This window comes from Macrosteles quadrilineatus, unplaced genomic scaffold (assembly GCF_028750875.1).
Source record: "Macrosteles quadrilineatus isolate MER2022 unplaced genomic scaffold, UCM_ALF_1.0 Scaffold_19__1_contigs__length_3004403, whole genome shotgun sequence".
In the NCBI taxonomy this organism is placed as follows: domain Eukaryota; kingdom Metazoa; phylum Arthropoda; class Insecta; order Hemiptera; family Cicadellidae; genus Macrosteles; species Macrosteles quadrilineatus.
Window position 1 is genome coordinate 2596130 of NW_026542612.1, and position 101829 is coordinate 2697958.

The following is a 101829-nucleotide window of genomic DNA, read 5'->3' on the forward strand; positions in this document are numbered from 1 at the left end:
AACTCCTCGATTTGTTTCTTCAGGTTCTCCAGCTCCAGCTGAGAGACTCCTCACCCCTCCATTTTCTTCATTAGGCCTTCTCATTGGCTGATTGGGTGTTTGACTTATAGGTTAACGATGTTTCTTGGAAGTCAGCCCTACCGGTCATCGCCTAGCTCACGTCAGCTGGGAAAGGAATTTGTAAATCGATACTCATGCTACTGTTCAACTCTCTTCACACCAACTGGTCGACTATAGTCCTCGCCACCCTAAGTTGAGGCAGCCAAAGGCCGCACTAGATATACGCCGTGCGGCCTTGGGCTGCCTCAACTTAGGGTGGCGAGGACTATAAGTGTAATGTAAACAGAGTATCTGCTTAGATGAGCACCGTGGGTACGGGGTTAATCCCCTTTCTTACAATGTAAATCTATGTTGTAAACTTCTTGACATACGAGAAATACTTTAAGGACAATTTATATAAGGCGTACGCTCATTCTTCCCGTATTGGGGGCCTAAGACATTGAAAAAGGCTGTGCTGGTAAAAGCGACCAGAATACACAGTAAGACCGAAGACCCTAGTTGTTGCCGCACATAAAAATTATACTGGATATATAGCAGGTATGGATACAAAAATCATGGATGCTCAAACAGTGTCTTGCACAGCAGATCATTTTTGAGAATGCCAGAGGTCTTGGCACAGATGTGCTGAATGTCTGGCCCAAAGCCCAAACGCACATGGCGAGTCAATAAGAATCTGGGAAATAGTCAATATCCAGAGAATTTTGTTAATGCCAACAATTTTTAACTTATTCTTGGTGGAATCAACCATTATCTTTGGTCAAGTCTTAGCTAAGACATCATTAAGAGACTGAGACGGTGGTGTCATCCTGTAATTCAACTACTAGGAGGTCACGAGTTGTGGATGTACTGTGGATGTGATACTTCGTGGTTTGAATTAACGCCCTTACTACGACTATCCGCAGTACATCCTGATAATTAGACCAATTTTTTTATACCAAGGAAAAATGTGGTTCGGATTCTACTATAAACTGTAGGTCCCTATATAGTTTCCATTAGCCCAAAGTATGGGCTATAATTGACAGCTGTGTCTAAGGAATATGTCAGCCTTAGTCACTAACAAGGATACAAAATCGTGCCACTCATCTCCATGCATACTGGTACTTGGCTTAAAATACCTACTTTGTATGGTTGCCATTTCAAATTAAAGTATTAAAAGCCTAAGGCAAAATTACTCATAATCATAGAGGGAAGCAACTTTCCACAAACAGATTTATATCATCAGCGAACTAAGGGATCTTGATAACTCTCTTGATGCCTTTAAAGAATATGTACAACTAAAAATATCTGTAAATTTCTTTTGATGTTTTCATGATAAATATGCAATGCAATACAACAAAGTAACTTTTGAACATTAAAAATAGCTGTTAACAACAAATTTTTCGATAAAACTCTTTACAAAAATCTGAAGGGCAGGTCCAGAATTGATGGCCTCTCAAGTCCGTAAATTGCATCTGTGATGTTGTTTAGTAAGTTCAACCATCAACGCTAAATGATTATCATAGTTAACTTAACTTATCCAATCAATAGTGTTATTAATACTTATGAAGTCAAACGGAACGGGGTGAAGCCCGTGGATAACATCTAGCTGTCTAGTTGATATAAAACACGTTTTTGAAAATAATTCGATTGATGCTTTAAAAGCAAATGTTAGGCATTTATTTTATGAGTTATTTAACTTTTCATACAACAGATCTATGGAACATAACAATAAATTATTCTCTTTAGCGCTCCTTTAGCGAAGCACGGGTATGGCGGCTAGCTATAGTACGCTCTATTTCGCCAGTATTACACAAGTTCAGAATACATTTAATTGTTTGATGTAATAATTAAGTCAATAGCCCAAAAGTAAACACATCCGATTTATTGTGCATCCTATGTTCAATTGTGTTTTGGATTTTGTCACATAACCTGAAAACCAGTCAAACGGTTACATGGAAATTGTGGGGGAAATTTCGCTCTACAAGTGCCTGATGCATCCCTGCATTTATCCCACTGAGCTAGATTTATCCAACAGTGTTGTCATATTGAGGGAGTAACACTAAATTCAGGGGCGTAATCTCGCTGGATAAAATTAAAAGTCTGCAGCAACCCCTATTTCAAATTTTAAAGGGAGCTCTGTCTGGAGCTCCGTTTTTATATATTCTACTACTGTATTTAACTTATGGATTTTATTTTGTACCTTTCATATGTGTTATATTTAGCTAATAATCTTAACATATAAAAGTAAAAGCCCTCACTCAAAAGTAATTGCCCTCACTCAATTATTCATTACTAATCCAACTTCCAGACTAGCTAGAACGTTGAAATTTGGTGTACTGATTCTTCAGGCATTAAATAGGAAAACTAAGTAGTTTTTATCCTGATCTGACTTTTGGGTTCCACCCAAGTGGTTCTGGAGTTTCCTTAACCTTATAAGTATCTATATTATTAAAAGACTTTGTTGGATTTTGTGTGCAGCAAACTGACCCGGATAAGTTTGAATGTTTATAGGCATATTGGGTATCTATATATTAAATATAGATACCCAATATATTTAATAGGCAAACACGAATTTTGTGACGTATCCGTTTTGAAGCTGCTATGCATCCGATCACCACGTAGATAAATGCTTTCCATTGACCTACCTTTATTGATTGGCATATCACTGACAAATGATCACTATAATGTATCTCAAAACATATATAAGACCTAGAATAATAAAATTTTGGATTGGGACGACAATCCATGTATATGTAGATGTACAATGTTGGGGGTTTTGCAAAGTTCTAAATTCAAGGGTGGTTTAGGGGATTAAATCTATTTAAGAAGAAATTCGAGTACCGGTATGCAAGATATTATATTTTGGTCTGTAACTTATAAGCTACAATGCTTGGATCTTAAATCTTATGGAAGATCGGTAGTGTAGAATTAAATTATCCACAACTTTTGTATTTCAAGAGTGTTTTTCTATCTCAAACATATTTCGAGTAAAATAGGGTTACATTCAAATAAACTGTGAAAATTTGCTTGTTCCGCCACCTAAAAACTAGTCAGTGTCCGTACGTTTAACCATATGATTACCAATCTTTTATTTTATTAAATAGCATGATTTATTATATAATAATAATGCATAAATCAATAAAAGCTGTTAAAAACCTATCAAGTGTACTATCGCAAATATAGCTACCGACATTATTACATTTTAGGAGCTTGCTCCCGTAAACATTTGAAATCTTATATTCTAAAGCTTCAATTCAGTATAGGTTGTTATCATTAACCGGAACTGCTACACAATTTGTTGTAAAACGGTGATAGTTTTCGTTAAACGTTAATAGAGTCAATCTTCTAATATTTAAAAATAAATTTAACCGATTTTCATGATTGAGGTCTCAAATTGAAGGTGTGCACAGATTTCACTCTAAGCATCAGCATATACATTGTTCTACTGTATTACTCGTCCAAAAAACATATATTTAACTTTTTCGAATTCTTACTTCAATTTAAGATGCATTTCACCAGTTATAATTATATAATCCTACATATTTTGGTCTAAGAACCTTCAGTGAAATGCCGGCTTTCCATTTAAGCTATTAATTAGTTATCCAAATCGGACGGACTACAAGCAATAATTGCAATGTGAACAACCAACATATAGATTATTTTTTTATAAGGGTTTTCTATGATTAAAAATCAATAGGTCCACTATTGTTTATGTTTTTTTCATGTTTTTGACGCAAAATAGTAAGTTAATTAAAGGTTTTAATTTGAGCTATTTATCGTTTGAATCAGTTAAGATCAAGATACTCAATAAAAATTTATAAATTTGATTATTGCTCGAATATGATTTTCATTTCAACGTTGTAGAGTAGCATGGGCCCTCTAGTAATTATTAAATGTACAGAAGGGACAACAAAATTCAAGAATAATATCAAATCAAGAGCATGCCGAGACAGTAACGGGGAACATTATATATACAGTATATCACTAAATAAATTAATGTTTTTGTGTTACTTTTAATCCTACTTTAGACTATCTGAAATACTTTTCAATAAAGTTAGAGAAAACTAACTGTACCATTGGAAAATTTGGCTTGGAGTATGATAATGAATGAAAGGAGATATGAATACTTTGGTATTTTTGGTAAAAACATCATTCAGTTGTTCCATTTCGGTAGTTCCGTTCCGTAGCGAAGTCAGTGACAACTTCAGCAGGCTTATAGTAAAGAATAAAAGACGAAAAAGTATGTCGGGCGATGCCAACGGCAACAGCTAGTTAATTAATAAAATCTGACCCGTTAATACTGTAGATTTAGTTACAAGAGAAAGTAGCCTAGCAGTGACCCAGGGGCATGGAGAGAAACAGGTTCGCAAGATGATGGACTTAAGTTCTAACTAGATATTTTATACATATAATTTCCTTCGGCATTTATACTGCCTACTTTGTAGCCGTAAATATCGGAATTACGCACATTACCCTTGTATGGGAATGTTTATTGCTCCAGACTTTTGGGTTGGCAGCACTGTTCACCCCATAACAACTACTCCCTCCCCCAGAAACCTTGCAGCCAATGAGAGCAGTCGATGCCCCCACCACAAGAGCAAGAGGGCGTTCATTACCTCACCAAATTGAAAAGTAACCAACCTGACCGATTTCAATATCGGGCAGGTAGGTCCCTTCACCAGTTTGAAAGGTTACCTACTTGAAGGGATCCCCTATGAGCCAAGCGTATGAATTGTTTTTTAATTCAGGAATAAAGACGGCTCACTTACACTACAGATAATTTAGCTACACGTCACGCGGTTTGCAGCGCATCGTTGCAGGCGTTTATGGTAAACCAATAGAGTAAGTACTAAGTAAAAGTAAAGATTCAACAAATACGTATATTTGTATTTTCAGTTTATCTGTCCATTTTGTAACAAACTTAATTGTTCACAGTACAATGCTTAATGAACAATTACCAGCTGATGTTTGTCTTATCTGGATCGTACAAGTGTGTATTATACAGACTGTCCCAAAAGTTCCGGACCGGTTTAATATTTTCTAAACGACTACAGATAAATCAATAAGATTTGGTACATCAACACCACACCTAAAAATATACTTTTTTAAGGAAATATCGAATTTCTGTCACATCATGGGGACGTCCTGCAAGGAGTCAGAAGGGAATCTTAAATAGAAGCATAGGTTGACATGTACATCAAATCAAAGGTCTTTACTAGCAGAATATAATGCTGCAAATTTGAGCTCAAACGGACAACCAAGTCAAGAATGACAGTGGTTCAAAGATTCATTTAATTTGCATTTGGGGGACAGCCCTAGGAATCGGAAAAAAATTGTTAACTTAAGCATAGGTCGATATGCACATCAAATTAAAGGTCTTCACTAGTAGATTACGATGCCGTAAATTCAAGCTCAAAAGAACGCCTGAGTAAAAAATGGCAGTCGTTCAAAGATTCAAAATGGGAGGTTTAAGAAATCTTTGAACGGCCGCCATTTTGTAACGGGTTGTCCTTTTGAGGCGCGGTTTCCGGCATTGAACTCTGCTAGCTAAGCTCTTTAAACTGATGTGCATATTGACCTATGCTTCTATTTTAAGATTTCCTTCTGACTCCGTGTGGGACGTCCCCATGATATGACAGAAAATTGATAGTTCCTTAAAAAAGTAGATTTTTAAGTGTGGTGTTGATGTGCAAAATATTATTGATTTATCTGTTGTCGTTTAGAAAATATTAAACCGGTCCGGGACTTTTGGGACAGTCTGTATAACCTGATACTACTCAAAATGTGTTTGATTCTATAACGTTTCATTTAACTTAACATAAAAATCACGCTCCATCCTTTTTAAAAACTATTCAGTCCAAAAATGTAATAAATCTGCTTGCACGTAGGCCTATATATTTATTTCGTGATGATAAATAATTTAGGTGATGCCATACAGCACTTATGTAGGCAGTCGCAGCAATCGATGCCGGGCATAGCGCCTAGAGTGTCACGAACGCAAACCGCGCAACGTGTAGCTGAATGAGCTGTAGCACTGTAGTGAGCCATCTAATATTTTACCACAGGCTCGTGGCTCATAGTCAGTGTGATCTGTAGAGTAAGTAAACCTTCCTACCGTAGTTTAAATATAAGACACGAGGCTCATAGGCACTATGATCTGTATAGTAAGTGAACCCTCTTCATTTATTTTATATGTTCGATGTAGTGCAAGTGAACCTTCTATTATATATACTGTTTCTAATATTATTTACAAAGCTCGTATAGACTATGATCTGTAGAGTAAGTGAGCTGTCCCCAAAGCTGCGCGCGCACTACGGCGGCACGGCACGGACGGGTGGGCGGTACGGCAATTTTTAAAAGTTAATAACATTGATTGTCATATGAGTGCGCCCACTACGGCGGTACGGCCGGCAACGGACGTTCGGCAGCTTCCGCCGTTTGTTAAAAAGTCCGGGAGACAGAAATCTAGGACATTTCCGAGCTGCCGTGACGCCCGTACCGCCCGTACCGCCCGTACCGACCGGGAGCACTGCACACCGACCGGGCGGGCGGCACGGGACATCCGCCATTCTCAACTGATCTCTGTCAAAGTAGCAGTGTTTTCGTGTGTTGCAAACATAGATTTTAGTAAGTTGAATTTTCTCGTTGAGAAATACCCGAAACTGTACAACATGCGATATCCGGAATATTTTAATAACGTCCGGCGTGACAATATATGGGCATAAATATGATCTATTATGAAACAATCAGGTAAGTTTTACACATAATCCTTCTACAAGATCAGGAAACAGGGTGTGGAACTCTCCAAAACTTAATCTTTTCTTGTTTATGTGGTGTATCTCAAATCTTTGCTTGCACCTTCTTGTCTCCTCTTCCTCTGCTAAAATTAAACCTACTATCACCACTTTATCTACATCCATCTTTACTCACAATTTTTAGCTCACAGACTGTAAACTGTCCTAAATGGCGGATGTGCGGATGTCCCGTCCCGCCCGTCCGTGCCGTGCCGCGCCGTAGTGCGCGCGTAGCTCAAGTCAATTATTATGCTAGATGTTTCTTTTGTATGCACCTTTGCCAATAGTCAATGATAAGATTAATAAAGAATTATATATTAATTTATCATTATATTATTTAAAAAAATACCGCTCATTGCATTATTCTATGCTAGAATAAAAGTCGATTTACTTGGTGACTAGATATCGGATGCGTCATCAACGACCAATAGCAGCCGACTAGGTTCCTTCTCGTTTTCGGTTCTTCTGATTATCGTTTTGTTCTGCCGCCCCTCCCTGTTCGTTCTCTCTCGTTCTCGTTCTCGCCCATCTCCATCACATCCACATCGCATCACATCGTCATCGCCATTTTGCGATACCTAGTGACTGACTAGTGAGTGCGGTCGTGCCGCGTTCATTGCGATAGTTCGGATATATATGCTCGATAGTGATTGATAAAAGTATTATTTGAAATCGAAATCGGATTGATCTAAACTGTAAGCGGGTAATCATTAGTTTGAAAAATTCATGATTAATAATTTAGCTGTTTTTATCAATCGATGTAGGCTAAATATTTTAAATTAGGCTATTCTGATTCTCTACTTTAGAAATAACTTACGAGTGCTTTTGGTGGAAGCCAAGCATGTCTCAGTCATAGTTAACTTAATCTTAGTGTTGTTTTTATCCAGGCTAGGGCAGTATATAGGGTAGGTTCTTAGGCAGATTATATTATAACACACGATTAATATTCAAAGAGTAATAAGTTTTCTAACTTAAGTTAGGTCTAACTTACTATATTGATGAGTTAACTTAACTTGCCTAAAATGCTCCAAATTTAGGAATCAAGAATTTTTCTTCATTGTAGGCCTAGGCTTTTGAAAACAAGTCTAAATTTGTATGAACTTGTTTGTATGTAGCCTATAACTAACTTAAGTTAACTCACAACGTACATTGGCCTTTCACTAATTTTTGCCTTCCATAGGCTTAACTTACTTAATGGACCGTATTGTTAACAAATAGGCCTAAGTTAACTTAACTTATGTTTTCTCCAGACTGTTTTTGTACAAATCAAACACTGGTGAAAAACTTCAAACTAGGCCTAAGTTAAATAACTTAGGCTAGGGGCAGCCTACGATTTCTAAAATGCTTGCAAATAACTTAAGTTAAGTCACTACTACTTTTCTACATTGACCTAGTCTCTAAAGGCACTTAACTTAAGTTATAATAGTTGTACACGAGCTTTGAAATTCCTTTGTAACTTAACTTAGTAGAATTCTGCCAGCTAAATCTCAGTCACTTGGTCACACAATACTTGAGCGCCTCGTCTTCATTAAAACTCTGTGCTGTTAAATAACTTATCCAAGTCTTGCCTCAGGTAACTTTACCTTGAAATAGTTGCGGTACATTGTAGATGCATGTAATCTGCCCCATAAACTTGCCTGCTCTGCCGGCCTCGTGTAAGTTACGCGGCGTAAAAGCAAGGTCTGGACTGTAGACCTACTGTAGGGAAAATCTTGCATTTCAATGATTGAAGGTAATTCTATGTTCAAGTTGCTGTTTAAAGTTGGATATTGTTGTGCAAGTACAAAATTGTACAAAAATGCCAACTTGTAAGTTCAGCTAACTTAACTTATTTTTAGGCTAATTTTGTTTGTCAGAACTTTGTGCTAATTTATTATGTTGTTTAGTGATGTGTCTAAACCAAATCTTAAAACCATCGTACAGCCATTCCGTCTCAAACTGAAGTGTGACAGGCCCGATGCTGACCGAATACAATTGAAGCTACACGAAGATTACGCAGTCGGAACACTGGTCGGATCATATGCGGTAGCAGACAGACAGACCGCAGACAGGACATGTCGGACTGTGTATGGGGGTCTTCATGGCTGCGATTATCCTCTCCCTCAGATCTCCAATGTCACAAATTTTCTTAGAGTACACAGTGTTCTTAAAAACAATCTAGTGGAGTCATATCTGGGCTTCTGGTTGGCCATGTGATCGGCCCGCATCATCCCATAGTCCCCCCTAGTCGGCCGCCAGGCCACCTACTAGCCCAGTCAACCTGTGTCGTAAAACACCGGTTGAAGGAAAAAATTAGTAACAAGCTGATTTTTTTCCCATCGACTACTACCATTTAGAGAAGTGTTCAGCCAAAAGTCCCCACCCCTACCCCCCTTGCTTCCCCCCCTACGCCCCCTAAACATATAAAGTGCAAGGGTTTTTGTAAATAACGTTTTTCTCGATTGTTAAATGACATATTGAATTGCAATTAGTTTTACTGTCTTTGTTATAAAATTTCCTACAATCCTGTTCAGTTAACTTTCGTCGTAGCTCTTACAGTTTGTTCGTTACCTATTTATATAAAAATGTAAATATTTATATATTTTTGAACATATAATTTTATTTTTGTCGCATCAACTTTTTTTGCTGACGTTTTATGAAAATATGTTTTTTTACAAAAGTTGTAGCTGCTTTCATTGGCTTTAAAATGATGTATAATAGTACTTACTTTAATGAGAATCCTGCAAGATTCAGCCGGTGTAATGTAGTTTGCGTACTCAATCAGTGATCCAAGTGTGGCTGGCGCGGTGTTGCAATACTATGATTGTTGTAATATGGAGAGGGTTTTTTTTTTTAACTTAAGGTACACTATTGCATTATCTCCATACCCCACCGCAGAAAACCTGCGACTAAGCAAATTTTCATTTACCTGGCTGGATATTTACTAAAACATTCCCTTAAAATCGTCAAAACTATTTCCTGATCAGATTATTTTAATGAATAATTAGGTTTGCTGCTACACAGCCAAGTTATTGAAGAATGTTCTTTATTTATTGAAACCTTAATACTACTAGTAGCTTTTTATGAAATAAATAAATTTGATTAAAATATCTATAAACAAGCAAACTACAACGGTTTTTTTATTCTCCAAAAGAATAAAATGGAAATTTTAAATTTAAATTTGTATGAATTATCTCCGTAACCGTTATAATAAAAAATATTTATTTTTTTAAGCTCTACAAAATGGTTTGGATAGAAACTGTAATATTTTGTGGTTTTAGGTGGGAAATGCGAATAACCAACTTTTACCCCATAAAAACTCCCATAAACCCCTATTCCCATAGTCCGATCATGCTGGTTCGCAAACTCGTTCGAATAAAAGTAAATTGATACGTTTGTACCAAATTTCATCAAGAAATCGGATCTTTTTTGCTTGAGTTATCATCCTAACGGACTCTTATGTATATATAATCTTAAATTTTACATTTTATTTATGAATTTGAACGGCGGAGGGTGTTTTCGGCCTCTGAGGGCCTCAAAACAAAAAAATAAATCGGGCCCGGGTCTAGGTCTTATTATAAGACCTACGGTAATAGCTTATTCCCTATATGAGGAATTTGCTAAAAAAAAAACAACCAAAACAAAACCCATACAGTTAGTTAATAAAATTTATTCCTATCCTTTGTATTTTTTAAAAAGCATGATATGTACGTAATAATTTGATAGGATGTTATTTTTGAACAATATAATTCCATTATCATGATTTGAAGTTAAGAATTACTCATACATCGAATTGCAATTTTTTCCTTACAACTTCTTTCCCCCCTGATCTTATATTTTCAACACTGGGGTAAGACGAGTCATCATACACTCTGTTTTTAATTTCTTGTCTTATCAAAGCCGCAGCTGTAGAAAATATTCTCTTAATCTTATCATCGTTATGCCTTTTATTTTAAGAGTACCAAGTTTCAGAGAAAATCTTGTCCACCCTATCTATTAAACAAACTATGGAGGATTTATTTTTATGTTTGTAGTCTTTCACCAAGTTATTTAGTAATAATGTTTTGAAGTACTTCGTTTCATAAACCTGGTCTCTGCCTGATATATTTTTCATCAATTGCAAAAGGTTAGGAATACTATGCTGGCAATCATCATTTTCCTCAATGAAGTCGCAAACTTTTATGAATGATTCTTTTAATAAATCGTTAACTGGTCTACCACGACCTGCACACGTATTGGGTGATTGAATGGGTTGTTTCAAAAACCTAGTATAATAAGGCAAAACAAATCCTTCTAGCCTGGACCTAACCTAATCACCTATTTTTTCATATTTTAAATACATTTACTTATAGTTTGTTTGGTAGTTGAATTACAAAGTATGAACTAAATCGACTGCTTTCCTATTGTTTTTTGGTGTCTTAAAATTTTAAAAATCAAGAAAAATACAATAATGGGTAGAAACATCGTGCACGAGTGCGGTAACGGACCATCTATGGAGCGCCACATAAAAATAGTGCACACCATGCATTCACGGTTGATATATAACGCCACCATAAAGTACACGTTTCAATATATCATTTTAAAGCTGATAGCAGCTACAATTTTGTTTAAAAAATACTTTCATAAAATGACGGCTCTAAAAGTTTTGCAAAAAAATGAAATTACAACTCCATAAAGTATTAATCTTTACATTATTCTACGAATAACAAACAAACGGTAACAGTTACAACGATATTTAACTGGGCATGATTGTAGGAAGTATTATAACAAAAGGAGACTAAAAAAATTGCAGTTCGATATATGTTACATTTTTACTTTAAATCATGACAATGCAATTATTATGTTCAAAGATAGCATCCTTTAAAAATATTACAAACATAAAAATGATTACATGCTTTTTAAATAATAAACTATTGAAATACATTTTATTAACTGTAAATGGGGTTTGCTTTGATTGTTTTTTAGAGATAATTCAATAGTGTACCCTAAGGGAAAACCCCTCTACATAACAACAATGACAATATTGCAACGCCGCGTCAGCCCCACCTAGATCAAACACTATAACTGAGACTGAGTACACATACTGCATTACGCCGGCTGAATCTCACAGAATTCTCATTTTAAAGTAAGTACTATTATACATAATTTTAAAGCTAATGAAAGCAGCTACAACTTTTGTAAAACATATTTTCATAATAAAACGTCAGCAAAAAAAGTTAAGGCGATAAAAATAAAATTATCTGTTCAAAACTATATAAATATTTACATCTATCTATATATTAATAGGCAAGCATATTTCTTTAAAACCTTTTTTCTCAGCTCGTGTGCATCGTAGGGAAAATCTACGCATACCGTTAGAAAGCTATTTTCCTGTAGGTGTGCAGAATCCCTTTATAAATTTAAATAGGCTCAAAGATAAGCGCAAAAAATGAGTTTAAAAATTTAAAAAAATTTACATGGATCTTATGCGTTGCCATGCTGGTGACGAAATAACAACGAAATATAAACAGAAAATCAAAACAAATGGAAGAAACTCCAATCACATGTTTTATTTACAGTGTGGGGTGAAACATTAACATAAGTGAGTACATTACATATTTTTGGTCGAGTTTCGACCACTGGACATTACTCGTATATATTAATAGGCAAGCATGTTTCTTTAAAACCTTTTTTCTCAGCTCGTGTGCATCGTAGGGAAAATCTACGCATACTGTTAGAAAGCTATTTTCCTGTAGGTGTGCAGAATCCCTTTATAAATTAAAATAGGCTCAAAAATAAGCACAAAAAATGAATTTAAAATTTTTAAAAATTTAACGGATATTATGAGTTGCCATGCTGGTGACGAAATAACAACGAAATATAAACAGAAAATCAAAACAAATGGAAGAAACTCCAATCACATGTTCTATTCAAAGTGTGGAATGAAAATAAAGAAGTCTGTACATTAAATATTTTTGGTCGAGTTTCGACCACTGGACGACCTCTAGTTTTTATATAAATAACGAACAAACGGTAAGAGCTACGACAAAAGTTAACAGAACAGGATTGTAGGAAATTTTATAGCAAAGACAATAAAACTAATTGCAATTCAATACGTTGTTAAACAATCGAGAAAAACGTGATTTACGAAACCCTTGCACTTTATATGTTTAGGCGGGGGGGGGGGGGAGGGGGGGGGAAAGCAAGGGGGGTAGGGGTGGGGACTTTTGGCTGAACACTTCTCTAAATGGTAGTAGTCGATGGAGAAAAAATCAGCTTGTTACTAATTTTTTCCACCTAAAAACACAGGTTGACTGGACTATACCTCCTCCCTGCATGTGCGGGTCAAGGTCATGCAGGGATGCCAACTGCCAACCTAATATCCTCGCTATAAAACTTAACAATGATATAGCAAACACAATTATGAAAAACGCATGCTTTGTTGAAGTTCCGTTAATTATGATTTTTTGAAACCAAGGAGTTCTTTTATAAACACCCTTTAGTACCTATGATAGGCTAAATTTAAATATTTTCTTCGACCGGGCGTCGTGAATATGCGACACTACAAAAGGCTCTCAAAACTATAAAAACAATGTATTGCAAAGTAAATTATCACAGTTCAACATGTTTTTGCCCGTGGTCTGCATGTACTGTTAACCAAGTGACACGACGCGGTCTAAATGTGTAATATTAAAATGTATAACTCGGTCCGTGGTAATGACCACAGCTTCTTACATGTGGGGCTCAGTAGCAAACGTGTTAAAATATAGGGTTAAAAATTAAAATATGTTAGGCCTACATCCCTGATAATTTAGGCTGCTTTAAGTTTACTCCGGCTTAAGTGTAACTAAAGTAAGTTTTGGAAACAATATTTTTAGAATCAAATGTAGGTAAGTTTAGGCCTGTCCTAACTTTGGTTGGAACCGTGCCCATAATTTCTTATCTAACATGACTCATTTTAAATATCCCAAACCATTACATTGAACCATTGTTTGGTTTTGGATGGAAAGGAATCCTCCTCCTCCAATTGTCTATAACTTATATTTACGTAAGCGAATCGTACCTCATGAAATATTTTGGGGTAGGAAAAAGGTAGCATGGCTTTTGAGCATTCATTTTAAATTTAAGGTTCAAGGACCTGGTTAAATATCAAAAGTGTCAAAAATTACCCCTGCTCTGCCCCACAGGCCGTTAAAGGACCCAGTTATTTTCTAATGGAAGTACAGCTACAGTGCTGTTTTAAACATATAAGCTGTTTTAAATATACCAGCTGATGTAAACATTGTGTACAGTATTTGTATATTTTTGATTCTAGTGTTCTGTGTTTAGAATGGTAATGCAGTGTTAAAATGTATCGAGTTAAGGGAAGATCGCGACTACCAAGGAGGGTATTTAGGAATGGTGCACAGCATAGGGAATGGTTAAGGACAAATTAGCAATTGTTAAGGGCAGCAATTGCTGCTATGGCCTCCTAGTTGTAATTATTATTAAAATTGAAATCTTTATAAAATGGAATATAAATGAAACATTAATTGAGACTTTATTTTTATTCTAGATACAGACAACTGATCCAAAGAACTATGGCCCCTAAAAGGACATCAATAGTGTGGAAATTCTTTAATAAAAATTCCAATGATTTGGCCATGTGTATTCTGTGTAAAAAGGAAATCAGACATAACAGCTCTACAACCAACTTGAGGGACCATTTACACAGGAAGCACCCAGAATGTTTATCTTTGAAGCTACAAGATGATGGGACTGAAATTGTTGTAATAAATCCTAATGCATCAGTAAATGCATCAATGGGTTCTATAGATGTGGCAGGTAAAAATTTATTATTTTACTTAGTTTGGATTATATTGTTGTTATCAACAATATTATGTTAACCATGGGTGTCCATCTAACGTTTCTATTTAAGGATGTGTCCAGGGGGGGGGGTGGGATAAACCATCTAGTTTAAAGGGTGGTCCTAGAGGTACTGGCAGAAAATGATTAAAATTTGGATAAAAATATTTTGTCTTTTGAAATCTAAATTTGCTTTGTCAATTTATATTTGTTAACCCTCCGAGTGTCCCTAGTTTTGCCGAGTGTCCATAGTTTAGGCCTTAATGTCCGCCTATTTTTGGCGCATTTGCAAGGTTTAATTAAAACCGATCTGAGAAGCTTAAAACAATGTTAATTCTACTGTTCTATATACCATTTTGTTTGGAAAATCATGGGCTTCAATATCATACATAAAACCTAAGGAATATTTGTTTCAAAAATTTTTTTTTAAGTAAAAATAAAAATTATTTTGGAAAAATTGAAAAAAAAATAAGTTCGCGCTCAATGAAATTGTATAAATTTTAGGCCTATAAATATTTGAAAATAGCCACTTTGTTCTAAATTTTATGAGGATTACAAATATATAACAATATAAGGAAGTAGATTTGCAAATAAATAAGTTATGGGCAAAAAACAGATTTCAGTACATAGCGTTTAGCTAAGAATGCATAGCCTAACCATAGCTAGGAATCTGGCTGATAATTTACATCAATATCACTACCTACTTCTTCAGGATCATCAACCAGCCCTTCAAAATCACTTAAATCTTCTTATAATGCACCACGTATATCACTACTTTTGATTTTTAACACTAAAACAATGATAAACGTAATAAAACACATCAATCATCGGTGCGAGGTTAACCAAGCTGATTACAAATACGCACGTCAGCTGTCTGCTACAATTACGATCGGCTCGAGAAAAAAAAGCGCTTAGAGACAGACCTCGGGAGAAAGCTTAGAATCTGACAAATAAAACGATACCTAACTCGATCCAGTTCAATCCGATTTTGTCAGTCATAGAGCCTTCGCCGTAAACAGTGTTTGTGAGTCGAAAAATCTACACAAAACACTACACAAAGTGTGTTATGTGTCAAAAAATCGACACATAACACTCGGAGGGTTAATGTTACTTTGTTTGAAAAAATTTAATGCTGTTTAGGCTTACTTGTACTATTATGGAAGACCAAACTAATGTATTTTTTTTACTAATATTGGCTCAAGCCAACATTGACAAAAAAATTGTTACTATAGCCTATTCAGTTTAGTAGGCCTAACGGCCTAACGTAACATGGCAAATCTTAATTAGGCCTATTCAGATATCCATATTATTTACCGATTAGAATGATCTGCATTAATTAAAAAAAACACCTGGACTAACTTAAGCTACTACTATTTAAAAATAAATTAAGAGTTTAAAATTCTTTATTGTTTGAACTGATAGACTAACTTTGTTTTCAAATAGGCTAAGCTTAGTTTAATATTTGTTAAAGTTAGACTAGTTTAATAAATGTAAATAAATGTTTTAAATGCAAGTTATGGGGTGTGTTCATTGTTAGATGAAATATGACTTAGGTTTTAGCAAATTTCCCATGTAGGGAATAAGCTATTACCGTAGGTCTCATGGTAAGACCTGGACCCGGGACCGATGTGCTTTTTAGTTTTGAGGTCCCCAGAGGCTAAAAACACCATTCGTTTAAATTTATAGATGTGTCCGTTAGCACGATAAACGAGCAAAAATGATCCGATTTTAATTAAATTTGGTGTAAATGTGTAGGCCACAACCTACACCAGCAAGATCAGAGTATGGGAACGGGGGTTTATGGGTTAAAAAAGGATTTTTCTCATTTTTACACTAAAAACATAATATTTTGTAATTTTCTTTCCAAACCGTGTTGTAGAGCTCTAAGAACAAATCATTTAGTATATTAAAGCGTTGACATGTGCTTAAATTTTAAGAAGAAAATTCCAAAAAAACTGTAAATTAAATTCCTATGTTAGGTCTATTCTTATGGAGAATTAGTAAACTGTTGTACAGTAGACTCCCTCTTATCCGGACACCTCGGGACGGAGGCCAGTCCGGATAATGGGTTTTCCAGTTAAACCGATGTCCCCAAAAACTCATTTAAACAGACCGTATAAAATGCATACAGTATTTGACTTAAATTTAGGAGGGCAGTGTTTTTAGACACGTGGTCACTGATCTTTCCCACGAGAACGGTCGTTTCAGTACCGCCCACTTCCTGCCCATCTAGGACCGATGTGCTGATAAAGATTGTCCGGATAAAGAGATGTCACTTCTACCGAGTCTAGTCCGGTTAAAACGATGTACGGTTAAAAGGTGTCCGGATAAGAGGGAGTCTACTGTAGTTTGCTTGTTTATAAACATATCTGAGTCAAATTTAGAACATTTATTTATTTCATGTTAGGCCTATACTATATAATTTAACTATAAAAACAATTAATTACCTTCCATGTAGCAGCAAACCTAGGTAGGCCTATTCGTTTAACTAATGTTATTTGAATACGTATTAAAAATATGACATTTTAAAATTTCATTTTTTTTTTAAAGGAGATATTTTAGTAAGGCAAATGGAAATTGACTTATTCTGCAGGTTTACTGTGGCGGGGGTATTAAATCTCCAATCCACATCAGTTTTGTATATCAGGTTGATTGCTCTTCCTAGTTCTGTACAGTTTCTTACAGTAGGACTAGTTCAGAATTATTTTTAAAGTAGTTCTATAAAACCAGAGTAGGCTTGACTCTTTCTTAATTTGGCTATAGCATAAGCTATAAAAAAATGTAAAATACTGTGAAGGCCAACTCACTTCCCAACTCATTTCTTTCCCTTATATGTTAATATTCTAGCTTGATATTTGTTCAAACTGCTGTTACCACTCAAATGGCATTGGCATACAACTGACATCTTGGTAATTGGATGCAGTATATGTCTTGTGCCAGTAGTCTATATCAAACTTTTAATGATATTATTTTTTCTTCTACCTGTGTTCGTGTTGTATTATAGTTATTACCGGTACCTATTTCAAAAAATCTTGTTATGGTTGTGTAGGCTTTAGTTAATACCGGTAGTGTTTCAATAATGTAGGCATACTCGCTTGTAAGTTAGTTAATCAGTAAGGCTACAGTAAGTTTTAAAAACTCTCCCTATTGGTTCTTTTTTTACGCTAGTTGAAACAAGAAAGAAGTTTTTGGATAAAAAAACGTCTCCGCTTTGGCAGTATTTTACTTCGATTGATTCAATTGTTGCCATCTGCAAGTTATGCTCTAAAGAAATTAGATACCATTGCTCTACTAGTAATCTTAGGGCACATCTTAGTAGAAAGCACCCTGATAAAATTGGAAATATTGAACAAGAAAAGTTAGAAGACGAGTTTGCTCAAACTAGTCAAACTATAGAATTTGATGCTCTGACAAATGGAAATGCAGGTAATGTGATATTCTGGAAGTGTCATGTTGTAAGAAATATTGTTTTAAATTGGAAGTTTATACCGTATGTAGTATTAGGCTTTTGAGGTACAAATTCTCAATTATCTTAACTTATTTGTAACCTGTAATCTATACAAGTTATAAAGAATGTAATCTTCCATTATTTTTAAGAATTATTGCAATTTCTGTAACCATTATTTTGTTATGGAATAAATGATATTTGATTTGATTTGATTTGAAACTAGGAAAGGCACCTAGGGACATTAGTCTATTCAGACTTTGTTAAGCTGCCACCCATTCTAAATTTTTCTCTCAATATTCATACAAAAATATTCAATTTTTAAACTACATAAATTAATATAATGACTGATTATGTCTAAAAACTTGAGGAAAGGTTTTTGTTCTACCCTAAAATTATTTGTTACCTAAGCTTAGTCGTTTAAAAGAAAATATATTTGGCCCACGCAATTATTTTGCTTAAATATTTTAACATGTATTTTTTTCAAACGGTTGTTTGGGTTTAAATTTAAAAATAATAAATTTCAAAAACATTTCAACTTCTCTATAATTGGCGTTTCGATTAAAGTTACCACCATCGCTAAATGCATTCAATTTAATAAGGTTTGTAGCTTTTTTTAAACAACAGATTATCCTTGTTTCATATGCATGGTTTTTGACACCATGTGTGCACAACATGGCTTTTATAGCCAAAGATTATTTTAGTTATGTTATTTGTATTCTTAGAACCCTATCATAGGTTACAGTTAATCCAAAATCATATTTAAAATTGATAACAAGTTGCTTACATTTAGGTAGGCAAATTACAAAACACAAAGCATTGCTGAAAGGTTTTCCAAAGTTCTTACAAGTTAGGAGTTAAGGAAAGGCCAATTGGCTGATTAGGATTATTATGTACAAGGATAGGGATCAGCTAGCTTACCTGGTAGATAGAGTCCAGATTAGCCTTGATTACACATAAAACACATGACACAACACAGAAAAACTTAATATTTCGTCCCAGTTAGGGACTTCATCAGAAGGGAGAAGAAAGAAAACTGGCAGTTACAGTTCAAATTCAAAAGTTCCACAATAGTGTTGCAAACTGTTGTTTAAAATTACTGTTGTTATGTACATCTATATACACATATACTTCTATATATACATATGGTGGTTGATTTTTATAAAAATGAAGCTAGCTGAGGGAATGGTTGGGTGAATTATCTGATGTTAAGGTTAGGAGGGTTTCTGGAATCAGTGATGTATTGGTAGGCTAGTTCCCACCTTCTGAGTAGGGAGCTGTTACATTGGTCTTTGGGGAGGGATTTTATGGCTTTTGTGGTGAAGCTTAGGCCCTTTCCAAGGGCCTAAGCTTCTGCCCAACACCACAATTTAACCATTTTGAACTCATCAAAGATGTGATGACCATGGCAAGAAGCCTTAGACTCAAGAATCATTTTGCCAATCAAAATCTTCCGACACCAGACTCGACCACTATGACATCGCTTAATAAATTCAAACCACCATCTGACTTTGACCCGCCCCCTTTACCACCGGACCACCCAATAGAACAGTTTATCAATCTCATAGTCCAAAACATATCAGATCCTTCCTTTGAGAAATCAGTCCAAGAGGCTGCCCAACCCAACCTAACCTTGGATGAAAAGCAAGCCTTGCGAGATCTGAAGAACAATAAAGACATTGTGATTCTACCAGCCGACAAAGGTTCCACAACCGTAGTCATGAACAAGACAGATTATGTTGCAGAAATCGATCGTCAACTTTCAGACTCTACAACCTATCAACTGTTGAATGAAAACCCTACAGAACACTATAACTCGGAACTTCAAGACCTCATCAAACGGAATGCCTCTCTGAACCAGCTAACCCCAGAAACGGTCAGACTGCTAACGCCAGAAAACCCATCCACCCCAAAATTATATATTCTCCCCAAAATACACAAAGATACCTTCCCACCACCAGGTAGACCAATTGTCTCAGGATGCGGTTCTCCCACAGAAAGAATTTCGGCTTATGTGGACACCTATCTCCAGCCTATAGTACAAAATCTCCCATCATATATCAAAGACACAACAGACTTCCTTCTTAGACTTTCTTCAGTTACAAACAAGCTCACACCTAACTCCATCCTAGCTACAATAGATGTTACATCCCTGTATACCAATATCCCCCACGCCCACGGACTTGCTGCAGTTGAACATTACCTTGACAAAAGAACTAAAGGTGAACTCCCTAAGACTTCCTTTATCATCAGCCTCACCAAATTCATCCTTGAAAAGAATAATTTTCAATTCCTGGACCGCCACTACTTGCAGATAAAAGGGACTGCCATGGGTACCAGGATGGCCCCCTCATACGCCAACTTGTTTATGGGAAAACTTGAAAATGACTTTCTGCAAAAACAGACTCTACAACCAACTTGTTGGTTCAGATACATAGACGACATCTTTGTAATTTGGCCCCATGGAGAAAATAGCCTCAACCATTTTTTAAATAGCCTAAACACTTTCTCAACATTGAAATTCACTTGGGAATTATCTGAAACTGCGGTTCACTTTCTTGACGTCATGGTGGAACTGAAAAATGGCTCAATCTCCACATCTGTCTACACCAAACCCACCAACCACCAACAGTACCTACACTACAACAGCTGCCATCCCAACAACACCAAACGCTCCCTACCCTACAGTCTTGCCTTAAGAGGGAAACGAATAAACTCCGACAAGAAGAATCTGATAACTTACAACAAACAACTCCAAACTGCTTTTGAAAATAGAGGATACCCGACACAAACAGTCTCTTCGAAAATAAAAGCGGCCCAAAATGCTACTGACAATCCACCTAAGAAACCCAAAACCACCTACGATGTCAACCTGGTGACTACTTACCACCCAGGTCTCAACAGGCTCAATAACCTTTTGAGAACCGGCTACAACATGCTTCGAAGCTCCACCCAGACCAAAGATCTCTTCCAAAAACCCCCCACCATAGTCTACAGACAACCTGCCAATCTAAAAACCATCCTTGTCCATCCCAAGTTACCCGACCCGTCTGTTGAACCACCTCCAAGACTGCCCCCAGGTTCCTACCCATGCAATGAAACCAAATGCAAGACCTGTGGCATCAACATTCCTGCAGAAACCTTCACCAGCACATCGTACAACAAAGAGTACAAAATAAAAGACCACATAACATGCAATAGCGAAAACCTGATCTACCAACTACAATGCAAACTCTGTCAAGCTCAATATATAGGCCTAACCACCCAAACTCTTAGGAAAAGGATGAATGGACATAGACAGGATGTTAAAACAAACAAATACAAACCCATTGCAATACATGCAGCAAACCACAACTTAGACTTTGATACATGTTTCACCACAAAAGCCATAAAATCCCTCCCCAAAGACCAATGTAACAGCTCCCTACTCAGAAGGTGGGAACTAGCCTACCAATACATCACTGATTCCAGAAACCCTCCTAACCTTAACATCAGATAATTCACCCAACCATTCCCTCAGCTAGCTTCATTTTTATAAAAATCAACCACCATATGTATATATAGAAGTATATGTGTATATAGATGTACATAACAACAGTAATTTTAAACAACAGTTGGCAACACTATTGTGGAACTTTTGAATTTGAACTGTAACTGCCAGTTTTCTTTCTTCTCCCTTCTGATGAAGTCCCTAACTGGGACGAAATATTAAGTTTTTCTGTGTTGTGTCATGTGTTTTATGTGTAATCAAGGCTAATCTGGACTCTATCTACCAGGTAAGCTAGCTGATCCCTATCCTTGTACATAATAATCCAAAGTTCTTACAAGTAATTTGGTTGTAGCTCTTCATTGGCTTCATAAGATTCGATCCCACAAGTTAGACTTGAAATATTATCAAGTTATATTTTATCAAATTAATTTCAGCTGAAGCAATTCATTGCATTGAAAATAAAATTGTCACTAAATTGCTCTATTAACAAATCTTATAAATAAGCTCCAGTTGATAACTTGGGTGATACTGGATGGAAAAGAAGTTTCAGAGGTGAAGTTGTTTAACCAAGTTGTAATAGCAATTACTAATAATAAGTACTTAAGGTCCATACAATATTAAGTACTTAAGGCAGGAAGTCCACACAATATTATATAGGCTACTTGTGTAAAATTTAACTTAATAAAACATTCCCTTCCACAAGTACAGTAATTCTTGGCAGTTAGTTCAGCTGTGCTATTGTACAGACTGGACGGTACTAGCAAGAGCAATCATTGACAGTTGATTTGCAATCTTTATGAGGAAGTTAAAATGACACCAGAAGATGTCATTTTAACTTCCTCATCCCATCTACTCCTGTCCAATCCACCTTTAAAATGTTCTTAATTTTTCTCCTCTGATGTTGTATATAGATGGACAATGTAGGTAATCAATGGATAATGTTTGAGGTTACTACTACAAAAACTTTAAATCGACAGTTATAAAAACCTTTCTTAATTACTAGGGAAGATATTTCTGCTCTGTTATCAGCATTAATATATATTTTTATAAGTGTTTACATAAGTTTCATTTGCAGGTGAAACTTCAGGTGGGGAGCAGCAAGTGATATACAAAATGCCGGAGGAAAAACAGGTGTTTAACTATAACAAGTTAGTTGTTCCGATGTCAATGAGAAGTGTCTATTGGAAGTGTTTCGGATTCCCAGCTAATGCCGATGGAGAAGTTCTTACAAAATCCAAAATAATATGCCTACTCTGCAAGAGTGTTATATCATACAACAGAAATACAAGCAACCTGAGAATGCATTTACAGAACAAACATCAAGCTGACTTAATGCAATTAGAACACTCGCAGTCTCCCAAGAAGCCGAGGGAGACCAAAGATAGGAGGCAAAAGAAAGTGGTCGGCAATGTTTTCATGACTGATATGAATGGTACTCTGGTAATCGGAGGTGAGAGTAATGAGAACGCCAACTCTAGTATCATGGAGGACTACCATGCTGCAAACTCTCTGGGAAATGAGGGTGGTTCATCACAGCAGATTCATAGATCAGGCAAACAAGTGACTCTAGTGGTGCCTGGAGGAGAGACTCAGAGTTGCACCATTGAGGTATGTAATATGTAGCCTACCATAGTAAATGTATTTTGATGTTTTACACCTAATCCCTGGCATTGTAAACAGCAATACTTTGATTTGGATGTTTGCTTTTTTCTCAAATCTTCCATTTCATTTTATTATGTTAAAATTGTGGTATTTAAACAATAAAGCTCTAGTTAAAGTTAGAGATTAAAAAGTGCAGTTTGTAAAGCTAAATATTAGTCAAATTTAAATATATACAGTTTAAAGAATAAATCTTATGAGTTAAAATCGTGTTTAATCCAATAAGAGGTGTTTATTAATATTAAATATTGAAATGGTTATGTTGTAGAGCCTGCATCCGTTCATGATCCCTGTAGACAGCAAGAGTGTGTGTGATGCCATCGCAGAGTTTGTGGTGACAGACCTACAGTTGCCGGAGATAGTAGAGGGCCGAGGTTTCCAAAGGCTCATTGCCACACTCAAGTCGCCTTGTGAGATCCCCAGCAAAAGCAAGCTGATGGATGAGGTCATTCCCACTAACTACGACAAGTACAAGGAGACGCTTCAGGAGACGTTGCTGAATCTGAAGACAGATGTTGCCCTCACTGTGGAGGAGTGGGACTCTGCCATAGGGGAAAGCTACATCACCTTCTCTGTTTGTTATCAGCAGGTCTGTTGATTGTTTAACAGTGGTTTTAGGGGGTTATCTGAAAATACATTGGGTTTAAAAGTTTGTATACAGCAACAAAATGGCTTCGGTAATAAACATTTTTAAGTTTTTACAAATAATGTTTAACTATAATATATTGTAATAGGCATTGTTACATTAACATTAGAGTTACAATATTAGCAACAAACAACAAAAATACCACCAGCTGCAGAAACACGCCTACTAAGTGAATTTAAATTTGCCCGATTCGAATTTCATTCAAATATTTCTTTAAAGTTGATAGATTTATTCCCCATTAGGAGTTGCGTCACTAGGAGTTGCGAAACCAATTTTCAGTAGCCTATGTGCTTTGTGGAGTGGCACACTTATTTTGGGGAATTTGTAAGGGGGTTTTTCAAAAATCGGTCTAAAATTAGTAAGTAGAGATAAACTATTAAACCGTATAGGGCCTATTCATTTTGTTTGTGATAGTCAGTAGAATTCAAAAATGGTAGTGAAAACCAATTTTGGAAAGGTAAATTTTTAGAAAAAAAGTAACATTTAAAAACAATCCAAATATTTAAACAATTTTATTTTAAAAGCAAAACTAGTCACATGTAACGTAACTTTTTATTGCAGAATTCAAAATATACAAATTGTACAGAATTTATTTCTCTACATAGATGTATCATAATATAGGCTACACAAAAGAATTATTTTTTTAGACTTACTAACTTAGCAATAATACGGAAAAATTGCAAAACGTAAATTTTTACAACTACACTTTGAGAGATCAAAAATTCCCTCTAATAATAAATCAATATTATAAAACCATACATTTTTTGAAGCCAATAATATTATCCTAAATAAGAATAACTAAATATGATAAGTAATAGTATAGTTTGTTTTCACATGTAATGGAAAAGAAAAATTTAAACAAAACAACTGATCAGCTGTTATAGGACACAAAAGAACACCTATTTTGGATCACACATGATTGTGTAAATATTTTTTACGAAATAATGTATAGATATTACACCTAATACAAAACACTAAACTAAAACACACATTACACTGTAAAATTACGGATAAAACTCACACTTCTTTTTGTTATCGGACAAAAACTCACGACTATTCCACCATTTTAGGTTAGACGATGACAAGTGTTCTGTTCTTAAAGCTTTGAAAAATCCAAAGCTTCTGTTTGTGTGACCAGCCTGACAACATTGAATTCTACTTTTCTTCATCTATAAGAGCATAATAAAACAAGGTTTTTGTAATTTTCAGATTATATAATGTAATGTAATGTAATGTAATGTTATATAATATAATTAACATGGAGGAATCTAAATATTTAACTGGAAACTTTGTCTCCAATATTTTGAGAGAACGGCTGGGCGTAGAAACTTGGTAGAGGTGTCCAAAGAAAGGTCTTGGTCTGTAGATGATTTATCCAAAGAAAAACTAAGTAAATTTGCTAAGGGCTCTGACTCAGACGCCTTTTAAGATCACTCCATAGATTTGTTTACATTTTGGCCATGTGGATAATACTAATTAATGAAACAGCTGTTAATTTTTAAATTGTAATTTAAACAACACACTTATTGGGAGTTACTGAATTGTCCAAAAGAAGTATTTGCAATTGTTATAACTTGATAATGTAAATAAACATATATTTAATCCGTAAAACTATGCTTAAGGCAAAAACGGTAAAACTTATAATAAATGTGGGCAGAAACGAACGAGCTACGATCGTGCCTCACCTGTGGATTGCTGAAGACTGGTCGCTCTTATCTCGGACGTATTGTATCCTGACTTGACCTTTGTCCTGCGTAGGTTCGGTCTCTATTGTCTTCTATGTCTTACACATTAACGGATTTTCCCCTTCAGGTTATTACAACTAAAGAATGGCTACTTTGCCCAAAATAAAACTCAAACAAATAAATCTTCCTTTATAACAATTCCTCCCCACAAAATAAAGTTTACTTCTATGTCTATATACAACACTGGGGAGGGTTTCAAAATTTGTCTTTAAAAGTCTAGTTTACGAGGCATTCGTCGAACCCTCTGCGATCGACGTATGCCCTCGGCACTATCTTCGTGCTGCCTTGTATTGTCTGTGTCTTGGTTAATTATGATAGGAGTCTTAGTCGGGGATATCACTGGTGGTGGTTGTTTAGGAGATGAAACGTCAGTTGATCGTTTTGCTTCCGGACTTTTTTGGAACAATTCTCTTGGGAAGCGGAGGGACACGTCATCTTCCTCATCAGGTTTTGTCATATTTGTTTGAAGATGGTCGACATGGACAAATCTTGTTCTATTTTCAACCCTTACCAAGTAAGTTACAGGGCTTATAACCTTTATTATTTCTCCTGAAAGCCAATTAACATTTTCTTTTCTGACAGATCTTACAAAGACACGATCTCCAACCTCAAATGACCGTGCTTTACCTCTGTGAGCGTTTGCGGTTTTCACCATTTTCTCTTGTTTAATATTTATTTTGTTAGCCAAATGTGGCTTCAACAAACTTAGATGGGTACGGGGTTTGAATTTCAAAAGAGTTTCTGATGGTGAGACTCCTGTTGTGGAATGTGGTGTGTTTCTGTATGAAAACAAAAAGGCATCAATACGGTGTTGTAGGGATCGATTAGCCTTATGGGTCGAGTCATGTAACATTTGCTTCAGAAATGCTTCCTTAACAGTTTGTACAGCCCTTTCAGCTAAACCATTTGAAGGTGGGTGGAAAGGAGGTGAAAATATGTGATGAATTCCATTAGATTTCAAAAATTCCTTGAACTCGCTAGAGGTGAATTGGGGACCTCCGTCTGTAACCACTGTGCAAGGTAGACCATATGCCGCAAAACAATGGCGTAATTTTTCAATGGTCTTAGTTGAGGTAGTAGTTGACATTGAAAACACTTCTATCCACTTCGAGAAACTATCAACAATGATGAGAAATTCTTTGTTTTCATAATGAGCAAAATCAAGATGGATTCTTTGCCAGTTATGCTTTGGCCAGGACCAAGGTTGGAGCGGAGCCAGTGTAGCTGATTTTCTAGTCATCTGACAAATTTTGCATTCCTTGACCATTTCTTCTATCTCCTGATCTATCTTCGGCCACCAGACGTAGCTACGGGCTAAAGCTTTCATTTTGGATTCCCCCGGGTGTTCTGAATGAAGTAAGATTAGGATTTCCTTCCTATGTGTAGGTGGAATGATCACCCTGCTCCCCCATAAAAGGCAGTTCTTCTCCGTAGAAAGTTGCATTGTCTTGTCCGTGTAGTTTTTTAAATCTGCATCATCCACGTGGCTGGGCCATCCGTTGGTGGTGAATTCCATGACTTTAGACAAAATTGGATCGAATTTTGTTGCTAATCCTATTTCTTTGTAGGTAATAGGTAATTGAGTGGTCGAAAAGAAATTTATGTCTCCTTCATCTTCTTCCGTGTTCTTGCAGGGAAGGCGAGATAAGGCGTCTGCATTTGAAATGTCGGATCCTTTTTTGTATCTGATAGTGTAGTCATAAGCAGATAATGTAAGGGCCCATCGTTGAATTCGAGCGGCAGCCAATGTGGGGACTGCTTTGGTCGGTCCGAGTAAAAATATTAACGGGCGATGGTCTGTGACCAAGGTAAATCTCCGCCCATACAAGAAGTTGTGAAACTTTTTTATGGCAAACAGAAGGGCCAATGCCTCCTTTTCGATCTGACTATACTTGGTTTCACACTTAGTCAGTGTTCGACTTGCAAACGCTATTGGGCGTTCAGATCCGTCTCGTAACTGATGAGCTATGACGCAGCCAACTCCGTAACTCGAGCTATCACAAGTGACAACAATTTCTAATTTTGGGTCGTAGGGCATTAGTACGTTGTTTTTCAACAAAAGCTTCTTACTAGACTCAAACGCACTCTGACATTGAAAATTCCATTCCCATTCAGTGTCGTTCTGCAGAAGTTTGTAGAGCGGATGTAAGAGAGATGATAAATTTGGCAAAAATTTCCCATAGTAATTTAACAACCCCAAATAGGATTTGAGCTGCGACACATTTTCGGGTACAGGAGCATTGACAATCGCTTCTGTAAGTTCTTTACTTTGGTGGATACCATGTTGATCCAAGCAATGGCCTAGAAACGTTAAACGTTCTTTGAAAAATTCACTTTTGTTTGAATTAATTCTAATTCCATAATCATGAAGGCGCCTCAACACCGCTTCGACTCTCTGAGTCATTTCAGTTACTGATTTTGAATAAATCAAAATATCATCCAAATAGGCCTTGGTGTTCTCAAGTCCTTGTAGAATTTGATCCATCGTTGATTGAAATAACGCTCCAGCGCTAGTTATACCAAAAGGGAGTCGGGCATAACGGAACAACCCTTTATGAGTCGTGATGGTCAGCAATTCTTGAGAAGGCCTATTAACCTTGAGTTGGTTATAAGCAGCCGATAAATCTAACTTTGTAAACAGTGTTGCACCAGATATGCTAGAAAAAATATCCTCAGGATTTGGAAGCGGATAGTGATCCGTTCGAATATTCGGGTTCAGTGTGACTTTAAAATCACCACATAGCCTAACCTTATTATTAGGCTTAGGTACTACAACTAAAGGCGTAGCCCATTCAGATTGAGAAACTGGGTAGATGACCCCATTCTTTTGTAGGTTATCTAATTCATCCTCAACAGCAGGTCGCAAAGCGTACGGCACATTTCTGGCCTTGCAGAAAACCGGTTTTACGTTATCTTTTAAAATTATGTCAACGGACATGTTTTTAATTTCTCCTATGGACTCTTCAAAAACATCAGAATATTTCTTCTTTAGATCAGAAATAACATGGGTAGTTGGAACGGACTCACCGTTTCTCAGCTGGTGCACTGATATGTCCTCGCTGCTTGTAGACCTCACGGAACTCCAGTCCAATTTCATCCTTTCTATCGAGTTACGTCCCATAAGCGTAGGCTGTGTAGGTCCTGTGTTCTCCACGACCACCACGGGTAGCTGAACTTCTCCCTCTCGAGTATTTACACTGACCTTAAACTCACCAACAACATTGATTTTTTCGCCAGTGTAAGTCTTTAATTTAACACTAGACGAGGACAAACTCGGTAGATTGTGCTGAAATTTCTCATAAAATACAGAATCTGGCATAACTGTAACAACAGCTCCTGTATCGATAACCATCTCCACAGGGACATCATTTAAAATCATTTTAGTAACAAAACTATTCTTTTTACCCTCATTGCCTGCATAGGCTATGGTAAACAAATCAGTGCATTCTTTGCCCTGTGTGTAAGACACTTCGTCTGAACCATCAGACTCACAGTTATTTACTCTACCAGAGTTTTTATACTTATGCTTGAACCTATTGCTACTCTTTAGTCTGCAAACATTTGCCAAATGTCCTTTTTTATTGCAATTATAACAGGTTGCTTCAGTATAAGGACATGACTTGCCGTTGTGAACCCTACCGCAACGGTAACACTTGATATTGTTAGGCATTTTATTGAAATTGCGCTTAACAAAGTTTAGGCCTACCTCTCCAACTTGAGATTCAGGGTGTAGTGATTTTACATTTTTGTCAGCATTCTCTATAACTAAGGACAGCTCAAGAGCCTTAGAGAAATCTAAAGTTGAACCTTCAGCAAGAAGTTTACTTTGAATATGGGTAGATCTGAGTCCCCATAAAAATCTATCCCTCAATGCTTCATCGAGAAAATCCTTAAAGTTGCAAGTGGTAGCTAATTTTTTTAGCCTAACTGAATACTCTGAAATACTCTCCCCCTCTTTTTGGGAAGCCTTGTTGAACATGAAACGTTCATAAGTTGTGTTTACTTTACCAACAAAATGATCCTTCAATGCCCCAATTATGAAAGCATAAGTAGTTTTTTCATCACCAATCTGCACAGGATGAATAAGATCCTTAAGAGTAGTGTATAGGGCAGGGCCCATAACAGAAATGAAAAATGAAATTTTATTTTCATCTTTAATAGAATTAACCTTGAAAAAATGTTCAAGTCGCTCAGAGTAGTTTTGAAAACTTTCTAAGTCCTCATTAAATTCTGCAATCCTTCCTACAATCTGCTTGGAAGTCATATTTACAAATTAAATGGAATACTCACAGTAAAAACCTGTTAAAACCTTTTTGCCAACAGACTACATCACTTGCAAACCGGCATTATAATCATTACTTCCGTGCATAACCTCAAATTGCACCACAACAACAAACAAGTAGAAGTAGACAGACGATTCATGAATAATTTATTCTAGAAATTCCGTTACTTTAGTCACTATTATTTCAAATATTAGGTTCTGTAAAAATAATAGTTTCAGTTACTAGTGTTTGGTACACAGAATAGTAACAGCTATGTAGTAACAGTTCCTTGTCACAGTTACTAGCTACTTGAAACAAAATCAAAATGGCTTCTTGGTTCTTGACAAACTAAAACACGAATTTTCAGAGTTCATAAATCGAGTAAAAATACACTTTAAAACACACACGGAGTTCTTTAAATACTCTCGTCGCCACTGTTATAACTTGATAATGTAAATAAACATATATTTAATCCGTAAAACTATGCTTAAGGCAAAAACGGTAAAACTTATAATAAATGTGGGCAGAAACGAACGAGCTACGATCGTGCCTCACCTGTGGATTGCTGAAGACTGGTTGCTCTTATCTCGGACGTATTGTATCCTGACTTGACCTTTGTCCTGCGTAGGTTCGGTCTCTATTGTCTTCTATGTCTTACACATTAACGGATTTTTCCCTTCAGGTTATTACAACTAAAGAATGGCTACTTTGCCCAAAATAAAACTCAAACAAATAAATCTTCCTTTATAACAGCAATGTTACTTTCTGATTTTAAAATTGATTTTCTTCTGTATCATGTCATGTTTTGCAAAACATTCCATTATCAGGAAAATCTTTTTATCACAGTAACAATCTATCTATATATTAATAGGCAAGCATGTTTCTTTAAAACCTTTTTTCTCAGCTCGTGTGTATCGTAGGGAAAATCTAAGCATACCGTTGGAAAGATATTTTCCTGAAGAAGTGCAGAATCCCTTTAAAAATTAAAATAGGCTCAAATTTAAGCACAAAAAACAGATTTGAAATAAAAAAAAAATTAACATGGGCTTAATGGGTTGCCATGCTGGAGACGAAATAACAACGAAATATAAACAGATAAAATCAAAACAAATGGAAGAAATTACAATCACATGTTTTATTTACAGCATGGGGTAAAAATAGAGAAGCCTGTACCTTTACATTCCATCCCTATGTTAAAGTTGTCACCAGTTTTTTTTTTAATTCGTCGTAGTTGATGTGAGCCACCAACAGGTTGCGCTGATGTAGATGACTTCTGATGAAAACACGATGTTTTTTACCAAGTTAAACTTATGGAATGACTTATTATGAGCTATATAAACTATTATGACCCATCAAATTTGTCGGCAACAAAAATAAGGTAGAAAATAGAATTTAAGACACGCATTTGGTAACTGGCTTACACAACTACAGTTTTTTAATAAAGAAAATAGCGACAGCTGGTCCATATAGATGGAATGTCTACTTCAGTATCCAAATAGTCAATACGGTACGTGTGCATTATATGTTTCTGGTTGATAAAGAACAAGTGTAAAAAACTTAATGCAAATGAACAAAAACAGTTTACAGAAACTTATTTTAACAGACTTGTTCAATGTGGAAAAATAAAAGATGCATCAAGAGTAGTAAACCAAAATATGGTAGGAGGAATCCTTAATCCTAACGATTATATCGGTGACACCAACAATACAGTTTATGATTTATTAAAAGAAAAACATCCAGACCCAATAATTCCAAATGAAGATTTAATAAAACTACCTGAAACCATGAGTGAAGTTCCCAAACTAGAAAACACAGAAATAACAGCAGAGCATGTTGAGAAAGTAGCAAGACAACTTCATGGAAGTGGTGGCCCAGGAGGAAGCTCCTCAGAAAATTGGACGGATTTCTTGTTAAGACATGGAAAGAAAAGTGCGCTTCTTAGATCTTCAATAGCCTCTTTAGCCATGAAATTGAATGGAGAAACAATACCTTGGCATAAAATAAGAGCCTTAATGGCAAACAGATTGATAGCCATCGACAAATGTCCCGGAGTGAGACCAATCGGAATTGGAGAATGCCTAAGACGGATCATAGCTAAATGCATGATAGTAGCATTTGGTGATGATGCAAAACATGCTTTAGGTACTAATCAACTATGTGGAGGCCTAAAATCAGGCATAGAGGGAGCAATACATTTTATGCAAACTGTTATGGATGAGAAATTTGACAATACAAATGAATGGTGCATGATATTAGTTGATGCTGATAACGCCTTCAACAAAATTAACAGAGTAAATGCATTGTGGCAAGCAAGGTTACATTGGCCTAGAGCTGCCAGATTTATTTACAACACTTATCAATGCAACGCTGACTTGATAATCCCTGGAACTAGTAAAAGACTGTTCAGCAAAGAAGGTGTCACCCAAGGTGACCCTTTATCAATGATTTTGTATGGATTAGCAACTCTTCCACTAATTCAGGAATTAAAAAGAATGCCAGATGTTTTCCAGACCTGGTATGCAGATGATTCATCTTGTCAAGGATCCCTTTAATAATGTGATGCAATGGTGGCAAAAACTTAAAGAAATTGGTCCAAAATATGGATACTACCCTCAAGCAAAAAAAACCAAACTAATTTGGAACCATGATTTTGAAATTCCCCAAAAAGTTATGATACAAATGGAGGGAATTGAAGTTGTTCATGGCAGCAAGTTTTTAGGAGGCTTTATAGGCTGTGAGGAAGAAAAGAAAAAGTTTGCAACAGAAAAGATCAATGCTTGGACCCAGCGTGTTAAAATGTTGCTGAGATAGCTGAAAAACACCCTCAATCAGCTCATACTGTTGCTACAAAATCATTACAAGCAGAATGGACTTTTTTCCAGAGAGTAGTAAAAGTTGAACCAGAAATGTTCAGTCCAATCCAGCACACTATTAGAACATCACTCTTCCCCAATCTGTTTGGATTACAAGAAGGCCTATGTAAAGAAGAGCATGAATTACTTCATCTAACAATAAATACCACCGCCGCAGCAAACCTGCCGACTAAGCGAATTTCCATTTGTCTGAATTGATTTTCAGTTAAATATATTTTAATAACATTAGGTTTAACGAGTACCTAGGTTTGCTGCTACAAGGAAACTAATAAAGTGTGTTTTTGAGTAAAATATTGATAGCTTAGTAGAAAATAAATAAATTTGCCAAGTTTGATCAAAATATATTCATAAACAAGCAAACTACAACATTTGACAATATTCTCCATAAGAATAACATGGGAATTTTAAATTTACAATTTTTTTAATTTTCTCCGTTACTAATAATCGAACAAAAATACTTTCATATACTAAATTATTTGTTTTTTTAAGCTCTTTAAAAAGGTCTAAAGAGAAATTGGGAAATTTTGTGTTTTGAGGGTCAAAAGTGAGAAAAACCAATTTTTACCCCATAAAACCCCCCGTAAAGCCCCGTTCCCATGGTCCGATCATGCTGGTTCGCGAACTCATTCAAGTTTATCCCGCTTTACACCTTTAAACCAAATTTCATCAAAATCGGACTAAAATTACTCAAGTTATCGCGTTCACGGACGTATATATATATATATATATATATATATATATATATATATGTCTATATATATATATACATATAAAAAAATTTGAACGAATAGTGTTTTTGGCCTCTAGGGACATCAAAATGAAAAAGTAAATCGGTCCCGGGTCTAGGTCTTACCGTGCCACCTACGGTAATAGCTACTTCCCTGTAGGGAAATTCGCTAAAAAAGTGGAGGAATAGGGATGGCTGATCCAATAGTACAATCGAAACACATATATGAAACGTCAAAAAGAGGGTGTGAAGTTCTCTTACAATCCCTTGCATTAAAAACCTCTTTTGAGTTCAGTGAGCATGAAGATGCTTTAAAAAAAGCATTAAAGTTCCATAGAGAACAAAAGAAAACTGAAGAAAACAAATTATTAAATGAAAATTTAAAATATTTTTCACTACAAAGGCAAAATGTAATTTTACGAAATGCTGACCCTAAATCAAAACATATCAGCTGGTTATCCTGTGTACCATTGAAGAAATTAAATTTAGACATGTCTCCCCAAGAATTTAGGGATTCCCTGGCACTGAGATATGGTCGGACACCGATTTATTTACCAACCAAATGTGATGGCTTTGGGAAAGAATTTAACACAGACCATGCCCTTACGTGTCCTGTAGGTGGCCTAATTATCAAACGACACAATGAAATTAGAGATGCTTTAGGAAACATTATGGAACAGGCATGGGGGAATTGTATCAAAGAGCCCCTTATAGCAGAGAATAGAAATACAAACGGGCCTGCAATTAAAGCTGACTTGGCATGTAGAGGGGTATGGGAGACACAGAGGGAAGCATTATTTGATATCCGTGTCGTAGACACCGATGCTCCCTCATATGCTTCCAAACCTCATGACAATGTCATACAAAATGCAGAAGAAGAAAAGAAAAGATAGTATATTTCAGCCTGTGAGAGCCGGAATGCCTCTTTCACTCCTTTGATAACATCAGTATGCGGAATCCTAGGCAAAGATTTTCAAACACTAATAAGAGCACTAGCTGAGAGATTGTCAGAAAAATGGGTTAAGCCTTACAGCCTGGTAGTTAATTGGATCAGAACGAGACTGACTTGCTCAATTTTAAGGGCAACAAGTATGTGCCTGAGAAGATCTAGAAAAAAATGGAGATCTGCTCGAGAATTCGAAGATGGAGCAGGCATCCAACATATTTATTGAGAGAATCAAAATTTTTAGCAATATCTGTAAATTTAGATTTATTTTTATTGTAATTATCTATATTAAATTGATTATGTTAATCTTAAAAAAAAAAAAAAAAAAAAAAAAAAAATATATAACTAGTGGTCGTCTAGTGGTCGAAAATCAACCAGAAACATATAATGCACACGTACCGTATTGACTATTTGGATACTGAAGTAGACATTCCATCTATATGGACCAGCTGTCGCTATTTTCTTTATTAAAAAACTGTAGTTGTGTAAGCCAGTTACCAAATGCGTGTCTTAAATTCTATTTTCTACCTTATTTTTGTTGCCGACAAATTTGATGGGTCATAATAGTTTATATAGCTCATAATAAGTCATTCCATAAGTTTAACTTGGTAAAAAACATCGTGTTTTCATCAGAAGTCATCTACATCAGCGCAACCTGTTGGTGGCTCACATCAACTACGACGAATTAAAAAAAAAACTGGTGACAACTTTAACATAGGGATGGAATGTAAAGGTACAGGCTTCTCTATTTTTACCCCATGCTGTAAATAAAACATGTGATTGTAATTTCTTCCATTTGTTTTGATTTTATCTGTTTATATTTCGTTGTTATTTCGTCTCCAGCATGGCAACCCATTAAGCCCATGTTAATTTTTTTTTTATTTCAAATCTGTTTTTTGTGCTTAAATTTGAGCCTATTTTAATTTTTAAAGGGATTCTGCACTTCTTCAGGAAAATATCTTTCCAACGGTATGCTTAGATTTTCCCTACGATACACACGAGCTGAGAAAAAAGGTTTTAAAGAAACATGCTTGCCTATTAATATATAGATAGATTGTTACTGTGATAAAAAGATTTTCCTGATAATGGAATGTTTTGCAAAACATATATATAATTTATCATTGTTAATCTTTTTTAAATACCTATATATACATTGTTGTTATAGTTATTGATAATTTTGTTTTTATGTTAGTATTAAATGCATGGCATGAAAGTGTAAGTAAAAGTGAAGTGAAAAGACAAGAAGAAACCCACTGAAGCAATAATATTATAAGCGCATGAACTGCTTCAATGTAAATGGTGTTTAAACTGTATTGAAGCATGTAAATAAAATAAAATAAAAATAATGGGATTCATAATTAATTGAGTGTTTTCACTAAAAAATTGTGCGCTGTCCCTAGTTTTATGTACAGTAGAACTCCGATTATCCGAATCAATAGGGACCAGACCCCATTCGGATAATTGGAGTTTTACCGGAATTCCAGGAATTTTAAAGATAAATCCTAATTTTCGGTACTAAGTGAACTTTTAATTAATAATAAATTAAATCAGAACATTTTTACAGTTTACAATGCTCTTAGTACAAGTGTTCTATACATGTTATTAAGTTAATAGTTTAGCCAGTTATTGGAGTTCAGATAATTGGAGTTCTACTGTATTTATATATTTCAAACTCTTCCAAAGTATCATTTAATAAATTTCCTTTAGTGTAGTACTGTCGATTTTTCGAGACCATCATTTATATCCAGCATATAAATTGGTTATTGTCAATAATTTTAAAAGGAAAACTCAATTATGAATCCCATTATATTTTTAACACTCTCATCCGTCACTACATTTAGTCCAATATCAGCTTTTGATAACACAGACGATAATCCAGAGACCACATCTTTCCGTTATATAACCTGATTCAGTTTACTTCCAGTCCTGCCCGCAGCAATATACATGCGAGAATTGATAAGCCTATCTGTGATCGTTTCTTGTTTTGTGTTTAATGTTTGTAACATATTCTGACGACACCTCCAGAAGTGGATCCTTCTGTAAGTTTGACGATGGTGGAGTTAAAGAACCGCCAGAACATATGTAGCAAGTAATATTCGACACTACCGTACGGTACATATATTATTAAAGGATTGTCTGACAAGATGCGTTTCTTTCTACCATTATTAGTCTTAAAAGGCACTATCAAAATAAATTATAAGATTACTTTGTCACAAAAACATTTTGTAACTGGTGGCAATTAAGGTATTGTGGGTATTTTGCCCGGTAATTTTTGTAGAAGGCAGCCTGGGAGTGGCAAGCAACAAGTCTGTCCTATTTCGTGACTCTGCCTATAATTTTGAAACAAGATACTTTTTGCATTTAAGTATTATTAATGCACTTAAAGCGGTTTGAATTCTTAAGCCCTGTAAAAACTAACGCCACCATAATATATTGTACTTGTAGTTACAGTACTGTATTGGAGTAGAGTAATTCACCGAGTATCAGAATATTGTTGAACGTTTTGAAGACGTTGTCTATTGCAATACTGAGCACATGTTGGCTGATATTACAGATTCTGATTTTTAAATTTAAAAACTTCTAATCCGTCCATTAGTTAGACATAATGATGTATTGTTAAATGACGTTTCCTATTAAAAATTTAACTTTGATTATCAGCAAGCTTGTTTTTCTTTACCTCAAGTTTACTAAATACTTGAAATGCTTGTTTTTATATAAAACGATTTTGACGAGGGTTTTTTATTTTAAAGAGAAAATTGTCAGATAAATTGGTAGGGGGAGGGGGGGTAGGTTTAAATAGACGGCAGTATAAATGGGGGGGGGATTGTCCCTCTTGGTTTGGGGGAGATGGGCACCTCTGTCTTTAAACAATGCTAAATGCTCAAAATATGTATAATTTCACTCAATTTATCGCAGTTAGATGAATTAGCGCAAGCCTAGAAAGTAACCGTCGATTTCCACGGGTTTCACCTAGTAACAATATATTTTATGAGTACTTTGGTTTGCTGCTACGGAAAAAGGAAAGAGTTGTTTTTTTAGTGAATTTTCCTATAGGCAAGTAACTATTATCGTAGGTGGTACGATAAGACCTGGGCCCGGTAATATTTAAAAATATTTAAAAAATCTGTCTTTATCTTCCGGTTGGGTGTTATAACATAACAAGATACCCCCAACTAATAATTTGGTTATAATTTTGTATTTGTTTTTTTTTGTTTTCATTAAAAATAAAAATAATATTTAAAAATTTTTGATTTTTAATATGTAATAGTTGAAAATGCCATCTGCAGGACACTAAGGAAGAATTGATCTTCCGGTCGCGCATAGCAATACAAATTCACTTGACCATCATCAAAGCAGTTAATGGTCTGGCCCATAAATGTGTCAAAAACACTATTGTTAGAATGTTCAGCTGAAAAATTAAATAATCAAATAACTTAATCACTTATTTATTTGACCAAAGTAACACTGATATACATTGATTTGTGTAAAAAAACAGCCAATCAGATACCTTTGTACTTAAGGATTCAAGATATTACCAATCTTAAAAGCAGTTACACACTATCGATCTTTTCCCTGGACAAGACCCCGAACGGAGCAGGGAGAAGGGAGGTAAATGTCAGCAAAATTTCAATCCCAACATTTCCCCGAACAAGACGAAGACCAGACGAGTTCTACCAAATGCGGCAAAAGGGAATTTAGAGAGAGATGGAAAGAGTGTGTGAGTGAGAGAGCGGAGGCAGTAATAAAACATGAAATAACATGTTAAAGAAATATAATTTTAATTGCCTTTAACAATATTAATATTTATATTAATTTTGAAAGAATTTACATTACATTGACTATTGTACAGAACATCAATTACTTAATTCAAGTTTAACATCATGGTTATCTATCATTGATTTAACGGTTTCAATTTGTAAAATACATTTTCAACCTTGACCAAACATACCGCAAAATTACAATATAATTGCCCATAATAAATAACGGCAAAATATGACTCAACATTTGTTTTTACCAACTAAAAATTTTAATTACTCGTATCATATTAAATTAGAACTATCAACGCTAGCGCAGATGGCCGCTCGGTGCGGTACTCGCGACGGCATACGGGGCAAAAATATACCAAACACACTATTGTACTGCAGATGGATCTTTTCTTTGATCTTTTACCAAAAAACCACCTCCAGAGCGCTTGTCTTCCTGCTCGGCCTGATGTTGGTGTACGCACCCGTGACACATGCTCCCTTCGACCTCCCTTCTCCCTGCTCGGTTCGGGGTCTTGATCAGGGAAAAGATCGATAGTGTGTCATTGTCTTAAGACAAAAATTATATTTTGTATTTAGCCATAGGTATTTCTTGACTATTCACATGTTGATGTATTGTGATGTGGGGGTTGTTTTGTAGGAGAATGAGCAGAACTTGGTGAGCAGAGTGTTGTCCACAGTGCGTTGTCCGGTCACCTGTGACATTGACTTCTGGAACCTTATTGTGGACAACATGTTGGAGGAGTGGAATGTGAAGGAAGAGAAAGTGCGTGCGGTCGTGTGTAACGGTAGTAGGTCTCAGATCACCGACACTTTCACAGCCAAGGGGTTCACAGTGCTACCTTGCTTGATGAGCACTTTACAGGTGAGACAACACATTCACAAAATCTTTCTCAACTATAAATTATGTTTTACGACCAAATTTAAGGGGTTTTTTTTACATTTTTATTTAACTAAATTGTCACTCTCCAAATTTGCTTGTCACTCTAAGAGTCGTCTATAAGTGTAATTGATTGCAGGATGTGTGCAGCAAAGTTTGTTTTGAGCAAGATGATGTCAGAGAAATTTTAACCAAGTGTCGAGCATACATTGGTACAGTTTACAAGTACAACAACGCCCTAGCAGCTCTCAGGATTCAGGATCATCTCATGTCGGTAAGCGTCGACAGTCGTGCTTTTGTTAAAGTTCTTGGAACATCGAGAGTCAAAAAAATATGTTTACAAATTGATGTTTAGTGCACCTTTTACATACTCACGAAGTGGCCACTTGTACTTCAATATTTGACCTCACCAACACAGCATCTCCGTATTAAGTCTCTGGTCTCATGATATTTATTTTTGTTTACTGTGCCAGAGGTTATAAGTACGTAGTACAATTATCTAACCATATATTGAAGTTCATACTCTAGGGACTAATAAGTAATTTATGATAACAATTGGTCAAGTCAGAGGAATGTCAGCCCTTGTTCAATTCCAAATCCATCTGAAAATTGATTTAAAAGGAAAAATTGGTTCTAGTTGGAAGAGACACCTCTCTTATGCGACTACCCCAAAGTGTGGATCTCCACTTATCAGATGCTAGAGAACTTCATAGCCCGTCGCCAAGTGTTGTCATCCATACTGGACAACATAGAGTCTGCTACACTGGACAGAGAAGCTATAACATTGTCCGAGGGAGACTGGGCGTTGATGGCGGACGTGGTGGAGGTACTAGAGCCATTTAAGGTAAGGTCAATCAAAACAGTGAATCCAGAAATTCTAAATGCAGCTGTTCCTATGATGTTAAAAGATGTATCCAATTTATCAAAAGAAAGTATGGAAATTAACCCCAGCCGTTTTGTGTAATTTAACCAATAACATACTGGTCTGTTTCTTTGTATTTCTACAAAAATTTGTACCTGTGTAAGGATTTGCTTTTCTATTTAAAGAATCATACAGGCTATACTCTCTTTCCCAAAATTTCTGCCCCCTGAATATTTTTTTCTCAAATATAAAACTTAGTTATTTAAAATTCAATTTGACATATAAAACGTTTAGTTACCTTGAATAGTACTCAAACAATTATGATTTAAAATCCCGGCATTCTTTTAAAAACACCCTTTAAACCAGTGGAAATGGTTAATATTGTATGTGGTAAAAAACAAACCCCTTTAATAAAATTAATCATTTTTTAATTCAAACAATTATCATTGTATCCAGTTACATAATTGCCCCAACCTTATTCATCATCAGACTGAAGTTCTACTGCTTGACAAGAGTTTGCACGTTATTATTATTATGCTAGTCTAGCAACAACATTTAAAATTTCACAGAAAATATAAATTGAAAGGAGAAGTTATGTTACTGGTATGAAAATGTTCAGAACATTCCAATTTTTAAATTAAAATAAAAAATATTTTTTTAAATAATTTATTTAAATCTTTTATAATATAGTAATTAATGTTTTTTTTACAAATTTTCTAATTTATTTTCTAAATATTGCATTTTATGGCTAAATGGTTAATTACCTATATCAAATTATTCCTTATACAAAAGTTATAGCTCTTTCTTTGGCGGACATTTTTTACATTTAATGTTTTTTTATAGGATGAATAGTTTGAGTATACGGGGAAAAACTGGTTTTTGGATGCCATTTCCCAAGATGGCGGCCCTAGCACAAGTTTTTTTTTTAGGACTTTTAGTGTGTTATGGCGGAAGTAAAATTCAATATATGTACCAAAGTTAAGAGTTTTTTAGGTAATTTCTCAAATATGACTAGACTAATGTTGTTCTTCAAAGTAACCATGAAAGCCACTCTAAATGCCACCCAAAACGGTACGGCAATCATCTTGTCACTATTTTAACATAACATTTTAAAAGAACTATCAATTGTTATTGGTAGTAATTTCCACTATAGAGAATGAGCTTTTACCATAGGGGACATGATGTGACCTAAACCCAGTATATTTAAACAGTCTAAAGGAGATGAGTTTCTTACCATTACAGGGAAAAAATACTTCAATTCTTCATTCTTTTGATTTCCTTCAATTACAATTATATCGAAAGAACAACTTTACGGAACTTTAAAAAATACTAAAATAGGCCTATAGCCTATAATGTAAATTTTATGTTTTCAACTAATTGAGGTGTTGTGCCATTACAGGTCACAGCAATGACTTTAAGTGAGGAAAAAGCACCCTTGGTCTCACTCATCAAACCTTTGTTGTCGCAACTACTGAACTCGCATCTGAAAGAAAAGGCTGATGATTCAATGAACGCTCAAGTCTTCAAAGGAGCTTTAAAAACGTTTCTCTCAGAAAAGTGAGTATAAGTTAGGAACATCGGTCAAAATAACTCCTTATCCCAGGATGCGAGGGATGTCCAGAAAGTAACTGACGTTTCTGGTCTCATGTGGCAGTGAGTTATTCAAGGTATAGTTATAGTAACCTGTATGTACACCAGTTCTTTTGTGCTTGATTAGTGGGATTCAGGGTTTCAAAACAAACTGAATCATGTTTGCTTTTTAATTGATTTTAGTCACCTGACTCAACGACGACAACACAGGAACGTTAAAGAGCTAATTATCCGATTCCGATTCTATTGTAAACATAAACAATACTTGTGTGATAAAAATATTGTCTTTTTGATATTTCTTGGTAAGATTGTAAGATCCTCATTTACTTTTGATGCAGTATTTATTTAATGGGTTAAGAAGGGTTTAAATTCATATTTTCTTGCGTTTACAGTGTTTGTTTAGCTTTAAAAACACTCCATTACCACTAGTGATGTGTCGATACCAAAATTTATCGATTCCGATACTGATACCTGGAAAAGCGATTCTTGATTCTTGATACCGATAGCATTTTTTTTTATTGTTTTACCAAATTTTCTGAATGGATTGGTTATGCGAGACATGTTTTTTAAGTAAGTACCGTTTTTAAATTTCTCAGTTCCAGCGCTGCGATTGGCATTTTGGACATTTGTGCTGTGTATATGCATCTATTGTCAAGCCTGCGCCAGAAATTCGGCAACAATATGCCATGTTTACATTCGATTTTGAGCATTCAAAATGGTGCCGCCAATTGAGACTGCCGCCGACTGTGAAGTGCCCGCTGTAGTTAGATTTTTAAGTGGTTAACGTGTGAAAGCCATTGAAATTCATCGACAGATTAGTGAAGTGTGTGGCGAGAACATTATGAGTAAAGAAAACTCCTCAGATAATGATGAGATTGTAAACCGACTGTTCTCTATCACTTTTTCATCGACTTTGCGCATCAATTCATCAGTCATGACAGATTACCGCCCAGTCTGTTCCTCATCATGAACGGTGGTGCGGTTGTCTTTAAATGCCCGTACCCACTTGCGTACTATAACATTCCGTTACTCATAATGTTCTCGCTGATGTTCTCTTCACTAATCTGTCGATAAATTTCAATGGCTTTCACACCTTTAGCACTTAAAAATCTAATTCCAGTGCTCACTTCACAGTCGGCGGCAGTCTTATTTTGCGGCACCATTTTGAATGCTCGAAACCAGATGTAAACACGGCCGATTGTTACCAAATTTCTGGTGCAGGCTTGCCAATAGATGCATATACACAGCGCAAATTTCCAAAATGCCAATCGCAGCGCTGGAACGGAGAAATTTAAAAACAGTACTTACTTAAAAAACATGCCTAGTACTACACCAAGCCCTGTCTTTATGTTCTCTAAGTACTTTTAAGGTAATGGGGTGTTTTCAACAAAGAAAACATTTATGCAGCAATGATCCATATTACCATATTACTACCATATTAAAGATAAATGAAGATCTAAAAAAAAAAAAAATATTATAGAGGTGTGCTGGCCTGACGTTTTCAGTCAAGCCAAACTTGAGGTAATATCGTGATCACCAGCGATTGTGGAGATATTATCTTCGTCATCTGGGATTAACAAAAAATCCAAAATATCTTCCTCATTAATGGAAACATCATCACTGTCTTTCGTGGTCGTGGAAAAATCACAAACAACTCCCACGGCCGTGTAGACATCATCATCAATTCCCCCCGTCACGGAAACGTCATCGTCATCTGCGATTGCGGCAAAATAATGAACATCTTCTGCGGTCGTGTAGATATCATCATAGTCTTCTGCTATTGTGGCAAACTCATGAACAGCTCCCGTGGCCGTGTAGACATCATTGACTCCCGTGGTCACGGAAACGTCGTTGTCGTCTTGCGCTAAGTTGACTGCGCTGAATACTTTGACAGCTGGGGAAACCAATATGCTAAAATGAGACCTAATATGAAAATTAAATAAATTATTGAATTTACTTAAGTTTGAAACCCAACTTGTGTAGTTCCTGCTAAATCTTGCATTTAATTCGAAACTAGAAATAATTGATAACTCCGGAAACAGTTCATTAGATAACTACCTTATTGATAACCGCAAATATTTGGTTTTTCATTTCAATAAACCAAAATATAACAATAAACAGAAAACCTGGAAGAATCAGGATTTGCAGCTGTAATAATTTTAAGTTGACTACATTAAAACAATTTAAGATAGGCCTACAAAAAAACAATCACCCGCTTATGTAGTGAGCCAATTTTGAATGTTCAAATTGAAATCCACGCCAAACATCGTGGTCAAAAGGTCCAATCAGGGTCAAACGCGGAATGATACAGAACAGCTGTTTGAACAAAATTTCAGCCCAACCCAACCAGTATTTTTCGCGTTTACAGTACTTGTCACAAACCAGGGTATCCACTTTTGGAAAGTCAGGTGTTTTGAATCTTGAAATAATTACCAGAAATGATAAAATAATTATTTCACAAACAGATTAGTAGGCTTCTTTATTTATTCCAAAGTCTTAACTGAATCTTCAAACAATTAAATTAATTCAATACAAAATATTTAACATGTGGTAAACCAAAACACAGTAGATTAGAAAAAATATAACAGTCAGATCAAAAGGAAAATCAATGAAGTGAAAACATATTCAATAAAGTTCACAACATCCTCCCCCCATTTAAAATTGCTAAACAATTATGTGCAATTTTAAATCAGTAAAATCGCTGGGGCACTTTTACTTCTCTTCCACATCTGGTTTTCTTCTTAGCGAAATCAAAGACTTCGTTTTCAACTACTTCTTCTTCTTCAAGTGGTTTATTTTCTTTCATACACTCTTTTTCACAAGCTGTGATTTCTAATGGAAAAAGTCTTTGTAGTGGTCTTGTCAAAATACCATTTCCAGTTTTAGCGAATTTCCCATATAGGGAATAAGCTATTACCGTAGTACTCATGGTAAGACCTGGACCCGGGACCGATTTTTTTTTTCATTTTGAGGTCCCTAGAGGCCAAAAACATCATCCGTTCAAATTCATATATATATATATATATATATATATATATATATATATATATGTGTCCGTTAGCGCGATAACTCGAGCAAAAATGATCCGATTTTGATGAAATTTGGTACAAACGTGTAAACCTACATTTATTCGAACGAGTTCGCGAACCAGCTTAATCGGACCATGGGAACGGGGGTTTATGGGGGCTTTTATGGGGTAAAAATGGGTTTTTCCCATTTTTGACCCAAAAAACATAAAATTTTGCAATTTCTTTTCAAACAATTTTGTAGAGCTTAAAAAAACAAATAATTTACTATATTGAAGCGTTATAATGTGCCTAATGGTTACGGAGAAAATTCCAAAAAATTGTAAATTTAAAATTCTCATGTTATTCTTATGGAGAATAAGTAAACTGTTGTAGTTTGCTTGTTTATTAACATATTTTGCCCAAATTTGGAAAATGTTTTTATTTCTTACTAACTATTAACATTTTACATAAAAAAACACTTTTACCCTCCCTGTTGCAGCAAACCTAAGTATGTGTTAAACTGATTCTATTTAAATAGGGAATAAATGTGATATTTTTAAGGAGACATTTTAGTGGAAATCCAATCAGGCAAATGGAAATTCGCTTAGTCTGCAGGTTTGCTGCGGCGGGGGTATTTAGTCTTGTGACTCTGGAGAATCCATCTCTTCCTGGATATACATCTTGTACCAACCCCAAAGGTCATCTTATTCGTTTTGTGTTATCATCTCCTATCAATACAACTTCTCCAATAATTGGTTCTCTACTTTTCTTGTTTTTTCCATTGTGAACGAGTGTAGCCAAATATTCTTTCTTAAACCTGTCTCTTAGTGATCTTCTTAATTTGTTTATATAACGCACTCTTTTATTCAAACTTAGACACTCAATTTGATCCAAATCTGGTAATTCAGCTGTTGATGTTGGTTGTAAGAATAAGGCTGGAGTTAATGGTTGTAAACAGTCATCATCATTCGAAAGATAAGTCAAAGGTCTTGAATTTACAGTTGCTTCACAATCACACAAAATTGTTGAGAGTTCTTCCTGCGTGACTGAAGAATTTCCCAAGTTTCGTCAAAGAATTTCCTTTACCACTCCAATAAGTCGCTCCCACCACAAAAATCGTAAAGCGTCTCGGTCACTTTTTGTTGAACTTTGCAAGAAAGCTTTCTTAATATCTGAAATAACGCCTATTGGGTGTTTTCTAAACTTCATTAGAAGAGCTGGAACTAGTTCTATTAAATTAGGTCCCTTTTCCAAACAAGAGTTAAGTGAATTCCCTCTACTATCAACTACAGAAGCATCAAAGACTGGTCGAACCTTAGTAGTCAAACTGGATTCTTTGACCACAGCGTGATGAGGTAAGTAGTGTACAAGTCTATCAGTTACAGAGGACTCAACAACCCTTTCAATAATGTTTGAATTTAACCACTCTGAAAATACCTGATCATACTCATTGAACTTTTCTAACTTAATCAACTTCTTGGTCACTGCATGTAGTCGCTTCTCGGCTGTAACTTTGTTGTCCATAAGCTCCGGATGGCCTTCAATCCATGGAAGAGTCACCTCGTACCTATTTTCACTATTTACTACAATAGTTTTGTTAAAATGCTCCAAGACATCTGATGCATTCGCCTCCTTTGTTTTACTACCTGATGGATCAGTGATTCCCAAAACATCTAAACGCCATAGATCTGAAATGTCCATTTTAGCAAAGCAACTAATGCTAATAAGTGACTGGTAACTTTTTCCACATTGACCCATTACTGTCCATCCTAACACAGTCTGAACAGCAACCAGAGTTTGATCTAGCTGTTCAATTTTACCTGTGAGAAGTTGTCCCAAGATATCAGCTCCTAGTAGTAACTCTATTTCTTCTGCTGCATCTTGTCCAATATCTGAAAGGTATATATTCTTCTTCTTTAAAATGGGAAAATACCTTTTTGTATCTAATCTGGGTATGTAATTGCAAATCTTGTCTTGATCAAGCACATTAACTGAAATGCCGAATTTACCCTTTGTGTCACGTAACTCTACTTGGTAAAGATTATGTGGAGTCTCTTTAGTTTTAATACCTCCAAACAAACCATGAACTATTAATTCCTCACCAGATTCTATTAATTTAAGTTTCTCTACACAGTCCTTAGAGATATAAGACCTTTGAGATCCAGAATCCAACAATGCTCTTACTAGTAAAGATTGCTGGTCAGGTCCTATTACTTTTACTAGAAGAGTTTGTAATAAGGTTTCCTTATTCTGATTTGCAATCAAGGACTCAGATTTGTCATTAATTTGAACACTTTCAATGACATTTGATTTGTCATAATCATGAGTATTACTGTGCATCATTTTCTCTAAACTAGGACACATTAAGCAGTAGTGTTTCCTTTTACAGATAGCACAGGATACAAAAACTTTACATTTATTACTGCTGTGACCTAACTTTAAACATGAGAAACAAGCTCCCTTTTTTGTCACAAACTCTCTCTTTTCTTTTAAAGTAAGCTTTTGTAACCCAGAACAGTCTTGGGTGTTGTGATTTCCTTTATTACAAAATAAGCATGTAGGCTTATTCACCACTGAAGAGCTGTCTGTAGCAATTATTGTAGATGCTGTAGGTAAAGGTAGTCCTTTCTCAAACCCACTTTTCATACCAGGACGTTGGTGACGGTATCTCTTCTGTGGCTGGGTGTCACTTGGTGTAGTGTCTCTGTCCACTGCAAAACTGTTGCGAGCAAGAGCTAAACGTTCTTCGATTTCGACCTCGGAACGGACAAAATTTAACAATAGCTGTAAATAATTTGAATTAGATGACTCGCTACCTTTAAATTCACCTAAGCCTATTTTGTTTGTTGTTCTGTACCGCTCCCATGCTCTGAGAGTATCAGTTGGTAGAGCAGATTCAACCAGTGGGTATAGCATGGCAGCATACTTATCTGATGTGACCCCGAGTGTTTCTAGGGCACGAAGTTGAGTCTCAAGTTTATCAGAAAGGGTTGAAAGTGGCATGATACTTTGTTTGTTGGCTTGTTTCAAAACTAAATTTAGTAATTCTCTTACATAAACTTCAATCAAAAGTTCATCACGTGCAAACCTGGATTTCAATTGTTCAATAGCCTTGATGTAATTTTCACCAGAAGGAGGAAAAGAATCTATTAATTCCCTAGCTGATGAACCAGGTTTCAAGGATTGAATTAAATATTGAAATTTGTCTTCAGGTTTAATTTCACTATCTTCATGAATCTTTTTGTACTGACCCCAAAACCCAATCCAATTCCTAATATCCCCATCAAATGAAGGTAATTGCAATTTAGGCAAATGAAAGTTACGGTTTGGTCTGTAAATGTTAGACTCACCATTGTTGGTAGGTGTTTTAAGAAACATTTCATACTTAGCCTTCATCAGGTACCATTTCTTCTTGTATTCTTCTTGCGTGTCCAGTTCATTGTCCAGATCAGCATCAGAAGCATCTTTCATCAGCATTTCATCAGAGATTTTCCCATCCATTGCCATTAATGCTGTTATTTTATCTTCAATTTGAGAAAAGTTTACTTTTATTTGAGTTTCTTTATCATTCATTGACAGGTCTTCATTATTAAATGCTTCTTCCAGTTCATTATAAACCTTGGTGAATAGCCTTCTAATCTGTGATCTTTTCTTTTTCATATTTTCTAGGCTTTCCATATTATTATAAACTATTAAATAACCCAGATGTCTTAAATTAAAGAAAATATCCTGTCACGGTCGCCAAAATGTTTTGAATCTTGAAATAATTACCAGAAATGATAAAATAATTATTTCACAAACAGATTAGTAGGCTTCTTTATTTATTCCAAAGTCTTAACTGAATTTTCAAACAATTAAATTAATTCAATACAAAATATTTAACATGTGGTAAACCAAAACACAGTAGATTAGAAAAAATATAACAGTCAGATCAAAAGGAAAATCAATGAAGTGAAAACATATTCAATAAAGTTCACAACAAAAAAAAGTTTGGTCATGGAAAGTCAGGGAAATGGGTAAAAAGTCATGGAAAGTCATGGAAATCCCCATTGATGAATTTGAGGGGACTCTTCAATGCTCTAGTCGGCTGTAACCCCGACTATTGTAGCATTTTTCAGGATTTTTCACAAATGTACGACAATTCAATTTATTGTCTTACATTTGTGCTTGGATTATTTTAAATTATTAATCTTTTCCTTGTTTGTTCTAGGATGTTGATTAGTTGCTAGATGCTAAGTGTAACAATGACTGCTAAACAGTGCAAATTTAATAAACTGTGGCTCGATGCCAAACTATTTCCGGAATTTAGTGGTTGGTTTACTTACATTTGGTGGTTGCTGATGCCACTTCGGCTTATTGTAAAGTGTGTCGCAAGTCATTCAAGCTCAGTAACATGGGTAAAAATGTGGTTGTTTCTCATTCTAAAGGACCTAATCACTTAAAATACATGCAGGCCAAAAATTCCCAGCCAACAATCTCCTTTTTCACTAAGAAAAAAGTGTCAGAACCTACATCAGCAGAAGATGTACATCCTGTACCGAGTACTTCAATTACACCAGATGTAAGAACTTCAAAGCAAGAAACTTCTCAAACAAGTTTAAAGACTTTCAGTGTCAATGAAGATGATGTAACATCTGCGGAAGCAATTTGGGCTCTTGAAGTTGTCACTGGAAAAATGCCTCTTAACTCCTGTGATGAAACTTCTGCTGCTTTCAAAAGGATGTTTCCAGATAGCAAAATTGCTCAGAGTTTTAGTATGGGAAAAACTAAGGCTTCTTATTTAATAAACCATGGACTGGCACCATATTTTCAGGAATTGTTACAAAAGGAAATTAAAGAGTGTTATGACTATGTAGTGTCTTTTGACGAATCCCTAAACAAAGTTGTTCAGAGAGGTCAAATGGACCTTTGTGTTAGATTTTGGGATGTCAACCTTCAAAGAGTGTCTACAAGATATAGGAACAGTGTATTTCTTGGTAGGGCATCAGCTAACCATTTACTAGACGCATTTATTGATGGATTAGCCTTGCCGTTGCAAAATATCTTGCAAGTGAGTATGGACGGACCAAACGTTAACCTCAGTTTTTTAAAGAAACTAGAAAGCCACTTGCAAGTCTTGAATACGGACAGAAAATCCATTTTAGACATCGGTATATGCAGTCTTCATACAGTGAATGGAGCTATTAAAACGGGAGTTAACAAATGTGAGTGGAATCTTTTTCAGTTTTTTCGATCTCTTTATAATTTTTTCAAAGGTGTAGCCCTGCTCGACGTGCCAAATATACTGAAATAACTTCCAGCAAATCATTCCCTTTGAAGTTTACTTCAGTAAGGTGGTTAGAAAATGGGCCTTGTGTGGACCAAACTATCAAAATTTTTGATCATATTAGCCAATTTATTAAAGAATACACTGAAGAAAAGGAAAATAAAAACTTGCAGTACCTAAGGGAAACCATGAAAGACCCTTTTCTTATGGCAAAACTTTGTGCTTTCAGGAGCATCTAATCAGATATAGAACCATTCTTAAGAAGGTTCCAAAGTCAGAAGCAGAAGCCTATGGTTCCGTATCTGTTTTTATCAATTGAGGAATTGGTAAGAAAATAAATGATGAGATTTGTTAAGCCAGAGAAGTTAAGGGAAGCAAGTACGTCTCAAAAATTAATAAATCTAGATTTGCACCTATTTGAAAATTTGGTCCCAGTAGAGAAAATAAGTGTTGGGTATGCAGCTAAAACCATCTTAAGACAACTTAAAAGCTCAGAGAAAGATAAATTAGCATTTAGAAAAGATTTTAGGACTTTGCTGATAACTATGATCAATAAACTTAAAGAGAAAAGTCCTTTCAAATGTCATTTGGCTCGAGGGCTATCTGCATTAGACCCTAAAACAATATTGCTCAAACCTGATCTGGCAATAACACGGATTGACACAGTGTTAGAAAACATGTATAGCCGTAAGAGAATTCCCGATCAAGTTGCTGATAAAGCTAAACTTCAGTTTTCTTCTTTGATTGAAGAAGTTCAGAAAAATGAAAATCTTAAACACAAATTTGATAACTTCATTTTAGAAAAGACTGATGAGGTTGGACTTGATGAATTTTATTATTCACTTTTAGGTGAAGACAAGAAGTATGTTGAACTGTGGTCAGTGATGAAACTGTGTTTAATTTTGTCTCATGGAAACGCTTTTGTTGAATCTGGCTTTTCGATTAACAAAAATTTACTGGTAGAAAACCTTCTAGAAGAATCACTTGTTTCACAAAGAATAATTATTGATAGTGTAAAACATCTTGGTGGTGTGAAAAATATAACAATTAACAGAAGTATGCTTACTTCAATAAGGTCTTCAAGAAGAAGATACCAGTTATATCTAGATAAGAAAAAAGAAAAGACAAGTGAAGAAGAAAAAGAGAAAATAGAGAAAAGAAAGATTCAATTGGAGCTAAAGGAACTAGAAGAAAGTAGGAAAAAGTTGAAAATAGAAAGAGAAAAGGAAGATGCTGAGATTGAGAAAAAGAAACAAATGTTGGAGGCCATGAAAAAAAAAACATTAAAGATTTGTCAAAAGAGGTTCTTAAAATAGATTGTTAAGATAAGAATACTCTAATTATATTTACACAATCTTGTAAGAATCATTTGATGAGATATGTCAATAGAGGTTCTTAAAATATATTGTTAAGATAAGAATACTAATTAGATTTACATAATCATGTAAGAATCATTTGATTTGTCAGTAAAGGTTCTTAAAATATATTGTTAAGATGACAATACTCTAATTAGATTTACCTAATCTTGTAAGAATTATTTGATTTGTCAATGGAGGTTCTTAAAATATATTGTTAAGATAACAATACTCTAATTAGATTTACATAATTTTGGAAGATTCATTTTATTTTGGTTTTAATTAGTATGATATCTGTTGTGGTTGTGTACAGTTTTTTCACTTTAATTACAATAATAAATATTTAATAGAACAGAACTCAAATTTCAATACAAATATAGTTAATACAAATATTGTTATAATGTTTTGAGTTGTCTTAAGTTAAGTATTTTCTAAGCTAAGCTAATTTTGTAAACCCTGTAAACTCAATAAAAAAATAAAAATAAAAAGTATATAGGAAGGAAAAAAGAAAGTGGAGAGAGAACTTGGCCAGCTATGGGGACGGAGGAGGCTGGGTTTTCTTTTTCCTTCCTTATTTTGAATATCATATTTTTGCAAAATTTATTACGACATTGTTATAAGTTAATACATATTTCAGTATTTTCTGTGAAATAATTTGTCCAGGCTTGTTACATGATAATTTCCGAGTAAAGTTCGTGAGTCATGGAAATCAATGGTAAATGGTCATGGAAAGTCAGGGAAATTAATGAAAAATTTTCTGTGGACACCCTGCAAACATCCATACATCCAAACTTTCTCACTTATAATATTAGTAGGATTGTTTTACTGGCGGCCTATTTACACACTGGTTTTGACTACATTAGCTACATACCACCTTTAATTGCATACTATCACTTCTTTTCTTACCTTAACTTACCTCCGTGGCCTCTGAAACCTTAAGAGAATTATGGCCTCCCATTCTCTTCAATCCCCTGCCTCTTCTAATGTAGATCACAGTCTGGATATGTCTTTCATTAATTGGTCTTTCCACATCATTCTTGGTTTTCCAAGTGGTCATCTACCTCGTGGTACTCTTTGGAGTACACTTTTAAAAGTTGATGTATCTTTTCTCTTCAACGCATAGCCTGCCCATCCTATGTTGAAGAGTTACTTACTTTCTGTGTCCGGAAATCAGACTTCGCTTTTCCAAAAATTAGCTACCGATATGGCTTTGTCATTGGCATGTAAAAGATCATCTAATGTGCAAGACTGGTCTAGGCGTGGGAAGATCAGCAGATGGCCAGGATCCTGAACAGCACCACACGCGCACAAGATGTTTTCTTCGTCTGGTAAGAGACCCCATTTCTGCATGTTTGTCTTGCATTTTGGTACCTCGACCCTTTGATTTAGGGTCTTCCACACCGTGTAATGGAGGCCTCCACCAGGAGCCAGTTCCTCCCTGGCTGGTATGGGAGGGTTAGTCAACGTGGCCTCCCACCTTGCCACCCGATTGCTTGAGAGTGATCCATCCAAGACTCGTGTCTGTGATAAAAAGCTCTTTCTGGACCGAAACCGTCGCTCTGCAGGTTGGTGTCTGTGTAATGGGTAACGAGGGTCTGTCTCTTGCTTAGTCCTTTCTGCGTCGGTAGCGACATCACGTCAGAATCAGAATCAGAATCATTATTTATTGTCTTTCAGCATTACATACATGCAATAGACAGTGTCATTTTACATGCAAAATAAATAAAAAAATACATAACATACAATTTGTAACAGATAGGCTTATAACTATAATACTGATTTAAAAATTAACAGAATGCTCTTTATAAAATTCGTCTAGGCTGTAAAAAGGATTTTGGATCAGCCAGTCATACAACCTTTTTTTAAACACTTTAAGCTCCAGAAATTTACAGCTATCACTTAACTTATTAAATAATTTCAAACTTACTATATTAAAACTATCTTGACATTTACTTAACCTAGTATATGGCAGGTCTAGCATAGATTGGTTTCTTGTATTATGGCTATGGATATCTGATCTTAAAACTAATAGACCTAAATTAAAATCTTTTTTCACCTTCACCAAGCAAACAAATATATACAAATTTATCACAGTTTGAATTTTACATTTTTTAAACAAAGGTTTATGCCTAAGCTTTCCATTTTTTTCAAGAGAAACCTTATTCAAAATACGAAGTGCTTTTTTTTGGATTAACAAAACTTGATCTATATGGGCACTATTTCCCCAAAGAATTAGGCCATAATTTATGACTGACTGGAAAAATGCGAAATAAGCTGTTCTAACATATGACTCAGGTACAATATCCATCAGTGATTTGAGCAAGAAGGTGGCTCTAGATAGTTTACAACATACTAACTCAACATGTTTTTCCCAAGATAAAGTACTATCAATTACAACTCCTAGAATTTTAATATTTGTTTTCTGATCCTGGTTGTTGGCCCTTAGAGTACAAAGAAGATTTTGAGTTTTTTCTAGGTTTAAAAGGAGGTTATTTGAGCTGAACCACATCTTAGCTTTATCTAGAGTTTGTTCAATTGTTGATTTGAGATGGTCATAATCTGAATGGACACTTAAAAAACTAGTATCATCAGCAAGTATAATAGTTGATGAGTTGGTTATATTGCTAGCTATATCATTAATTACCAGAATAAAAAGTAGTGGTCCAATCACTGAACCCTGTGGCACTCCGGTGTTCACTTCAGAACAGTTTGACACATTACTACCTGCATCAACATATTGACTTCTCCCACTCAGATATGATTCAAAGAACTTGAGTTGAACACCACCGATGCCATAGTGATTAAGCTTATTTAAAAGAATTTGGTGATCAACACAATCGAAAGCCTTGCTCAGATCACAGGCAGTGATCTGGGCAAGACTTCCGCCTTCAAAAGCCAAAAGGATCTCTGAGATCATTTCTTCTAGGGCATCAGTAGTAGACAACCCTTTACGGAAACCAAATTGGGAATCAGACAATAAACTATGGATATCTAAAAATTTACATATCTGAGTTTTCACTACCGCCTCCATAATTTTTCCTATGACAGGGACTAAAGATATTGGGCGGTAATTTTTCATTTGAGACTTATCACCTTTCTTGAAAATTGGGACAACTCTAGAAATTTTTTGGGAATTTGGAAAGCTACCCTCAGCAAGACAACAATTGATGCAAATAGCAAGTGGCAGGCCCATGATGATTTCCACACAACTGCGGGACATGATTTACATTTTGCCGCAATCACGGAAGACGATTACCATATATTCACGGCCGCGGGAGACGGTTACGATGTCTACATGACCGCGGGAGATACAATAATGATTTTTACACGGCCGCGAGGGATGATCAGAATTATGCCATGATTGCACAAGACGATGATAACAGATAATGTCCATATGACTGTGGGAAAAATCAGAATTTTGCCTCGTTCGCGGAAGACGATTATCTCAAGAGAAACCTTATTCAAAATACGAAGTGCTTTTTTTTGGATTAACAAAACTTGATCTATATGGGCACTATTTCCCCAAAGAATTAGGCTATAATTTATGACTGACTGGAAAAATGCGAAATAAGCTGTTCTAACATATGACTCAGGTACAATATCCATCAGTGATTTGAGCAAGAAGGTGGCTCTAGATAGTTTACAACATACTAACTCAACATGTTTTTCCCAAGATAAAGTACTATCAATTACAACTCCTAGAATTTTAATATTTGTTTTCTGATCCTGGTTGTTGGCCCTTAGAGTACAAAGAAGATTTTGAGTTTTTTCTAGGTTTAAAAGGAGGTTATTTGAGCTGAACCACATCTTAGCTTTATCTAGAGTTTGTTCAATTGTTGATTTGAGATGGTCATAATCTGAATGGACACTTAAAAAACTAGTATCATCAGCAAGTATAATAGTTGATGAGTTGGTTATATTGCTAGCTATATCATTAATTACCAGAATAAAAAGTAGTGGTCCAATCACTGAACCCTGTGGCACTCCGGTGTTCACTTCAGAACAGTTTGACACATTACTACCTGCATCAACATATTGACTTCTCCCACTCAGATATGATTCAAAGAACTTGAGTTGAACACCACCGATGCCATAGTGATTAAGCTTATTTAAAAGAATTTGGTGATCAACACAATCGAAAGCCTTGCTCAGATCACAGGCAGTGATCTGGGCAAGACTTCCGCCTTCAAAAGCCAAAAGGATCTCTGAGATCATTTCTTCTAGGGCATCAGTAGTAGACAACCCTTTACGGAAACCAAATTGGGAATCAGACAATAAACTATGGATATCTAAAAATTTACATATCTGAGTTTTCACTACCGCCTCCATAATTTTTCCTATGACAGGGACTAAAGATATTGGGCGGTAATTTTTCATTTGAGACTTATCACCTTTCTTGAAAATTGGGACAACTCTAGAAATTTTTTGGGAATTTGGAAAGCTACCCTCAGCAAGACAACAATTGATGCAAATAGCAAGTGGCAGGCCCGTTTTTGACCCTATCTGCGCCCTAGGCACAACTAATAGTAGCGCCCCTTTGCTATATATATAACTGGGTGTCCACCAACCGGAAAATGCGGGAGATTTTTAACCAGGAATTATGAGTGAATTTTGTATTTTTACCTACGGCCGCGAGGGATCATCAGAATATTTCCACGATCACGGAAGACGATGATAATGTCCACACGCCCGCGGGAAACAGCAAGAATTTTGCCGCCATCGCGGAAGACGATGATGATTTCCACACAACTGCGGGACATGATTTACATTTTGCCGCAATCACGGAAGACGATTACCATATATTCACGGCCGCGGGAGACGGTTACGATGTCTACATGACCGCGGGAGATACAATAATGATTTTTACACGGCCGCGAGGGATGATCAGAATTATGCCATGATTGCACAAGACGATGATAACAGATAATGTCCATATGACTGTGGGAAAAATCAGAATTTTGCCTCGTTCGCGGAAGACGATTATCTCCATAGGTCCATGGGAGATGATTACCATTTTCCCGCAATCGCGGGAGACGATTACGATGTCTTCACGACTACGGGAGACGGTTACGATGTCTACAGGACCGTCTCCCGGAGACGGGAGATACAATAATGATTTCTACACAGCCATGAGGGATGATCAGAATATTGCTGCGATCACGGATGACGATGATAATGGCCACAGGATCGCGGGAAATGGTCAGAACTTTGCCTAATTTGAGGAAGAGGATGATAATCTCCACAAGACCGAGGGAGATGATTACCATTTTGCCACAAACGCGGGAGGCGATAACTATGTCCACACGTCCGCGGGGAACGATATAATGATGTCTTCACGGCCGCAAGGGGTGGTGAGAATTCGACCGCGATCGGCGCGATCGCGCAAGACAAGTATAGTGTCCTCGCAAACGCGGGAAAAGATAAGAATTTTGCCTCATTCGTGATAAACGATGATAATCTCCTCACGACCGCGGGATATGCTCATACATTGCCTTGATAATGGAAGACGATAATTATGTCTAAACGACCCGACCGTGGAAAATAGTAAGAATCTTGCCGCAAATGCGGGAGACGATTACGATGTCTACACGGCCGCGAGGGATTATCAGAAGTTTACTGCGATCGCATGCAAATACAACTACCAATTTTTTTTATTTTCCAAATTCTTGGCGCCCCCCAAAAAAGCCAATTGCCTCGCGCCCTAGGCACGTGCCTACCGTGCCTATTCGGTAAATCGGCCCTGGCAAGTGGCGTCAAGATTGCTTGTATTACATGCTTTATAACACTTGTCGAAAGCCCGTACACATCTTTACTTTTCGACACTTTCATTTCCGAAACAACTCTGAGCACACTTTCACTGGTCACCATTTCCCACTTGAAGTCGGAGCTGGGCCTTCTCGCATGTCAGATTGATTCATGGGCGATCCCTATGATAGGATAGAGTTTGTGTACTGGGGTTGGTTTCAAACACCCAGTTACAATCCGAGCCATGTCATTGACTGCAATGTCAACCTTTTTTGCATGTGACGATGCATTCCATACTGGTGCAGCGTACTCCGCAGCCGACACACTGAGCGATCCCCTATGTAGCTAAAGCTGAGGTTCTGAGGACATTGTTGAAGAGTTAATGAACTATGTTAAAGTTAAAGAGCCTTTTACTTTTTGAAAGCATCCCTATATCTGGGTGTTTGTTTATACATTTCTCTTAGCTCTCTTTTATTTCGTATCTCAACCTTCGTTATCTTGAACTGGTTCGTATATTTCCTCTGCACTCTATTCTCAAATCCAGCAACAAGTTTTTTTTTTTCGGTTCTTTGGACAGTGCACAAGTTTCTGAACCATAGCCTACAGTACTACTGGCCACTGGGATAGGCATGGTATGGTATGAATCAATTCTGGTTTCAACTGACACCCAGCAGCTTATTAGACAGTTTTTGAGACCTACTACTACACCAGTTGACATTTGCATTACTAACCAAAATTTTGGTATGCCGACATACACACATTCAGCAATCAAGAAAAATAAGTATCAACACGTAAACCACTTACATCTTAAACAATTAAGTGATAGTTTGCTAAAAAAACTATTTCCCGATCATGAGTTAAAGTTTTCATGGCATAAACTTATAGATACTCACACAGTTTGCTTATACACAACTTGATTATACACAAAGTGTTTTGCGATAGTTTAATACACATTTTCTGATAACGCAAATCCTTTACGGTGGGAAAAAAACTTAAATTTCAAAGTGAAATAGTATGTAGATGCAAATACTGAAGATAAATACTTTTGTAAACAAATAAATTGTATCAGAAACATTTAAACGACAGATTGAAACCAGCTGTTAGTTAAACCAGCACTGAAACAGCTTTAAATTGTAAGCGTCGGCTGCTAGACTTTCCAGAAATTAAAACTTAATCTCAAAAACTGAAACCTTAAACTAAAATAATTAATTATTTTGATATTCCCTTCTTTTTCAAAATTAACTTTCTTTCAACACGAAAATCATGAAAATCTGTATAGTGGTCGATTCAGAATTGTGGAATAAAAAATAATATATAAGATTTATCGTCCAGTAAGTAAGCAGTTTAAGTGTAAATATATGTTTCAAGTGTTATTATAGGTGTTAAAATATTCCTACATATATTTTAATTTGTTTTCTGCAAGTAAAACACAAACTCAAACTAACCAAAAAATAATAAATAATAATATAGGTTAATCCGGGATTAGAAGACGGTAGTCCCGGGATTTCTTTGTATTAAAAACCAACTGAGATCCTGGGATTCAGGATATTAGCTCATACATCAAATATCACGTGAATATCTCAAATTAAAATAACAGTATAGCATTAGAGTTTAAACTGGTAGATAGCCATGATTGTAGGCAGCCAAGTTTGATGCATATGCTGAATGTAAAAAAAAAACTTCTGAATGATAAATGTCCTAATCTGATTGTCAAAAGTGTAGAAATGTAGTTATCTGGTCTAATTTTTTGAATCTTAAAAATGTTAAGTTTCTTTGACCTTTCTTTGTTTCTGTATAGCCTTTCTAATAAAAAGTTTTTCTTGCTAATAATAAGACTGTTGAAAAGCTGAAATAAGGTAAAAGTTAAATAGGTTTTATAAATAACTAAGAACATTAATTATAAAAAGTTGTCTAAAGGTTCTTGAGCTATGCCACTAAACAGTGTAAACTCCAAATGTTTCAGGTATCAGGAGCCAGCAGTAGACCAGCTACTCCAGATTGCCACCACCATGGACCCAAGATTCAAGTCACTACCAAACACGACAGAAGAGAGTCGCAACTTGCTGGGAGGCCCCATCAAAGAGGCTCTTGCATCACTTATTGAGAACACACCTCAAGAGATCAAACCTGCTGAAGACTCACCTCCAGAGAAAAAGAAATCAAGGCTATCAGGTAATTGTTGATGCTGTGTAAGAAAACAATACTCTAAAATGTTAACGTTCAAACATATGGTTGTACTTGTACAATTAAATCTTAAATCCCATTGTTCATATTGTTGTTTGGATGTATGATTTTATGTAACCCAATTAGAATAAACAAATGTATTAACAATTGACCTAGGCCCCACTATAAAAACAGGCCATGCTGCAGCGTGGGCAGCGCAACACTACTTCACAGTGGTGGATAGTAGTACTAAAATCTTGCCTTTAAAATCTGACAAACAGCAAGCTCATTTAAGTTAAACATATGGGACTTGGCAGTTAGGGTTGGGCGAGTAGTAATTTTTCAATTTGAGTCGAGTAGTTGCACGTTTAGTAGGCCTAGGCCCAGGGTTTAAGCTGTGGTAGCATTATTAGCATCTTGCTATTCACAACTTAATAATGCTACATTGTTTTGCAGGTTATAGCAAATTTCCTACAAATAAATTTGAAGATGTAATGTTTAAACATGTTATATTAGCCTGCTGGAATTTTTTGTTTTAAATCCTTATTAAACAATAGGATCCTCTTCAAATGGTCCAAAATCGTTTGGTCCAACAGTTAAAAACTCGTTCATTTTGTCCAAAAACGTTTTATCCAAAAGTACATGCCAAACTAGAAATACAATTTTGCATTGTGGAGTAAACTTATGAAATAGACTGTACGTTTCACGGTGGACCATTCGAACGGGTCGTTTTATCCAACACTTTAATACGAGTTCGTTTGGTCCAACAGTATAAACTATTGCGTCCCTCACATTGAAGGCGTTCAAATATCTGCCGTCGTTTACAATAATAATATTAATACAATTTTTGCTTCAAACATGCCGACTTTCTATGTTTAATCGTTAATGACACCATGTTTTGTAGTATTCAAACCACTAAAGCGTACATAAGCAGACTTAAAGCTCAATAGTGTATCATACGGTTGGAAATCTTATAAATTAACAGTTTTTATCACATTTGGCAACCTTCTAATATACAGAGTGTATAGAAATTCAGTGGACCTATGTGTTTTAAATGTTTATAATACACCTTAATTTTTATTGTATCATTTACAATGGAGTGTAACGATTTATGTTACATTGTGTGGGCATAGAACAAAGGATAACAATATTAAAGAATTACCATCCCTTTCATTGATTATAATACTGCGATTATAAACATACCAAACTTAACACGAACTTGGCTTTTGGAGTCAATAGGGTACATACATACATAAATAAATGCATACCTCCTCTATTATACAGGGTGTCCCGGAACTCTCTACCAATATTTTAGGACATTAATTCTGGGTAAGAAACGTACCTAAATATCATATTTAAATTGTCCGGAAGTCCTTAGTTACTCACACAGCCGCCATTTTGTTTTTTTAAGTTATTAATTTTTTTCTAAAGAATGGTTAAACATACGAAATGGAAACTTTGCACAAGCATTTATGATAACTAGACAAAGCTACAAAAAAATTATGAAGATTTTTCAAATTCATAAAACAAAATGGCGGTCATTTAAAATTTTCTTTCTTAAATAACTAAAAAACCATTGATTTTACAAAAATTTTAAATAGCCACCATTTTGTTTTATGAATTTGAAAAATCGTGATAATTTTTTGGTAGCTTTGTCTAGTTGTCCTTAATGTTTGTGAAAAGTTTCCATTTCGTATGTTTAACCATTCTTTAGAAAAAAATTAAAAACTGAAAAAAACAAAATGGCGGCTGTGTGAGTAACTAAGGACTTCCGGACAGTTTAAATATGATATTTAGTTATGTTTCTTACCCAGGATCAATGCCCTAAAATATTGGTAGAGAGTTCCGGGACACCCTGTATATATAGATAGAGTTAAAGGTTAAGATAATCTTATATGTAAAAAAAATTTGGTTTTTCTTTTTCGAGTTCGTTTGGCTCTTCTGCCCGACTGATTTTCATGATTGAGGTCTCAAATTGAAGGTATGCATGCACAGATTTGCCATCAAGCATCGGCATATAATTATCTATAGTATCACTCGGTTTATACGTAAACAAAATTTGCTCCCCATGTATTTCTTAAGGGAGTTAAATTTGGATTTTCTTTGCCAAGTTCGTTTAGCTCTTCTACCCGACCGATTTCTATGATTGAGGTCTCAAATTAAAGGTATGCAAGCCCAAATTTGCCACCAAGCATCAGCATCTATTTATCTATAATCCCATTCGGCTTATACGTAAACGAAATTTGATCCTCATGTATTTCTTGGGAGTTAAATTTGGATATTCTTTGCCGAGTTCGTTTAGCTCTTCTACCCGATGGATTTCCATGATTGAGGTCTCAAATTGAAGTCATGCACGCAAAAATTTCACATCAAGCATTGGCATATACTTACTTACCTACTGTATTACTCGACTAAAAAAATAATTTGATAAATTTTTGAATTCATACATCAATTTAAGATGTATTTTACTAGTTATAATTATATAATCCTATATATTTTGGTCTAAGAGCTTTCAATGAAATATCGGTTTTTATTTAAGCGATTAAGATACTTATTGAAAATCCGAACAAATCGGTAATCTGAACTACCTACATCCCCTATTGGTTCGGATTTTTGACTCTCTACTGTAATTTAAAATTAAAACACATTTCACTGAAGCCCGGTATAGCCTATTTGGTCTTTCATTAATAAACTCACCACTTTCTATGCTAAATTACAGTTCAAAATGTAGTTGTCATGTTTCTGCCACCAGATTGAAAATTGCACAATCAAAATCACAATCAGAATATGTTTATTTTACTTTCTAATAAACTTGCAATAAACAAAATCAATTTTATTTTAAATTACAAATTCACTTCAAAGTAAAAACATTCAAAACTGACATTGACATAACTCCACTCCAATCCATTGTTTTGTTGTTATAGATTGACTAATTTAAATCATGTTTATGTAAACTCATTAGAAAATTATTCTTATAGTTTGTTTACGCCACTACCACAGTTGTAAAAGTACAAAATTATCGTCCATCTGGCAACACTGAGTTTAAAGTGGAACTAGATCTTTCTGCCGAGACAAGACTTAATGAGATTGTGTCATTCCGATGCATCGATGTTCCTTGTAGTAACTTATCGGCTTCTAAAACTAAACACCAATACCAATACCGATTAAAGTGAAAAAATATTATGCAATCATAGCTTATCTTCAAGAATCGTCTGCCTATATCCTATGATCTACTAGTCACGAGACTCCCCTGTTGACTATCGACTACTGTAACTCGATAGATTCATTCAATGCTTTATTTCGTTTAACTTACTGTATCGTTATTGAGACGTATTGTTGACTGTTGTGAGATTGAAAGTTAAAGTGGTAGTAGTCCTCTTGCTAGTTCTGCCGAATGATGTTTGTTGAACATTTGGTTTACGCTGGACTAGCCTATATGAATTTAGAATATTTAGATTGTTGTTTTTTTTAGGAATGGGGATTAAATAAGACATCAACACAAAACAAATATCATTTATTAAATACGGGTGTAGAAAATCGTGAAATGGCACTATTTATAACTAATCCACCCAAATTTTCGAGTAGTAATTACTATTCGACTTGAGGTTGAGTATTTTGAAAAATTTGAGTACTTGCCCACCCCTAATGGCAGTGAATATACAGTAGACCCCCTCTTAACCGACCCTAATGGGACCGGACCTAGGTCGGATAACTCAAAAGGTTGGATAAAACGGACAATCCCTAAAATCATAACATAATGAATTGCTATTCATTTGGAATTATATAATAATTATTTTGAAGTCATACTTGCATTATTTATAAAATAAACTACTCTTATCTCCTTTTTCATATTGATAGAAAAGTCACAAATAAACACAAAACACAGTTAAGTCAAATAGGCTTACTTTCAGTGGAATATATCATTATATTACTAGGCAAGAGTCAATAAAATTCCTAATTTAATAACTTTAATACTGTAATGTATTAATTGATGCTTTCCAAATACATTAATATAGTACAGAACCTTTTGTCAACATTAAAGATACAAGCGACCATTTTGTTACAAAACAGGACGTTTATTTATAGCCTCTCACTGGAGGCTCCAGGCACAAAAACTATCTTGACCTTGGAGTTGTTAACCCCCTTTCCCTGCCTTCCTTACAAGTTGCGTTGTTTGTTTACTCTGGCGATAAGATAATCAGTTCTCAAAATCGTAACGCACTTTATGATGTTATAAATTTGCCGCACAGATAACAAATCAGATCAGATGTGCTCGAGCTACGAACGATGATGACAAACTGACAATAGGCTATGCTATATTTTTTGTGCTCAACACAAAATAGCTTATTGTTAGTCATATCCTGTGGAGATAAGCGTATGGTTCAGTTCTCATCGCCCAGCGTGGAAGCGGAAATGCCGAGATTCCTAGAAAGCGGCGGTTAAACCGAGCTGCTCTCAAATCAAGGTCGGTTAAAACAAACTGTATTATTTTACGATCGAAGGCGGATAATCCGATTATCGGTTAATACGAGGTCGGTTAAGAGGGGGTCTACTGTATCCACAAGTGTGACGTCATGGATCCTGCTGCATGGCCTGTTTGTCTAGTGGAGCCTTGGTTTGACTGTCGAAAGTTTTCTGTCGAGTCTCAAACATGACTATGTCATTAAATTGGTAAAAATAGGCCTAGCCAATGTTTTGCCAGTTCGACATGGTCATTTTTCAGCAAGTCAACAAATTTTAGATTAGGCCAGTTTATTTTTAACAGGCCACATATAAATATAACGCAATGAAAACATAGGCTAACAATACAACCAAATCCATCTGGATGTAAAAAAAGTTTAGTTATACAGTAGAGTCCCGCAAATTCGGCATAAAGTGGACTGGGAGGGTGCTGGTATGTGAAATGCGGGGTTATCGGAAACTAGAGTTAAAAATAAGAACAATAAATTTTTAAGCTTTTAACCACCTTTTTTAATCAGATTTATATTACAAGTCAGTATTAAGTCATCAAATATAGTACAACAAATTTTTAGTACGAGTTGCAAATGATTATACTTGAGCTGGCTTGTGTTCATGTTTAACTCGGACTTAAATAATCACTTATTTTCTGAGCCAGATGATGGCCGAGTTATCCAGACTGCCGGGTTATCGAGTACCAAGTTTGCGGGACTCTACTGTATAAGCAAAACTAGAGTAGTATGTATCTGTTCTTAATAATAGAATTACTTGTTAAGGATAAAGGATACACAACTAACTCACCTGAAGAAAGAGTCACAGGAAGTTAAAAGTACACAAAATGTATTTCTTTTTTTATTTATTTAACTTCCTGGGAATCTTTCTTCAGATGAGTTAGTTGTTCATCCTTCCTTACTCTTTAACAAGTTCTTTTTCCTTCAAAAATTAACATTTATCACAAAATTAACATTTTAGCGCTGTGGCTGTGACAAAATTAAATTACCTTTGTGACTGGATTTTTATTGTGTAGGGATGATGATGCTGTTGGGAGAGGTGAACACATCGAGTGGAAGCTGCTCAGAGATGACGGCTGTGGACCGAGCCAGTCTAGAGATCATACAGTACCAGTCGGAGCAGACAGCCTCACTAGACCAGTGTCCTGTAGTGTGGTGGGGCAGAGTAGCTGCCAAGTGTCCCTGGCTAGCTAGACTGTCACATCACTACATGTGCATCCCAGCCACAGCCTTACCTCCAGCACGTCTCACCATGGAGGCCCAGGTGACATATGACGTGCGACGTGGCAACCTCACACCTGAGATTATAGACAGACTCATCTTCCTCAACTCATCTAGTCATTAGACACATGCTAGCTAGGGTATATCACACCAGTGTTGATTTGTTTGCAAATTGCCTAGTTTTTTTGTTTTCTTTTAGAATGAAGTGGTCTTTTGTTTCTAAAGAGGATTAAGAAAGGATGCTTCAATATTAGGTTTTGTGTAATAATACTGATTCTTTAATTCTGCCTTTTCTATGTATCCCAATCAACAGAGATTATCAAAAATGTGTTTTTTCTATTACTAATTCTTACACAATTATCATTTCTTTAACATAGCCTACATTTTTATAATGTTACTTTTATCATTCAAAAGTAATGTCATATGTCATAGTACTACTTTGGTGCAGTATACTCTAGTTTGTTGTAAATACAAAAAATGTATATTTTTACTTTTTAGTTTTTAGTCTACTGTTCTGAAAATAGGGGTTGTAAAATTTAACCTGTAATATTTTAGATCATGTATTAATGATAGATTGAATTAGTTTTTTTAAGAATCCCTTTATTTTAAAGAGTTATATATTATATTATTTTATATATAATTTTTGTTATCTTAATAGTTTGATGTGATACAGTGACATACTGTACGATGTTAATTTCATAATAACTTAACGTATATCTCTCCAATACACATAAAAATAAACTCATGTTCTAATATGAAATTATTCTTCCTGTTAAATAAATTTATTTAGTCATGATGATATTGTCGTTTACTGCTTTTCCAATTTTCTTTTACAACTAAAGACCTACGTTAAGATTAAGCATAAGTTATGAAAGTCTTAAAGGGTGACCGAAAATAACCAGACATTTTAAAAATAAGCGATAGTCAAAGGCATTACTCATCTGTTTTTGGGTCAATTATAACATTAGTTATATTAACAATTTTGTAAACCCTTGCCTTTTAACAAATACACTATTTAATAATGCTCTATACACAATTTAATACTTATAGAAAACAACTAGTGTACCTGTTGCTCAAATTCGAGCAATTGCTAAGTATTACAGGCGTTATTTTAAAACAAATAACATCCGTCATAATTTCTTATGACTTTAAAATAGGCTATTATATTATGGAAATACTCAAGATGTACATAACAGATCGATATAATCAACATTCATTGTGTATAGTGTTTTCTACAAATAACCTTACTCATAGCCGCATTAGGTTTCCAGACACATTATGTGTCCTAATGCCTAACAGCACGACTCCCTTCCCCATACCGCCCTGAGCGATAGGGATCCTTGAGATTCGCTCTAACCTTTACTCTCCCCTTCATGGGCAAGTTTTCATTCCTTTTATTTCTTAGTTTTTGGTTGTTTCTTTTTTTTATTTTAATGCCTGTATGTAATCCTGGTTTTTCATATTTCCCTAGCTACTTTTCTAAACGTCTCAATTGTTTCCTTGTCACTCATCATGTGTTATTTTTTCATCTCTTAGACCTATCTTATCCAATCCTATCTTATTCCTGTTTCTCTCCTATTTGTCTCCTGTCTGAAGTGAACAATTTATAAATATCTATGTGACTCATGGTTTTTATTTCTCCACATCTACATACTTCCTCTTCTACCATGTGAAATCTTCACAAATTTGGCTTTTGGAGAGCACATTAAACCCAACACGGAAAGGTGCTTGCTGTATTTGGCTCTCAACGGCAATATTATTATTTGTATTTCGTTCGCGTCTACCAGTTAAATTTCGTCGGCCTCCAGGAGGAGGTCCTGGTCAACGTCTTATAGTCTCCATTATGTCGAACGTTTTTTGGTTATGTTTTGATTTTGTGCAAAATTTTAGTATAACCAGCTGTTTCAAATATTAGTGTCAATTTCAAAGTATTCATCTATTCAAATGTAAACAAACATTTTCTCCCTAAGAATAACATGGAACTTTAAAGGCCACTGGGGCAGAGCCCTGATGGAATTTCAAAGTTATTTTGTTTGATGGCAAAACTACATGCTAAGACCTTTCTAACGACACTTTGGACATGGTGATCGGTAGCACCACTACTCCAAAACAATTATGACAAAAATATGCCTAGCTTATTAAATATATAGATGTCAGTCAGGTGAAGTCCACTTTCATTTGTGCAGGTTATAATCGAAAGAAGGAGAAAATCATATTGGTTTGGACTGCTTGCCCTAAAAAGTGTTTGCGTACTTACGATAACTTAACTACTTGGAAAAATGCCACAGGTGTAGAGAATAAGAAAAAAGCCATGCACTGAACCAAGGAAAGTTATATTGCTTTTGGGATATTTTAACTTCAGGTTGCCTCAGACCTTAACAGTTCAGAGGCCGGAGCTTTGGGAAGTAAAATTTAAATTGGCCACTATGAAAGGCATTTTTAATAAAAAAAAATCAAATTCAATTTATTTTACATTGTCTGGTTCAAAACAATCAAATAAGATAGTTATCAAAATCAAGCAGAGTTAGTTATGATAATGAGTTATGAAAACACTAAATAAAGCAGAGTTATGATATTTTGCTGTAAATCCAATTGATTTTATAAAGAGGTCTTTCAATAGTGAGATAGAGAATCGGTGATATATCAAGACAAGAGACATTCTATTTCTGTGCCAGTCACACATTTGAATCTCAGCCAGTAGCCTATAATGTTTTCTTGCTTATCAAGGAGTGTAGCGGATAAGGTGTTTTCTGAATTCCAGGTAAAATAGGTATTGGCTTTAATTGAAAGAGTTAGTATTCTTTTTTTTAACTGAACTTATAACTAATTATTTTATCATACAAATTTGTATAGTCTTAATGAAACAATAAATATAGGCCTACTTAAAAATCAAAATTGGTGAATTTAAATACATCAATCTAAAGGTTATAATTTCAATAAACATTCCACAACATGTACGGGATTGACTGTCACAATTAAAATAATAAAACATAATAAAATCTAATATGGTTTGGTTTTTGCACAAAAACTAATATCTCGGTTGTATATAAAGTCCCGCACTGGCTTAATATTTTCTAAACTACAACAGATAAATCAATAAGATGTGGTACATCAACACCACACCTAAAAATATTCTTTTTTAGGAACTATCAATTTTCTGTCATATCATGGGGACGTCCCACAAGGAGTCAGAAGGAAATCTTAAATAGAAGCATTGGTTGATATTTACATCAAATTAAAGACCTTTACTAGCAGAATATAATGCCACAAATTTGAACTAAAACGGATAATTGAGTAAAAATGGCAGTTCAAAGATTTCTTGAATCTACCATTATGAATCTTTGAAAAACTGCAATTTTTTACTCAGTCGTTCTTTTGAGCTTGAATTGGCGGCATTGCAATCTACTAATGAAGACTTTTCATTTGATGTGCATATTGACCAATGCTTACGTAACGATTTTCTTCCGATTCTTAGGGCTGTGCCGCCCTGAGGAGTTAGCGTATAATAGCAATGCAAATTAAATGAATGAAACCTTTGAAAACTTTGAACCGCTGTCATTTTTGGCTTCGTTGTCCGTTTGAGTTCAAATTTGCGGCATTCTATTCTGCTAGTAAAGGTCTTTAATTTGATGTAAATATCATTCTATTTAAGATTTCCTTCTGACTCCTTGCAGGACGTCCCCATGTTATGACAGAAAATTGATAGTTTCTTTAAAAAGTAGATTTTTTGGTGTGGTGTTGATGTACCAAATCTTATTGATTTATCTGTAGTCGTTTAGAAAATATGTTAAATAGAAGCATTGGTTGATATTTACATCAAATTAAAGACCTTTACTAGCAGAATATAATTCCACAAATTTGAACTCAAACGGATAATTGAGTAAAAAATGGCAGTTGTTCAAAGCTTTCTTGAATCTGCCATTTTGAATCTTTGAGAGACTGCCATTTTTTACTCAGTCGTTCTTTTGAGCTTGAATTGACGGAATTGCAATCTACTAATGAAGACCTTTAATTTGATGGTCATATTGACCAATGCTTACGTAACGATTTTCTTCCGATTCCTAGGGCTGTGCCGCCCTGAGGAGTTTACCGTATTATAGCAATGCAAGTTAAATGAATTGTACCTTTAAAAACTTTGAACCGCTGTCATTTTTGGCTTCGTTGTCCGTTTGAGTTCAAATTTGCGGCATTCTATTCTGCTAGTAAAGGTCTTTAATTTGATGTAAATATCATTCTATTTAAGATTTCCTTCTGACTCCTTGCGGGACGTCCCTATGATATGACAGAAAATTGATAATTCCTTAAAAAATAGATTTTTTGGTGTGGTGTTGATGTACCAAATCTTATTGATTTATCTGTTGTCGTTTAGAAAATATTGAACTGGTGCGGGACTTTATATATACCCTGAACATGTAATATGTGTGTGTAGAAAATAATGTCAGACTTTAACAAATACAAGGACTTTATCCGCAATCCATTTACTTTGTTTGCAATGGGGAATTTAGGCAAGACGTAAAAGTTAACAAATGCAAGGACTTTATTTGCAATGTGAAATGTATACAAGACGTCAAAGTTAACAAAACAAGGACTTTGTTTGCAATGGGGAATTTAGACAAGACATCAAAGTAAACAAGAGTCTTAATAATTTAAACTAAAGAACAGGACTTTTATGGTAATAAGTAAAATACAAAGAACAAATTAATAGTCAATGTGAAACATTACATGGTGAGTGATAAATTTAAAATTTTTTACATCATCAGTCTAACAATAAATTTAATGTCTTGAAATTAAAATACAGTAGAATCCCGCAAACTCGGCACTCGATAACCCGGCAGTCTGGAAAACTCGGCCATCACCTGGCTAAGATAATTAGTGATTTTTTGTGTCCGAGTTAAACATTGACTCAAGCCAGGTCAAGTCATATAATTCACAACTCTGTACCAAGGATTTGTTGTACTTTCTGATCACTTAATACTGGCTTTTTATATAAAAAAGGCGGTTAAAAAGCTTTAAAATTGTATTGATCTTATTTTTAACCCTAGTTCCCAATAATCCGGCATTTCACAAACTTGGCACCCTTCAAATCCACATTACGCCGAGTTTGCGGGACTCTACTGTACAAGGGTTTTCTAGGCTCTGCAGTTTTAAAATCAAATAAACATGGACAGTTATAAGTGGCCTCAATAGAATGGCATGTTTTTTATGTATTTGTCAGAATAGTATTTGGCATGTGCACAAAAAAAATTTAAACGATGGAAAGATTTTACGCCATACTACACTGTTTTAACAAACTTCCCAAGCAAGGATTTAGTCCAGAAAACAGCTGTTTGCCGCCTGCTTAATCAAATGGGGTTTCATTACGTACTACTGTACTGTAATGAATTTTTACCGGACACCAACCAGCTGATTGTATTATATTTGGCAATGAGGGGTGATTACCTCTAGCCTCATTACCTCTAGTTATGAGTAGTGATTGTTAGTTCTTTAGTACCGGTACATACGTTCAGCATTCTAGTGCAGCTCTAATTTGTACAGATTTTTATTGTTAAGTTAGCTTAGAGTAGTATGGCGTAAAATAACGTACGTCACTCGTCCAAAATGTGTTTACCGGACTCTTATGGTAATCTCGCACTCGACTTTGTTGCCCACGGGAACGGTCACACTTGTCCGGTAAACACCTATTTAGCGTAATATACGATATTTAACTATTGACTCAATTCAAAAGTATTGATCTGTTCAAATGTAAAGAAACCTTTTCACCATAAGATCATTTAACCCACAAATCATTATGGGGCAGAGCCCTTTAAAATTTTGGCAGCTATACCCAGCAGCTGCTTGGGTCTGTTTTTTAATAATAATGTGATGAATGTCAACTTAAAAGGCCATCCAACCTCTGTGGTTTAATGGCATTGACGAGAGACTTAACATGACTGCACATAAAATAATCCATTTATGATGTGAGATATGTAGCTGTGAAGGCTAATTGACAGGTCACAAAATTGTATGTTTACCAATTGTTTGAAAATCAATTAATCACTAAATGGCAACTTATTAAGTTTATTGAATCTCCTTCCTTTAGTAAAAACACAAGACAATTTTTTTATTTCAATTAAGAAACAAAATTTAACAAAACACCCTATATACACTGAACATTATAACTTATGTGTGAAATTATAGTTCGGCCGCTTAGAAAGCGACCTCCTCCAGCATTGGTTTAGCATTAGCGCGGAGGTTGTTTTCTAAGCGGCCGAACTATAATATCCATCCTCTCCTTTTCAAATCAATAGTCTTCTGTATGTTACAGAAAACATTGAGCTGTTTTCAGAACTGTCCTAAGCTCTTTGCAACCGAGGCTTCATTTGAAACTAAGGTAACTATATCAATTCACAGCAAAGAATATTTGTAATGGTGTACTGCAGGGATCCTCACTAGGATTTATCAGAGAACCTATTGGTTTGCATAAAATTTTCCTCAGGGCCACAGCAGTATGATCGCTTTAGGGGGGTGAACATCCAAGGGGTCTGGAGGGTATGAAATACTACTGAAAAGGGGGGGGTCCGGAAAAACAATTGAAAATAAGCCTAAAGTGTGATTTTTAACCACCTGAAACATTAATATCATATAAAAAGTTTTTTTCAATTCTTAACAGTCCAGGGCTGCAAAAAATCATTCTGAGGGTTTACAATACTACAGTAGACTCCCTCTTTTCCGGACACCTTTTAACCGGACATCGGTTTAACCGGACTACACTCGACGGAAATGACATCTCTTTAACCGGACAATTTTTATCAGCACATTGGTTTAACCGGACTAGATCGGCAGGAAGTGGCCGGTACTGAAACGATTGTTCTCGTGGGAAAGATTTGAGAACAGTAGTCAAATGTCTAAATACACAATGCTCTCCTAAGTTTAAGTCGAATATCACTGTAAACGGTCCGTTTTAATGAGTTTTTGGGGACGTCGGCTTAACCGGAAAACCCATTATCCGGACTGGCCTCGGTCCCTAGGAGTTCGAATAAGAGGGAGTCTACTGTAGTTATTGACTAGCTATGCCCAGTCATAACACTGCTAATAATATTTACCCCTTTACTTTATTATATTTATGCTATACAGGGTGACAAAAAAGTCTAGAAACGGCTTAATATCTTTTTAACTAAATCCGTTAGAAAATTCAAACTTTTCACATCAACTTACATGTATAAATACCCCCGCCGCAGCAAACCTGCAGACTAAGCGAATTTCCATTTGACTGATTGGATTTACACTGAAATGTCTACTAAAAAATATAACATTAATTACCTATTTAAATAGAATTAGTTTAACAAGTACTTAGGTTTGCTTCATCAGGGAGGGTAAAACTGTTTTTTTTTTTTTTTTTGTAAAATGTTAATAGTTAGTAAGAAATAAAAACATTTTCCAAATTTGATCAAAATAGGTTCATAAACAAGCAAACTACAACAGTTTACTTATCCTCCATAAGAATAACATAGGAATTTTAAATTTACAATTTTTTGGAATTTTCTCCGTAACCATTAGGCGCATAATAACGCTTTAATATACTAAATTATTTGTTTTTTTAAGCTCTACAAAATGGTTTGGAAAGAAATTGCTAAATTTTATGTTTTTTGGGTCAAAAATGGGAAAAACCAATTTTTACCCTATAAAACGCCCCGTAAACCCCCGTTCCCATGGTCCGATCAAGCTGGATCGCGAACTCGTTCCCATGGTCCGATCAAGCTGGATCGCGAACTCGTTCGAATAAACGTAGGTTTACACGTTTGTACCAAATTTCATCAAAATCGGATCATTTTTGCTCGAGTTATCGTGCTAACGGACACATATATATATATATATATATATATATATATATATAAATATATAAATATATAAACATATAAATATATAAATATATATATATATATGAATTTTAACGGATGGTGTTTTTGGCCTCTAGGGACCTCAAAACGAAAAAAAAAATCGGTCCCGCGTCCAGGTCTTACCATGAATACTACGGTAATAGCTTATTCCCTATATGGGAAATTCGCTAAAACTAATTTTTCCAAGCATTTTCGTGTTTTTACTTCCACCAGGGGACGACCCATGAGGAGTAGGTACATAATCTTTAATGTAAGCATAGGTTGATATGCACATCATTTCAAAGGTCTGGTCAAGTGGAGTCCATCGCCGGAAACTGCATCTCAAAAGGTTCATTTGTTACAAAATGGCGGCATTTCAAAGTTCTTGTGGAATATACCTTTACAGGCCTTAATATTGGTAAATACTCGTATTAAACATCATCTTGAGAGCTGAAACTGTATTATAAAGTCAACTAGCCCATTGACTAAGTTTATTCAATCTTCAAAACAAATTTAACCGGGTTTCAGATTTCCCGGCTAATTTTGACTATTAGTTTTTACCATTACCAAGGCCTGTGCAGGTATATTCCGCAAGAACTTTGAAATGCCGCCATTTTGTAACGAATGAACCTTTTTTGACGCGGTTTCCGGCAATGAACTCCACTTGACCAGACCTTTAAAATTATGTGCATATCAACCTATGCTTACTTTAAAGATTATGTACCTACTCCTCATGGGTCGTCCCCTGGTGGAGATAAAAACATGAAAATGCTTGAAAAAAGTAGTTTTTATACATGTAAGTTGATGTGAAAAGTTTGAATTTTGTAACGGATTTAGTTAAAAAGATATTAAGCCGTTTCCAGACTTTTTTGTCACCCTGTATATTTATCCTATACTCTAATACGAGCAATGTTTGCTTGTATGTATGCTTGCTTGCTTGCTTGCTTGCAGAAAAATCTCAAAAATGGCTCCGACGATTTTTTTCAAATCTTGTAAATAGTTTATTTTTGGCCTAAAAATGAGTTTCATGCAGTTAGAACTGCCAACAAAAATCTAATTACATAGAAAAACGAAACTGAAAGTCAAATTTTTTTAACATTAGGCTTATGGGTTGCTAAGTAACCATGTTGGTTGAATTAAATAACAAGGAAAAAGTAAACAAAAGATTTGAAGTTGTAGCATGTGTTCATAATAAGCCAACTACCCACAGTATAATAGCACATTACAAATACAGTACAAAAGGAAAAGGGAAAGCATCACTTGTTACTATTGAATTGAGCAAAGATTATACTGAAGATTGCTCGATACATTGTAGGCCTAGTATAAAGGCAAGTAAAGGGTGATCCAGTTAGAGGTTACAATTTAAAAATTAAATAATACGTTTTGTAGTTTACTTACAAGGTATTTTTTTACTTATACACATTTATTAAAGATTGACATTACACATGGAAAATAATATCCGTCAAATGACCGCCACGTGAATCCCTGCAGACTTCAGCCCTTTTGATGAAATTTTCCATCACTCTCTCGATCATTTGTTGTGGAATTTGATGGATTACTCTGCGAATCTCGTCATTCAGCTCCAGAATCGAGTTGGGCTTGTTTGCGAAAACCTTCTGCTTCAAATATCCCCAAAGGAAATAGTCCATTGGTGTGAGGTCACATGATCTTGCTGGCCAATGCTGATCACCGAAACGAGAGATTAAACGGCCGGGAAACTTTGTGTGCAACAACTGCACTGTTTCTCGTGCTGTATGACAAGTGGCCCCATCTTGATGAAACCACAAGTCGTTCAACTCGTTATTGACAACCAATTCTTCCAACTGCTGCCAAAAAAAATCGCTTATTATCTCCCGATAAATTTCTCCATTGACTGTAACTGCATCGCCATGGTCATTTTCAAAAAAGTAATCACGCCGCCAACCCACAATCCACACCAAACAGTTACCTTTTTTTGGATGCATTTCTTTCGGGTGAATAGCATGAGGATTTTCAGTTCCCCAAATGCGGCAGTTTTGTTTGTAGCCATTGATATAAAAATGAGCTTCATCAGAAAAGATTATTTTGTTCACAAAATTTTCATCACGTTGAATACTCTCCAACACCCAGTTAACAAATTCAAGCCTCTGTTGGTAATCTCCCGGTTTCAATTCTTGTGTCAATTGGATCTTGTACGCATGCAAATGTAGATCTTTAGTCAAAATGCGCTGGGTTGTACCGTAGGAAAGGAACAATTGCTGGGAACGATGACGAATTGAGGTTGTCGGATTTTCTCGAACACTGGCACTTGTTGCAGCGATATTTTCCACTGATCGGCCACTCCGAGGGCGTACTGGTCTTTTAACATCTAACACTGAACCCGTCACATTAAATTTATCAATCAGTTTTCTAATCGCCGCACGTGATGGACGGTTATGGTTACCAAAATCATTTCGCAGTGCTCGAATCGTGTTAGTAAAGTTTTCCCCATTTTTAAAAAAGGTTTTTACAATTAAAACACGTTCTTTTGTTTATGACGATTAGATTAAGGTATTTCCAATCCTAAAATGCTATGGGAAGGGAGGGAAACAGGTCCGTGACGTAGGAAGTGGTGAAGGAAGTAGTCAAGGTGAGCTGTCCAGAGTGTGGGAACTGTTTATGACGATTAGATTAAGGTATCTGCAATCTCAATGGGAAGGGAGGAAAACAGGTCCGCTTCGTAGGAAGTGGTGAAGGAAGTTGTAAGGCTAGCAGTGCAGAGTGTGGGAACTGTCTGTGGCAATTACATTGATATATCTGCAATCCTAACATGCAATGGGAAGGGAGAGAAAAAGGTCCACGACGTAGGGAGTGCTGAAGGAAGTAGTAAAGGCGAGCAGTGTGCAGTTTGGGAATGGATTTATGTATCTGCAATACTAAGACTGCTTTTAGAGTAAACTAAAGATTTTCCCCGAGCAAAGCTCGGTCCCCAGGTACTTTTCCATTAAATGAACAGTAATGTTCACCATAAGAATCAAGTGGAACATCTGTGGTCCAATTTTGATGAAATTTGGTGTGTATCTGTGATATCCTCATAAATTTGTTGTGATGTATGGAAATTTGGCTTTTAGTGGTGTTTTCCCACAATAACCTATGAAACAATGGAAAAATTGGTTTTTCACACAAATGTCTTGAACGATTTTAATTAAAATGTTGTATGTTATTTATTGTTCTTTTAACTCTAAGCAAAATGGTACAACTACAAATTCTGTAAAATTTACGCTTCAAGATACTAATTGTAACTTTTGTGATTTTGATTTACCCATGACAGTGTAGTTACTCCTACCCATGCATGATAAGGGTTGTTGCCAAGCATTAGCTAAAAGTAAACCGTTTCAGCAATCTGACTTCTCCCATTAGGGAGAAGTCAGATTGCTGAAATGGTTTACTTTCCTTTTTTATAGAATCACCTCACTATTATCACTAACTGGTAACACATTAGACAGGATTTCTCCTGTAAGAGATTGGTCATAAAAAGTCTGGAAAATAGTTGACGTGTACTCAAGGTCATAAATTGAAAGACTTTTCTTTAATGGAATCAATGCTGCAAAGTCGACCTAAAAAGTTGAGTTAACTGCTAGTTCATTTGTGACAAATTCAGTCAAATTGTGAACATGCATTGCCACCATTTGCTGTCAGTGGTAGTGTAAATACCGGCTTTTAACTTGTGTTTACCCTTGCTCCAGAATAACTATTACTATTAACTATGGAATAGCTCAATTTTTTGCGGAATATTGGTATTTTTCAATCAAAATAAAAAAATATATTTAGTAATTTTTGAAACTTTGGGTATTTTTTTATGTTGCGGTTTTTCAATCAAAGCTGTAAGTGAATCTGCACAAGAGATTTTAATTTTGATTCAGAAAAACCTTCCTGCAATGAACTTGAATGAACTCGAAGGTCCGAAAAAACTTCCTATGTCATATACATTTTGATAGTGATATTTGGAATATAAATATAACATATTTTAATTCACCTTGTTCAATAAATGTACTAACAAACTATATAATATATATATATATATATATATATATATATATATATATAGGCCTACTCATTTGTTCTCTCTACTGTTAGCCTTTCAAACTACACAAGCTTGAGAAGGGGCCATCCACACAAGTGTCCATCAACAGAGAAGATGCCCTCAAGTTCTACAGACAAATGCAGACTATTCGGCGGTTGGAGACCTCAGCTGGCAATTTGTATAAAGAGAAGATTATCAGAGGATTCTGTCACTTGTATGCGGGGCAGGTAAAGTAATCTTGTATACTTGTATTATAGAGAGCATTGATTAAGGAATAGTTATTTTGCAACCAGGGGTGCAAAGTGGCAGCCCAGAGAGAAATATTTGTTAAAGCAGAATGCCTTTGCTTTTTACTTTCTTCCCCTATATGGAAAAGTGCCGGTATTAGTTGTATTTGACAAAATTTTAGAGTTTGAGTTTTAGGTGAAAAAGTGGTTTCTGAAGTGATGTATGTGTGTGTCTGTCCTGTATGTGTGGATGTGTACAGAGCTACAGTTTGTATGTAGGTACATGGTATCTCCAACCAAGTGTCTTTTAATCTTTTGGAAATTTCAATTTGTAATGGTAACTTTCCCATAAAATAACGAAATACCCACAGCAAACCTGCAGACTAAGGTAATATGCATTTACTTGATTGGATTTGCAATAAAGTCTATTTAAACAACATTAGGCTTAACAAGTACCTAGGTTTGCTGCTACAGGGAGGGTAATAAAGGGTGTTTATTTTGCAAAATATTAATAGCTTAGTATGAAAAAAATTCCAAGTTTGATCAAAATATATCCTTACAAACAAACCACATCAGTTAACTTATTCTCCATTACGAATAACTTGGGAATTATAAGTAGGCCTACAACTTTGAATTTTCTCCTTTGCCAATAACCGTAAAAAAAGACTTCAATATACAAAATTATTTGTTTTTGTAAACTCTTTAAAGTGGTTTAAAGATAAATTAGGAAATTTTATTTTTTGAGGGTCAATATTGAGAAAAAAAAACAATTTTTACCCCATTAAACCTGTTCCCATGGGCCGATCATGCTGGTTCGTGAACTCATTCAAGTTTATCCTGTCCTACACCTTCAAGCAAAATTTCATCAAAATCAGACAAAAATTGCTCAGTTATCACGTTCATGGACGTATATATTAAATATACCAACTCAGCACCCTGGAATGAATTTTGATTTAAATCTACATACCTACATATAGGACTATATAAATTTAAACAAATAGTGTTTGTGGCCTCTAGGGACATCAAAATGTAAAAGTATATCGGTCCCAGGCCCAGGTCTTACTGTTCCACCTACAGTAATAGCTACAGTTTGACAGTAGTTCCCTATAGGGAAATTTGCAAAAAATTATCAAATTTCCTCAAAATTAGCCTAAACGATTTTGATTACAATTTAGTATGGTAATGTTATAGTTCACTCTGTACAAGATGAAATTACACCCCCACTGCTGTAAAAATTACAGATCCCAAGTTAATTGCAACTTTTACGATTTTACCCATAAAAAACCCCAAAAAATAAAAATACTCCCGCCGCAGCAAACCTGCCGACTAAGCAAATTTCCATTTGTCTGAATTTATTTTCAATAAAATCTATTTAAATAACATTAGGTTTAACGAGTACCTAGGTTTGCTGCTACTAGGAAAGTAACAAAGTGTATTTTTTGTAAAATATTAATAGCTTAGAATAAAATAAAGATTTGTTATAAATAATAAATAATTTGTCAAGTTAGATAAAAATATAATCATAAACAAGCAAACTACAACATTTTACAATAATCTCCATAAGAATAACATAGGAATTTTAAATTAACAATTTTAGCGAATTTCCCTATAGGGAAGTAGCTATTACTGTAGGTGGCACTGTAAGACCGATTGACTTTTTCATCTTCTTCATGTTCCCAGAGGCCAAAAAAACCATTCGTTCAAATTTTTATATATGTATATACGAGGCATGTTTTTAAGTAAATTTTGTTTTTAAATTTCTCCGTTCCAGCACTGCGATAGGCATTTTGGACATTTGCACTGTGTATGTGCATCTATTGGCAAGCCTGCACCAGAAATTCTGAAAAAATCGGCCTTGTTTACATCCTTTCGAGCATGGGTACTTGGTATGGGTACTGGGTACTGGTGACAGTAATGGACGCCACCCACTGCGTTGCTCATCATGAACGTTAGTGGGGCCATCTTTAAATGCCCTTACCCACTTGTGTACCATTCCGTCACTCATAATGTTCTCGCCATACACTTCACTAATCTTTCATGAATTTAAATGGCCTTCACACCTTAAGGCCCCTTTTATTCACTGCGGTTGCCCGACAGCGGGCACCCGTTGCGGGCGACCGCTGCACCAATGTGTTACCTGCGATCGACCGCTGTCACGTGGATAGTGTAACAGTGCTGCCAACCCTTGTTTTTTAAAACCTTTGTATTTTTAATGTATACTTCTTCAATCTAACCAGTCTAACACAATAGTTGGTTTACAACTGAGAACTGTCATCGATTCACTTCAACGGCTGCTATTTATGCCTGAAATCTAGCTAAAAACCCACTCTAGCTAAAGAAATCCTTTGTAAAAGTTTCGAATAGTGCCAGAGTGGTGTCCAATCTAAATTTTATTTACTGTAGATAATTTCTGACAAAATCTTTCAGTATTTGACACTGGTGACTTGGGTTGGTAGCAATGCGAGAGCGACGGCGGGCTCCCGCGTTGAATAAACGATCCCATAACACAATGCATATACGAACCGCTAGCCGCCGGCGGTTTCTAAGTGCAAGGGGGTGAATTTACAAACCTCCGCGGGTACCCGCAACTTCTGAGACCGCTCCTATTTGAATAAAAGCACCCATTTACGGCAATGCATTTATAAAAAAAGCTGTGAATAAAAGGGGCCTTAGCAGTTAAAAATCTAATTAATTACAGCACACACTTTACAGTCAGCGGCAGTCTCAATTGGCTGCACCATTTTGGTCACCAGCCAGCATGGTCCGATCATGCTGGTTCACAAAGTCATTCAAGTTTATCCTGTCTCACACCCTTAAACCAAATTTCATCAAAATCGGACGAAAATTACTCAAGTTATCACGTTCACGGACGTGTATATATACGTGTATATACAAATTTGAACAAATGGTGTTTTTGGCCTCTGAGGACATCAAAATGAAAAAGTAAATCGGTCCCGGGCCTAGGTCCTACCGTGCCACCTATGGTAAAAGATACTCTAAAAATAAATCTGATTTCTGAAAAATAACCGCTAGACCTATTTTTGTTAAAATTTAGTATGGTATGGTCCTTATGATTCTAAATAAAACTACAACAAATATTCATAGTACATGTTGAAAATTGAAGACAATCGTTTGTCCTCTATTGTAAAACTAAGTAAGAAAACAATATAAATTTACCCTTATATTGCACAGAGACACTTATCCAACTTTGAAACACTCCTGGCATTAGTGGGCGTTAAAATAGACTCCATATTTTGCAATAGGATACAAAGTATAGGTTCATTCTTCATAGTCAATTTAAAAGAAATTGTCATACTCAATTCATGGTACAGTTCATAGTAAATTTACATACTCAATTCATAGTACAGTTCATTGCAAATTTATATTTTCAATTTATAAAAGAGAACTTCTAACTTGTCTTGATTTGCGAGTATCTCATCCCTATGAGGCAAATGCTGTTGAATAATCAATTTTTAATGGCCATATTGTTTCTGGTCAACCTAGGAAGCAGTTGCGGTGGGGATGCGAGCGGCTATGCGCAAGGATGACTCGGTCATCTCTGCGTACCGTGTGCACGGCTGGACTTACCTAATGGGTGTATCTGTGTACGGAGTGTTGGCAGAACTGACCGGTCGCAAGTCCGGCTGTGCCCGAGGCAAAGGTGGCTCCATGCACATGTACACTCACAACTTCTATGGTGGCAATGGGATTGTAGGAGCCCAGGTTTGTGGTTATTAATTCTTAATATTATTATAGGGGAGAGTGGGGCTATACCGTACACATAAGGGAGACTCGTAGTTACATCGCAAATTACGAAGTAAAAGTAATGTAAACACAAGCAATATATCATTTAATTATTTGGCTACTGATTGTATATAAACATTTTGGAACTATTGCATTTTTTACATGTAAAAATTGGCATTTAAAAAAAAGTTACCTTGTACGAAATAGCCCTGGGGGTGGGGCTATTCCGTACAGTAGAAGGGGCTATACCGTACAGTTCAAAAATCATTTGTTTAGGTTAGTTATATAATAGTACTACAACAAATTATTGTACAAACACTTTTTATTACTTAATAAAGGTTGTAGTTAAGAAACGGTGTATATTACAATTTAAACATTTTAGAAGAAATTACATTTCAAAAATCAACCTTCATAAAAAACATGAAGTATTATGAAAAAGTTATAAAATTTCATCCCAAAATTAAAAAAAAGAAGAAAAAGTCCACAAATGTAGTTCTCTGCAAACTCCGCAGCACTGCAAGCTGAATGGACCCACCCTGAACATGAGCAGCACCCTGTATCAGAGCTGTACGGTTTAGCCCGAAAATTAGAAGCAAGTGAGTACAAACATGTTTTTTTACTGAAACATTTAAACTAGCTCACATAGCAAAACGATGCAGATACTGTAAGCTTGCAGATTGTGCTGCTATCTAGCAGCACTTGTCGGGATCACATAGCTTGAATTCTAGGCCAAAAAAGTGGGTGTACGGTTTAGCCCCGCTCTCCCCTACCCTAATTTTTTGTTTTTAAGTTAATAAAAATGTGGTTAATGTTGCACTGAAAAGAAAACCTGTATTGAAGAAGTATTTCATTTCAACAAAGCTATACAGTAGACACCCTCTTAACCAACCCTAATGGGACCGGACTGGGGTCGGATAACTCAAAAGGTTGGTTAAAACGGGTAATCCCTACAAACTTAAATAAAGTACCTACTATTTATTTGGAATTATATAATCATTATAATCATTATTCTGTAGTGGTTCATGCATTATTTACAAAATAAAACTACACTTATCTCCTTTTTTCTTAATTATTGATTATAGAAAAAGTCAAAAATAAATTGATGGTGGAATGGCCTCTGGATCATCTGAATTAACTATATAGTGGTTTAAATTACCTTGTTACTGTCAAAACGATCCCTTTGTAGTTAGTAGACTACAGCTGTTTCATGCTACGAATGGAGCACATCATCAGGTCAGAAGAATGTCAAGTAGTCTTCATATTCCTCGCAGTGGAGTTCGTCAAAAGTTTAATAATAAATAGACAACAAAACACATAACACACGGAAACACGAAACATTTAGTATTGGTCGACCAGACGGTGGTAACAACACACGTGGTACGGCACCGGTTGAGGGCAATCGAATGACCACTAATAACACTTGTTTTTATTCCATTGATATGTAGGCCTACTTCCACTAACCTCAAAGTGCATTTCACACTACAAACATACAATTTAGTCGAATTTTAGATGATTGTTAAACACACATACCATTGAAAGCAATAATAAAAACTAAATCACTTGCTGTTTTACCATAATTGAATCACGAAATGTTACTCCGATGTGCGGGAATGTTACAGTACTCATCACGATTACTACTCTAGTAGGTAATCGTGGTACACATGAACTGGTGGAATGAGTATTATCCAAATCTGACTAGATTTATGTAGATTACTTTTATGGATTATGTTACATTATAAGTCAATACATGTGATAATAAAAAGCATGCCCATACGATGCTTATGATGGTTTCTATATGTGGTAACAGTTAGACCTGCTCCTTACCCAGCTACCGATTTAACAGATTCAAAATATATCCATAAACAAACAAACTACAACATTTTCAATATTCTCCATAAGAATAACATGGGAATTTTTCATTTACAATTTTTTGAATTTTCTCCGTTACCAATAACCGTACAAAAACACTTTGATATACTAAATTATTTGTTTTTTTAAGCTCTTTAATATGGTCTAGAGATAAATTGCGAAATTTTGTGTTTCAGGGGTCAGAAATGAGAAAAACCAATTTTTACCCCGTAAAACCCCGTTCTCATGGTCCGATCATGCTGGTTCGCGAACTCATTCAAGTTTATCCCGCCTTACACCTTTAAACCAAATTTCATCAAAATCGGACAAAAATTACTCAAGTTATCGTGCGGATGGACACATATATAATATATATCTCTATATATAGATATATAAAAATTTGAACGAATGGTGTTTTTGGCCTCTGGGGACATCAAAATGAAAAAGTAAATCGGTCCCGGGCCTAGGTCTTACCATGAGACCTACGGTAATAGCTACTTCCCTATAGGGAAATTCGCTAAAAATAAACTTGTACTCGTATAATGTCATGTTTTTTTTTTTTATTATTGAGGCTTGTGGTTTTAATATCAAAGGAATACCGCAACATTACAACACATTCAAGCATGCTTGATTTACAAAAACACCCTGGTGCCAATGTGCATGCTAAACAGAAATTGTCCTAAATCGGACCATGATTTTGAACCAGAGAACTTATTGTATCTAAGAAGTGTTTAAGAACTAGCACCCAACACGACTGCATTATACCTGCCCAGCAAGCAACAGTTAACCTACACAAAGTACACTACCCAACTAACGATGCCGTCGGCGTCCCGTCACTGCTACCGCCTGAAGAGTTGGTTCTCAGTGTTCTAATTTTTTTCTACGCCAGTGGCATTTTACAAGGGGTCAATGTGAGAATAAAGTTTTTGTGCAACTTTTTTGTGGTTGTCAGCGGTTGTGCCGGGAATTAAATCCGCCCCTTCCGCATCTAAGTCTGAGACACTACCGTTTTGTTGTTTTTTTGTGGCTAGCAACATACCAATTGGGTAGTGTTATTCTTAAATATGATATCAGGTGCTCTAAATATGAATGATTTAATATTGAAATCTAAAAATTTTTCTATGATTATCATTGAGTTACATTACTGTAATAACAAATTCCTATCGCTGAACTCAGATAAATTAATATTCAACTACCCTTCAAGCTTGGACTTTGATACAACTTCTTTTCTTTATCCAATACCCAATTCAAGTTTTCAACCATCTAGGTTAAAATTAATGTTAACATTAAATGCTGAAAAATTAAATAAGAAGAATGCGGCCGAACGTCAGCATCGGACACTGCCGTTGCCGTAGGCTGAAAGCGTCCGTCGTCTGCCGATCTTCCCTACTTTTCATAACGTAGTAACATACAAAAAATAGTCAGACTCGAACGATCCCGAGGTTTGGGTTAGAGTTTGTAATTAATTAGTCCATTCGTTCGCCACAAGTGTAAAGACTACAATGAATTCAATTTAGTAGAACGATTTGCAATAAAAAATATTAAAGTTCCCCTGGTATAATAGTTTAGTAAGATATTATTAAAGTGTAGTATTTTAAACTTAGTTTATGTTATGATGACGATTAATTATAAAAGCTGATTGCTAACATTAATACTTGCAGAAATATTTTTTTATTCTCTCACAAAGTCAAAATCCCGGACATTTGAAAGTATTGCCAAAAATCCCCCCGGACGTTTTTTTTTGTACCCAAAAAGAGGACGTGTCCGGGAAAAAGAGGACGTCTGGGATCCCTACAATCGAAGCATGAAACAGCTGTAGTCTTACTAACTACAAAGGATCGTTTTGACATTAACAAGGTAATTTAAACCACTATATAGTCAAAAACAAACCCATAACACGGTAAAGTCAAATACTTTCAGTGGAAAAAATTATAGTCTTTAGCAAGTCAATAAAATTCTTACCTTTATAATATTAATTGATGCTTTAAAAATGGCATCATGGCCATCATAATACATTACAGACCTTAATGTTGAAATTAAATATTTAATACTCTCCAAAAAGGCAGGTTAAAACAAACTGTAATATTTTACGAGCAAGAGCGGATAATCCAATTATCCGATAATGCAAGGCCGGTCTACTGTATGCTAGCTGGCCCAGGAAATGTTGTTTTTTCATAAAAACTATTTTAGTGAATATTTCAATAGTCGAATGAAAATTAATTGACTTATTGCAATTTAGACGGGAAGATTTAGCCCAAAAAAGCCTCCATGATAGAACAAATTCCAACAAAAGTTTTTTTTTTAATGGTTTTGGTAGTAATAGGTGTAGTAAGTACGTGGAAAAAAGTCTACCAAAATTGGACAACTGGAAGTCGGGTTTTTCCAAGATGGCCGCTGTGAGGCCCTCAAATCTACAAGATGACTGCAAATACGTCGATTTATAGATCAGGATTGGCCAATTTCCACGAAAATTGGTAAAGACGTCATGTAGAAATATATTTTCAACCTTGAATATGAAAACCAGGCAGACAACGTAACCCAAAGATGGATTTTCGGGGTGTTCTGTGATAAAAAAATAAGGTTTTGTACCTAAAATATTTTTTACAAAATTTATTATAATTTCAAATTTATTTTTTCACCATTAGATTCGGCACAAAAAAAAAAAACAAAAACAATTTAGTATATTGAGTCTTTGTTCTGTTCTAATTTGTTACAGATATATTGATATATTGAAAGTAATAACTAGAGTAGGTTTACTTGCCAAGATAAACTAACTCTATGTTAATCTTATGGAGGATAATCATAAATTTTTATATTAATTTTCAGTAAACCTAAATGGATAAGACTTTGTGTTCTGCCTCATATCATCTGTTTTAATATTTTTTTACAAAAAAATTTCTTTTTTGGCAGCTACCGTTGCAGTAAACCTACGTATTCGGTTCCTCAATCTTAATTATAAAGAGAATAAGCAAAAATCAATTTATTATTAGTCCGAGAAATATAGAATATAACCTTAAAAACATTGCAAGAAAACGTTTAATGGTTTTATGTTGTAGTGTTGGGTGTGCAGAGCCGGATTTTCCAAACATTGGAAAAATTTTGAAAAAAGGTACCATATGCATTTTCTATGCACAATATTCTAAATATTGACTTGGGCCCAACACCGATATTTATTGGGTGGTCAGTACTTTATTTCGATGGGGAACGTGTTTTTGGCCGTCATTTTGGATCCACTATATTGGATATAAATATGTTTTGTTGTAATGACAGTGTTGTGACACATTATTATAAACTAGATTTTCACGCTCATTCCATTGCCGAAATCCGTTTTTAAATACTTTTTTTTCGTTTTAAATGTTTTTACTTTGAACATTTAAAAAGATTATTTTCCTTATATCTCCAGTTGATTTTAGCGCTTGTAGTTCATTCTTAAATATTTAATGATGTAAGGGCTTTCATTTGAGCTATTGATCATTAAAATCGGACGAGTTGGAGACGAGCTACCAACCCCAACAAAATATTAAATTTAACTTTTTAGAAATCAGTTTTTATTAAAAGATTTATATCCTAGGTTATTAATACGTCACCAAGTTCTTTCTGGTCTTAAATTACTCAGTAAAGAATTAGGTTTTAATTTTATTAGTCGCTAAATAAAATCTGACTAATTAAAAATGAGCCATGAACCTTAATTTAATATTAAATTGTTTGTATTTCAAAATTTTTTCTTTAGTTAAGTACATATATCCCCAAATCTAATAACTCCCAATAACTAATCCATAGCTAAATTAAAAGCCAATACTTTGACAAATTGTTTTTAAGATTATAAAGAGTTTTGGGAGTTTTTTTCATTCGGGGGCATATATGTCTTAAACTAAAGACAAATCTCGAAAAAAATATTTTAATAATTTTATTTTAATTTTATATCATGTGGGGGTTCGTGTTAGTAGCTTGTCTCTAACTCGTTCGATTTTAATGATCAATAGCTCAAATGGAAGCACTTACATCACTAAATGTTTAAGGCTGGAACGAACTGCAAGCGTTAATATGAACTGGAGATATAAGAAAAAATATTCTAAAAAAATGTTCAAAATACGAAACGTCCATAAGAAATGTATGGAGGAGAGTTTTTGTTTGAATATATCTTTATAACAAAAAAGATATTTAAAAACTCATTTCGGTAATGAAATGGGCGTGAAAATCTAGTTTAAAATAATGTGTCACAACATTGCCATTACATTTAAAAAAATATCTATATCAAATATGGCCGATCCAAGATGACGCCCAAAAACACGTCCCCTATGGAAATGACACTGTCATTACATTAATAACCCCGCCGCAGCAAACCTGCCGACTAAGCGAATTTCCATTTGTCTTAATTGATTTTCAATTAAATATATTTTAATAACATTAGGTTTAACGAGTACCTAGGTTTGCTGCTAAAAGGAAACTAATAAAGTGTGTTTTTTTGTAAAATATTGATAGCTTAGTACAAAATAAATAAATTTGATCAAAATACAAAATATATCCATAAACAAGTAAACTACAACATTTGACAATTTTCTCCATAAGAATAACATGGGAATTTTAAATTTACAATTTTTTAAATTTTCTCCGTTACTATTAACCGAACAAAAATACTTTTATGTACTAAATTAATTTTTTTTTTAAGCTCTTTAAAAAGGTCTAAAGAGAAATTGGGAAATTTTGTGTTTTCAGGGTCAAAAGTGAGAAAAACCAATTTTTACCCCATAAAACCCCCCGTAAAGCCCCGTTCCCATGGTCCGATTATGCTGGTTCGCGAACTCATTCAAGTTTATCCCGCTTTACACCTTTAAACCAAATTTCATCAAAATCGGACAAAAATTACTCAAGTTATCGCGTTCACGGACGTATATATATATATATATATATATATATACAGGGTTTTCATAAATGAATGGTGCAGTTTTGAATGCTTATAAAATAATTACTGTGCGAGGTAGAAAAAAATGGTTGGCACCTCTGAATTCTTCAGCTCATTTAGTTTTATTACTTTGTCTTAGAAAACAGCTGTTTCATTGTTGTTGGTTAAATTGTGCAATAACCTCAAATATTCGATTCTGATCAAAAAACATGTTTTCTGATCAAGAGAAAGCCAAGTGTGTGCTGTTGTTGAGTGAATTAAGGTCTGTTGTTTTAGTGCAAAGGGCTTTTAGGGGATTATTTAACAAAGCTCCACCTCACAGAAATAACATTACGCGTTGGAATAAACAATTCGTAGAAACTGGATCGGTACAAAAACGGAAGACTTCTGGGAGACCGCCTGTATCAGAGGTAACAATTCAAAACGTTAGCGAATCTTGTCTTAGAAGTCCAAAAAATCTCTTCCACGTAGGAGTCTGGAGCTTGGAATCCCAGTGACAACTTTGCATAAAATTTTGCATAAAAGGCTGCATTTTCATGCGTATAAAATTCAACTGTTGCATGGTATCAAGCCGAATGATAAAAATAAACGTGTGGAGTATGCAACTTACAACTTAAATCAGATTGAAGAAAATGAATCATTTTTAAATGATGTAATGTTTTCAGATGAAGCAACTTTTCATGTTAATGGGTGTGTTAATAGACACAACGTTCGAATTTGGGGGTTTCAACGTCCTCATGAGATCATCGAAAAAATCCGAGACACACCAAAAGTAAACGTCTGGTGTGGACTGACTAAAAACCAAGTAATTGGACCTTTTTTCTTTGCCGAGAAAAGTGTTAATGGTAAAGTGTACCTGGATATGCTAGAAAATTTTTGTTTTCCTCAAATTGACGAGTTTGATAATGTCAATATGATGTATTTTCAACAAGATGGAGCACCAGCCCATTATAAGGACTTTGTTCGTGTTGCTTTGAATAACAAGTTTGAACAAAGATGGATAGGTCGAGGTGGCCCAATAGCATGGCCTCCTAGAAGCCCGGATTTGACTCCATGCGATTTATTCCTGTGGGGATACGTAAAAAACATCGTATATTCTCAGAAAATCCGTTATGTTGCTCATTTAAAGGAAAGGATTTATGAGGCAGTATCATCGGTTACAAGAGACATGCTGCACAGCGTATGGGCCGAGATCGACCATAGATTAGATGTCTGCAGAGCTATCGGTGGTGGACACATTGAAATGTAAAATGCATCCGTATATAAAACTGTTTTTAATGGAGATTCTAATGAAATAAATATTTTTAATGTACTTTATATAGTTTTCTTTTAATTTAAAGTTAAAATTGCACCATTCATTTATGAAAACCCTGTATATATATGTCTATATATATATATATATACATATATACAAATTTGAACGAATGGTGTTTTTGGCCTCTGGGGATATCAAAATGAAAAAGTAAATCGGTCCCGGGTCTAGGTCTTACCGTGCCACCTACGGTAATAGCTACTTCCCTATAGGGAAATTCGCTAAAAAAATATATTTATATCCAATAAGGGGGATCCAAAATGACGGCCGAAAACACGTTCCCTATTGAAATGAAGAAATTACCACCCAATAAATATCGGTGGTGGTCTGAAGTCGATATCAATGAAAATGCATGTGGTATCTTTTTTCCAAAATTTTTCCAATGTTGAGAAAATCCGTCATATTAAATCTTGATTCTAGGGGTTTTCCCGTAGACCGATTTTTAGCAACTTTTACTATGTTACTGTTACTCTACACACCTAACACTACAACATAAACCATAAAACCTTTTCTTGAATTTTTTTTAAGGTCATCTTACTAATATTATAAATGTGAAAGTTTGTGTGTTTGTTTGAAGTTCAATCACGCATAAACCACTGGACGGATTGGGCTGAAATTTGGCACGATGATAGCTCACATTCCCGATTAACATATAGACACACTCTTACCTCAAAAATCCTTTCGGGCTCCGCCCCAGTGGCTCTGTGGTTCCCCATGTTAACCTTATGTATCTGCCTTATGTATGCTGCGCTACGCAGCCCAACTCCTACACCATCTTCAAGAACACAACCTTCTCAATAGTCAACAGCATGGATTTATCAAAGGCAGATCGACAGCCACAGCCTTAATACAACTGACGGAGCACATACTAGACCAACTAGAAGAAGGCAGCACTTCAACAAGCCTCTTCCTAGATTTTAGTAAAGCTTTCGACTGCCTCAACCACGAACTTCTTCTACTCAAGCTGGAAACACTAGGTGTGAGAGGAAGAGCAGCAGAATGGTTTAAAAGCTACATTAGTAACCGGAAACAGCTTGTGGAAATAGCCTACATAAAGAACAACACAAAGTATAAGGCCCAATCCAAAGCTGTAGACGTGCAAAGAGGAGTACCCCAAGGATCAGTACTTGGCCCAGTCCTCTTCCTCCTTCTCACGAATGACCTACCTAGTTGGATTGTGGAAGATGGACACACCACCATGTACGCAGATGACACGGTTCTCACATTTGCGGACAAAACAATGGAAAATCTGGAAGAGAAAACCAACACACAACTCCAGAGAACAAAGCAATACTGTACCTCCAACGACCTAGTTCTAAACGAAAACAAAACCGTTCAAATGACTTTTACCACTAAACGCAACAACACAGACATTACAATACCGGGACTACTACAATACTAGGTCGTTGGAGGTACAGTATTGCTTTGTTCTCTGGAGTTGTGTGTTGGTTTTCTCTTCCAGATTTTCCATTGTTTTGTCCGCAAATGTGAGAACCGTGTCATCTGCGTACATGGTGGTGTGTCCATCTTCCCCAATCCAACTAGGTAGGTCATTCGTGAGAAGGAGGAAGAGGACTGGGCCAAGTACTGATCCTTGGGGTACTCCTCTTTGCACGTCTACAGCTTTGGATTGGGCCTTATACTTTGTGTTGTTCTTTATGTAGGCTATTTCCACAAGCTGTTTCCGGTTACTAATGTAGCTTTTAAACCATTCTGCTGCTCTTCCTCTCACACCTAGTGTTTCCAGCTTGAGTAGAAGAAGTTCGTGGTTGAGGCAGTCGAAAGCTTTACTAAAATCTAGGAAGAGGCTTGTTGAAGTGCTGCCTTCTTCTAGTTGGTCTAGTATGTGCTCCGTCAGTTGTATTAAGGCTGTGGCTGTCGATCTGCCTTTGATAAATCCATGCTGTTGACTATTGAGAAGGTTGTGTTCTTGAAGATGGTGTAGGAGTTGGGCTGCTTAGCGCAGCATACATAAGGCAGATACATAAGGTTAACATGGGGAACCACAGAGCCACTGGGGCGGAGCCCGAAAGGATTTTTGAGGTAAGAGTGTGTCTACCTATATGTTAATCGGGAATGTGAGCTATCATCGTGCCAAATTTCAGCCCAATCCGTCCAGTGGTTTATGCGTGATTGAACTTCAAACAAACAAACAAACACACAAACTTTCACATTTATAATATTAGTAAGAGAACATAGAAAAAAACAAAGCAATACTGTACCTCCAACGAACTAGTTCTAAACGAAAACAAAACCGTTCAAATGACTTTTACCACTAAACGCAACAACACAGACATTACAATACCGGGACTACAAACACAAAATACCACTAAATACTTAGGCATCATAATTGACTCCAAGCTATCATGGAAACCCCACATAGACCAGCTCTGCAAAAAGCTAAGTTCAAGTCTCTACGTTATACGTAGGATCAAGCAAGCTTGCAGCCCAGAAATAGCCAAAGTTGCATATTTTGCTCTATTCGAGTCCCACCTCAGATATGGCATTGCGACTTGGGGTGGAACATCAAAAGGCAACATGGAAAGAGTACTCCTAAAGCAAAAAAGAGCAATTAGATGCCTTGCCGACCTGAACTACAGAGACAGTTGCCGAGAAGCCTTCAAGAACCTTAAAATTCTCACATCAATTTCACTCTACATAAGAGAAGTCATTATCCACACCACTAAAACAGCCCAGCCAAGACACAGAGACATACACCAGCACAACACACGACATGCCGCCAATTTTTCCCTCCCACAACACCATCTGAGTCTGTACGAGAAGAAACCATCCTACAAAGGTGCTCTGTACTTTAACAACCTACCAGAGCACCTCAAGCTCAAGAGAGAACAACCCAATCTGCTCAAGAAGCACCTGACAACATGGCTTATGGACCGGCCGTTCTACTCTGAGGATGAATTCTTAAACAATAAGCTACCATGAAAAAAAGAAGAAAAAAAAGAAAAAAAAATTCTAATTGTAATTGCAAATTACTGTAATACTTTACGTACATACTGTACATTTTATGTACCTGACGCATGAATGTTCTCTAGGAATATTTCAATAAAGATTTTGTCTATTGTCTATTGTCTATTATGAGTAGGTATTCATATTTAAAGGGAATTAAAGAACTTTGTCAGATGTTTTAACTAACAAATCTGGTTCTATGATATGCAAAAGCATTACAAAGTTATAAGATTTACCAACAGGGTGCAGCACTATTATATTTTTTGCATTCAAGATACAGCTAATTTTAACTAAGCAGCAACATATAGCTGTGATACACAATGAGAACTGTCAAAGTAGGATTGTTTACGGTTGTTTACGTTTTTAATTTAATGAATAATTTGTGATATTTTGCGAATTTTGTATAACTAAATTTTTCCTATTGTTTAGATGGTTTAGCTGAAGTGGTAGAACATTATGGCTATGGTATATGTGTAGTACTGTATATCGTAAATTTAAAGAAGCAAATTTTATCAAACTGTGTCCTCCCCCATTGAAAACGCAAAGCTCGAGTATAACTGCAATAAGCATTTTATACCTATATGCCAACACCGTATACGAAGGACGGGTACTCTGCTAGTATTCTATATTTCTCGGACTAATAAGAAATTGATTTTTGCTTATTCTCTTTATGATTAAAATTGAGGAACCAAATACGTAGGTTTGCTGCAACAATAACTGCCAAAAAAGGAATTTTTAGTAAAAAATATTAAAACCGCTAATATGAAGCAGAACACAAAGTCTTATCTATATAAGTTTACTGAAAATCAATATTAATATTTACGAGGTGTTAGCCCGTCCTACGTACGGGAATTCAGTACTCAGTTAAAACCGTGTATAATTCAGATCAGCTAGTTTACACATATAAAGACAAAGTTTCTTGCAGTTTTAATGTGAAAAATCATCTTGTAAACAAATGTCGTGTGACCAAATATGTTTTGATTCCATCATAGGCCTATATATGCATTTTTAATCCGATAAGTTTACAATAATAGCTTATTCCCTATAAGGGATATTCGCTAAAACAGCAATTCTGCAATTTTTACGATGTGAAAAGCGTTGAAGTGACATTTGCAGCCGATTCGCACAGACGCACACTGATTATAAGTAGCCTACAGTAGAGAGAGTAATAGTCAATTGAGAAGTGTATAGACCTAGTCAACGATACCACCTTCCATAGCATACCTCCCTCTTTCATATTATCACCACAATACAACTACTACACACAATTTCCAGTAGGTCTCAATAGAAACGACCTAAAATAAAACGATAGTATCCAATAAAATTCACAGTACACATAATTTAACTTTGGTGTCCTAACATCAAAACTAATCGTCACACCTATCCTTTATATAAATTTCACTGCATTAATTGCTAAATAAATAAGCGTAAACAAAGAAAAGTAAAAACAATAACAGTTTGTTTTGAAACAGCTGTTTGGTTCAAATAAAATTCATTTGAAAAAAAGAACTGGTAACATGTAGTAGGAATATAAAAAGTAAACACGCTAGTAAAGCTAATGACATAATTGTCAATGTTTATTATCCATACCGTTATCAGATCTATCCTTGATAATTACCCACCCTCATTGAATAAATGTACATCGTAATTTCCCATATTAGTTAGTTTAATAAAAGTGATATTTTCACGTTTGGGGCGCTGATATAGGCGCCCCCAAACGTAACCACAACTGGGGCCCTATTTTTGAAATGGTTGACTGTTGAGTTGAGTGTCGAGTCATTCTATTTCCAATCGTTTCGTATTTTTGAAACGGTTGGGACTTATACAACCAAAACTACTCAACACCTATCGAGCTGTTGAGTGAAGGTTGACTGCACTTTCTTCTTCCTCTCTTTCGGCAAAAAATTACTCTTTTTGAGACGACGCCATATTGTTTTGTTATTGCTTTAATTTACTAATTGCGATTTAGAGGAGAGGTTATGTATTTGTTGTCAATGTATTAGCACCCAATTATGCGATTGTTTTCTGTAGAATAATCGCATTTTAATTTTATTTACTGTGTCAACACTAGACTATTGTTTGAAATAGACTAGGCATACTAATTGAACTTATTATAAGATAATTATTGTTATTAGACCTATGATTTAAGGTATTAAAGATTGTGGTAGAGAGAAACAATATCATAGTTTGTTTCAATACCATTCACCTAATAAAGGGATCAAATTAATTTAAGTTACGATATGCTTTCAGTGCAATGGCAAATAGCCGCTTTAACCTAAATAAAAAACAATTAAAAATAACATAAAACAAACCGATGAAGGAGGCTAAAATAAGGTGATGTGTTCCGAAATAGAGACGAAGAAAGCAAATAATAATGTATTTAGGATGAGTGTAGGACCTAAAGTAAAGTGCAGCCTATGCCTAAACTTATAATTAGCTACACCCTAAAACAAACATCCATAGTAAATTTTATTTTTTATACTTAAGTTTATTACTTTATTTAGTTTACTTTAGTTTATTACTTAAGTTAAGGTACTTTGCAATCACTAAGATTCTGATTAAGCAAGACATAACCTCAATCTCAATCTCTCAAGAACGGAGTTGACAGTTTACCTCAGTGTCTCGAAATATGGCTATGGCAGATTGAGATTAGCTGCCAGATTTTAGAGTAAGAAGAGGTTAAATTGAAGTCCACAAGAACTCTGCATTGTGATTGGTTCAAAATGACGTCATCTGAATTTTTGACGGTCGTATGCTCTACATTTCCACCACGAGTCTCTCAACTAGTGATTCCCAACTCGCTTCCCAACTGTTGGGTTTCAAAAATACCAAATCATGTTGTTGGTTGAGTTGAGTGCTGACGATTGACTCAACAGTCATTCAAAAATAGGGCTCCTGAACACGATTTCATAAAAGATGGTTTGTCTAATTGCAGTATCCTAGGTCAATGTTGATGGTGTGTTCAATCTATGTCATCCATCTGTTTATCTTTGTATAAAACCCGGCTGAGGTTGTGGTGGTAATTTAAAATCGTGATTCCTGATTATTCTTGATCTCCTTTTTATGACATCAGTATTTCCGGGCCTAATCCAAACAAAGTTAAAGCAGACAAACATTAATTTTAAACAAAAAGCTTCCATGAAGAATTAAAACACGTAAACTTTGTTATTTTTCTAATCTTTCCTTGAAAAGTGGAGCAGTAAAATAATTTGCATTTATCCTTTTTTATTAAGACTCATGTACAGAGCCTCGATTTGTACTGTGGTTTATACTGTGGTCTAATTATCTCTACCAATCTTACTTATTTCCTATAATCAATGACAAAAATAAAATAACCTCATAGTTCCATAGTTTATATTTAACCAGCTGTTAGTTAAAACAAATTATATTGCTTTAAAACAAATCGAAGATTACAAAGATTGCTTTAAAAAATAATTTGAACATCCTAGTATTTTACTATGTATATTTAATTAATCTGTCATCCTCTTACAGAAGAATTGAACGTAACAATGATTAGCATTACACATAGTATAAATAAGTCAACCCTAAGTATGTCTTTACATTTTTATCCAAATGCTGAATTTGTGACACAAAAGCTGAATGTTTACAGATGTTATGTTAAGCAAATTATTTTATGCCAAAAGCTAGTTTAGAATCTTAGCGTCGGCTGCTAGACTTTTTAAAAATTAAAACTTAATTTCTAAAAAACTGGGACCCTAAACTAAAATTATGGCTTCGACATTCCCTAGTTCTCAATATTATCTTTCTTTCAACACAAAAATCATGAAAATCCGTCTAGTGGTTGATTTAGAACCGTGAAATAAAAAAAACACTGTTTCGTTTTAATATTATAGATGCTTATTCTCCATAAGATTAACATTGAGTTTATCTCAGCAAGAAAACATACAAAACTTATTACTTTCAATATCATCTCTGTAATAAATGAAGCAGAACAAAGACTCAATATACTAAATTATTGTTAGGTTTATTTGTGCTGAATCTAATGGCAAAAAAATTAATTTGAAATTATAATAAACACTGTACAAACTATTTGAAAAACTTATATTTGAGGTAAAAACCCTTATTTTTTAGCACATAACACCCTGAAAATCCATCTTTGGGCTACTGTCGTCTGCCTGGTTTTCATATTCAAGGTTGGAACTATAGTTCTACATGTGTTTGCCAATTTTCGTGAAAATCGGTCAATCCTGAACTATAAATTGACGAACTTGCAACCATCTTGTAGATTTGAGGGCATCACAGCGGCTATCTTGGAAAACCCAAGTTCCCGTTGTCCGATTTTGGTAGACTTTTTTCCTGCTTCTTTCTACACCTTTTACTACCAAAAACCGTCCAAAACCATTTGTTGGAATTTGTTCTATCTCGAGTGCCTACATCTACCCGACTAATTAGGTGTGAGGGTTTGTGGTATATGAATAGAAATGAAATGCTGTGAGCGATGACAGCCAATGTTGCCCTGCAGCTTCTGTTGATTAAATAATAGTATCGTAGTCGTACATTTGAATTATATTATCCTGATCATGTCTATTCATCAGACTAAACGCTTTATAATCCTTTGAGGAGATTCAATTCTTTTATTTGTTTTGGCTAGTGTTAGGGGATCCTGTTGTATAAGATAAAACATACTCCCTTAGTAGGTTTATCATCCTTATGGATCAGCTGAAGACATTATATATTGTTAATTCCATCCCAAGCACTAGGGGTCGTGTTTTGTTTACATTTTGTTTCTTGTTATTTTAGTCATTTTAAAACTCGTTCAACACTAAAATAACAGAAACAAAATTTTGTCAACACTAGTGATCAGTGTCACCAACATGAACCAGGGCCGTAGTTAGAATTGATGAGGCCCCTGGCGGCTCTCACCAGAGAGGCCCCTCTATATTCTGATTCTTCGAAGGTTGGAACTTAAGGGTTTAGAAATACACGTGGTATTGCTTCAACTCGATGAATTATTGACCTTTTGTTTCCAAAAAACCGATCGGTAAAAACACCTAGGAGGCTAGCTAATAAGTCTATTAAAAAAAAAAAAAAATATTATAGAGGTCTTAGGTCAGGGGCAGACATTTTTCATTTCATTAGGGTTGAGTAAAAAATGTTGACCTTCGGGCATCGGATATAAATCAGGTGGTTTTGGAAATAATCAGTTTTAAATATAATAATTGATAAACTATAATCGGTTTTCAAAAATCTGTAATCGCGGCCAAATTGTAGGCGTCATCTGTGGTTACAGTAAAATCGTGGACATTTGCAGCAGTTACGGAGGTATCGTGAACATTTTCTACGTTCATGGCAAAATAGTGAACATCATGAGCGGTTGAGGAGACATCATCTTCCTCTTCTGCGAGTGCGGCGAAATCATTAATGTCTCCCTGTGGTTGTGGAAAATAGTAAACATCTTGCGTGATCGCAGAGATATCATCTTCGTCTCCTCCGATCGCGGCGAGATCATACTCATGTGTCCGTGGAGAAATAGTTTAAGTTAACACCAGAGCGCTTTAGACGTTATCTTCGTCACCTCCGGTCGCGGCGGAATCATGAACGACTCATGTGGCCGCGGAGAATCAGTTAACATCTTGTGCGAGCGCGGAGACATCATCTTCGTCTCCTTCGATCATGACAAAATCGTGAAGATCTTCTGAGTTTGCGGGGACATGATCCTCTACTCCCGCAGTCGCGATAAAATCCTGGAAATTTTTTGCGAACCTGAATGAATAGTGACAACTCCTACGTTAATGGCAAAATAGTCAAGATCTATGACTGTTTTGTCATAGAACCAAATAATACTAATGCAAAACTTAAAGCCACCTAAGCTGTGCAACGTTACCAGACTGACGATTAAAAAAATGACACCAAAATTGATTGAAGCAAAAATTATCAGTGGTAAGTTTAAAGGAGAAATAGTCTTAATCCCAAGAATACTGATGATTTAATCCGAAGTACACTCTGAATTTAAACAGCTACAATATCCTTTGTGTCTTGCTTTCGCAATTACCATTATAAGGCACTAGGACAATCCCTGACTATCGTCGGTTTAAATTTAGAAAATGCATGCTTTTCACATGAACAGCTGTATATTGTGTGCTCACGTGGTGGTAGATACGCCTAAAATTTTATTTATTTATATACCTAATGAAAAAACAAAAAAAATTGTTTATCCACAGGCAGTTAAGTAAAATATTCTATTTTTATTTTTGGTATACACTTTTATTATTCATTGTAAAGAACAAATAACCATTTAAAATAATAGTTGTAAAGCGCAGCAACACGCGCGTTGGGTAACTGCTATATAAATATGTTACGTTTCTTTACCAATTTATTTGTTTTATGGAAACTGTAGGAAAAATATAATGTGCAACTCGAGTGCAAAGTGCAATTGCCTCACTCGAGAAACCATTCCTCACTCGCCTACGGCTCGTGAGTAAGTATTTCTCTCGGGTGAGTCAATTGCTCACTTTGCTCACTATAGTTGCACAAATAACTATTTTTAAGAGCTTACCACTATCTACTGTCAGTTTTTCATTGGCAGGTACCATTGGGAGTCGGAGTTGCGTTTGCTGCCAAGTACAAAGGTATAGATGGGGTGTGCTTTGCTCTGTATGGGGATGGGGCAGCCAATCAGGGTCAAGTATTTGAAGTGTACAACATGGCTAAGCTGTGGGACATCCCATGTGTGTTTGTATGTGAGAATAACGGCTACGGCATGGGAACTAGTGCTGAGAGAGCATCAGCAAACACTAACTACTACACCAGAGGTGACTACATACCTGGCATTTGGGTAAGTTATAGGTAACCATAATAATCTAAAGCATACCCAAATCTGTGAGCACTTGTTAAAACTAAGTTGTATTAAGTTTTAATTTATACTCTAGTCACAGACTCTATTGGTATATTACAGTTGAAGTAACTGTGGTAGACATTCTTTGTACTCTATGGTCAAATATTACATCAGAAAAAACTGTTCTTGTATAGATGGTTGTGAGCTAGAGAATAAAAAGGAAAAAAAAACTCAGTATTTCACTTTGAACATAAGGTCAATCTCAACACTGTATTTTTGTATTTCTCATCTACACTCCACACCATAGCTATTTTGGGTCTTTACACTTACTGCTCAGAGAGAATATTAAATTTTTTTACATTTTATACTCTAAAAAAGCCGAAACAAGTTTTATCTCAATTTCCGTTTGTCTGTTTGAACAGATTTTGATTGAATTTGGTTTTAAGGTGTAAGGCAGGAAAAACTTAAATGAGTTCGCAAATCAGCATGATCTGACCATGGGAAGAGGTTTTATGGGGTAAAGATGGGGGTTTTCACTTTTTACCCTAAAAACACAAAATGTATAAATTTTTCTCCAGACCTTTTTAAAGAGCTTAAAAAAACAAATAATTTAGTATATCAAAGTGTTCTTGTACGTTTATTGGTTACGGACAAAATTTAAATAATTGTTCATTTAAAATTCCCATATCATTCTAATTAGCCCAGGCAAATTAGACATATCGAGGGCCTAAGTCTAATACCTCGTATCTTCAAAATATAGGGTTTTGAGATCTATAGTAAAAAAAATAGATTTCATTGTCCCTCACCTAATTCTAAAACCTCGTAAGTCTATAAAAATTGGAAATAATTTTAAAAAATGGGAAATGTAGACCTCGTATCTTGCAGTATTGGTAAACCTTCCTTCTAGCAACACGTATCTTGTATTGTTTACAGTGTACAAAAGGTGGTCAGCTGTGCCGGTCTGTTTTTGTTATGCAGTTTCATAGTGAAAAAGTGAATTTCAGTGTTCAAAATGTAGTAAATATAAGATAGAATTAACTCAGTTTTGTATGTATGCAATTAGTTTATTTGTGGCTTTATTACAATTTATGTAATACGTTGTCATAAATCAGTGTTAAGATACGAGGTCTTAGAAGGAGGAATATTCTTACTGTAAAAATACGTTATAACTTGTTATAAAAATTATTGTATTAACTTTTTTGCTAAGGAATGATTTAGTACTCTAATTTTTTCTGCAATACAATAAAATAGTAGTTATAACAATAAAGTTGTTATAATAAAAATGCTTAGTGTTTATTTAGCAATACCTCGTATTTTACAAATTGGTAAATTCTAATAACTCGTATACCCAATTTCAATACCACGTAAGTTAACCCTCCAACTGGCACATTTAAAAAAAGTTTAATACAATACCTCGTATATTACTTTTTTTATATAATAACTCTTTTTAAATAATAAATAAACATAAGAAGTGGTTTGTTTTATCAAATTTAATAACTACATGTACATTCCTATAAAGTAATGAGCTGTTTCTCGTAAAACCATGATAATTACAACGTTTTTTTGCTCTCCTGTAAAGTAGGCATTTTCCTCATACGTGGTATTAGACTTAGGCCCTCGATATGCATATGCTGCCAATAAAAACTGCACTGGAAATAAGCAATCAGCTTTTTGAAGATAAGGTTTACTAGTTGAACTGAACAGTTAACACAGTAAAATGTAAACAAACAGTAAATCTGTAAAATTCAATTATCAATTCAAACAGATAAACTGTGAGAGTGCTTGGTGCTTGAGTCACAGAGACTAGTGCGTGCAAGTTCATTTTGATATTGGCTTCTGAGAAGAACCGAATAAACTGAGGACTGGCCAAATATCAGATGTAAATGACATGGCTGTTGTAGGTGGATGGGATGGATGTGCTGGCAGTGAGGGCAGCCACACAGTTTGCCGTGGAGCACTGTCACAGTGGCAAGGGGCCGCTAGTGATGGAGACTGTAACATACCGCTACAGTGGCCACTCCATGTCTGATCCTGGCACATCATACCGCACCAGGGAGGAGATACAGAATGTGCGACAGACTCGCGACCCAATCACATCATTCAAGGAGAAGATCCTATCCTCACAACTGGTCACCGCTGATGAAGTTAAGGTATTGAGATGATCTAGACGAAGCACAGATGATTTTCACAAGTTTCAAGTTTGTATGTTATGTGCAAATATATGATCATTATCATTATCACTACAGTGTGTGAACTAGACACAAAAAACTAGCTTCAAATTTTACAATGGGATGAGGTCTACACTTGTGTTCGTTAGTCTATGGAGAAAGTAGCCTATGTGTCAGATTGCTGATACCATTATCATTTTGGTGTGTGAACCCTACTCCATGGTTGGTAAAGCTCTTCTGTAAAGAAAAAGTGTATATAAAAAAAAAATATATTGAAAGTTTATTTATTTGGTATTTATCATGAATTTGACCAATTATTGAAACAAGAATTACACAAAAACTTAGAGGATGAATTTTTTTAAATCTGTGTAAGTTAATTCCGTTATGTTATTCAATCTTTCCCTGAGATGCGGCACCAGGTATTTATTTCTGTGTAGAATACAGTTTTTTTTTTCAATTCTTTTTATAAGGTTTCTTCAATAACCTCAGTCATATATAAAAGTTTCAAAAAAAGTATTTGAAAAAAGGACCCAAGGTTTTATTGGTAAACGTTTTACTTTCACCTGCAACACACAGTACACCTATTTGTGGTGTTGAAGAGTATACCATTATATTTATATAAGATTTCACGTGACTGTTTAATTTTGCTCATCATTAAATCAGCTTTAATGACAGAATTTTATAGGCAAGTATGATATCACTTTTCAGAAAATAGAGACTGATATAAAAAAAGAAGTAGATGAAGCAACAACCATAGCAAAGACCGATGAAGAAATCCCAATGGATGAGATTGCTTCAGACATATGTGTCAACTTTCTGGAGCCTGAAGTGAGAGGAATTGTACCATGGTTTCCCATAAGACACAAAAGGGTTGGGCCAGCTGTCAATTCCAAATAAGTCTTTCAGTATGGCACCATTTGAAAACTTTTTGTAAGAATTATTGTAACTTTTCAACTTTAAATAAAATTATTTTTTTTAAAGACTCTTATTTGTTGATAATACCACATTTACCCTACACCTTGATTTATAATCATTTTATTTTTATCCCCTAATGTTAACCCATAGACAAAACATACTATATTATTCATTCTGATAGCCCCTGGACTACGGATAATGACTTTATAGGCTTACCTCCGTCAGTAGTCCAAAATTGTGTTTTCTATTTCAATTAATGTTGACCAAAGCTAACATGTTTCGTTGCACTGCTACATCGT

At 35.3% G+C, this 101829-nt stretch overlaps 2 protein-coding genes across 5 annotated transcripts; both read left to right on the forward strand.

The window, feature by feature from the left end:
* The first annotated feature begins 7389 nt into the window (after positions 1-7389).
* LOC129005295 (E3 SUMO-protein ligase ZBED1-like) lies at positions 7390-65551 on the forward strand. 4 transcript variants are annotated; one of them, XM_054434151.1, is made up of 10 exons: positions 7390-7536; positions 14347-14615; positions 22647-23179; positions 23499-23819; positions 38834-39058; positions 39213-39347; positions 39711-39917; positions 41335-41492; positions 58863-59071; positions 64548-65551. In XM_054434151.1, the coding sequence occupies exons 2-10, from the start codon at positions 14372-14374 to the stop codon at positions 64874-64876; spliced, it is 2361 nt and encodes a 786-aa protein (XP_054290126.1). In that variant the 5' UTR covers positions 7390-7536; positions 14347-14371; the 3' UTR covers positions 64877-65551. The 4 variants fall into 4 exon arrangements, with proteins under 4 accessions (XP_054290126.1, XP_054290124.1, XP_054290125.1 ...); XM_054434149.1 differs by having other exon boundaries at positions 7390-7528; XM_054434150.1 differs by lacking the exon at positions 7390-7536 and adding an exon at positions 7643-7738.
* A 1836-nt stretch (positions 65552-67387) lies between these two features.
* On the forward strand, positions 67388-101595 carry LOC129005299 (probable pyruvate dehydrogenase E1 component subunit alpha, mitochondrial). Its single transcript, XM_054434156.1, has 7 exons — positions 67388-67513; positions 71057-71122; positions 76704-76877; positions 80382-80600; positions 98199-98447; positions 100349-100597; positions 101324-101595. Exons 1-7 carry the CDS (start codon positions 67460-67462, stop codon positions 101510-101512), a joined length of 1200 nt encoding a protein of 399 aa, XP_054290131.1. The 5' UTR covers positions 67388-67459; the 3' UTR covers positions 101513-101595.
* Positions 101596-101829: the final 234 nt, after the last annotated feature.

Excerpts from the sequence above, each read along its gene's own strand:
- LOC129005295 (XM_054434151.1), top strand. The coding sequence starts at position 14,372 with ATGGCCCCTAAAAGGACATCAATAGTGTGGAAATTCTTTAATAAAAAT. Across the intron at positions 39,348-39,710 it reads TTCAGGATCATCTCATGTCG|TTGGAAGAGACACCTCTCTT; the intron begins GTAAGCGTCGAC and ends AATTGGTTCTAG. Across the intron at positions 39,918-41,334 it reads AGGTACTAGAGCCATTTAAG|GTCACAGCAATGACTTTAAG; the intron begins GTAAGGTCAATC and ends GTGCCATTACAG.
- LOC129005299 (XM_054434156.1), top strand. The coding sequence starts at position 67,460 with ATGTTTTCTTGCTTATCAAGGAGTGTAGCGGATAAGGTGTTTTCTGAA. Across the intron at positions 71,123-76,703 it reads AGGCTTCATTTGAAACTAAG|CCTTTCAAACTACACAAGCT; the intron begins GTAACTATATCA and ends CTCTACTGTTAG. Across the intron at positions 98,448-100,348 it reads ACTACATACCTGGCATTTGG|GTGGATGGGATGGATGTGCT; the intron begins GTAAGTTATAGG and ends TGGCTGTTGTAG.